This window comes from Myotis daubentonii, chromosome 17 (genome assembly GCF_963259705.1).
Source record: "Myotis daubentonii chromosome 17, mMyoDau2.1, whole genome shotgun sequence".
Taxonomy (NCBI): domain Eukaryota; kingdom Metazoa; phylum Chordata; class Mammalia; order Chiroptera; family Vespertilionidae; genus Myotis; species Myotis daubentonii.
The window spans coordinates 10,886,618-11,000,304 of NC_081856.1; the positions used below are offsets into that span (position 1 = coordinate 10,886,618).

The window sequence follows — 113,687 nt, forward strand, 5'->3', positions numbered from 1 at the left end:
ACAGCAGTAATTATTATTTCTCCTGATTCTGTGGCAATTTGGGTTGGGCTCAGTGAGGTAGTTCCGCTGGTCTTGCTGGTGTGTGGTCATTCATGTAGCTGCAATGACCGGGTGGCTCGACTAAAGCTGGAGTGGCTAAAATGGCCTCACTCACATGTCCCAGCGTGGTGCTGGCTGTCCCTTTACATGCGGCCTCTTGTCCCTCAGTGGTGTAGCTTGGTATTCCTCATGTGGTGGGGACAACAGCCTAAGAGGAGGAAGATGGAAGCTGCGAGGCTGCACGAGGCTTCATCTAGAACGCAGACAGCATCACTGCTGCCACATTCGTTAGTCAAAGCGGGTGACAAGGCAGCCCAGCTTCTCAGCGCAGGGAGATAGTAACCTCAGTCTCTCGATGGGAGGAGCTGCAAAACGTTGGGCCATTTTAATCTGTTACAGCATCCAAGAGAAGAAGTAATCCTATCCACTTCAAACTTCACATCTTTCAGCAGAAGTCTTGCCCTTCCTAGCTAAAAATACCCATTTTACTGGCAGAGAAACTGAAAGCAGATTAAACTGACTCCTTAAAAAAAGAGTAAAGAATCTGAAGCCAACCTGCCTGGGGTCAAACCCTCCTCCGCCACCTCCTCGTCGTGCTGGACACTGTGCCAGACCTGCCCCCCTTGGCCCCTCATCTGCAGAACGGGGATGATGACAGCACCTGCACCGCAGAACTGCTGTGCGGAGTAATAGGGTGGACGCAGTTGACGTGATTAATACACTTTGTGTGGTGAGAGCAGTGGTTAACACATAGTAAACTTGACAAAAACGTTTCTTCTATGGATCACAAGGCCACTTTCCATTTTGTTTTTGCATCATGTGCTCGAGGCAGAAAAACCATGTAAAAATCACTGTCTATAAAAAGAAGCATAGTGAGTAAATCAATGACCCCCTCAAACTGTTTAAACCAGTGAGTGGTCTCTGACCATCCCATTAAATAATTTTTAAGCATAAACACAATATATATATATGTATATTTATTTATCTATGCAGTATTAACTAATTATTAGCTAAATATTAACTAATATCTCAAAGCATAATGAACACTTAAGAGTCATTATTAGTAGTGATAGATATAAATCCACATTTCAAATAGTTGTGATCATGTTGAACTTGCTGGCCAATTTTTGGTCAGATCTCATTAGCTTATGGTTCACACCTCAGCCAATGAGGAGGTGAGCTACAGATCGGATCTGAGAGAGACCTTATAAAATAAACAGGCTGAGGCTCAGATACTGGGATGAGACTGCTAATAACCAATAGGAGCTGAAACGCTGCTACAGAATTTGACCTGAAGGTCATCAAGAAAGCCGTTCCCATGGAAACCACAGGAAGAGCCATATAAGATTGGGAGCCAATACTGAAAAAAAAATTATTTTTCATGTTTACACCCCAAACTGAGATTTCCCAATAAGCTAGTTAGAACCATCATATTTAAGAAACCCATATATTTATGAGGAAGAGGCAGGTATATAAGCCAATTAATTTTCATATTCTATAATCAGGTATACATGAGTTTCAGCAGAGACATAATAATACTTAACATATCGAATAGACTTTTCTGTGTTTCAATTTTCTCATCTGTAAAATGGGAATAATACTAGCACTGCCTCATAAGATGGTTGGTTGGATTAAATGAGCTATCTTATATAAAATAGTGCCTGGTGCAGAAGAAATAGGACACGTGTTAGTGTTCAATATTGTAGTTATTATTGTTACTTTTATATCAAATAGGTAGGCACTGTGCTTGATTAACCCAACAATCCTATGAAAGTGTACTAGCTCTTATCCCCAATTTACAGAAGAGGGAAGTGGGCACCGTAGCAGAGGGATTCAAAATTAGCCTGTCTACATCCAGAGTCTGTGGAGCGTAGGGGTTAAGAGTGGCCAATTTTGCTGGGCACTTCCGGGAATGCGAAGGCGAAAGTACTTTTTCCAAAACAGCAACCGAGAAAATGTAGTCCTAAAATAACTTGCAACCCAAAAGCCTGGCTCCAAGCTTTTTTAAAACATTTGCATGAATTCTTCACTCCTGTCACAACTAGAAAGGACGGAAACTCATCACGAGGTCCTGGGCATGCAGATGTGAGCTCGCTGGCCGGTGCCACTGGGGCCCATCCTGGCGTGTTGGTCCTTCAACCCCACAGCCCGCTCTTCTGCAGAAAGCTGCACCCTGCTCCTCAGCCCAGGGCCTGGTTTGGCTTTGGATGCCATACCCTCCAAAGAGGAATTTCAGGTCCTCAAAGTGTAGCCTGGGCCAGCTGTGCCTGCTCTCCGTGTTTATATAACCATCCATCCCAGCTCCCAAACAAGGGATGCTGGTACTGTGTAATTACAGGCTTGCTGGCCTGTCACAGGGGAAAGAAAACACGGGTAATAGCTCCATCTGCCTGTGAAATCCAATCTCTCTCTAGAATCCCAAGAAAGATCCTGGAAAAGGAAGTACCCGGCCAGGTCCCCTAGCACCACCATTCAAAACATCCATTTTTATTAAATAAACAGATTTTGGCCGCCCCCAAGCTAAGCATGACTATGGCCTCATGAATGACATCATCACATCTGGGTAGCATTTTGTTCAATGGAGTGGCTCCTATAAAATTCCCAGCCATATCAATAGCTCCTAAACGTGTCCTTTAATCAAGAAGAGCTAGAGTTCAACTTGAGAAGCATAAAAAAGACATGTTCGCTAATCCTTATTTGTGCATCAATCAGGATTTCAGATACCAAAGCCATGCTTCTCTTTTTCACACTATGCGTTCCTGTTCACTATTCTCATAGGGGAGGGGGAGAAGGTTCCAGTGAAATTAGGTAGACAGAATTAGGTATCAATTCTAAGATGAACATTCTTTTCACACATTTTTATATATATATATATATATATATATATATATATATATAAAATATATATATATATAATTTTTTAATTGATTTCAGAGAGATGAAGGAAGAGAGAGAGAGAGGGAGACAGAAACATCAGTGATGAGAGAGAATCATTGATCAGCTGCCTCCTGCACGCCCCACACCGAGCCTACAACCCGGGCATATGCCCTGATCAGGGATCGAACCGTGACCTCCTGATTCATAGGTTGATGCTCAACCACTGAGCCATGCCGGCCAGGCCTCTTTTCACTTTCAATGTTTGAATCAGACTGCATCTTACAATCCATGGCATCTTAGATTCAATGAAATACAGACTCATGATTGAAACACATGTAGCCCATCAATTCCATTCTTAAATCTTCCCCTGATCGGCCCCCTCCTCTCCTTCTCCACTGCTTTCTCCCCAACAAGAGCCCTCAGCATCGCTTGCCTACAAGTTTGCAAGAGGTGCTTAACCTGTCTCCTCGTCTCCATGTAATTCTCAAACCAGAAATAAAAATCATCGTGGTACCCAATTCACATTTCCTAAACTGGTATTCCGTGGAATACTTTCCTGGGAGGTGTTAATGAGCCCATCATGATGAAAGACCTCTGTGGTCCCATTAAGTTTGGGAAATTCAGCATAGTATATCCTCACCCTGTGTAACACTGCCCATGGATTGTTAAGGGACTTTTTAAAAATGTGTTTTCCCAAAAAAATTATATGCTCAAAAGAAAATATCAGACAACTTTACGGAAGCAAAAGATAGACAAAGTAAACATGTCAAGTCTATATGCATTTTTTGTCGCACAAATTTATTTGGGACTAAATGTTGGTCTGAGCAATAACCTGAAAATTTTGAAGTGTGATCACATTCCTTGTCAAGAGAAGCTAATATAATACATGTTTTCAAGTGGCTTTTAAAATCTAGGGGGAAAACTGCGTTAACTACCAAGGGGCAAATGTATTCTAAAGGAAAAAGGCCCTTTCTTCCTGCCATTGGAATATAGCTTCCCAGCAATTCTGGAAAAGCTACCAACAAAGACAAAAAAATTAGGTTTCAAAGTAGTCATTTTGTGGATGAAGGTAGAAACCTACAATCTTTCCTTCACCACATTTCATATTTAAACCTTCTATTTTTAACCTGATGGTGGGATTCATGGCTAATGCTTATGAGATCGGTGTCTAGACAGTTGAGAAAAACAGGAAATGAGTTACATTGTTGTAGCTTTAGAGAATTTAACCTTTTGTCTTCTAGCTCCAAGCTCTGCTTTAAAAAAAAAAAAAAAAAAAAAAAAAAGCCTTTCTCCTGAGAATTTCGGGGCATTTAAGGAACTATAATCATCCAGGGCCTCTTCAGGGAGCAGAGATGGCTATTTCAGAGGAAGAGGAAAATAGAACATGGATTCACTGTGCTTGGACCATAAAATGAACGTGGCCACTGGGAGGACCAGGTTTACTGTCTGCTTTTGAATTCTAAGCATGTGCTTGCAGCTCTCTGATCATGTGCGCAGGGGCAGGGACAGCCTGGGGAACGCGATCTCCCTCTGTGCTGGATGCACAGTTTGGTGCTGCAGGACTTCAAATGTCCCCCAGCCGCACATGAAAAAGCAGCAGCTGGCATTTATGGGACGCTCTCTATGGGCCAGGCATTGAGGTAAGCGTGTCGCATATATTACCTCATTCAATCCCTGCAACAACCCAAAGGTGTGGTGACTATGATCACTCCCACGTTACCCATGAAGAAATGGAAGCACAGAGAAGTTTAAGGGACCTCACAAGAGTAGCAGAACTGTCATTTGAACCCAAATCAAAAAACTTCTAGACCCTCTGTGCTACACTGGCATGCTCTACTGTTGCAGAGCTGTTGTCAAGATTAAATGAAATGATGTGTGCAATAAACTTATCACAGTTGCTAGCCCATAATAAGCCTCACAATTACTGCTGTTATTTACATGTATAAGTAAAATAATGCTGCCCTTCAGTATTAAGTAGATGCTGGGACTCATCCCCCTGCTGTAAGGTGCACAGCACTTAGTGCTCCTAAGTAGCTATTAAACTGAAAGGGATTGAATAGTGGGGGTGAGGTCTCTTCGACAACCTCGGCCACCTGAATCATAACATAAAACTGAAAGTAAACAAGTACTAGTGACTCTGCAATATTGTAGTGAACCTGTTCTACTTGTTATTGGAAGACAAACAGAAGCCTGCTTAATGATACTCGTGCATTTACCATTTTTCATTTATTGCATTCATTTATTCATTCTCTTGCATTCATTTATTCATTCTTTCATACATTCTTTCAACAGACATTTATCATGTACCTACAGTCTGCAAGACAATGAGCCAAGTGCAAGAGAAATAATAATGAACAACAACAAACAAAAAGTTCCCGACTGGTGTGGCTCAGTGGTTGAGCGTTGACCTATGAACCAGGAGATCTTGGATCGATTCCTGCTCAGGGCACATGTCTGGGTTGCAGGCTCCACCCCTAGTGGGGGGCTGCCTCAGGGTTTGTAGGAGGCAGCTGATTAATGATTCGCTCTCATCATTGATGTTTCTATCTCTCCCTTTCCCTCTCTGAAACCAACAACAAAGTTTTTTTAAAAAAAAAAAAAAAGAACAAAATGTAAAAAGTTAAACAATTTGAAAAATCAGCAATTTTTCTCAGATCCATTAGAAAAGTGAAGTCACGGGGCACAGGGTTGCCCTGAACATTGAAGAGACAGATAAACAGGTACAAAGAATCATAAATGACCAGAGCAGAAGTCAGGAACTGGGGTAAGAAAACTTAAACTATCACTGATGAATTGCTACCGCTCAGTGTAAACATGTCTGAGAGACACAAACCTTAGGAGGTGCCAGTCACCTTCCGGTGAGTTTTACCCCCAGGAGGAGTACCAGGTCCTCAAAATGACTGTGCAATATCAGCTCCTGCTTCCGGACAGAGAGGGAAAAAGAGCGGTTTTAAACACATCAGAGCACTCGGTTCTTCTAAACCAGGCCCGCCTTCAGGAGAAACTGTGACAGAGCTTAATCTGAAGTTTTATCAGAGCCCAACGCCCCTGGAGGCAGGGAAATGCCGTCTCCAGCCTCCTCCAGCTGCACTGCTTCCCCTGAGGAGGGTGGGTCCATGCTGAGAAGCACTGCAGTTCAGAGACTAGGGTCCCCGGCTCATCAAAAGACAGAGCTAACCACAGGATCGTAAAATGCTTCCCTCGCCCCCTCACATTGCATTTACCTTAAAATGAATGTACTCACCACGGCTTTCTATACAGATACACACTGAAGTAAATGTATACGTTTGTCTGTATACAGGCATTTCTTGTCCACTGAGAAGGCCTCAGAGCAATGGTGCTCCAGGAGCAACGAGCACACCCAGCACCAAGATCTTGATTTTAAACACATTCTCCAATAAAAGAGTGATTGGTGCCCTGACCGGTTTGGCCCAGTGGATAGAGCCGGGCCTGCAGACTGAGGGGTCCCGGGTTCGATTCCAGTCAAGAGCATGTACCTTGGTTGTGGGCACATTCCCAGTAGGGGGTGTGCAGGAAGCAGCTGATCGATGTTTCTCTCTCATCAATGTTTCTAACTCTCTATCCTTCTCTCTTCCTCTCTGTGAAAAATCAATAAAATATATTTTTTAAAAAAAGAGTGATTGGTGGGTGGGCGGGAGGGGACCGGGGTGGGGGGAATGTTGCTTCCAAGGTCAGGGCAAGGAAAATACAGGATAAGCCTAGAATAACAAGGAAGTGCATGCCCTCGCCGCGCCGCCCCCCCCCCCCCCCGCCCACCCTACCCCGCGCAAAAAAAAAAAAAAAGCACTCAAGAATGATGGGGCATGTTGAAAGGATACAGGAGCCAACATGATTAAGTACCCAAGGGGTCCACAGTCTCCTCATTTGCCCCAACAAACCCAGGGAGGGCAGAACTAAATCCCACCCTCTGAAATCGACTGTCACAGGGCACGCTAGCCAGTTCTCTTTGCCACCAACTATAGGAACTATTTTTCAAGCCCAGTCCGTATCCTAAGGAAGTCCCCATCACACAGTCAGGGGAGGGCAAGCACCCCAGCCTTTCCCCTGGGCAGCGAGGGAGGAGTCACAACATGCAATGAATGCTCCTTCCAGTAGCATCTCCCCACTTCCCACCCCTGCTTGTGTATTAAGTCTGGCTTGGGGGGGGGGGGAGGGGGAGAGGAGCAATCCTTCGACAACAGGTTGACGAGAGCGCCCTGCTGTAGTGGATGCTGTGGTCTCTGCCCAGACCTGTCCTCAAGACTGAGGCCTGCATTGCCTCCGTGTACCTGTGAAATCGCTCTAAGCTGAAGAAAACTACTCGCCCAAGGTCATGTGCCCTTCCCAGGGGCAATGTGCGTCCATGACTGGTCGGTCCATGTAGACGTATAAAGACCCGGCCTCCTTGCCTCAACAGGGGGCAACTCTGCAAAACCACCTCAGCTCCAACGCTAATGGCGGGCTTTCGTGGTGACTGCGCTGACGTTCAACCAGCCCAGCCCTACTTCCTTTGTCCTCCCACAGGTGCTGATCCCCAAACACTCCCGCATAAACCTCCGGTACACAAGTCTCCATCAGAGTCTTTTCCTGGGAACCTGACTTGTAACACTTGGTGAATTCCACAGATGACGGTCAGTCTCACTCTCCCTTTAGAATCTGCTAACTATTGAATTGGTAGCCGAGTCAAAATTGAGGGGAAATAAGTCCCACTTAGCACCATATTTATGATAGTAACAACCAAAGAGAAACTGATTAATAAATCATGGCAAAACAGCTTCATGAAATATCAAGTATCCAGCAAAAATTGTAAACATTTTTGCAGCAAAATATTCCAGAAAAATGACCATGGTCTAATTAATATTAAGAGAACAGAAAATTGATTCTGGATTGGGGAAAAAAGCAACAAAGAACATCTTTGGAGAAATCTGAATATAGACTGTGTATTAGATAATATTGTTGCATCAATGCTCAATTTCTTGGACATGATCATAATATTGTCAGGCAGGAAAAGGTCTTTGTTTTTAAGAAATCCTGCTGAAAAAAAAAAAAAAAGAAAAGAAATCCTGCTGAAGTATTTAAAGGTAAAATCTTGTGATGCCTGCAACTTGTTTTCAAACGGTTCAGCAAACAATCCTGAGAGAGAGAGAGAGAGAGAGAGAGAGAGAGAGAGAGAGAGAGAGAAGGTAAGGAAGAGGGAATAAGAGGAACAGAGCAACCAAAGAGCAAGAATATTCACTTCCTAGTGATCTTATTCCCATTCCTATGCTAATGCTCCCCCTTGTGTACCAAAAGAGCAGAATGCAGTCATCAAAACGCATTTAAAAACTCCCCTGCACAGCGGGAATGCAAGATGCCAAGATTTAAAGGAGGCCATCAAAGTGTGGCATGTTTTAATGTATTCTTTCCCAATCCCCAAACAACAGTGTAGTTCACGTCAACCCCCACTTTGCTCTCCACGATGGCAAACTCTGACCTTCAGTTCTGGTGGAGAGAGGGCAGGTTTGGCAAGGGGCAGGGAGGAGAGTACCGAAAGCCTTGCCTGTGAAGGGCACAGGCTCTGGAGTCAAACAGATCAGGGGCTGCATCCCACTTTGTCCACGTATTGGCTGGGTGGCCTCTTGGAGCAGTGGTTCTCAACCTTCTGGCCCTTTAAATATAGCTCCTGCCCTAACCGGTTTGGCTCAGTGGATAGAGTGTCAGCCTGCGGACTGAAGGGTCCCAAGTTCGATTCTGGTCAAGGGCATGTACCTTGGTTGCGGGCACATCCCCAGTGGGGAGTGTGCAGGAGGCAGCTGATCGATGTTTCTCTCTCATCGATGTTTCTAACTCTCTATCCCTTTCCCTTCCTCTCTGTAAAAAAGAAAATTCAATAAAAATATATTTAATAAATAAATAAATAAATACAGTTCCTCATGTTGTGACCCAACCATAAAATTATTTTCATTGCACCCTAACCGGTTTAGCTCAGTGGGTAGAGCGTCAGCCTGTGGACTGAAGGGTCCCAGGCTCAATTCCGGTCAAGGGCATGTACCTTGGTTGCAGGCACATCCCCAGTGGGGAGTGTGCAGGAGGCAGCTGATCGATGTTTCTCTCTCATCGATGTTTCTAACTCTCTATCCCTCTCCCTTCCTCTCTGTAAAAAATCAATAAAATATTTTTAAAAATTATTTTCATTGCTACTTCATAACTGTAATGTTGCTACTGTTATGAATCATAATGTAAATATCTGATATGCAGGATGGTCTTAGGCGACCCCTGTGAAAGGGTCGTTCGACCGCCAAAGGGGTCGCGACCCCGAGGTTGAGAACTGCTGTCTTGGAGCATCAGCTTCCTCATGAGTGAAGCAGGAATGATAACGGAATGAAAGGGTAACTGGGAGGATTAAATGAGACCATGCAGCCCAAGACATAGCATAGGGAGTGGCCCATGGTCTAATTAGAGCTCAATAAGCATTAACCAATTATTATGACCTATTAATCTCTTCTTGAGGAGGCTTCTTTTTTTTTTCAATTAAATCTTTATTGTTCAGATTATTACATTAGTTACTCTTTTTTCCCACCATAGCTCCCCTCCACCCAGTTCCCACCCCACCCTCCGCCCTCACTCCCCACCCACTGTGTCATCCATAGGTGCACAATTGTTGTCCAATCTCTTCCCTCACCCCCACACCCCTCCCCCCCCCCCCAAGAATAGTCAGTCCATTCCCTTTCTATGTCCCTGATTCTATTACAATCACCAGTTCATACTGTTCATCAGATTATTTATTCACTTGATTTTTAGATTCACTTGTTGATAGATGTGTATTTGTTGTTCATAATTTGTATCTTTACCTTTTTCTTCTTCTTCCTCTTCTTAAAGGATACCTTTCAGCATTTCATATAATCCTGGTTTGGTGGTGATGAACTCCTTTAGCTTTTCCTTATCTGTGAAGCTCTTTATCTGACCTTCAGTTCTGAATGATAGCTTTGCTGGATAAAGTAGTCTTGGTTGTAGGTTCTTGGTATTCATCACTTTGAATATTTCTTGCCACTCTCTTCTGGCCTGCAAAGTTTCTGTTCAGAAATCAGCTGACAGTCGTATGGGTATTCCCTTGTAGGTAACTGATTTTCTTTCTCTTGCTGCTTTTAAGATTCTCTCTTTGTCTTTTGCTCTTGGCATTTTAATTATGATGTGTCTTGGTGTGGTCCTCTTTGGATTCCTTTTGTTTGGGGTTCTCTGTGCTTCCTGGACTTGTAAGTCTATTTCTTTCACCAGGTAGGGGAAGTTTTCTGTCATTATTTCTTCAAATAGGTTTTCAATATCTTGCTCCCTCTCATCTTCTGGCACCCCTATAATTCGGATGTTGGTATGTTTGAAGCTGTCCCAAAGGCTCCTTACACTATCTTCGTATTTTTGGATTCTTTTTTCATTTTGCTTTTCCGGTTGGGTGTTTTTTGCTTCTTTGTATTTCAAATCTTTGACTTGATTCTTGTGACCCTCTGGTCTGCTGTTGGGAGTCTGTATAATATTCTTTATTTCAGTCAGTGTATGCTTAATTTCTAGTTGGTTCTTTATCACAACATCGAGGGTCTCATTAGATTTCTTGAGGGTCTCACTACATTTATCGGCGGTCTCACCAGTCTTTTCGAGGGCCTTATTAAATTTATCAGCGGCTTCTAGACAGTTCTTTAAAGACCTTAAAAGTGTGGTTTTGAACTCTATATCCAACAGTTTGCTTTCCTCCATTTCTGTCGTTTGTGTCCTGTTTCTTTGTCTCGGCATTTTTTATGCTTCGCTGTGTCGATAGAGTGCCTTTCTGTGCTAAGTGTCCCAATTACCTGAGGTAGACACTCTTGGTGCACCCCCTTGTGGGCTTTGTGCACAGTTTTGTTGTAGTTAAGCCTTGATTGTGACCTCCAGGCCAATTGGCTGTAAGAATCAGCTGTGTCTGCAGTGGGAGAACTTCTGTGCTGGAGACACCCCTCTGGGCCTAGACTCGCTTCAATGGGGCTTTGGTGCTCACTGAGTCTGCCCCCTGATTGTGTCTTTTATGGTTCCACGGAGCTGCAAACTGGATGGTCCCACTCTGACCTCTAGGCTTCCTGGCTCCTGGATCTCTAGGGAGGTGCTAATCTAGCCTTTGCCTGAGGCTATCCAGCAAAAGTCTCCCTGCAGGGCTTGGGCGGGGTGGGTCTTACGGGATCAACAGCGCGGGGTTAGCAATTATGGCTGCTCTCAGTCTTGCCCTCAGAGGCTCTGCTTCTCAGTGTCTCAGTAATCACTGCAAGCCCCACGAAGAGAAAGCTGCCCTAGGGTTCTGAGCGATGCCAGACAGTCCCGCTTCTCCCATACGAGTCTGGGTCCCTAGAGACTTACCCAGAGCTGGAGCTCAGAGCCTGAGACTCCCTCCCAATTGAAAACGATAACCACGCCCTCAGCTGCCACATGCACTCCGCACCTTAGTATTTTACTTTAGCACTGCGCCTCCTCTGAGACTCGGTATGTTTTTCTCTTTCCTCCTAGTTGTAGAACTTGCACTCAGCCACCCTTCCTGTGGTTCTGGATGATGTCTGTTCTGTCTTTTAGTTGTATTTTTGAAGTGGTTGTTCGAGGCAGCAAACTCCGGTGTTTACCTATGCCGCCATCTTGGGTTCTCCAGCACTCTGGGAAACTTTAGAGTTCAGGAGATGGTCCATCGATGAGGTTTCCATGAAAGAGGGGAGGAAGCTTCTAAATGAGTTCCTTAGAACTCCTAGTGCCTTGTAGAGCATAATTTGAAAAATACTGTCCTAGAATATTGGATTTGTGGACTTTACTCTTTGGTGCGAATCCATCCAGTGTTTTTCAGACAAAACTATTACTAATGACATATGAAAGACAAAAAATAAATTTAAAAATTACCCTTCAGGGATTCATGCACTGAAAGGGTTATGTCACTGGATTTATCTTCCCTCATAAGTGATTTCCAAGAAAATAGACTTTTTGAGTTCTCCACCAATTTGCTGCTCAACATTGTGTCTCCTCTTCAGCTTTTCTTTTTTAAAAAATATATTTTATTGATTTTTTACAGAGAGGAAGGGAGAGGGATAGAGAGTTAGAAACATCGATGGGAGAGAAACATCGATCAGCCGCCTCCTGCACATCTCCCACTGGGGATGTGTCCGCAACCCAGGTACATGCCCTTGACCGGAATCGAACCTGGGACCCTTGAGTCCACAGGCTGACGCTCTATCCACTGAGCCAAACAGGTTAGGGGTCCTCTTCAGCTTTTGACACTCTAATCATGGTCTCCTCCAGGGCAGTCACTCTCACACCCGTATCAAGATGCCCAAAGCAGACCTGCAACAGGGACTGTAGGGGAGGGGGATTGGCATCCGCTGTATCTTCTGAAGAACTATTTTGGACACACGAGATGACAAAAGCCCTGAGCAGCATGCCTGGAAGATCACTAAGTATACTTACTAGAAAAAGTAAAGGTAAGACGAAGACAGAGCACATTAAACATGCTATTTTCTTGCTCGGCCAGCATTGCTCAGTGGTTGAGCATCAACCTGTGAACCAGGAGGTCACAGTTCAATTCCAGGTCAGGGCCATGCCCAGGTTGCAGGCTTGATCCCCAGTGGGGGGCATGCAGGAAGTAGCCAGTTAAAGATTCTCTGTCATCATTGATGTTTCTATCACTCTCTCCCTCTCCCTTCCTCTCTGAAATCAATAAAGATATTTTTTTAAAAACCTGTTATTTTCTCCTTGCTTCCTTTTCAATCAACTACTACAAACCCTAACAAATTCTCAAAAATAAAATGTGCAGATCCATCCTTCCCTCCCACCCTTTCCACTGAGGCCTCCCCAGCCCTGACCTCCATCCATTTGCATGTGGAGCCCTTTTCCCTCTGGTCTCCTCCCTCTCTCCCCGCAACCTGCCAACCACAGTGCAAGGACACTCCATGCCTCCTGTTTAAGAGCTCGCCACCAACGCCCCCTCTTTCCTATAAGATTAAGCCCTAAATCTCACCTGGTGGTTCAAGGCTCTCAGGTATTGAAGACACCTGCATGCCAAGACAGGCCACCCATTTCAGTGCTAGGTGCTCACTGCTATATCCACCGTGTTCCTCAGTCTGGAGACCAGCATGAGAAGGAATGCCCTGATTTCGCCTTTGCACTTATTCCAGTGTGTCTGGGTCTATGCTGTGGTCATTCTGGAGTCAGACCCAGGTTCAAACCCGTTCCTCTATGTATTAATTGCATTCCTTTGGAAAAGTCGCCCGTGCCTGTTTTCCCATCTGAAAAACAGGGATAATAATAATCCCTAGGGTTGTTGTGAGGATAACTTTATACACAACAAGTAGCTTGGAGTGGTGCCTGATCCTGAATGAGTGCTATCCTTACGGGTTCCCACAAGTTGTTATTTTCAGATTCTTAAAAAAATCGAGAAGTAGCTACTAAGGCTTTTCTCTCTTTCTGAACCTTTCTGCACCCATATTGCAGCTCAAAGCCACATATGGCCCAGAAACACACCCCTTATCAGCACACACAGCTCCTGCGCTGCTTAGGGGACTCACTCTTACTCACAGCACTGAAACCAAAGGTGAGAACTGTTGAACAAACAGCTAAGAGCAGTGGAACAGAAAAACAACTTGGGGCATTTTTTCTCAGTCCTCTGTGTCTCCTCACCTGAACATGACCTTCACGTTCTGCCGGTGTGGCCCTGGCCGATGTGCCCAGTTGGTTGAGCATCGTTCTGTGTACCAAAAAGTTGCCGGTTCGTCTCCCAGTTGGATCCCCAGTAAGGGGTGTGCAGGAGGAAGCTGATTGATGTTTCTCTTTCACATTGATATTTCTCTCCCCCCTGCCCCCGCCTTTCTCTCTCTCTCTCTAAAAATTCATTTAAAATCTTAAAAAGACAAAGTTCTGTGTGAACCACACATCCTGGCTTTTCCTGATGCTCAGTGCAACCTGAACTACAGATAGCCTCTGAAGCTGTACCTGTTAAAGGCTGTGTTTGTTAAAAAAAAAAAAAAAAAAAAATTTTTTTTTTTTTTTAGTTGTGTGGGTAAATGTGTGAGGGGAAGGTGTGATTTATTCATTTTTTACTTCAATTCTATTTTTAATAAGTAATATATTACACAGGTCTCACAAATCTTAAACACACAGGCGAACATGCAATGATATTTTCCTCCCCTCGCTGACCTCAGCTCCCCAGTTGTCTCCAGGGGCAAGCAATGTTACCAGTTTCTTTGGGATATTGGATATTCTTTTAGATATTATATATAAATACAAGCAAATACATTTATATTATTTCTCTTTGTGTGTATGAGATATGGTCGCTTTATTCTTTTTTATTTTTTATTGAACTTATTTGGGTGACACAGGTTAATACAATTATATAGGTTTCAGGTGCAGAATTCTGTAATACATCATCTCTACACCGTTTTGTGTGTTCGCCACCCAAAGTCAAGTCTCCTTCCATCACCATTTATCCCCCGTACCCTCTTCTACTTCCCTCCCATTTCTCTTTTAATACCCACTCTCTCACTTGCTTTCTAAACTTAACTTTAGTAACTACTTAGCGCATGCAAAAGAATAACAAATACAACCGTCTTCATTTATTTTCCTATTTTCTCCTCCAGTTGTATCATAATTCATTCCATCAGTTCCCACGGAGGAGCCCCCAAGTGGTTTCCAATCTTTTGTTATCCAAAATCCTATACTGACTAACCCCGTTTGTCCATCATCCTACATATGTGCAGTGTATCCATAAGATCCAGTCCTACATGGGAATTACTCAAAGGGTATGTTCATAGGTCACTTCTAGAGTTAAATATCTGGATTGCCCTCCATAGAGATAGCACCAAATTGATTTGTTCATTTTTATGTTGCCAAAAAGCCTAGAGGTCCAATAGCTGGCGGTCATTTAAGTGACAGAGCTCAGAGGATTTGGAAAACAGAAAGGATCTCTTTATAATGACATTTATTGGGTTGTACACTTGAAACCGGTATGGTTTTGCAAACCAATGTCAGTCACAATAAATTCAATTTTAAAAAATTACATTTTAAAAAAATAAGCACTATCTATTTTTTTAACCATAAAGTAATCATATCAAACAACTCCTGGCTTCTTCAGTGCTTGGTGAAGAGTCCAAATATATCCCTTTATTCTGGTTTAATTCCTACGAGGATTGATATTGCTCAGAACTGCCCAGAATTCTTTCCTGTTATGAGGTAATTATTGAATCAAGTTCCACAATACTCTTTTGTTTACTTTAAAATGCCTAATGCCTTAGATACTTAACACGTGCATCTTGGGTTCCAAGTTTTGAAATAAAAATCCCAGCCAAATATAAGATCACTCGACATACAAAAGCATTAGGAATAAGCAGGGTGGTTATTTACTGAAGTGCTTGTCCGGAAATGTAGCCACTGTCGGATTACAGGAAACTCTGAAAAGGGAACGTCATAGCCTCTGGAATTTGGCGTTGAAGACTCAGTAACTACATACAGTGAGTTAAAGTGACGTTCCCAAAGCCAAATTGCTTCTGATGAACCTATTCACAGCAAAAGAAGTGAGTCCATGTGCTGTGGTGCCCCCGGATGCTCTCTGGTCTGACCATGTCCCCGTGACCCAGAGTGGCTGGTCGTCTGGATGGTAGAATGAATGGCCCATGGAAGGCTGAGGCACAGCACCAGCTTGGGGACACCACCCGGTGGCACTGGGGTTCTGTCCTGTAGGATATGCTTTGAGCCAGTGACGGTGCTGCCAGAATTCATGGGTCTGGGCACCAAGGGACAGAAGCGAGGCATCTCTGGCTGCTAAATGCATCGACCCCTCTCCAAATGTTTGCTTCCCTTCTCTGTGACTTTGAACCAAATCCCCTTCGGCTTCAAGTACCAAGAGTGACTTCTGTGATCTGCAACTGAAGTCCCACTGGTGTGCGGACTGAAGTAGCACAGCTCAGGGAGCGGTCTGAGCATCTGTTTTTGTTGTCGTTTGTTTGTTTGTTTAAACAAACTATCCAGTGAATCTCACATTCGCAAAATTTGAAGTTCACTGATAGACGTTCTTTGCAGTCACTACAAGGTAGGTTACTTCGGGTGAAGAGCCTGAAAGGACGCTTCGCCCAGGCCATGGGGAAGCTGGATGCTCCACTCCTGCTCCCTCTACGATGGGAATTTGACTCTAGAATGTGTGTGTGTGTGTGCGTGTGTGTGTGTGTGTGTGTGTGTGTGTGTGTGTGTGTGTGATGGGGGGAGGATGAGACTGGGAACTGGGTAAAATGAACGATGGCAACTGGACCAAACTGGAATGACCTGGATTCCAATCCTGCCTCGCTAGCTATGTGGCTTCGGGTAAGTTATTTTAATTCACTGTGCCTTGGTTTCCCCACCTGTAACATGAAGAGAATTTATCTTATATTGCTGTTTTGAGGACTAAGCAGGTTAATACCAGTACATACAAAGGGTTAGAAGGGCTATCTAGCATATATTAGGCACAGTGTTAGCTGCTTAAAAACACTTTACCATTCAGAGTATAAAATATTCTTTTTCACACACATACACACACACACACACACGCAGTATCATTTGAGCTCTTTCAAAATAACTCTTGCCCCTGACCAGGCATCTCAATTGGTTAGAGCATCATCCCAATATGATGAGGTTGGGGGTTTGATCCCTGGTCAGGGAATATACAAGAATCAACCAGTGACTGCATAAATTAGTAGGACAACAAATCAGTTTCTCTCTCCCCCTAAGTAAATCAATAAATAAAAATTTTAAAAAATAACTCTTAAGGCAACCAAGGCCCAGAGAGGTTAAGGGACTTCCCCAAGGTCACACAGCAATTAATTAACAAAAGCATGTCTGTAATTGGGACCAAGGACTCAAACCTGATTTTTCCTGTATTCCGAGTGCAGGGCCTAAGCCACATCTGACCCCAAGGACGTCACACACAGCTCTTCACCCTGTGGGCCTTGAGAGGGAGGTGACTCATCCATCACCCATAGTTCTAGAAATGGTGTGTGCTAGAACAGTGTGACTGCGTTAACATTTTGCCCCTCAATTTCTTCCTAATGTTCTTCCCCGAAATTGCTCTAAGACTCCAGGTCCCCATGGAAACCTCAGGAAAGACTGCCTGCTGACTCTCAGTGAAATTCTGCTACGACTGCTTCCTTGATAACAAATGGATGTTATTAAAAGCCTGGCCCCAACAGACGCCTGCTGTAGCTCACGGCAAAAGCGACATTTTCCTTGGACTGAGAGGGTGAAAGAGGCAGTTCACTCCCTAGCGCTAGGCTACTGTGAGCTTGGAGGGGAGGGGGGAGAGGAAACCGGAGCCCCAGCTGTCACAGTCAGACGCAGGGCCGGTGCTTTCCATACATGTTTATGACAGAGTGCTGGATGAGGTGTCCACAGAGAGTGTGAGTGACACGAATTAAATCAACGCGTGATCATCTCTGCTATCTGCAGAAGTTGTTTGTAATGTGCTTTCCAGACCAGAAGGTGAAAGAGTGGGGCTTGGAGTTGAGGCTTGAAAGACTGCAAAAGAAACCTGTTTGAAAAAGGACAGTGTCATCTAAAAAAAGAAACAGAATCAAAGGGATGAATTCAAAGAGCAAGAATTTAGCAGCATTTTTCCAGCATGATCCAGAGATTCAGAGGAGGGAGGCTGGATCTTCCAAATTCCTTTGGGGACAGGAACTGCTTCTGCATTAAATATCTGAGGGCTGTTTGTGGAGTACCTGCTGTGTCACCCTGTACTGGGCAGCAGCAGTAGAGGGGAGAATAAGGCAAAGAGAGAGCTCCCAGTCTAGTGAAGGGAGATTTTTTTTTTAAAAGGCTTTAAAACAAATAAATATACAGGATAATTTCAGTTAGTGATAACTGCTATGAAGGGGGGATGGGGCGGGAGGAAAGTAGTTAAGTAGCCTGATGTTGATTTGGGGCGATCAGCTTTCGATAATTGATCAGAGAAGGATCAGCTCAGTTGGAGATGAGACCTGAATGTCAGGGAAATGTGAGCCACAAGAAGATGAGGAAAAAAGGAACTTGCGTCTGAACCCTGAATAAGGACAAAGTTCATCTGGCTTACTTCCCACAAAGCTCCTGAACCTCATGCAAAACAAGAGAGATAAATGGATATCTGTGTTCAGGGTTCCTGAACATTCTGTGAAGGACAATCATTCCACAAATACTGTGGGGCACTTAGAGGGAGGCTTGCATGAGCACAGAGAATCTAACTCCACATGGTACCTCACAGAGTCTTATTTCCAACCCAGTCAAAATACCATGACAAGTGTTTGAATGAGCACTGTATAATTTAGAGAAGGAGGGCTGAATCAAGAGTCATCAATAATTCTGTGACTTAAAAAAAAATACACTTTTTGCCGGGGCCGGTTTGGCTCAGTGGATGAAGCGTCGGCCTGTGGACTGAGGGGTCCCGGGTTCGATTCCGGTCAGGGGCGTGTGCCTGGGTTGCGGGCACATCCCCAGTGGGAGATGTGCTGGAGGCGGCTGATCGATGTTTCTCTCTCATCGATGTTTCTAGCTCTCTATCTCTCTCCCTTCTTCTCTGTGAAAAATCAATAAAATCTATTTTTTAAAAAAAATACACTTTTGCCTCTTTATGAACAGTTAGCTCCACACTATACTTTTCAGGCAGGTATGCAACTCGGCTCCACAGGATCATTCAGGAATCCAGGCTGATGGTGGCTCTGCTATCTTCAGTAAGTAACTTGTGAGGTCGTTCTAGTCATCACCATTCCATCCAGTAGAAAAGGGGGAAACGGTAAGAGGAGTAGGCAGGCAATGCTTCACAAGCCGGGCCTGTAAGCGGCACATCTTTCCCCTTACAATGGTGAGAACCTGGTCACATGGCCACACCTAACTGCAAAGGAGACTGGGAAATGTGGCACAGCAGCCGCAGACCGGTATAACTCTTTTACTCCAGAACAGGGACAGCAAAGTAGAGCCAGGAAGTCAACTCCTCAAACCCCCTGGTTTTATAAACGAAGTTTTACTGGAGCACAGCCACACCCATTCATTTTCATACATTCCACGGTGGTTTTACCTGCTACAAAGGTGGAGTTGAACAGTCATGACAGGGACCTTAAGACCTGCAAAGCCTAAAGTATTTACTATATGGCCCTTTATAGAAACATTTGCTCTCCCCCTTTTCAGGAAAAAATACAACCTAGAATGGATTCGGTGGGACAACTAGCAGTCTACACTTTCAAAATATATCTCAGAAATTCGTTTTAAAGACACAAGGACACCCTAGCTGATTTGGCTCAGTGGCTAGAGCGTCGTCCTGAGGACCGAAAGGTCACGGGTTCAATTCTGGTCAAGGGCACATGCCCAGGTTGTGGGTTCAATCCCCAGTGTAGGGCGTGCAGGAGGCAGCCGATCAATGATTCTTTCTCATCATTGATGTTTTTATCTCTCTCTCTCTTCTCCCTTCCTCTCTGAAATCAAATATATATATATATTAAAAAATGAAATTGTTAAAAAAAGACACAAGGACAAAAATGTTCCTTTAAGCATTTCATGGCATATCAAAAGGCTAAAAACAACTTATAAAGAAAGGACTGTTAAATGAAGGACTGTGCATACCACAGAATACTATGTAACCTTTTTAAAAAATGAGGAAGTTCAGCATGTACTGATTAGAAAAATACCCAAATATATTAACTTTAAAAAGCAAAATTCAGAACAGTTTATTTAGAATGTTGCCATTTGTGGAGAGAATAAAAAACAGAACTTAATACATAATAAAAATTGCTTACATGGGCATAATAAAACTCCTAGTACGATATAAAAGAAACTGAAAACAGAAGTTGTTTCTGGGTAGCAAAGTCAGAAAATTGAAGGACAGAGTGGAGGGAAGTTTACTTTTCACCATATACCCTTTTATACATTTGAATTTGTACAATGTGTATGAACCATCTATTTTCCAAGTAATTAATTAATAATTATCCTGGCTCGTGTGGCTCAGTGATTGTCAACCCATGCACCAGGAGGTCAGGGTTCAATACCCAGTCAGGGCCATGCCCAGGTTGCAGGCTTGATCCCAGTGGGGGGCATGCAGGGGGCAGCCGATCAATGAGTTTCATCATTGATGTTTCTCTCCCTCTCCTTTCCTCTCTCTGAAATCAACAAAAATATTTAAGAAATTAAATGGAGAACAAACACAAAAGAGTTTGCCATTATTTCCATCCTGATCAACCCCTCTTCTAAAAGGCATAACCTTCCTTAAAAGTCATGGCAATGTCTTCAATCAGGAATAGTCAGTGCTGACGAGGGAACCACTTTATATTTCTATATTTGCATCCCTGTTCCACTGTATGTCACATGTTCAGATATACTTTATTTTTCTTATTTTCATAGTCAACTTACAAACTGTATTTCAGCCCCCTGCTTTCTTGAAAGTTCCTCTTTCCAGGCAGTATTTATTCTGTTCACTCACATATGTTGAATATAAAAAGAAACAAACCTGACCTCAGAGAAAAACTAAGCACAGAAAGACAAAAGTAAAAGTTGCTAAGCCTGATAAAATAAGCAACTTTGAACAAAAATCTTGTAAGGGAACCAACCCACCTTTCAGTTCAAACTGACAGTGATCCAATTCACACACGCTGACGAGAAAAGGGAACCCGCTGGCTGATGTAACTGGATAGCTCAATAGTTGGAACTGGCTTGAAACAGACAGATCCGGGCCCTCGGAAATGTCCTTGGAGCTATGGCTCTGCTCTCAGTACTGCTGGGTTGCACTCTGCAGTCAGGCCCTTGTCCTATGGCAGCAAGAAGCCCACAGACTCCCAAACCCCCAGGTCCCTAGCTTAGCAATCCTGATGGAGAGAGAACGCTCTCTTGGAACTCCACACAGCAAATCTGGAGACGACTGTACCAGGTCATTCTTAGACTTGTCCAAGGCTGGGTTCCAAGCCTGGCCCAGTTCAGGCTATATGTATGCCTTTATCTATGGGTCCCCAGGACTACATGAAATGTGCAAAGAGGGGGTTCCCCAAAAGGCACTGTAGGAGTGCTAAGTAAACAGAAACAATAAATGTCCTCTATTGCTACTTACAAGTTAAGACTGTGGCCCCTGGATATTTTAACAGGCTTAAAATGATACACCTTGCTCCCACCCTGGTTAGGGGACAGGGTTTTTCAACTTCAAGGCAAGGTAGCAGAGGTCAAACTACCACACACACACTGTCTGATTTGTCTGCACTAGACATAATTTTGAATCCATAGAGAAAACCTGCTTATACATTAGCAACAACAACAAAAAAGCAATTTGTAAATCAGATGACCATCCTTTGGTCCCTCGGAAAACATTTCGTTCAGGACAAAGTATTTCCATGGTGCAGCCTGCCAAATTTTATCTTCTTCATTTTAGCCACATACTTTTCAAATCACCATTTGAAGGTCAACAAGATATACAAGTTTGAGGTCTATATTTAGCCCTAAATTATAAAATAACTTAAGAGGTTGTATTTGTATTCCTCTAACAAACATTCATTCTCCCAGAATCTTCCTGGTCAGCTGAAACCAATGGATACCTGATATTTCCTTAGACTGGTTGATCCTTGAGTAAGTCATTTCAGTTGTCCCTCCAGAGCACAAGGTAGGAAGTTTATATTAAATTAAGTTTTTTAATAAGCAGAAAACTCATTTAAGATCAAAAGCTTGGGCATCCTTGCTATAAGAAATTACTTATTTTTTACAGTAGAATCAGGAAAACATGAATGAGAGTCGCCGCTATATGCTGGATTAACACCAAACATCTTTTGTTTGGAATTATATGATGAAAGCCAAATTTCCAACACATCTTCAAGAAGGAAGATTGATAAATGTATTTTAAAGCCATAGTTCCATCTACAAATAAGAATATTCTTGGGCATCTCTCAAGTCATCAAAAATGACACAAAATCTTTAAAATCAAAATTGATTTTAAATCAATTTTATTTTATTTTTTAAAAAAACACACATACAAATAGGCCAAACTACATTCAAACCTGAGAGAGCGATAATCTTTTTAAAGAACTTAATAGTCCAAAAAGACTAATACTTCCTGCTGATTCAGCTCACAGTATCAGCCCTCTTCAAGCAGCCACACAATCCCAAACATCATCTGGCCACCTTTCGTGGGTATTAGAGATCCACTGTGCAATGAGCCACACAGCCCTGCCCGCCAGGAGCTTACAGTATAGCTGGAGAAGAACTTAACATCCAGAACAGACACAAAGTCTACCCCTCTATCACAGCGAAAGCAATTACTGGCATAAGTCATCACATGTTTTAACAAATGAGCCGTTAGGACTATCTTGGCAAATATATACACTACATCAAATTTCAACCTGACAGATGAAAAAAAGAAGTTTTTCTGTTTTTGTTCATTCATGTTTCAAGTGAAATGAATTAAAAGAAGAAAACACAGTTGCAAACCAAATGTACCAGGAAGTTTACTGTTCGTGTCCCAGCACTGCTCCATGTTCTACATCCAGATGTCAAGTTCAGTAGTTCTGACTGCCAAAACGATGTACAAATTCAGACAGCGAGTAAACAGCTCCCCACCCTACCTTGGGGTCCATACTGATAAAATCATTCAGGTTCATTTTGGAATCTAAAAAAGTACATGAAAGAAATGTCCACTGAAAATACAATTTGGGTTTAACAGCAATAAAACCACCCAGAAGACCAAAAGTAGGGGGATTTATTCAAACGGGTAAGGGTTCAAGATCACTGCTGTGGTATTCTTGTCGCAAATGTGAAACTTTGATCTAATCAGGACAAAACAGTACAAAAACCCAAACCGAGGAATACCCTACAAAATAACTGACCAGTACTCTTCAAAAGTTTAAAACTTATAAGAGAAAGAAAGAACTTGTCACAGATTGAAGGAGACCAAGGAGACATAATAACTAAACCTAATAGCCTGGACCAGAAAAAAACATTAGTGGGAAATCTTGCAAAATTTACATACTAAGTTCATAGTATGATGTCAATATTTTTCTTATCAATTGTATAATTTTCTTGGTTTCAATGATTACATTACAGTTTACTCAGAATCTGAGTAAAATGTATATAGGAACTTTGTTCTATTTTAGCAAATTCTCTAGAAGTCTGAAGTTATTTAAAAATAAAGTTAAATTTTTAAAAAAATGCATGAATAATCAAACTGCCAATTTACAGGAAATTCAGAGGATACAAAGAGACACCATTAGGAAAATCCAGACTGTTTCTCCCAGACTGTTTCTTCAAGAAATTACAATAAAAACAACTAGATAATCAGCAGAACCAGCAGTTTCACTGAAGTCATCAGAAAGCTGGGGATGCAGGATGACCAAGTACCCGAAATAAAGCACAGACAGGAACCTCCAAGGAGAGATGGGCCAAAGCTCTTGCTTACCTGGGATCGATACCATGCCCCATGTGTGTCAGTAAGTAGGTCAACTAACATTTTTAACAAATTGCTAACGGAAACCTCAACTTCTAACATATAATAGTATTTGTTTTCTGGGCCCTTTAATATAATTAAATAAAAAATTATTACTATCTTCAGGTATTCTTGCTTAAGAAGATCAATCACCCAGCCGGTGTGGTTCAGTGGTTGAATGTCAACCTATGAACCAAGAGATCATGGTTTGATTCCCAGCCAGGGCACACGCTCAGGCTGTGGGCTTGATCCCCAGTGCAGGAGACAGCCAATCGATGATTCTCTTTCATCACTGATGTTTCCGTTTCTCTATCCCTCTCCCTTCCTTTCTCTCTAAAAATCAATAAAAACATTTAAAAAAAAGTGTATAGCATTAAAAAAAAAAAAAAGACACCTTCTCCTCCCCATAAAAAAACCTTTCTTTAGCACAGTGTGCTGACCCTACCACTTTCTAGCCATGCACCTTAGGCAAAGGGCTCAACCTGCACGCACTTCAGTCTATGCACCTATCCAACGTGGAAAATAAAGCTGAACTCGTTGAGCTGTGGTGGGAAGTAAATTAATATGTAAAGGGGATGGCACGAAGCCTGGCACAAAACGGCACTATGACAGGGTAGTCATCAACCCTAAGGAATGGCTCAGAGACCATCAGGGCTGAGGAGGCGGTGTTTCCTGAACGTCTGCTGTGCACAAGGCTCTGAGTTCACATCCAGGAGCCGGGAAGCTGCAAAGCGCACTGCCCCAGACCACGCCCCTACAGCAGGCCGCCCAAGACTGAGGGGTAGGCCTAACCAAGGCCTCGCCTAACCAAGGCTCGGTCCCATTCTGATGCTGAGCCTGGACGGCAGGCTGGTGGACCGAAAAGCAAGTCCAATATACATTTTTTAAATTACGAGAGCTTCTCACAGAGACCCTCAAAAATCAGAGTTTGATTCCTCTCTTAGTGCACTCCCTTCAAATATGCCAAATATGCTCTTACTTTCTTCCTTGCTGAACTCTGAATATTTCTTATATCTGCTCCATTTTTCTGGCTGTTGCACAGCTTACAGAGCACTTTCCACAGAGAGTATCAGCCATGTGAGGGGATGACCTCACCAATCAATGGCGATGTTGTGAATTACTCTCAACCATAAATAATGTTTCAACTCATGTGAATGCCAAACAATAGTACTAGGGTGAAGAACTCTTCATCTATTCAAATCTCAAGGAATTATTAACTGGACTGATGCCTAAAAGCACATAAAACCGGGTGAGTGGTACAATAAAACCTGCTAGCTCTCACCTCCTCCTAATGCAGATTTTGTTCTAGCGCCAGGGATCTGACACTTCATCCATCACCGGGATGCACTTTTCCCACCACAGCAAGGTGCCACCAGCCCCAGTGTTAAATGGCACAAACAGGCAGGTCTCTTAAAGGCCAATGTCCCAGCAGTAAGTACATCCTATACTCCAGCAGGTGGCACGGTCTACTCCCAACACCTTTCCTCTCCCATGAGGCCTATGCCTTCCAGTCCTGTGCTCTGTGCCTCGATTTCTGAATCTAATAAAAACACAGGACCACGCTTCCTCTCACCTCTTTACCACTCAGAGGGTTTACCCAAAAAGCAGTGAGGTTTTTGTCCTTGGTTAAGGGAAAAGGCTGATCTGCACAGGGACTGGCAATGCCTCCAAGGGCGCGTCGCTGGCTCACCTCCAGTTTGAATGCAGGGATATGACGGAGGAGGTTCTCTCCAGTTCCCACTGGAATCTTTCATGTGAGATCGGTCAGAAGCGAAGTTCTTCAAGTAAGAATCTGCGCGGATAACTCTAAATTTCCTGCAGATAAATCAGCATTCATTCATCGCAGGGAGGTATCACAGTTGAAATTCTAGCTCATTTTTTATAAAGACTCATTTTCTATGACATGCACAAAACTAAGCAGGCATTTTTGTACTATTAGTAATATGCAAGTGTGTGTGTGTGTCTGTGTGTGTGGCTTGTTACCTCTCAAAGAAGCCATGAGAAATGAGCAAATGAAATCCAGAACTACGAAGGCACGAAATACATCTGGTATCGGGGGCAAAACATATTATTTTCCGGTGCTGCCATGACGGCCTTCTCAACTTTGGCATCATAAGGCATCCTATCCCCACACCACACACACCCCACCACCCCCTCAAAAGCAAGAGTATGAAAGAAATCCCCCAAATGACTAAGAAAATGTTTGAGATCTTATCACACACATTTCTAAAAGACTGCCAACCTTTTATACAATGGACAGCCTTTAAAACTTTGAAACATTTTTTATCTTCTGTGTAGCACATCATCCTCAAATATCAACTCAATGGTGACACCAAGATAAGCAATCTTTACTAAGCAAATGCAAAAAGACACAAAACAACTCTATATCATTGTCAAGGCCTCACGTCAGAAAGTAGGAAAACTCATCCCGAATTTCCTCACCTTCTAAACTGGGGATGGATGTCCTCATCGGACTTAAAGGCATCTTCCACATAAGCGTCGAAGAGGCAGGGAAATGGCAGGACAGTGTCGAGATCATAAATGAAGCTCTGTCCTCCACTTGAAACATGAAGCAAGACAACATGGTAATCCTGGAGGTAAAAGTTGCCGAAGTTAACCAAGTTACTCTATGATGGTGAATTCCACGGCTGTCTGAGATATAATGCGTATACAGTCCCAAGAACAGATACAAGACGAATACAGCCCTCTTTGTAAGAGCAAAATAAAATAAAGCAAACACAAAATCCTGAACACAGACCAAATGCCCAGTGACAGGGAACAGTTCAATAAACAGTGGAAATGTTCATATATATCAGAAACCCTTTGACCCAGCAATTTTACCTCGAGGAATCCGCCCTAGAGAGCAATGGCAATACACAAGTAAAGCTGTGTGTGTGTGTGTGTGTGTATTTATACATATATAAAATCTCTGCAGCACTGTTTATAATAGTGGAAATTCAGAAAAAAACAAAAGCCCACCACAAGTGGTGATGCATGCAGCCATAGGATGGAGTAGCTGTTAAAAAGATTTGGGTAAATTAATGTGGAAAACAGAAAAATGCCCATGTTATATATAGCTGGGTGGAAGAAGCAAATTGCAGAATATGCATATTATGTTTTTAAAGTTTATGTGGACACACATGCATTCAGAAGTACATACGCATGCATATGAATACAGAGGATAGAGTCTGCAAGAATATCCTCCCAACTCTTAACAAAGGGGACTGTTTTATACTAGATTGGTAGCTGAAAGAAACAAAAATTTGGCTTTTGGTTGGGTTTTTTTTTGTTTGTTTTGTCTTGTTTCAATCAGCTAAAACCTCATGTGTAACCATTAAGGAATAAAGAGAGCTTTGTGCGCACAGCTCGGACACTGTACGTGAATCCTCACTCTCACTCCCGAACACCAGGCGCTGCCAAAAGGGATGTCAGGGTGGTTATCAAGGAACATTAAGGGCAGTTCGGTGCTTTGAGTTCCTCAAAGCAAAAACGCTACCACAGAGAACAGCACTGCGAGATTAAAAGTTCAGTTATCCTATCTAATAAAAGAGAAAAATGGTAATTGGCGTACGACGATACCCATTTCATTGGCTAATCAGGGCTATATGCAAATTAACTGCCAACTAAGATTGGCAGTTAACTGCCAACAAGATGGCGGTTAATTTGCATATGTAGGCACAATGCAGGGAGGCGAAAGGGAAAGCAGGAAGAAGCCCCCTGCCACTGACAGTGATCGGAAACCCAGGGGGGAGCTAAGAGCTGGGGGGCAGGGCAAAGGCGGCCCTGGGGCCGCCTTTGCCCTGCCTCCCAGCCGTGATCGGAGAATCAGGCGCCTTTGCCGCCCTGGCCAGTGATAGCAGGAAGTAGGGGTGGAGCCAGCAATGGGAGCTGGGCACGGTCAAAGCTGGCAGTCCCAGGAGCTAGGGGTCCCTTGCCTGGGCCTAAAGCGGAGCCCACGATCGCGGGGCCGCTGCAGCTGCGGGTCCCCGCTGCCCGGGCCTGACGCCTCAGCCAGAGGCCTCAGGCCTGGTCAAGGGGCCGATCCGGTGATTGGTGATCGGAGGGTGATGAGGGTCAACTCCTCTGGCCGAGGCATCAGGCCTGGGTGGGGGGCAGAGCCGGGGATTGGGGGGATATGATGGTCCCCTTGCCCAGGCCTGAAGCCTGGGTCAGAGGTGTCAGGCTTGGGCGGGGGGTGGAGCAAGCGATCAGAGGGAGATGGGGGTCCCCTGCCCAGGCATGATTCCTGGGCCAGAGGCCTCAGGCCTGGGCAGGGGCCAGAGCCAGTGATCGGGGGGAGATGGGGGTCCCCTGTCCAAGCCTGACACCTCTGGCGGAGGCGTCAGGCCTGGGCAAGGGGCCGATCAGGCGATTGGAGGGTGATGGGGGTCTACGCCTCTGGCGGAGGCATCAGGCCTGGGCAAGGGGCCGATCCTGCGATTGGAGGGTGATGGGGGTCAACGCCTGAGGGCTCCCAGTATGTGAGAGGGGGCAGGCGGGGCTGAGGGACACTCCCCTCCCCACACACACCCAGTGCACGAATTTCGTGCACCGGGCCCCTAGTCTATATAATAAAACCCTAATATGCAAATCAACTGAATAGTGGAACAACCAGCAGAATGACCATTCACTATGACATGCACTGACCACCAGGGGGCAGATGCTAAACACAGGAGCTGCCCACTGGTGGTCAGTGTGCTCCCACAGGAGGAACACCGCTCAGCCAGAAGCTGGGCTCACAGCTGGCAAGCGCAGCAGCAGTGGCAGGAGCCTCTCCCGCCTCCACTGCAGGTGAGCGGTAAGAAGCAAGGGGTCCGAGACTGTGAGAGCCCTGGACTACGAGAGGGATGTCCGCCTGCCGGCTTAGGCCTGATCCCCCCAAGGGGTCCTGGATTGTGAGGGGGCACAGGCTGGGCTGAGGGACCCACCCACCCCCCTCCAGTGCACAAATTTCATGCACCAGGCCTCTAGTATTAGGATAACATTCATAATATCATGTTACGTTTCTAGTACTTCAGAGCTTATAAAGCTCTGTACGTGAATGTTATTTCATTTGACTCTGTGAGGTGGGAATGATCATTCATTTATTGAGACTCGGGATGTACCATTAGAGCCTAAAGTGCTTCCTCTGGCTCCAATTCTATCTTAGGAAAGCAGAAACAGCTTCAGAAATGGATGCTCATTCCCTGTACTCCCCTCCTAATGCATCTGACCCTCCAGGTTTAATCAAAGAGTGGCTCCCCCGTAACAGTCCGGTTTCCTTTCCCTGCGCTTGTTCATCTTATCCCCACCCCCATCTGCAGCAACCTTCCCCACGGTTCTTTCCACACCCATCACTCAAGCTCCAACTCAAAGGCTCTCTTCCCCATAAGTCCGTGTTGTTTTTTTAATCATCTCCCATCGTCTGCCAGCAGCAGTCTCTGCCTCATCCAAATTCTGTTTCTCAAGGCGTTAGTGGTATAGTGGTGAGCACAGCTACCTTCTAAAATCTGTTTCTCTCTTGACATCTAACTCGTGTTACAGTTGCTTTGCAGTACACACTCCCTTCCCTATTGTTTGTGGGAAACTGTGCTGTTGAAATATAGACACAGAGGTGAGAACGACAGCTCCTCACCCTCAGGGAGTTCCCAGAGGAGTGGGAAACACAAGTCAATGGTTGCAGGAGGCAGGAGAGCAGGCAGTAAGGGCACTCTGAAGGTGGCTCGCCTACTCAAGCCCTTCCACTTACCAGACTCAGTTACCCTTTTATAAAATGAAGGTAGCTGTAGCATGTACCTCATAGAGTACTGGGAGAACTAATGAGATTATGTAATGCCTTATTTTATTTTATTTACTTATCTACTTATTTATTTATTGGTAAATGCTTTTAAAAAGAGGGGCATGACCACAGGTCCTTGCCCTGCAAGTTTCCCTAAGACGGGAAGCAAGACCCTGACTCAAATCAGCTGAGCGGGTCATTAATGAGGATGGTCATTAATGAGATGGACCGTCTGCAACAGGGGTTATGCGGTGTCGCTAACAACAATAGCTACCGCTTATCGAGCACAGTACCAGGCACCGTACCGAATACCTGGATGATGCTTCCTGCATTACCTCATCGAAGCCTCCCAAACCCACTGACCAGAGAGGACACTGAAAAAAGGGGTACACAACACGTCCAGTTCACACAGCCATCAATGAGAGACTGGGGCTGCACCCCACTGTGTCTGACTCTAAACCCGAGCTCCAAACCCTACACCCAACACCGCTGGATTTGGGCTTTAGTGTCAGAGCAGCACATCGCCCGCAGCGGAAAGAAGCGAAAACGTGAGCTCTGTGAAGCTAAGGACTTTAGCCTGTTTTGTGCCTGACATGTACCGGTAATAGTTATCCAATAAACATATGTTAAATAAATCAATGAAGCCAATTCAAATGGCATCTTATTTTAAATAAGTATCAGAAACTACATGTTCGTTAAATGGTCATGAATGGAGTTTTTCTTTTACTTTATCTTCATGGTTACTAGCATAAACAATTCTGTTCTTCCCGGGGCCGGGTGAGGGTGACGCACGACGCGTACTGGAAAGGACCCAGGGCTGAGACTCAGTTCCGTCACTGACCAGCTAGATGGCCTTGAGCTACTCGCTTTGCCTTTCTGGGCTTGTTTCTTCACCTGAAAAATGAAGGGGTTGGAACAGATGTGTTTTTCCGTTCATGCCATCATGTTCACTCAGGAGTGTTCACTCAGGAGTTTGTTAAAAACACTAATTCCTAAATCCTTCTCTAGATCAACTATATCAGAAATTTGTACAGTATTTTTTTAACATATTTTTATTGATTTCAAAGAGGAAGGAAGAGGGAGAGGGAGATAGAAACATCAATGATGAGAGTGAATCATTGATTAGCTGCCTCCTGCATGCCCCCTACTGGGGATTGAGCCCATAACCCAGGCATGTGCCCTTGACCGGAATCAAACCTGGGACCCTTTAGTCACCAGGCTGACACTCTATCCAATGAGCCAAACCAGCCAGGGCTGTACAGTATTTTTAACACAGTTTCCAGATAATTCTCATTTGCAGCTGGACTAGATATTGCTAAAATCCTTCCCAGTGCTAAAAGGATAGTAGTCTGGGAGGTCACAAATATATCTGCCACACAGACCATTTAAAGTCATTCCTGTAATGCCCTAGGCGGTGCTGCTCAGTGGATAGAGCATTGGCCCGAAGACTGAAGGGTCCTGGGTTTGATTCTGATCAAGGGCATGTACTTCGGTTACAGGCTTGATCCCTGGCCCTGGTCAGGACACATGCGGAAGGCAACGAATTGATGTGTCTCTCTCTCACATTGATGTTTTTCTCTGTCTCTCCCCCTCCCTTCCACTCTCTCTAAAAATTAATGGAAAAAATATCCTCAGGTGTGGATTAATAAAAACAACAAAACAAACAAAAAATAAAATCATTCCTGAAATAATTTCAAAATTAAAACAAACATGCCTGTAAGCGCTTCTACCTTAGGCCAACTAACATCTATTCTCAAAAGTCAATTTATATTTAGCCTTTCTCTACTGCCCTATCCTTTCTGCTCTACTAAAACTTAAAGAGCCCTCAGGGATCACCATACTAATAATGCATCAGACGCTCTCTATGTTGACCATCTTACCCAGATCACAGGCCCATCTCCAGGTCTTGCCTGCTGTTTCCAGATAGGAATCTACAAAAACAATAAATTGCATAAGCCACCCTTTTAGCTAAACCACCACTAAATTCTTTAAAGCAACACATACACAAAAAAATAAAATATTTCTAAGAACCAACAATCCAGGTGAAAGAACGAATGGGTAAGAAATCCAAATATGTCTGTGTCCTTAAAAATGAAAAAGCAAAAATTAATTATACGATGGTCCCTGGGGAGTAGAAGGAGACCCGAATGAGGAATCAGAAGGCCTGGCAGGTTCAAGTCTTGCTTTTCCTGCTTAATTATTCATGAAACCTCCCCGGGTCTCTATTTCCTCACCTATAAAGCGGAGACCGTTGTCTGAAACTTGCCTAGTTCACAGGGTTCTCATTAGGATCAAATGAGGCGATCCTTGCAAACGTGCTTTATAAAACAGGAAGGACTGCCTAACCGGTTTGGCTCAGCAGATAGAGCGTCGGCCTGCAGACTCAAGGGTCCCAGATTCGATTCCAGTCAAGGGCATGTACCTTGGTTGCGGGCACATCCCCAGTGGGGAGTGTGCAGGAGGCAGCTGATAGATGTTTCTAACTCTCTATCCCTCTCCCTTCCTCTCTGTAAAAATCAATAAAATATATATTTAAAAAAAAATAAAATAAAATAGGAAGGACTTACTTTTATTTAATACTTCATATATGTTCACTGTAGTTCTAATTAAACTCCTAGAGAAAAGGATTTCATCTGTGTGAACACACATCACATATTTCCCTACCGACAAGTGAGAAACTAAACTCTCTTAACTCAACTGTACCGTGGAAGGTAAAAAAAATCTCATCCAAAAACAAATGTTAAGATGCTGCTGTATTTGACAAAGCACATTTTAAAATAGTATTAAACCCACTCTATAGTTAGCATCTACTGTCCTAAATCTCTTGTTTTCTTTCTGCAGTCACTCACCAACTTACCATCTTCCTCTCATTAGATATGAAGACAGCGTAGCATTCTTCTAAGGGATACTGGTCGTGGTTCTTGATATATTCACAGAGCTTCCAAATATTTTCTTCACTGGAATAAAATAATTATCTAATCAGTATAATTAAGCAAGAACACTCCGTGTCTTTCAAATCTGAACAAAAGACTGATGATGACATGAAACAGTTGGAAGAGACCTTAAATGCCATCTAATCCAACAAGTCGCAAACATTTGAACCTCTTCTAAAACATCCCCAACCAGCTGTTACCCAGCCTATCCTGTGTGGACCCTCTGCATACATAGAGATCAGTACCTCCCCCAGCAGTGTGTGTGTATGGAGGCATTTTATAACTGATAAAACGCGGCGTCAATATTCTACAAACCCTGGCCAGTAGCTCAGCTGGTTAGAGTGTCGTCCCGATATGCCAAGGTTGTGGGTTCGATCTCTGCTCAGGGCACACAGAAGAGGCAATCAGTGAATGCATAAATAAGTGGAACAACAAGTCAACGTCTCTCTCTTTCTCTTTCTCTCCCATTTGCTCTCTCTCTATCTAAAAATCAATTAAAAATAGAATGTCTAATATTCTATAAGCATTGGGTCCAGGAATGTGAGATACAGTTGGAATTCCAACTCACACACTTTTTAAGTAAGAAACTATGAACATCCTGAGCTGAGTGTCTGCCCTTCTCATCTGTAAAATGGGCATAATCACATATATTAGAAATACTCCACACATCTTAGTAACACCAGGTGCCTGCTCCTTAAGGAATGGGACAGGTGTGTGTGGGGGGCAGCAGGGCTCCTGAGCGGCAAGGTCAGGGCAGGTATGGGGTATGCCCAGGAATTCTTTTGGGGGAAGCCCCTCTGAGTGTGATTCCCCAAGTCCCTCTGGTACGGAGGAAGTCCTGACTTCCAGAAAGTTCTTTCTCGTACTGAATTGAAATCTATCTTCCCATACCTCTGCCCCAGATAAAACTCCCTTCTATAAGAGAGGCCTTTAACCATCTGCAGAACCGCCTAAGTAAAGCAACGCCCAGTGCGTCCAACCAAGCCACACTAGCAGCCACAGTCACTCCCGCACAGGCAAGCACAGCCCCTGCTGGCAGTACTCACAGGTCAGCTCTTGGGTTCCTTTCTCCGGTGAACCACACGGTGCCTTTGCTCAAAACGAACTACACCAATGCTCTGTTCACACACGTGACCCCATCTGTCAAAGCCTAACTTCCAGCCACCTGCACCATGCGACCCAAAGACAAACAAGGCAGAAACAGCTTGGAGGGCTGTCACCATTTTATGGAAATAAACACTTTTTTTATGCAGGAGTCTTGCCCTTGTCTACCTGTCTCAATGTTACGTAAGACTCGGCTTAAAGCACCGAAGTTGAGCTTCTGTGTTTTTCTCCGATGATTTTGTTTTTAATTAAAATACCTAAGAAACCTTATGGAAAAAGAGGTGGTAGAGGTAACACCAGGAGATTGCTACTAACTACTTCCACAGGATATGTCATATGGAGCAACAAAAATGTACTGTTTCGATGGGACATATTACCTATCGTATCTAACATTTTAAAAAATCTGGATGTTTTGAGACCAAGTTTTGAAAAGACATTTGTCTGTCTTGCCTACAGACATTTTGGAGAGTTGGCCACAAACATCTTCAAGAGCCTGTGATATACAAAACGCTATGCTAAGTGCTTGGAAGATCTGATAAATCAGAGCTCACAGACAGTGAGAGGAGACATACAGATCCATAAATAAGCAAGCATCCAAGGCCATGAAAGATGCAAAGAGAGCATAGAAGAGGGAGCATACTCGTAGGCTGAATACACATGTGGTTTGGACATAGTGGGCCTAATTTTTCAAATATGTGTGAATGTTACACAGGAGAAACAAATTTAAACAAAAGAGATACTGAACTTATAGTCCATTTCTACTGTCCTTTTTCTTTCAAGAAAGTTAATATCATGTAGGAGGATTTCATGAAACTTGTGATGTTAATAAAACAAAGGGCCTTATATACTTGGAAACCCTGGGATGGAAAGAGCCCCTGGTGTAATGTGAGTCCTGGCACCCATTTCACTGGTTTAGAAAAAGTGGGGGATGATGATCATTTCTCAACCTGCCAGTTGATTATTTTGGCAGCAGAAAAGCTAACAAAGCAGCATTAGGGCCAGGATTCTGCAAGGAAGGGTTACTCGTGACGGGTTTAGTCAGAGAAGCATGCAGGAAGGAAAAATGCTCCACAAACCACACAGCGCCACACAGAAAGCGGCCACCACTGTTATCATGAAGCTGGGTCTTAAAAGGTAAGGAGCATCTGAGGGAAGCCGACAGAAGTGGAGGTGGCATGTATTTCAAGTTAGAAGAACCCACAGGCGCAAAGGCAGTAAGGTCTACCTACCGAATGTGTGCAGCCAGGGCAAAGCACTGGTTCTCAATCAGAGGCGATTTGACCCCCAGGTGAAATTTGGCAAAGCCTGGAGGCATTTTTGGTGATCACAATTTGGGAGAGGATGCTACGGATCTCTAGTGAGTACAGGCCAGGGATGGGCTACATTTCCTACAATACACAGGACAGCCGCCACACGAAGATTTAAGGCATTCAAGATATCAAAGGCGACAAGGTGCAAAACCCTGCAGTGCAGCGGAGAAGGCAGGTTCAAAATGGGATTGGAGGAACAGGCAGTGACCAGATCTCAGAGGACTTGCTATGCTCAAGGGGCAGACTTTGTTGTCTCTGCCTGTATTCCTCGAAATGTGATCAATGGGCTCAAACTCCTCCACTGTGCTGCTCATACATCCAGAGGCTGGGGTGGGACCCTAAGAGCCGCATGTTTTACAAGCTCCCAGGTTTCTCCAGCTCATTCAAATTCAGGATGGCACTGAGTCGTGTGAAACCAGCTAAAGTTAAAGACTTGGCAGGACAGGGAACAGCTGGCAGAATGGCCTGGTAGGCAGCACTGGAGCAGGTCCCCAAGAGCTAGCCAAGGAGAGTCTGGCCTATGGCTGACGAAACTAAAAGATGATCTACTGGAGAAACATTCATCTCCTACCATTCTCCCATCAAACCGCTCCACTCCAACTGTGCCAACTTCCTTGTTAGTCCTGGAATATTCATTGCACACTTCCTTCTCAGAGCGCTTGCCCCTGCTGTTCCTTCTGCCTGGAATGTCCCACCGATATCCATGAAGCTCCCGCCCTCTTTTTCTTCAGATTTCTATTCAAATACCACTTTACCAGCAATGTCTTCCTTAAATATACTAATATAAAAAAGCCAGTCTCCACCTGACCTGGTTTTATTTGTCTTGTAGCACTTACCACCCAAACATGGTTTACTTGTTTTGTCTGCTTACCCCAACAAAAACATTAAAAAAAAAAAAACACATCAGATCTTACCAGGTACTTTGTCTATTTTGTTCACCCCTGTATCACTAGTGCCTAGAGTCGTGCACTGCACACACCAAATGCCGAATACACATTTACTGAATGAATGAATGAATGAATGAATCAATGAACAGGCATTAGGGATAAGAACTAATAAAATTTAGGTGAGAGCAGGGCAGACAAAAAGTGTAGTAGTTAAGCATGGACTCCAGCATTACAGACATTCAGTTTCAGGGCTACCACATGCTAGATGTGTCATCTTGGACAAACAACAGGCTTCTCTGCAGCTCATCTTTTTCATTTAAAAAATTAGGACGATGGTTATAAACAGAACCTGTGTCCTAGGCATGGATGGAAGAACTTAGCACTGGGCCTGACATGCAGTCAGAGCTGAACAAATTGTTAAGCTCTTGGTGGCACCAGATTGGTGACCAGCTGAAGGAGGGAACAGTAGTTTTAGATGGCCCTAAGGTTTCACAATTGTGCAGGGACTGAAGTGGGGAAGGAGTCACACAGGCAAGAGAAGGGTAGGTGTGGGAGTCAAAGGACCAAGGTGGGCGTGGTCACTCAGCCACAGAGGTGGCCTTGGACAGAGTCCAAGCCAAATTCTACGTGTAAATCCCCATTCCTTATTCACAAGCTATGTGGCCTTAGACATGTTACTTCAGTGTTCTCATCTTTAAAATGGGTATAACAAGGGGAACCTATCTCCTAGGGTAATTGTGGGACTTCAATGAATTCGTTTGCATAGACCACTCAGCACAATGCTTGGCATATAGCAAGTGCTATGGAAGTATAACCATTATTATAACGACAACAGGGTGGTTAAGACCATGGTTTTTTGGTACAAGAGGGTCTGAATTGGATTCCGGGCTGCTATTAACTGGGTGACCCTGGGAAAGTTATTGCAAAATCTCTGTGCCTGCATTATCTTCCAAAATTAAAACGACCTTCACATCGGTGTGAAACCACACCGGTTTCGGCAGAGTAATTTCCAAAAGGCTCTCTGCGTTCCACCCTCCAGCTCCAACTACTCCCCTGCCTTGCCCTCAAGCCCTGAAATCTGCTGAGAAATGTCCCAGCGGAGAGCGCCCAGCAGAAGTAATGCGCCCCCGACCCAACCATTCCCGGAGAAATCCGCCCTTCCCCACCCCCACCCAGATCACGTTCTACCGGGAGACGAGGCTACCATTCCCGCTGCCTCCTCCCGCCAAACCAGAAAACCCGCCAGTCGGGGCCCAGAGCACCCCGGGAAGGGGCCGGGCGGAGGCGGGGCCCGGCTGCAGCGGAGCAAGCCCGGGAGATGCTGGGTGCTGCGCCCGCGCCCCTCACCAGTAGCAGCTGTTGTAGACACAGGCGTCCCGCGGGGGGCTGGCCGGCTGGTACGGGGCGGCTGCCGCGGTGGGGACATCCCCATCCATGGTGGCTTGGGCCAGGGCACGGGCTTGAGGCGGGCGACTAGACCAGCCCCGCAGGCGGGCTTCGGGGACGGAGCTGGCGCGCAGCAGCCCGCTCGGGTTCTCCAGCCGAAGTGGGCGGAGCCTGGGGCCGCTGGTGCAGTTCCGAGCGGTGGAGCCTGGGATGGGTGGGCGGAGCCTGGGTGGGGACTGTGGCTAGTGGGCGGGGCCTGGGTGGAGCCTGGGGCCGGTGGGCGGGGACTGGGTGGAGCCTGTGATGGATGGGCGGGGCCTGGTGGGGCCTGAGGTGGGTGGGCGGAGCCTGGGCGGGGCTGGCGGCGCGGTTTCCCCCGCGCACCGCCCAGGTGGGCAGTTCTCGTTCTGGGAGGTGGGGGCTGGGTGGACGGGCCCAGGGCAGCCCTGAGGGCGCGACACTTGTGGGGCCCGGGCGACGTGGGCGGGATCTGGGCGGGGTGAGCGGCCTGAGTTTCCTGCGAGGAAGACTGAGCGATTCTGGAAGGAGCCGGCCCGGTGGGAGGAGCCAGGAGAGGGCCGGGCGGCGCGGGTTCGGGTGGACGGCGGGGATCGGGTTCGCTGGCGGAGAAGCGGTCACCGACCGCGACTTCGGGAGGAGTCCGGGGAGCGCGTGGAGTCGGTAAGCCGCGAGGCGCTGGACGACGCTTCGTGAGGCTCCACGAGGAGTCTGAGCCCTTCCGCCAGCCTAGGGCCGGGTTGCCCGCCGTGGAGGAACCGGCTGAGATGCGGAAGGCTCGGCGTGTGCAGTGAAATCACAGAAACTTCTGTGTGAAAAACAAACACGCTTTAGCTCTTGGAGCCTGGAGTCCGCGGGAGCCCGGGGGAAGAAGGGGCGCTGGGGGGATTAAGTCCAAACAGGTCAGGCAAGAAAGGTGACTATTTAGGAGCCTTTAGTGGTTTAACAAAGCCCGGTTCATGCCAAATGGACTTCATTTCCAGTTGGAAGAATTAATTGATTGTTGGATTACAGTACAAACCACATAATTTTATTCCAATAAAGCAGCTGGCCCAGTTTTTTTGTTTGTTTGTTTGAATCCTCACCTGGGGATATTTTTTCCATTGATTTCTAGACAAAGTGAAAGTGGGGAGAGGGAGAGAGAGACATGGATTGGTTGCCTCCTGCATGTGCCCCGGGCAGGAAACCCCCAACCGGTATGTGCACTTGCCTGGGAATCGAACACACCCTTCCTTCGGTCGGATCCGGCCCGTTTGAAATGAATAAAACTAAAAAAAAAAAAAAAGACCGTACCCTTTTATGTAATGATGTTTACTTTGAATTTATATTAGTTCACACAAACACTCCATCCATGCTTTTGTTCCGGCCCTCCGGTCCAGTTTAAGAACCCACTGTGGCCCTCAAGTCAAAAAGTTTGCCCACCCCTGCAACCACTGAGCAAACCGGCCAGGGCTGGCGCAGTTCTGTTATCATGACTCTACGCATTTAATTAAAAGTCTATCCGAAACTGGTTTGGCTCAGTGGATAGAGCATCGGCCTAGCATTGGCCTACAGACTGAAAGGTCCCGGGTTCGATTCCGGTCAAGGGCATGTACCTGGGTTGTGGGCACTTCCCCAGTGAGGGATGTGCAGGAGGCAGCTGATCGATGTTTCTCTCTATCTCTCTTCCTCTCTGTAAAACAATAAAATATATTTTTTTAAAATAAATTAAATAAAAGTCCAGGCAGAAGAACTGTTTATCAGATTGTTTAACAGTTTAGGGAGACCTGCAGAAACCGGGATCTCTAGGGATCAGAAGCAGAGCTGCCTCTCAGGCCTCCCTTCTTCCGGTGTCAGCCAGTTCCTCCGTGCTTGGCACTCGGCTGCACTCTCAGGTGCTGTGGGGAGGGTGGCCACTGGCAGCCCCATATTCATATTTTCCAGGCTTGGCAACCCAGTGGAAAGAGAAAACTTCTTTTTCCTCATAGCACTCACACAGAGGGGCTTGTCCCTTTATTTTGTACATTTCTGTACTGCTTGAAATTTCCTCATGTATTAGTTTTTAGTAAATTTTTATTAAACCAAATATATAAGCATCAATATAAAGAGCTGCATGGACATACTGTTGCTCACTTCATTGTGGCCCAACGGTTTGTTGCACATGAGTTTGTTTTCAGATCCTGCTATTATAAAGCTGCAATCAACATCTTTACACATAAACCTTGGTCCATGGCTCTGATTATCATGTTAGGATGGACTCCTAGAGATGGAGTTCCCGGGTCAAAGGTTTTTAATATTTTCCAGGTTTCTTTTTTAAAAAAATATGTTTTTATTGATTTTTGAGAGGGAGGAAGGGAGGGAAGGAAAGAGAGAAACAGAAAAACATGTATTGGCTGCCTCCTGCACACTGCACACACCCCAACTCTGGAGGCCCAAAACTCCGGCATGTGCCCTGACCGGGAATCAAACTGGCGGCCTTTTGGTGCATGGGACAACGCTCAACCACTGAGCCACACCAGCCAGGGCTCCAGGTTTCTTAATACACGTCATTATATTGGTTTTAAGAAATGAGCCCATGCTCTACTGGTGTTGCTCAGTGGATAGAGCATCGGCCTGCGGACTGAAAAGTCCCGGGTTTGATTCTGGTCAAGGGCACATGCCCGGGTTGCAGGCTCGATCCCCAGTAGTGGGTGTGCAGGAGGCAGCCGATCAATGATTCTCTCTCATCATTGATGTTTCTCTCTCTTTCTCCCTCTCCCTTCCTCTCTGAAATCAATAAAAATATGTTTTGGGTTTTTTAAAAATACATTTTATTGATTTTTTACAGAGAGGAAGGGAGAGAGATAGAGAGTTAGAAACATTGATGAGAGAGAAACATTGATCAGCTGCCTCCTGCACATTTCCTACTGGGGATGTGCCCGCAACCTAAGTACATGCCCTTACCGGAATCGAACCTGCGACCTTTCAGACCGCAAGCCCACGCTCTATCCATTGAGCCAAACCGGTTTCGGCAATAAAAATATGTTTTAAAAAAAGAAATGACCCCATACCTCCATATCACATTTAGTACTATTATTTTAAAACCAAAAACATAGGTATAAAACTGGCATTTCCGTTGTTATTTTAGTTTGCATTTAACTGATTACTACTTTCCTGTACTAAGAGGGAAAATTTTAATATAAAGCGGAAAATCCTAAGAGCAGCAATGTACTACGGGAGCCCTGAAGGGAGCCCCCTCACCATTGGGATCAATATTGGGCTGGGCTGGAACACAATACTATTGTTGCTCATCTTACTTAGAATGTGGTGGGTGGAGGCAATAGTCCCAGGCCCCTCTGCCATGGCCCAGTCCCTGACTGTGGTATTAGGGGAGGCTAACCAATGATTCTCCTTCTTTTGTGGAAAATCAATAAGATTAGCTATAAAGTTTACGTAAGGTCAGATTTGCAACATTCCTGAAAGAAATCCCCGTGCAAACTGATGTTTACTTTCCAACTTTATTACAAAAAAAGATTGAGAGAGAGAGAGAGGGAGAGACTCACCTATGACCTCATCTCAAATGAGGTAATGGAATTATGATTAGCTCTTCCCTCAGCCCTCTTTTCTGCCACACTTAAGGAAAAAACAACAACAACAACAACAAACTTGACCCTGTTTGTAGTCAGGCGACATGGGAATGAACCTCAGTTTCCATCGCCCCTTCCTTGCCTAAATCAGGTCACTCCTATCTGAAATCGCTAAAGACTTTGGAAAAGGAAAGAAGTACTACTTGCCAAAGACCAATTCTAGGCCAGCTCTTTAAGTCTCCTAAGGCTGCTGTAACAAATTGCCACAAACTAGGTGGGGGGAAAAGCACACAAATGAATTCTCGGTTCCGGAGGCCAAAAGTCTGAAATCAAGGGGTCAGCAGGGTTGGTTCCTTCTGGAGGTTCTGAGGGAGAATCCTTCCATACCTCCCTCCTACTGGTGGTTGCTGGCAGTCCTTGGTGTTCCTTGGTTTATCGATGCATCACTCCAATTTCTGCCTCCATCTTCACCTTACCTTTTCTGAGTGTCTCTGTTGTGTCAAATCTCCCTCTCTTTTATGACCCCAATCACTGCGTTTTTAGGGCCCACCATAAATCCAGGCTGATCTCTTTTCAAGATCTTTAATTATATCTGCAAAGACCATATTTCCAAATAAGGTCATATTTACAGGTACTAAAGTTTATAACAGACATATCCTTTTGGGGTATACAGATCAACCTGCTGCACCAACCAAAGGCTGAAGCAAGTGTGGTCATTCTAAATATTGTGGGAGGGAGAATAAAGAGACAGGAAAACCCTTTGGCTGGCTCTATGGATGTTCTGAAATTTCTATTTCTTTGCTTTTTTTAAAAGAATTAAAATGACTGCTATAATGTCTGTGGAAGTCAATTTGATAATATTTAACAAAATCACAAAGTCATATGCCTTTTGGGTGGAAGCCCCTTTTATACATTGTTATCTATATATATAATCTATATATATAAAAGGCTAATATGCTAAGTGTCCAACCATCCAACCAGTTGCTATGATGCACACTGACCACAAGGTGGCAGATGCTCAGTGCAGGAGCTGCTGTGATGCGTAATGGCACCACGGACCTGGTACCCACAAAGCAACACTCAGCTCCCCCCAAGTGGGACACAGGCCCCGCCATCACCCCAGAGCCACATCCCACCAAATCGCAGCCAATGCTGCCAAGACCCTATGGCACAAAATGCGGCCCAGAGACCAGCCCAGCCCAGAAATGGTAGCTGTGGGTGCGGGTAATGACATCACATAGCAATGCCCAGCTTCCTCTCCCTAGCGACAACTAGCCTCCTTGCAGTTTCTTCAGCTCAGGAACACGACTTGCTTTATAGCCAGGTGCAAACATTTCACACTATAACCCAATGTCTGTGAAGTGTTTTCCCGTGTCTCATCTCATTTGATCCTTACAGAAGTCCTAGAGTAGGTAGATAGGAGACTTGGTGGAATCCTATTTTCTTTTCATTAACCTGAAAACAGAGATTTAGAAAGCTTAGAAACTTGACCCGACTGAAAAGAAGTAAGAAATTGTGGGCCTTCAAAATGACTTCAAAATGATTGCACAGAATATAGTCAAACACTGCTGCAGTTAAAGTATTTGTTCTCCCTGTGTGATCTACAATGATAATCTGCTTCATGTTGATATTTACTGCTGTGTTGCTGACAATTACCTGAAAGACAAGTTGGGGTGCTTCACTGGGCTGGAAAAAGTTTAGCTACATCAGAAAACAGGACTAATTAAGTAAATTTATTATGTGTGTGTGTGTGTGTGTGTGTGTGTGTGTGTGTGTGTATCAAAGGCTAAGTTGACTTGTGCATGTGCAATACCTATAAAGCTCTCGCTGGCACCAATCGCATGCATATGTTTTGATTTGTCATTGTCGATCGTGAATTTGGTTGACACTTCTATTATAAAGAAAGGGTGAATAGCAATATTAAAGTATTTCTTCTAATTAATTTCCTTTCAATGTGCATGAATCCATGCACTGGGCCACTAGTTCAGGAATAATATTCATAAAGAAAAGTGAACATGCCAGAAGGGTAGAGTATATGACTTTAAATATTATTCTTTCCTCTTCCACTTATATTGGGTAGGCAGCCATTTAAAGCTTTTTTTTTTAACTTTTTTTTTTATATTTTATTGATTTTTCACAGAGAGGAAGGGAGAGAGATAGAGAGTTAGAAACACTGATGAGAGAGAAACCAAGATGGCGGCATAGGTTAACACCGGAGATTGCTGCCTCGAACAACCAATCAAAAATACAGCTAAAAGACAGAACGGACATCATCCAGAACCACAGGAAGGCTGGCTGAGTGGAAATTCTACAACTAGGAGGAAAGAGAATATCATACCCAGACTCAGAGGAGGCGCAGTGCTGAAGTGAAATACTCAGGTGCGGAGTGTGCGAGGAGCGGGCTGGCGGCGGAGGGGGAGGTTGTTGTTTTCAATCAGAAGGGAGTTTCAGACTCTGACCTCCAGATCTGGGTGAGTCTCTAGGGACTCAGACTCAAACGGGAGAAGCGGGACTGCCTGGCTTCAGTCGGAACTCGAAGGCAGCTTTCTCTCCAAGGTTTGCAGCAGTTGCTGGGACTCTGTGAGGCAGAGCCCCTAGGGACCGAACTGAGAGCAGCCATAACTGCTCGCTCCACCAGCCCTGTAGATCCCTGGGGACCCGCCCCACCCAAGCCCTGCCCAGAGCCATTTGCCGGATAGCCTCAGGCAAAAGCTAGATTAGCACCGCCCTAGAGATACAGCACAGAAGCTCTCCCACTGCAGACACAGCTGACTCTCATAGCCAGTTAGCCTGGAGGTCAAATCACCCCTGGTATTACCGACAACAATCAAGGCTTAACTACAAGACTGCGCACAAAGACCACTAGGGGGTGCACCAAGAAAAGATAAAAAAATGCGGAGACAAAGAAACAGGACGCAAATGTCAGAAATGGAAGATATAGAGCTCAAAACCACACTTTTAAGGTCTCTCAAGAACTGTCTAGAATCTGCCAATAAACTTAGTAAGGCCCTCGAAAAGACTGGAGAGACCGCCGATAAATGTAGTGAGATCCTCAAGAAATCTAATGAGACCCTCGATGTTGTGATAAAGAACCAACTAGAAATTAAGCATACACGGACTGAAATAAAGAATATTATACAGACACCCAACAGCAGACCAGAGGAGCGCAAGAATCAAGGCAAAGATTCAAAATGCGAAGAAGCAAAAAACACCCAACTGGAAAAGCAAAATGAAAAAAGAATCCGAAAATACGAAGATAGTGTAAGGAGCCTCTGGGACAGCTTCAAGCGTACCAACATCAGAATTATAGGGGTGCCAGAAGATGAGAGAGACCAAGATATTGAAAACATATTTGAAGAAATAATGACAGAAAACTTCCCCCACCTGGTGAAAGAAATAGACTTACAGGTCCAAAAAGTGCAGAGAACTCCAAACAAAAGGAATCCAAAGAGGACCACACCAAGACACATCATAATTAAAATGCCAAGAGCAAAAGACAAAGAGAGAATCTTAAAAGCAGCAAGAGAAAGAAACTCAGTTACCTACAAGGGAATACCCATACGACTGTCAGCTGATTTCTCAACAGAAACTTTGCAGGCCAGAAGGGAGTGGCAAGAAATATTCAAAGTGGTGAATGCCAAGAACCTACAACCAAGATTACTTTATCCAGCAAAGCTATCATTCAGAACTGAAGGTCAGATAAAGAGCTTCACAGATAAGGAAAAGCTAAAGGAGTTCATCACCACCAAACCAGTATTATATGAAATGTTGAAAGGTATCCTTTAAGAAGAGGAAGAAGAAGAAAAAGGTAAAGATACAAATTATGAACAACAAACATGCATCTATCAACAAGTGAATCTAAGAATCAAGTGAACAAATAATCTGGTGATCATAATAGAATCAGGGACATAGAAAGGGAATGGACTGGCTATTCTTGGGGGGGAAAGGGGTGGGAGATGCGGGAAGAGACTGGACAAAAATCGTGCACCTATGGATGAGGACAGTGGGTGGGGAGTGAGGGCAGAGGGTGGGGCGGGAACTGGGAGGAGGGGAGTTATGGGGGGAAAAAAGAGGAACACAGGTAATAATCTGAACAATAAAGATTTAATTAAAAAAAAAAACACTGATGAGAGAGAAACATCGATCAGCTGCCTCCTGCACATCTCCTACTGGGGATGTGCCCGCAACCCAGGTACATGCCCTTGACCGGAATCGAACCTGGGACCTTTCAGTCCGCAGGCCGACGCTCTGTCTGCTGAGCCAAACCGGTTTCGGTATAATGCTTTTTAAATTATAAAATTAATACACATAGTCAATGCAAAATCATAATAATTGAGAAAAGTACAAAGAAACTACACAACAACCATTTATATTACCATGCAGAAATTAACAATTCACATTTTGTTGTGTTTCTTCTAGGCTTTTTCCAATGCAAATATACACATATAGTGGGGGTTTTTTAAAGATGGAACTGTATGATCCTTTTTCTTAACAATTTACAGTGCATTGTGCAAATATAATTTCCCATATAATTAAAACTTTCCATATAATTAACAGTTACATTCATAGTTTTTAATGATTGTATAACATTCCTTTTTTTGTTATTGTTAATACTTACCTGAGGATATTTTTCCATTGATTTTTAGAGAAAGTGGAAGGAAGGGAGACACAGAGAGAGAAACATCAATGTGAGAGACATATCGACTGGCCAGGGATTGAGCCTGCAACCAAGGGACCCTCTAGTCTGTAGGCCGACACTCTACCCACTGAGCCAAACCAGCTAGGTCATAACATTCTTTTTAGTGAGGCCTCACTGAGGGACATTACAGTAGTTTTCAGTTTTTGACATTTTTATATGCATTTTTTTAAAAATATATTTTATTGATTTTTTACAGAGAGGACGGGAGAGAGATAGAGAGTTAGAAACATCGATCAGCTGCCTCCTGCACATCCCCTACTGGGGATGTGCCCGCACCTCAGGTACATGCCCTTGACCAGAATCGAACCTGGGACCTTTCAGTCCACAGGCCGACGCTCTATCCACTGAGCCAAACCGGTTTTGGCTGCATTTTTTAAAATTTATTTTTCAATTACAGTTTACATTCAATACTTATTTTATATTATTTCAGGTGTTGAAAACTTTTTAAAGGTAAAATTTTAAGTGTAGAATCCTATATAATAAAAGGCTAATATGCAACTCAACCAAAAGGCAGAACAACTGGTCGCTATGACACACACTGACCACCAGAGGGCAGATGCTCAATACAGGAGCTGCCCCCTGGTGGTCAGTGCTCTCCTACAGGGGGAGCACCACTCAGCCAGAAGCAGGGCTCAGGGCTGGCGAGCACAGCAGTGGTGGCGGGAGCCTCTCCTGCCTCCACAGCAGTGCTAAGGACCCCTCGGGGATGTCCACCCAATGGGGGATATCTGCCTGACCATGGAGAGCAGGCCTAAGCCAGCAGGCAGACATCCCCCAGGGGTCCCAGACTGCGAGAGGGCACAGACAGGGCTGAGGGACCACCTCCCCCCTTACCCTCCCCCCCCCCAGTGCACAAATGTCGTGCACTGTGCCTCTAGTATATAATAATTCTGTATCTTAAATGTGTATCAAAAGGAATTCCTAATATTCCCTCCAGACTTGCTTTAGCCATAGCCTTTTCCATCTAAGTGTAGCTTCATCTTTTCATTAGCTCAAACAAAAAACCATGCAAACAAAAGACCAAACTTCGCAGTCATCCATGACTCCTCTCTTTCTCCAATGCTGAAAACCAATTAATCAGAAAATTCACTTGGCTCTTTCTTTTCAAATATACCCATAATTTGACCATTTCCCATTATCTCCACTGCTCTTATACTATGTCACCATCATCTCTTGCCTGGATAATTGCAGTGGCCTCCTACCTAGGTTTGCCATAATTAGCAAATAAAAATACAGGACACTCCATTAAAATTGAGGTTCAGATAAACAACAATTTTTCTCAGTATAAGTATGTTCCAAATATTGCCTTCTCCATGCAGGAGTCAAAGGGATTCTTTAAAAAATTCAGAATAAGCCACTTCTCTGTTCCAAATCCTGTGATGTTTTTTCATCTCACTTATAATAAAAAGTAAAAAAAACAAAAAAAAAACCCCAAAACAAAAAAAAAAAATACCAAAAAACAAAAAACACAAACTTACAGCTGAGGTCCAAAGCCCTGCAGGATCTGCTATTAGCTGCTCTTTCCTTGTTGATCCTCCCTATCCTCCCCTTTTCTCTGCTTGCACTTCTATTATCTGGGTCAGACTTTCCCCAATCACCCTGTTTAAAATTGCACACTTTCTTTCCCCTTCCCTACTTCATATTTCTCTGTGACCACCTTTTTAAATTTTATTTTATTATTTTACATATCATTTAGTTTGTCTTTCTCCTTCCACCAGAATTGAAGTTGTATGAGAGCACTTTTGCTTTTTTGTGCACTGCTGTATCCTCAATGCTTAGAATAGTGCCCAGTCCATAATAGATGCTCAATAAATACTTAATAAATGTCGGAAATAAGTAATTATAGTTATCCAAATCAATAAATAGCTTTTGTTTCTGTTTCACTAGAACACTCACATTCTGATCATTCAGTATGTTATCTATTTCAAAGTAGTCAAGTAACTGCTGTCATCTTAAAGAAGCCTTTCCCCCCCCCCCCCCCGGGGGTAGTTCTAACAGCATACATTTATAATTGTAGACACGATCCTGAAGTATAGTAATATCATATAACTTTAGGTATTATTGTTACAGTTCATTTAAAGAGGAAAATTAAGACCCAGAGAGGTGAGTCATTTGCTTAAGATCGTACACGTGGGAGAGGGCAGTGTTGGGCAGAGGACTGCGCTTTAGCTCCCTTTCTGTTTGCTTTGGAACTTGTTTTGCTTAAACTATCAATAAAAAGCTCTTGTGGATTCAAGTCCAAACTCAACAAACGTCAAGTGCGTTATCCCGCTCCGGGCAAGGGCTCCTCCACATTTTGCATTTGAATCCTGCACCGCGGAAGCCGGAGGCAGGTGTTCTAAGGGGCGGGCCCAAGTCGCCGGGGCCTCCGCCAGCCAATCAGAGCGAGCGGCAGCCTCCCTTCCCCCTCAGACGTCCTCGCGCCAAAATTCCAAACGGGACGGCGTGCCGCTGCCCGCCGTCTCCCTCCGCCGAGGTCCGCGAGCCGGAACTATGTAAGGAAACCAAGGCGGTGTCCTCCCGCCACGGTCCGCTCAGGGCCTCAGCATGGTGGGTGCGGGTTCGCCTCCACGTTGCCCGAAGTCCCTCGCTCCACGGACGGGGAGGAAAGTTTGACGCCCGCCGCGGCAGGGGGGCGGCGTGGGCGGGGCCGGCGGCGGAGGGATTCCGGGCGCGCGCGCTGCCGTCGCGGGCACCGAGCGAGTGGCGCCAGAATTCAGAGCGCGGAAGAGCCCGAGCGCCCGCTCCCGTCGGTGGGACCCGCCGCCAGCCGCCCGGACCCGCCGCCCGCCGCCCCCGCCGGGGCCCGGGCCGAGAGAAGATGGTGGTCCTCCGCAGCAGCCTGGAGCTGCAGAGCCACTCCGCCGCCTCGGCCACGAGCTCCCTGGACCTGTCCAGCGAGTTCCTCAGCTTGGAACGGATCGGCCGGAGGCGGCTGCGCTCGGCCCGCGCCGCCGAGCAGTCCGCCGTCCCCGCGGCCGCCGTGGGAGTGAGTACCGGCCTGGGGCGGGCCCCTGGGGCCGGGCCGGCGGCACTGCTCGCGGCCCGTGGCTCGGGCGGGGCCCGGGGGTGGGCGGTGCGGGAGGGGTGTCAGTTGGGGGGCGGGGGAGGCGGTTGGGGGGAGTGCTGTCGAGGCCGGGCGAAATGGAAGGCTCCTGAAGATCGGAGCCCCGCGGGGTGCGGGTTGGGGGAAGAGGTCGGGCCGCCAGGAAACGGGCTCGGCGGTGCCGACCCACTTATACGCAAGAGGAAGCCGGAGCCCTTCGGCGCTGAAGTGCAGTTGAGGGGCGAGCCTTAGTTTGGGGGGCTGCCCCATCCCCCCACCTCACACCCTGTGCCCAGGCTTCCGCCCCAGGTCTGCGTCCATCGAGCACAAGACGCGTGTCCTGGCTGCGAGCTGGCCGCTCAGGGAAGGTTTGGGGACCCCGGGGAGCGGAAGGGGGCCATTCCGGCGCCCTGACCTCCATGCGCGATCCGGAGCGGTGCCGTCACGAGCGCGCCGTGAGCACACGCCGGGTTGCATAATGTGGAGGGATGGGGACCGGGCTCCGCGCACCGCCGCCTCCCTCGAGCCTCGGAACAGCGCCGGGGCGCGGGGAGGCGAGTGTGTACCCGACCGAGGAGGACGCTGACGCGAGAAGGTAACCCGGCGGTGGCCGCGCCCCGGCGGGGACCGGGGTTCTCGGCCCCCGGCCCCCGGCCCCGCTCCCTTCCCAGCCCCGCAGCGCCGGCTGCACTTACCCTGCCGGCGGGGAAGTTTCCCAGGGCTCGGAGCGCTCAGGTCTCCCCCGAAAGTCGTGCTTCTTCGAGGGAGAGCCCCCTCCACGCCCCGGCCCCGCGGAAGGCACAGGTGGAGGGGACAGTGGTTCTCAACCTTCTGGCCCTTTAAATACAGTTCCTCATGTTGTGACCCCCAACCATAACATTATTTTCGTGGCTACTTCATAACTGTAATGTTGTCACTGTTATGAATCATAATGTAAAGATCTGATATGCAGGACGGTCTTAGGCGACCCCTGTGAAAGGGTCGTTCGACCACCAAAGGGGTCGCGACCCACAGGTTGAGAAGCGCTGGTTGGGGAAGTGGAGGAAGCAGCGCTAGTGAAAGGGAGGCAGCGGGAAGTCTAGTTCCGGGGAGGGTGAGGAGCTGGAAGTGGGAATGGGACTCAGCGGAGGGGGGTGGGGAATGGGGGGGCACAGGACATGGTGTTGGGGGCGATCACTGTCTGGAATGAGTTGTCCGTTTCTGCGGGAGATGCTGCAGCTACAGCAGGGCCGTGGAAGAGTTCCTGTTCCATCTCTCAAATTGTGGTTCCGAATTATAAAACGATTTCCTGGCTTTCGGGGTCTGTTTCTCCAGCGTGTGCAGAAGCTGGTGGAGATCTGGGGAGGCCAGACGCTTATTTCTGCACTGAACTCAAGTCACTTTATAACCTGTGTCCAAGATAGTAATTATTTCAGCGGATACGTATGGAATGTGTATTGTGTTGAGGACGGTGCTGGGTCCTGTGACTGTAATCATGGATTGAGTACTGGCTAAATAACATAGGTGCTCAGAACAGCTGTTAGTTTTGAATCTCAACTTACCAATCACCAGCAGGTTCCTGCATGTTAAAAGGTGACACCCGCCACGTGGGTAATGAGAGTTGAATGCGATCATGCATGTCAGGAGGTGACCTGAACAGTTGGCATGGACTGTAGTGAGGTCGCGGGTCATTGTCAGTTACTAAGACCACAGTCAGGTAATGGCCACCCTGTCTTCCCAGTTGCTCAGGCCAGAAGCCTTCGGGTCATCCTTGACTCCTCTTTCATTGTATATATTAGCACGTTTTGTGGGCTTGCTTTCACCATGTATTAGACCACTTCTCCTCATTATTGCCATGCTGATTCAAGACATTATTGCCTGGGTTATTAAAATAAATTCTTGACTGGCCTCACTGTTTTCCACCCTTAATGTACATATGTGTTGTGGATTGTGCTTGCTCTTACAGAACTTGGTCTAGCAAAGGAGACCTAACAGCAATACGTATGCAGAGACTATTTGCCATAAATGTAATTTCTGTGACATGTGTTGGATGAGCAATTAGCACTCAGCTAGCTGTTGTAGGGTAGAAAGGATTTTTTTTCCAGGCCTGGCTTATATCTTTTTGACACATAGTATTCCTCTCTTTCATAAATCCCCTGTGGACCAAGTGAGCATGGGATTGGATCAAAATAAATGGATAATCCTGAAGAATGGTGTATTCATGTTGACAAAGCCCACCAATACCAAATAAGAAACATACCTTTGTGATTAGACTATTTTCCAATTTGGGGACATTACATTTGATTAAATTATAGCTTGACTCTTTTTTGGCATTTATCATGTATTTCAGAAACTTAACACCCTGATTTTATTTGGGTCTAATTGTATTTTTTAGCCTCCTCAACCACAGTCATTGATAAAGCATTTCTTAGAGTAGGTTACTTTTAAAGATGGTTAAATTTATTCATATTCATCAACTTGGATTTTTCCCCCCCATCTAATCTCAGAGGCTGACCTTGGCTTTAAATTCTGAAGGTACCAACCTATAGTCATCTATTAACTGCATTCTACATTCAGAGAGAGAAAGGGAGAAAAAGATAGAAACATCAATGATGAGAGAGAATCATCAATCAGCTGCCTCCTGCATTCCTCCTACAACCTGGGCATGTGCCCTGACTGCAAGTCAAACTGTGACCTCCTGGTTCATGGGTCGACACTCAACCATTGAGCCACACTGGCTGGGCCCTCATTCTACATTTTGAATATGGTCTCACTCAACTGGGCTTAAGGATTTTTCCCCCTGATTTGTATGGATTCTCTGAATTTTTTATTTTAATTTTTTAAACTTTTGCTTATATCTACCAACTTTATGAGTTTGGATGCCCCCTCTGGTTTCCTTTTCCTTCAGAGTTAGACTAGCCATTGTCTATTTCTATGCTTTCACAGATCTGGGCTCTGATTTATTAAATTTAGGATTGTTTCTTACACTGAAGACTCAGTTAAGGATGGATAGTAAGGAGTTTGGTGGTGATTGTATGTTACGTTTGGGTTGTGTTTATGTACACTTTTTATTCTCTGTGTTAGGTAAAGTAAAGCATGCTATAGCCTGTAGAAGATACGGTTTTTTAAAATTGTATATTTATTTAGAAGTTGGAAAAGATACTCTAAACTTGACCTTGATGGGTACAACATATGGGAGGTTTTTTAAAAACTTGTAATAGACTTACAACCTAACTATATTTTTCCTCTTTTAACACTTTTAAAGACCTATCAGTGCTCTCAATAATTAAGTAGGCTTTAGCCAAAGAATAAATGAGGACATTACATTTTCAGGCTTATTAGTTTTCAGATTATGTTTTCTCTCTTTTTTTTTACTTCTTAGGGAAACTTTTTCTGGTACTGCATGTTGTAAAAATGTAAAAAATAGGAAGTGAAAGTCCCCATTTTTATCATTCAGTGTTAATTACCATCATGAGTTGGCTTTTAACTTACCTCTTGAGAATTATTTTGATTTAATAATTGCGTTAGTTTCCTTTGGAAATCAAATGTACATAAGATAATTTATCTATGACACACAAAAATTGCAGATAACCTAAGTGTGATATATTAAGCAATTTGTTAAATACATTCATGTAATGGGTAGAATACTATTGATTCATTTAAAAAGATTTTAGAATACTATTTCACAACATGGAAAAATGTATGTATTACTAGAAAACAGTTGCAAAACATAAATAGTATTCCAATTTTTAACTGAATATTTTTGCACAGGAAAAGAATTCTGTGTATGCCAAAAGGTTAATGTGTGTTATCTGTGATTGCTGCCTTCACTTCACATAATGTCTTTTATAAGAAACATTTTTGAAAATTACTGATATTTTAAAATTCTCCCATGCGTACCTCTAGCTGATTCACCCAAAACCTGTTTTTATTTTTTTCCTCCACATAAGGAGAGCCAGTGATTATTTAGGAAGGATGGACTAACCCACTCACTACACAAATGAAAGGTTCACTTACACCATGTTTCTCAAGGAATGTTTTTTCCTATGGAAACATATTTATTTTATTATCCCTAGGAATATGGTGACATTTACTTCCTTTTTTGTTAAAATACAGATACATAAAATTTACCATTTTAACCATTTTTTTAATGTACAGCCTATAGTATTAGTACAGTCACATTGTTCTGCAACCATCACCACACTATCCATCTCCAGAATTTTTTCATCTTCAAAAACTCTGTACCAATTAAACATTAACTCCCCATTCTTCCTTCCTCCCAGCCTCTGGTAACCACCATTCTATGTTCTGTCTCTATGAATTATAAATATTGTCACACAAAAAATGCTTCTTTTACTGTTTTCTTCTGAGTGTCAAAAAAATTTAGCTCTATATTCTATTGTACGTTTTTTAAAATTTTTATTGATTTCAGAGAGGAAGGGAGAGGGGGAGAGAGATAGAAATATCAGTGATGAGCATCATTGATCAGTTGCCTCCTGCGCGCCCCCTACTGGGGATGGAGCCCACAACCTGGCATGTGCCCTTGACCGGCATCTAACCTGGGACCCTTCCGTCTGCAGGTGGAGGCTCTATCCACTGAGCCAAATCAGGTAGGGCTATATTCTTTTTTTTTTAGTAAATCTTTATTGTTCAGATTATTACATTTGTTCCTCTTTTTTTCCCCCCATAGCTCCCCTCCACCCAGTTCCCACCCCACCCTCCGCCCTCACTCCCCACCCACTGTCCTCATCCATAGGTGCACGATTTTTGTCCAGTCTCTTCCCGCATCTCCCACACCCCTCTCCCCACCAAGAATAGTGAGTCCATTCCCTTTCTATGTCCCTGATTCTATTACAATCACCAGTTCATTCTGTTCATCAGATTATTTATTCACTTGATTCTTAGATTCACTTGTTGATAGATGCATATTTGTTGTTCATAATTAGTATCTTTACCTTTTCTTCTTCCTCTTCTTAAAGGATACCTTTCAGCATTTCATATAATACTGGTTTGGTGGTGATGAACTCCTTTAGCTTTTCCTTATCTGTGAAGCTCTTTATCTGACCTTCAGTTCTGAATGATAGCTTTGCTGGATAAAGTAATCTTGGTTGTAGGTTCTTGGCATTCATCACTTTGAATATTTCTTGCCACTCCCTTCTGGCCTGCAAAGTTTCTGTTGAGAAATCAGCTGACAGTCGTATGGGTATTCCCTTGTAGATAACTGAGTTTCTTTCTCTTGCTGCTTTTAAGATTCTCTCTTTGTCTTTTGCTCTTGGCATTTTAATTATGATGTGTCTTGGTGTGGTCCTCTTTCGATTCCTTTTGTTTGGGATTCTCTGCGCTTCCTGGACTTGTAAGTCTATTTCTTTCACCAGGTGGGGGAAGTTTTCTGTCATTATTTCTTCAAATAGGTTTTCAATATCTTGGTCTCTCTCATCTTCTGGCACCCCTATAATTCTGATGTTGGTATGCTTGAAGCTATCCCAGAGGCTCCTTACACTATCTTCGTATTTTCGGATTCTTTTTTCATATTGCTTTTCTGGTTGGGTGTTTTTTGCTTCTTCGCATTTCAAATCTTTGCCTTGATTCTTGCGCTCCTCTGGCCTGCTGTTGGTAGTCTGTATAATATTTGTTATTTTAGTCCGTGTATGCTTAATTTCTAGTTGGTTCTTTATCACAACATCCAGGGTCTCATTAGATTTCTTGAGGATCTCAATAACTTTATCGGCGGCTTCTAGACAGTTCTTGAGAGACCTTAAAAGTGTGGTTCTGAACTCAATATCCTCCATTGACAGTTTTGTCCTGTTTCTTTGTCTCCGCATTTTTTATGCTTTCTTGGTGCACCCCCTAGTGGTCTTTGTGCACAGTCTTGTTGTAGTTAAGCCTTCTTGTTGTAGTTAATACTAGGGGGGATTTGACCTCCAGGCCAACTGGCTGTGAGAATCAGCTGTGTCTGCAGTGGGAAAACTTCTGTCCTCTAGGGAGGTGCTAATCTGGTCTTTGCCTGAGGCTATCTGGCAAATGGCTCTGCACAGGGCTTGGGCGGGGCGGGTCGCACAGAGCGGGTGGAGGGAGCAGTTATGGCTGCTCTCAGTCCCGTCCCCAGGGGCTCTGCCTCTCAGAGTCCCAGCAACCGCTGCAAACCTCGGAGAGAAAGCTGCCCTCGAGTTCCGACCGATGCCAGACAGTCCCGCTTCTCCCGTTTGAGTCTGGGTCCCTAGAGACTCGCCCAGAACTGGAGCTCAGAATCTGAGACTCCCTCCTGATTGAAAACGACAACAGCGCCCTCAGCTACCAGCCCGTTCCGCGCGTACCTCCGCACCTTTGTATTTTCCACACTGCGCCTCCTCTGAGTCTCGTATGCTGTTCTCTTTCCTTCTAGTTGAACAATTTCCCCTCAGCCAGTCTTCCTGTGGTTCTGGGCGATGTCCGTTCCGTCTTTTAGTTGTATTTGTGAAGTGGTTGTTCAAGGCAGCTAATTCCGGTGTTTACCTATGCTGCCATCTTGGTTTTCTCCAGGGCTATATTCTATTGTACATTTTTAAGCTGCTAAATTTCTCCCACCTCAGTTGGTTTAAATAGTTACAAAGGAGATCATTTCTATCATCTTTTAATGTCATTAAAAATAAAACTATTACAAGTATCCACTGGAATCTAAAAACCATAGTTATTTGATACCTGTCTTAGAACATTAAAATAATACATGAATAAGCTTTCTAAGCAGTCAGAAATTTTTACCTTGATTCTTCTCCCCTCTTTTAATTTGCATTTCCAATCCACTTAATCCACAGCATTTTATCTTGATATATTTTTATGCTTTAAATTCATTTATTTGTGTATTTGTAAAACAAAATTTGAATTTTTTCCTACTTTTCTAAGCTCACAAGGCTCCGATAAAAAATTTTTGTGTATTGAATTATAATTAATATTCAACTGAAAAAACATCATAAACATTTTGATTAATATGCTTAAGCATGGGAAGATTTCCCAATTCATGTATCTGTAGATAAATCTTACTGCTATAGACAGTGTTTGACATCAGTTCCATTGTTTTTATAATTTTAAGCACTGAAAACATTCATATAAATAAGTAGAATGTAATGAAAGAAGATTTGCTTAGCAGTGTCATTCAGTTTTTCTGGCTTTTATGCCAAAAATCATTTGCCAAAATTTATTTTTAATGGTCTCTTAGCTTATTTAGGTCTTCAATTTTGTTGAAAGCAAAGAATTGGAAACCACTTAACACAGGTAATGATTTTGTTGCCTAGTTTTGTCATTCAATTACTTAACACCTACTCTAGTGTTTTTCTTTGTTTGGCTTTGTGAAGGTTTATAATGCGCTCCACAGTAGTAAGATTCAAAGTGAGGGAGAGAGAGGACTCTGGGTAAATGAAAGAGGGTGCCTTGTTAGTTAAGGTTGCCTTCTCAAGCAAATCAGTTTTAAGAAAAAGTACCTGTGGAAGTTGAGAATCTGGAAATAGTCTCTTCAAATTTTCCTTGGAAAGTCTTACGTTACCTTACACCCATGAAGATGTAGGTGTTTGTTTTAAAAATAGTACACTTACCTAAAAGTGTAGGTATCTTTTTTTTCAAACATCCTTAAATATAGGGATGGGCAAAGGTAGGTTTACAGTTGTGAGTACACAAAACAGTTTATTATTTATTAATTATTATATAATTTATTTGTATTATAACTGTAAACCTACTTTTGCCCACCCATGTATCATAAAAGTACACTGATAAAAGTGCTAACAAATCATACACATCACTTAGTATTTTATTAAATATTTTCCCAGTTCTTACACAAATCCTTGTGGTATACATAATCTTTATCTTGTGAAACAATATTCTGCCCAAAACAAAATCAAATGACAAAATGTCTCAATAAAATGAAATAATTGGGTAAAGCCAGTGGGGGCAGGGAAGATTAATTATTTTTTAGACACTTCCTGGTTTTCTAACCTTATCAATTTTCAGAGTAGTAAGGCATCTATCTATAAATATAAAAGCCTAAGTGACCAAACAACTGGCTGACCGGTTGCTATGATATGCACTGACCACAAGGGGGCAGACGCTCAATGCAGGAGCTGCCTCCTGGTGGTCAGTGCGCTCCCACAGCAGTAGTGCCACTCAGCTGACCAATAGTCACCAGATGCAGGGCTCATGGCTGGCCACCACAGCCCAGAGACCACAGTGGAGCGGCAGTGAGCCTACCAAGCAGCAGTGGAGCTGGGATGAGCAGAAGTAGCAGGCAGAAGTGGCAGGTGGCGTTGGACTGCTGGTTTTGGCCCGGTCCCCAAGGCTTTGCCAAGGGATCCCACCAGTGCATGAATCTGTGCACCAGGCCTTTAATTAAATTGTAGAGTTGTTAGGTACTTTTGCCCTCTAATGTAAAAGTATCCTTTATACATGAGGTGCGTATGAACTTTTGAATAGTTTATGATAGCTCTGTAGCTCATGAAGTCTATTGTGCAAAAAATAGTTACATAAAGCTCTGATTTTTACAATAGATTAATATACCTAAGCAGCCTTTGAGTTCAAGCTGTTGGATTACCTGGGAGAAATAGGTAACTCCTTTTTGTCTCTCAAGCCACAATTATAATTCTGAGAGCCTAGTTATTTTAAGATTGCTATCAGTGATTGTATGACAGACAGTGGTGTGTGTGTATCTTTCTAATTTCTGTAGCCTTAAAAAAAGGAGTACTTATTGTTATGAACTGTCACAACTTTTTTTTCAGTGATGGAAAACTTCTGTCTAAACTACTTGCTGTGAAATAGAACTAAAATCTCAATAATCAATAAGTCTTGCCATAGCCGGTTTGGCTCAGTGGAGAGAGCGTCGGTCTGTGGATTCTTGATCGCCAGTAGGGGCGTGCAGGAGGCAGCTGATCAATGGTTCTCTCTCATCATTGATGTTTCTATCTCTCTCACCTCCCTTCCTCTGTGAAATCAATAAAAATATATATTTTTAAAAATCAGTGTCTTACATTAGCCATTTCATAGACATTGCTGATATCATAAAATAATTCTAGATACTGTTGGGAAGATACAAAATGATTCTGCACAAAAAGCAGTTGTACAAACTTGTAATCAGAGAACACTCTTGGAGTAGTTTAACTTGGGAATTTTGACTAAAGAAAAACTTAGTTGTCCTTCTTAATTTTTCTTGAAGGATGGGTCTTCAGTTAAGGAAGTTGAAACCTACCACCGGAAACGTGTTTTAAGGACTTTGAGAAAAAATGCACAGAATTCTTCAGATTCTAGTTTTGATAAGAATATGGAAGTAACGGAGAAACATGCTAATGGCAGGCATTTTACAAGGTAATACAAGTTTTTCAAATGCTAATTCAGAATAGTTTTAAAGTAATATTTTAGGATTTGCATTTAATTTTTAAGTGTGTTCTTGACTGCTCATCAAGATTCCAGGGTTATAAAATGTCATTTATAAATAGTTTTATTGAAATACACCCAAGCCCATTCATTCTGTTTATGACTGCTTTCCTGCTTCAAAGTTAGAGTCGTGTGAATGTTTGTGATAGAGACTATCAGGCAAACGAGCCTAAAATATTTACTAAACAGCTTACCAACTGCTATAAGGAGAAAAGTGCTTCCCTTCCTCAGTAGGCAAAAAGGAAAGGAAAAGTAAAACACCCCTTCAGTCATTGTGTCCTTTGTATCTAGTTCAGCCGTGGGCAAACTACGGCCCTCGGGCTGGATCTGGCCCGTTTGAAATGAATAAAACTATTGAAAAAAAGACCGTACCCTTTTATGTAATGATGTTTACTTTGAATTTATATTAGTTCACACAAACACTCCATCCATGCTTTTGTTCTGGCCCTCCGGTCCAGTTTAAGAACACATTGTGGCCCTCGAGTCAAAAAGTTTGCCCACCCCTGATCTAGTTGGAACCTAGTTTATAAAAGTAGACCTACATGGTATGGAAGGAGGGGCCCTTTTTATGAGAAAAGTCTATGAGCCTGTTTCACAACAGGTTTCTTAGACTTTGTTTAGCCATCCTATATAATAAAAGCCTAATATGCTAAGTGTCTGGTCATCTATTCACCAATCAAAACATAATATGCTAATGATATGCTAAGGCCACTCAACCACTCGCTATGATGTGCACTGACCACCAGAAGGCAGACACTCCAACCGGTAGGTCAGCTTGGTGCTGGGGTCCAGCCAATGGGGACTGAGCGAAACAGGCTGGACACACCCTGTAGCCCTCCCATGGTCCTGCCCCAGCTGGCCAACCTCCTGCATCCCTCCCTGGCCCCGATCGTTTACTAGTGGGGTCCCTCAGCCTGGCCTGCACCCTCTTGCAATCTGGGGCCCCTCACAGGATGTTGGAGAGCCAGTTTTGGCCCAATCCTGCAGGCCAAGGGACCCCACTAGTGCACAAATTCATGCACCGGGCCTCTAGTAATTTATGTAAGCATAAATATTCTCAAGCTATTTTTTAGTGTTTGTAGGTTTTTATGTATCTACAGTTACTTACTCTCCAAGCTGATTTAAATTTTTGTACTACGTATATTATGAAATACAGGATTTAAAATTATGTCAATTATTTTGAATCATTTAATTTTTTTTCAATAGGCAGTTGGCCAGACAGCAGGCTGATAAAAAAAAAGAAGAGTGCAAAGAAGGTAAGTAATGTTAAAGACATTTTTTGATGTTGTTAATTCTCACCCTAAGATACTTTTACATTGAATTTAGATTGAGTGGGAGAAATGGAAGGAGGGGGAGAGAAAGAGAGAGGAAAACATCAGTGTGAAAGGGACACATTGATCAGTTGCCTCCCGCACTCACCCCAACCAGGGCCAGGGAACGACCCAGTTATGTGCCCTTGACCAGGAATTGAACCTGAGATCCTTGAGTGAAGGCCAACTCTAATTATTGGGCAACACTGGCCAGGACTAAAGGCATTTTGAATGTTAAAAAAACATAATGTTTTGTTTATTAGGTACATTGCAGTACATACAATAAACTTCCCTTATTTAAAGTATACAGTTTGTTTGATTTTGACAAAAGTATATGCTGTGACATCACCACAATAAGGTAGTGAAGAGCAGTGAAGGTAACCATCACCCCCCCCCGCCCCCCGCCCCAGATTTCCTCAGGTCCCTTTACTATCCCTCCTGACCCCCCAACCTTCTCCATGCCCTCTATCCCCCAAAGTTCCTGAGCAACCACCAATCTGCTTTTTGTCACTATCAATTCATTTGCATTTTCTAGCATACACTACTTATAATTTTATAATTCTATAAGTAGAATTATACAGTAGGCATTCTTTTATGGTCTGGCTACGCAGCATAATTACTTTGAGAATCATCTATGTTGTTGCCTTTTGTTGCTGAGCAATATTCCATTATATACATATTAGAGGCCCGATGCACAAAATTCATGCAAGAGTAGGCCTTCCTTTCCCGGCTGCTGGCACGGGCTTCCCTCCAGCCGCTGGCAGGCACCCAGGACCTGGGCTTCCCTCACAGCCCCAGCTTCATCCAGAAGGTCGTCCGGTCTAATTAGCATATTATGCTTTTATTATTATAGATGCCACAATTTTTCCTGCCCCATCCCCCCACCCCACCAGTTTTATTGTGATATAATTGACATAAAATGTTGTATAAGTTTAAAGTGTTCAAGGAGTATTGATTTGATACTCATATATTGCAAAATGATTACTAAAATAGCTTAGCTGACACCTGCTTCTTGTCACATGATTACTATTTCTTTTTTGTGGTGAGAATATTTAAGATCTACTCTCTTAGCAACTATCAAGTATGTAATACAGTATCATTAACTATAATCACTCTGCTGTAGATCCTCAGAACTTACTCATAGCTAGAAATTTGTACTCTTTGACCACCATCTCTCTTTAACCTTTACCCTCCAGCCCTTGGCAACCAGCATTTTTGTCTCTTGCTATAAGTTTAGCTTTTTTAAATTCCACATAAAGTGATATCATGTGGTATTTATCTTTCTCCATCTAACATACTTCACTTAGCATAGTGCTCTCAAAGTTCATCCATGTTATCGCAAATGGCAAGCTGTCCTTCTTTCTCATAATAGTTCATTGTGTGTATACAGCAGGTCCTCAAATAATGTCATTTTGTTTAATGTCGGGGTTTTTTTTTATTGATATTTAGAGAGAGAGGAAGGGAGAGAGAGAGAAACATTGATTGGTTGCCTCCTGCAGGCCCCCTACCAGAGATGGAACTCGAAACCTGGGCCACATGTGCCCTGACTGGGAGTCAAACCGGCAACCTTTTGGTGCACAGGACAGTGCATAACCAACTGAGCCACACTAGCCAGGGCTATCCTCATCTCATAACGTCGATGAGATACTGTAGGAACTTAATTCTTTAAATTAATTAGCCTAATGTAAAATTGGTTTCATTATGTGTCATTTTGCTTAAAGTCACAGAATCTATTTAGAAGAGTGTTACGTGAGGACTTAACTATATTCCTTTTCTTTTTTGTTGTTTGTTAATCCTTAACAGAATATTTTTTTCACTGACTTTTAGAGAGTGGAAGGGAAGGGAGGAGAGAGAGAGACATCCATGTGAAAGAGACATATCAAATAGTTGCTTCCCACACACACCCTGACTGGGCTGGGGATTAAACCTACAACCCAAATATGTGCCCTTGACGGGAATGAACCTGAGATACTTCAGTGCACAGGCTGACCCTCTAACCACTGAGTACACCAACCAGCGCTCCATGTCTTCTTTATCCATTCATCCATTGACGGACAGTTAGGTTGTTTCCCACAATTTCCTTCTTTCTCCACCCCTCCCCCGCCCGCCAATTTCTTTATTCATCTTTGGTTGGATGTTTGGGTTGTTTTCAGTTTGGTGCTAGCACAAAACTGCTTTGAACATTTGTGTCCAAGTCATTGTGTTATATATACCTTTGTTTTTCTCTTGAGAATGGAATGGCTCGATTATATGATAAGAGTATGTTGTAACTGCATTTTTGTTTTCTAATATTTTAATAAAGGCTAAGTTCAAGATACTATAATTCTGTTATGTGAAAGTGTAGCTGTTCAGTCGTTTATTTTAAAGTTCTTTTCAAGTGCTATTTCTATTTCTACTTATTTTCATGTATTCATCTATGAAGACAAAGTAATTCCAGTTACTCGGTCATTGAGGACTAGAAACATTGTTCAGACTCCAGAACACTTGCATGAAGAGAATGGTGATGTTGAAGTTCGCCGCAGTTGTAGGATTAGAAGTCGTTACAGTAGTGTGAACCAATCTGTGCTATTTGATAAACTTATAACAAAGTAAGTAAAAATTATTTAGGTCAAGATGATTTAGGTGACAAAAACTTTTTGTTGGGGAGGGGTCATGTGCCTAGCCTGAATATTTAATACATTTAGTTTATGTTAAGCATAAAGGAGAATGATTACTAGAGGACTTTATAAAAATTCTATATACATATTTATTTTTAAAAATATAAAAAATATACAAATAAGAAATAGAGATATTTAAAATGCCAGTAGTCCAAGAATACAATGGAAGGAAAATTAAGTTTTTTAAAATGCAATATTTTACAGTGTTGGCTTATATTTATGTAAATTTTTTTAAGCACTGCTGAAGCTGTACTTCAAAAAATGGATGACATGAAGAAGAAGATGCGTAGACGGCGAATGAGAGGACTAGAAGACTTGACAGTGTTTAATGAAACAGAAGAAGTAAATATATTCTTCCATCAAGGGGATGATTTAATAATCTTTAACCTTTTCTATAGGACCTATTCATTTTTTGGTTAAATTGATCATCGTTTTATTCAGCATTTGTTTGATTAGTCAGTAGTTATGGCTGGAGTTCTAAGAGTTTATGGCTGTAAATATATATATATATTTTTTTTTAAATATATTTTTATTGTTTTTATTGATTTTTTACAGAGAGGAAGAGAGAGTTAGAAACATCGATGAGAGAGAAACATCGATCAGCTGCCTCCTACACACCCTCCACTGGGGATGTGCCCGCAACCAAGGTACATGCCCTTGACTGGAATCGAACCTGGGACCCCTGAGTCCACAGGCCGACAAACCAGTCAGGGCTAAATATATTTATTTTAAGCAACATTGGAAGGTCCTATTGAATTTCTTAAATAAGTGTACTAAATGTTAATGGCTTTTATTTAAATGTTTTTAGGGGAATCTTAACATGTACACAAGAGGAAAACAAAAAAGTATTCAAAGAACTGATGAAGAAACAACTGATAATCAAGAAGGCAGTGTGGGTTAGTCTTTTCTCTTGTTCTATCCCTGAGTTTGAATATTAGTACTTTTATTTAGTAGAATGTAGCCTTTTTATTTAGAAGCTGTAACAGTTATGGTAGTTTGGGAGAGATCAGAGGAGTGGTCATAATTTAAAAGAAAAAAGTGAGGGCAGGGAGAGCTTAAATGATGGTATGTTTTGTTTGGGAAAGTATTTGAAATCAGCTATTCTAAAGCAACAAAACTGGTTTTCTTGTGTAGTACAAGATAACACATATCTACAGATAACACATTTACCTATTTTAATTTTTAAAAGAAATTATTAAAGTTTTGCTATTCTGTTTAGGACTTTTCTTGAGTGAAAACCAGTTGTCTGAAATGCATTTTAAATGTCTGGTGTTTTACATGATCATAAGTAGATTATTTGAGTTATTTTCTTATGTAACTCCGTGACAGCCAGAAAGGCTGGATGGAATGTACAAACTGAAATTTAAAAGGCAAAAGGCTAAGTAAGGAGATACTTAAATTTGTCAACATGTTATATTTATTTGAAGCTTAAGTATAGTCATCAATATTTATGAAACTAGCAGTAATACCATAAACTTTAGTTTGGTACTTACTGATAGTAGTCTTTATTTTTATTTTTATTTATTTATTTATTTTTTATTGCTTAAAGTATTACAAAGGGTATTACATATGTGTCCATTTTTCCCCCCACCCTAGTAGCCTTTATTTTTAATTTATTTTTAAAATTTTTATTTATTGATTTGAGAGAGAGAGAGAGAAAATGAAACATTGATTTGTTGTTCCACTTATTTATATATTCATTGGTTGATTCTTATATGTGACCTGAACCTGCCAACTTGGCATCTCAGAATGACAATCTAACCGACTGAGCTACCTGGCCAGGGCTAACAGTAGCCTTTAAATTTTTTTCTCTAGTTCCTTTTTTCTTCCTCTAGTTGTTTTTTTGTTTTTGTTAAAATATATTTTATTGATTTTTTACAGAGAGGAAGGGAGAGAGATAGAGAGTTAGAAACATCGATGAGAGAGAAACATCGATCAGCTGCCTCCTGCACATCTCCTACTGGGGATATGACCGCAACCCAGGTACATGCCCTTGACCGGAATCGAACCTGGGACCTTTCAGTCCGCAGGCCGACGCTCTATCCACTGAGCCAAACCGGTTTCGGCCTCTAGTTGTTTTTAATTCTACAGTTATTTTACTTCATTAAAAATTATTTAATGTTGTGAAAGAATTAAATTCTTTATATATATATTTTTTTATTGATTTCAGAGAGGAAGGGAGAGGGAGAGAGAGAGAAACATCAATGATAAGAGAGAATCATGGATCGGCTGCCTCCTGCACACCCCCTACTGAGGATCAAGCCCGCAACCTGGGCATGTGCCCTTGACCAGAATCGAACCCGGGACACGTTAGCCCGCAGTCTGACGCTCTATCCACTGAGCCAAACCAACTAGGGCATAATTAGATTCTTCTATACAAGAAGCAATCAATGAATGCATGAATAAGTGGAACAACAAATGGATGTTTCTCTTTTTCCCCCTCTCTCTGAAATCTACCGGTAAAAAAAAATGGAAAGAAAAAATTAGCTTCTTTCTATGGATAATCTAGAAGAGCCCGGCCGGTGTGGCTCTGTGGTTGAGCATCAACCTGTAAACCTGGAGGTCACTCTTTGATTTCCTGTCAGGGCACATGCCCAAGTTATGGGCACGATCCCCAGTTGGGGGTGTGCAGGAGGCAGCTGGTCAATGATTATCTCTCATCATTGATGTTTCCATCTCACTCTCCCTCTCCTTTCCTCTCTGAAATCAATGAAAATATATTAAAAAGAAAAATAATAATTTAGAAGTAAATACATTTTAACAGAAGGGTCTCTTTCTCAGTTACCCTGTGTTAAAAAGTGTTAACATTTTGGTGTGAGTATCCTAAGAGTAAATATATTTAAATTGTAGAATCATCTGAAGAGGGTGAAGATCAAGAAGATGAAGATGATGGTGAAGATGAAGATGATGATGAAGAAGATGGAGAAGAAGATAATCAGAAACGATATTATCTTAGACAGAGAAAAGCTACTGTTTACTACCAGGCTCCATTGGAAAGTAAGTGCTATTTTTTTCCCAGGAGATATAATTATATTACCTGTGTCTTTACTGCCCTTCCTCTTTTATTATTTTTTTAGTCTTTATTTTGCATAATACTCATAGTTTTTGTCTTTCTTAACCTATCTTAAAAGTGCAATAAGTCAATTCTTCGAAAAAGAGTTAACTTTTAGTTATTACCCAAAGCAAATAATTGGGCTGTTTTGAAATTTCATGTCTGTCTTTAATTATTTTAGGTTTCACAGCTTTCTACTTAATTTGTCAGTTTATATAACTAGAACTGCTTATGGTTTATGTTATAGTTGTGCCTCAATGCTTATGAGCATATACTTGCAGGTCTGATAGTGAGCTGTTATCTATCAGTATAATCCTAATGGTTATTTATGGCCAGCGTATGTTTGGTTGTTGGTGTATGTGCTGTGCATATTTTCAGTAGAAGCCCTGCAGACATAAATAATTGAAAATATGAATTGTAGAATATTCTATAGTAAATATGTACTAATATTTTCATGGAAGGGGCAGTACCTTTGTAAGTGTTTATATGAAGAGCAAAATTACCTTCAAACCTATTTATATGTCACGTACATTCTAACTCCTCCTTTCAGAACCTCGTCACCAGAGAAAGCCCAACATATTTTATAGTGGCCCAGCTTCTCCTGCCAGACCAAGATATCGATTATCTTCTGCAGGACCAAGAAGTCCTTACTGTAAACGAATGAACAGGTTTGGTTTTGAAGTAGTAATTGATTTATGACAACATAATTGTGGCTATGTTAAGGTAGAATTCTAGAGTCTTAGAATTGAGGATATCAGAATAGAATTCTAGAATCATATATTTGGGCGAGTAGTTAACTCTGCCTGTAGTGCTTTAATTTCTACTACCATTGACTAGTTTTTGCTTCCACTAATAGGAATTGTTAGTAACTACCATGGTAAGGTAGTTTACTCTGTTGTTCCACACTTTAATAATAGAGAGCTACCTTTGCTTCAGTGTTTACTGTATTCCTAGCTTGGTATTAAGCATTTTATGTAGACTATTTTCTTTAATCTTTACGTTAAGTTAAATATAGGTTTAATCTTGTCTCCACATACTATCACAGATATATTTTTCTACGATGAAAGCGTTCTAAGTTACATTGCTTCTAGACCTGTCATGACTCTGACTATCTTTTTCTGGATCGATCTTAAAAATTTCTTTCTTTTATAAATGTTGTATTAATTTTCTCTATTTAAATTATTTGTGGGTTTCTTTTTTTTCCACATCCCAACATGTGTTGCTTGTTTTTCATATTTAAATCCAAACAGGTAATTCTTGTTATTTCCTCTTTCTCCTAAATAACAAAAGTTTTTCTAATCTATTAGAACTTTCTGGCTAATAGTAACATTGTAGTAGTTTGTGAATGAGGGAGCTCATTAGTGAAGACTATAAAGGCAGGAAAAAATGACACTAGTGTGGGAAATGGCACTTTTTCCCTAATAGTAATTTGGTCAGAAGTAAGACTGAAGTCCTGTGAGAATTCAGCTATTTGAACAGTTCTTAGAAGTCTCCTCCTAGAAGCAGACTATCTGATCTTGTTTTGGTCATGGAAGGCAACACCTTTGTAGGTGCTGACAAATTTCCTGTCTTCTAGGAAAAATATAAAACTGTATCCCTGGGTCTTTTAATTTCAGAGTGCCAAAATCACAAGTGTACATTCTAGATTTCTTGTGTCATCATTCCTTTTCTCACAACTAGAAGACCAGGAAGGCAAACTCAACCTGCCTGGGCTGTTCAAGATAAATTACACTTGAAAGGAGGCCACATTGTCGATACTTTTCATAGGCCCTTTGTTAAAGGCCAATATTTTGATATTGGATGATGTTCAGAAAAGGAGAGTAAGACATATTGCTCCCTGGAATCCCCAATAATCATGAGGCCCAGGCAGTTCTTGGTTGCCTGACTCAAGGGACAGGTCTCTATTTGATTCAGCAGAAGAGAGAGGCCGGCAGTTACTTTGAGATTTCATTTCTTCCCTCATCTTTACTGGAAGTAGCATACTGGAAATAACTTACTTGTTGACTGACTACCTCTACAATCATCGCCTACAGTGTATCTTGTAGCAGGTAGGAATTTTTTGCCCTTTTTGGTTCACAGAGTCTACTCTTTCTCTATATATAAAGAGTCTCACATTGTTGCATAGCTCCTTGGGTACAGGATTTCTTACCCCCTCCAATTATTTAACAAATGTCTGAGTACTGCCATGTGCCAAGTACTATGGATATAAAAACGATGAAGCCAGGATTCCTGCCCTTGGCTGTCATAGACTAGTGGAGGATCCTGGCACATTTAAATTAAAGTATGAACTATGATTTACGATGTATCCTAGAGTCATATTATGTGGCTTGATGACCTTCTTAGTGTTGATTTTGATAACTCTTTAAACATTTTCTCTTTGATCACAGCTTTATTGGGACATAATTCACATACATATAGTTCACCAATTTAAAGTATACAATTCAATAGCTTTTAGTATATTCACAGAGTTGTGCAACTATTACAGTAAATTTATTTTATTTTAAAAATCTCAATGTTTTTTATTTTAAAAGTGTTTATTGATTGATTTGAAAGACAGAATGAGAAACATGGGTTGTATTGTTCCATTTATGCATTCGTTAGTTGATTTCTTGTATGCTCCCTGACTGGGGATTAAACCCACAACCCTGATATATGGGGACGGCACTCTAATCAACTGAGCTACCTGTCTAGGGCCCATAATAATTTTAGAATATTTTTCTTGCCTCAAAAAGAAACCTATACTCTTTAGTTATTACCCCCCCACTCCCAATACTTCTACCGCCCTACCCCTAAGCCACCACCAATCGACTTTCTGTCTTTATAAATTTGCCTGTTTTGGGTATTTCATGTAAGTGGAATCTCTTGTGACTGGCTTCTCTCACTTGGTATACCACTTTCAAGGTTCATTAGTGTAGTGGTATGTATTAGTACCTCATTCCTTTTCATTGCCAAATGAGATTCTGTTGTATAAATATACCATATTTTATTTATCCATTTATCAGTTGATGGACATTTGAGTTGTTTCCACTTTTTGGCTGTTAGAAATAATGCTACTGTGAACATTTGCATACAACTTTTTTTGGATATATGTTTTCATTTCTCATGGGCATATACCTAGAAGTGGAATTGCTGGGTCAAATGCTAGCTATATTTAATGTTTTGAGGAAGTGCCAGATTGTTTTTCAAATGGCTGCCTTATTGTACATTCCTACCAGCAGAGTTCCAGTTTCTCCATGTCTGTCTAATACTTGTCATTACCTGGCCTTTTGAATGTAGCCCTTTAAACCATTTCTTTTTAACTTCTTCACAAGGTGATGTGAACATCTCATTTTTTTTCTAACAACTTTAATGATACTTTGCTTAGCCTTTTTATTTTTTAATCAAGAGACCAGCTTCTGTTTATAGTTCATGTTCTACTACAACTACTTAGGCATAGAAACAAAGCACACATCCAAAGAATCATTTGAACATTGCTTTTAGTATCATGGCAAATGGTTAAAAAAGCTTTCAGCCACAGTGAGGGAGTTTCCAAGGGTCTTTTGGCAACTTATCATAGCAGAGCTTCAGGAATATTGCCTTTAAGCAGGAATTTCTTCCTTATGATTGATAACCTCTAGTCATCTAAGGATTATTCTTTAGCGTAATCTGCAGTTTCTGGAACAAGACTAGTCCTTTGAACAAGAAGATAATATAATGCAATTGTTTCACCGGTATTCCAAGTACTCCTTCCTAGTTAAGGAACTACAACTGGCGACTCTAGCACTTTAGTTAGGTTTACAGTGCTTGTCCATGCCAAATTTTTCAACAGTTTTTTGTAAAATGAAAAACACGTACACACACACACACACACACACACACACACACACACTCTCTTGGATATGTGTGTTTAGAATCTTTTTTAAACTGAAATAATGGCCTTTCTTCAGTATAGAATAATTATGAAGAACCTGGACCCATGATTAGAACAGCTCAGGTTGCCAGCTCAGTTCCACCACTTACTAGTGACTTGGCAAGTTACTTAACTTCTCTATGCTTTAGTTTTTTGATCCACACAATGTGAGTAATCGCACCTATTTCATAATATTGTGAGAATTAGATGACTTAATACATATAAAGCTTTTAAAATATTATCTGGCACACATTAAGGGCTACATGTAATATTGTAACTATACTTTTAATGTTTTAAAATAATTCAGATTTGTAAATCAAATATTGGAAACTTTATGACAGTCCACAAAGTCTTGTTATTTGCTTGTAACTTTACTGGTTTGTGAAATAAACAACTGGAAATCACCAGTATAGTAGTGTATAGGATTTTTGGAATAGACAGGCATGAGTTTAAATTCTGACACCATCATTGACTAATTCTGATATTTTGAACAAGTTCTTTAAACTATGAGCCACATTGGCTCTGACTGTAAAATGAGCCTACTTTTCCAAAGTTTTAATTAATATTACATGAGATAATATGTCAACCACCTGGCACAAGAAGCACTTAGTAAATGTTAGTCTCTTTTTTTAAATTGTGGAGTTAGTCTTAATTACATGTGAATGCATACTGAATTCACATACAATTATGTGAATTATGTGACTACAAGTTAGAGTCTCTTTGTAATATTAACCTATATATATATAAAAGGCTAATATGCAAAGTGTCCCCCTGGGAGTTCGATCACTCACTATAATGTGCGCTGACGGGGGGCGGGGGGGGGGGGGGGGCGCGGAACAAAGGAAGGCCTGCCAGCCTGGCAAGAGAGGCCATGGCCGGCTGCAGGAAGGCCCCAATTGGCCCTGATCACCGGCCAGGCCTAGGGACCCTACCCATGCTTGAATTTTGTGCTCCAGGCCTCTAGTTGTAATATAAAATTGGTAGGTTTTTTATATAAAATTTCAGACTTATACTAGATAGTTTTAGTTTCAGGCTGATCACAAAGGCGTTTAGGTAGGTGGACAGTGGAGGATTATTTTCTCACTTATATCTATGTTTCCACAACCCTTTTTCCAAAAACTTTGGGCCATTTGTGCTTTAGAATTCAGATTTTTGAGAGGGATTTACAAAGGTAACACGCAACATAAATATCTCCAGTAGTGTCTGGGCCAGCACTCCTTAGTCAAATACATTAATTCTATAGCAAAACATATGAGTAATCATAGTAAGTGGGACAAATGGAGACTGAATTGCCTTTATGACATTTCAGATTATGTTTTGCTAAATGTATAATGGAAAAGCTTGTTTTCAGAGTTTTTTTAGGTACAAGATTTTGGACCTACATTACGCAGGCAATAGAAAAGTGAACCTTTTATATTTTTGAAAATATCTACTTAACCATGATTGCACTCTGACTCAGAAAAAGCTCTAGACCCGGATCCAATGGAATAATTAAAGGTTTTCCAGCCAGATTCTTTGTTTGGGTTTTGTTTTTTATTTGTTTGGTTTTCCCCTGTGGGTCTTTTGCAACTGTCCAAAGGTAGTAAAAATGATTTAAAAATTCTTTGAATATTCATAGCACTTGGGATCTTATTTAATACTATCAACCAGGCTAAGAATTTCATTATATTTTTATTTTTGTGTGTGAGAAGATTGAGATACGGGTTTGATAACTCATTTACATTTACACAGTGGTTAAGTGGTAGTTGTGAATTTATGGTTGATGATATACTGTAGATAAAAGGCTATTGTATTTGTCCCTGTTTCCTACCATTTTTTTTAACCCTTGAGCCCCTCGGGTTTGCATAAAAATTCTCATGTTCTCCTTCTAAGGTTATTTGACATTTTAAAATAGGTGATTCTCGCCCTAACTGGTTTGGCTCAGTGGATAGAGCGTCGGCCTGCGGACTGAAAGGTCCCAGGTTCGATTCTGGTCAAGGGCATGTACCTTGGTTGCGGGCACATCCCCAGTAGGGGGTGTGCAGGAGGCAGCTGGTCGATGTTTCTCTCTCATCGATGTTTCTAACTCTCTATCCCTCTCCCTTCCTCTCTGTAAAAAATCAATAAAATATATTTTTAAAATAGGTGATTCTCTTCCAAATGTAAAATTATATATATTATAATGTTGAAAATAATTTCCTCAAATTACTGTCCCAAAGATTCTGATACCCTCTTTATCTCATTTTTCTTTGAGAGTAACTGATTTATATAAAGACTAAGAAGTTAAAAGTAACTGCCTAGACCAGTGGTTCTCAACCTTCCTAATGCCGCGACCCTTTAATATACAGTTCCTCATGTTGTGGTGACCCCCAACCATAAAATTATTTTCATTGCTACTTCATAACTAATTTTGCTACTGTTATGAGTCGTAATGTAAATATCTGATATGCAGGATGTATTTAGGCGACCCCTGTGAAAGGTGTCGTTCGATCCCCAAAGGGGTCGCGACCCACGTGTTGAGAACCACTGGATATGCTCTCTTAGTGAACATTTGACGGTCAGCTTACCAGAGCCTTTTATCTTTTTTTCTTTCCTCTTAGTTATCCAAGTCTTTTATTTCCTTCAAAAGATTCAGCCAACAAAGCTTACTTCATTGGTTCAGCAAATGTATTAATTTTAGGATAAACCATTTTGGATTATTAGGTATTTTCTGATATTTACATCTTATGCCTTTTTTCCTCTGCCATTCTTCATCATGATTTTAGTTTTCTTCTTTACTTCAGGCGAAGGCATGCTATTCACAGTAGTGATTCTACTTCCTCTTCCTCTTCTGAAGATGAACAGCACTTTGAGAGACGCAGGAAAAGGAGCCGCAATAGAGCTATCAACAGGTAAGTGCTGTATTGAAGCCTTTTAAAACTACCACCTTTTTTTTTTTTAATGGTGAGACAGCTGAATAATTTGGGAATAAGAACAGTTTGACTGATTAAAAAATTATACAACAGATTAATGTATAATAACAATGCAGCCCTAGCTGGTTTGGCTCAGTGGATAGAGTGTTGGCCTGCGTACTAAAGGCTCCCGAGTTCAATTCTGGTCAAGGGCACATGCCCGGGTTGCAGGCTTGATCCCCAGTAGGGGGCGTGCAGGAGGCAGCCGATCAATGATTCTCTCTCATCATTGATGTTTCTCTCTCCCTCTCCCTTCCTCTCTGAAATCAATAAAAATATTTAAAAACAAAAAAAACAATGCTGTCTTGTTTGAAATATCTTATTGAAACTAATAACAGATTAGAACATGTTTTCTTGTGTAACCATTACACACAGCTCAAAATAATTCAATTTTTTTCAAATATACTTCTTTTAAAAAAAACCAATAATGCATTCCTATTATAAAATACTTTAGGAAAATTGAAGGGTTTACTCATTTTATAACTCCTTGTAATATAAGTTCACATATACTAACCAACTTATTTGAGTCTCACACTAATTACATGAAGTAGACAGGGCAAAGATTATTTCCATTTTACAGATGTGGTTGGGTGATTGAAAAATGCAGTTCTTGGATCCTAATAATATGTTCTTAGAGTAGGCCACAAATGCTTAACAAAGTAGTTGGAACATAATAATTGAAGGGGCATGCAAATTAGCCATTCTTTGTATCCTAAACTTTATATTATCACATTAAAACTACCCTGTCCAATATGGCAGCCACTAAGTCACCTGTGTCTATTAAATACTTGAAATGTAACTACCATAATCTGAATTGAGATATATTGTAAGTTTCTATGAAAAACACATTCTTGAATTCCAAAGATTTAGTACAAAAAAAGAAAATGTAAAATAGCTCAATTTTTAAAATACTGAGTTTTGCATGTTGAAATGATAATACAGGATTTTTGGATATATTGTAACAAATAAAATGGATTATTAAAATTTTACCTTTTTGTTTATTGTGGCTAATAGAAAATTTTAAATTACAATTTTGGCTTGCATTTCATTTGTTGGAAAGCAAATCAAATCATCAAAAAGCTGTATACTTAGACTTCTTGGATTTTTCTTTGCTTTCATTCATAGAAATACGCATCTAATCCTATGGACTTTATATTATGCAGTTATATTTCTTTTTTTAATTGCTGATATTTTACCATAGTAACTTTATTTTTACTTATTTTTTAATCCTCACCCAAGGATATTTTTCCATTGATTTTTAGAGAGAGTGGAAGAGAGAGGGAAAGACAGAGAGAAACATGGATATGAGAGAAACACATCAATTGGTTGCCTCCTGCACGTGCCCTGATGAGGGCCTGGACCGAGAGGAGCCTGCAACCACGGTACATGCCCTTGACCAGAATCAAACCCGGGACCCTTCAGTCCACAGGCTGAAGCTCTATCCAGTGAGCCAAACCAGCTAGGGCTATATTTCTATTAAGAATTATTTAAGACATAGTCTTTAAAAAGCTGCAAGTGCAAACTTGTTCATCTTAGATTTCACAGTATAAATTTCTCATAAAGTTTGGGGATAGCAAGAATTGTCACTTGGGATGAGCATGGTGCTTCCACTTGTGTTCAGTTGCAGCAGTTATTCTTTGCTTAAGCATTCTGGTACAAGTTATCTTAACCTCTAACATATAAGCAGTTTTCATTTTTCCAACACAAGCAGGTTCTTTTAGGCACATTCTTTGTAACATACCATAACCGGTTTTGAAAGTAGTTAGAAAAGTAGTGATTCATTGTTGCCTGAAAGGGTTGGTGTGGACCAGATGCTGGTGGATTATGATGATTTTGCTGAGAGGTATTATAGCAGAGTTGTTGCAGATTTGAAGACACACTGCTTGGATTTCTGAATCTGCCACTTACTGGTTTGTGATCTTTGGCATTTTAGTTTACCTTACCTGTGTGGGTTTGTTTTCTTTTAAAGGAGGGGAAATAATAATATCTACTTCATAAGACTGTTGGAGGATTTAATGGATTAATATATCTAAAATGTTAGACACGATCATTATAATTATAATGTGTATTGATACAATCTGAATTCTCAACCATGAATTACCTTATGGTGATGCAGCTTCTTAAAAACTGGTATTTTCATTTGATTGTATTTCTTTAATAATAAAGCTTCTGATATAACCTCTTTCTAACAAATTCTCAACCTATATAGAAAATGAGGAAGCTGAAATACATAATCTTAAGATTGCTCTTGTTGAAATTTAATTTATTTTTAAATTTTTTAAGGAAAATGCTTGTGTTTTATCATGGCATTTGGGGGAGAAAGGTGAGTTGATGGTTTTGTTCATTTTTTTCACATCTTTTTAAAATAGGTGTCTGCCACTAAATTTTCGGAAAGATGAATTAAAAGGAATTTATAAAGATCGAATTAAAATTGGAGCAAGCCTTGCTGATGTTGATCCAATGCAATTAGATTCTTCAGTGAGTACTGTCCTGAAATGTATGCTTGAACTGTAATAATAGTGTTCTTTAACTTTAGTTTTAAAGGTGTGTTTTTTTATCAGTTTAATTTTTACAGACTTTTTTCTTTCTTTCTTTCTTTTTTTTTTTTTTTAATGTTTAGACCACAACTAAGTTATGTTTTAGTGTTAACTTAGTTGATTGTGTGTAGGTTATGTATCGTTTAGGGATAGAGTGACATTTTAATTTTGACTCCAAATCAAAGAATGTCTGTATTTCCCTTCCATCACCAGGTTCGATTTGATAGTGTTGGTGGTCTGTCTAATCATATTGCAGCTCTAAAAGAGATGGTGGTATTTCCATTACTTTATCCAGAAGTCTTTGAAAAATTCAAAATTCAACCTCCAAGGTAATTTAATTATACATTTTATTTTAGCCCAAAATCTGCATTATGCTACTGTTGTCCAGATAATGCTTCTCTGTTGAAGTATTTTAGGTCTACAATAATTTGTATGTTTTTCCTGCAAGGTCCTGGGTGCTTTGAATATTTTTACTTAATGTTTAGTTTAAAAAATGTTTTCAAAATTGATTCTCCATGGAGAAAAAAGATTGTCCATGGTTTTTCAAACATTTAGTGAAATTCCTTCCATACATACTTTTTTCTCATTTTTAAAATTGAGTTTAAATTTGTATCATAGTAATACATGTACATAGTTTTAAAAATTAAATTGTACTATAAGTCTTTAAAGAAAGGTAGTAACCCACTTCTCTACTCTCCATTTCACTTCCCATGTCTGTGGAAAATTAATTTAAGTAAACTTTAAATTAGTAAGCTTTTTATTCTTTAGCATTGTAAAAGTTGTATACTGTAAAACAATCAGTTAAAACATTGGTGAATTCAGTTTTGGTCTTTAAAATTATTTTTCAGGAATATTAATCATAACAATTTTAATCAGATATTAATATTAAGTTATAGCATTTCTTACAGGAAATATTGGAACTATCTAGTTAAAGTAATCTAGTAAATTTAAAAAGGAAGAACAAAGCCCCTGAATTTTTTCCCTCTTTATGTCTCCTTTACAACATGTATTTACTTCCATAGAAATCAAATATATGATTGTGTAAACTTGTTTTCACATACATTCTCTTTGTATTTTAATAACTAAGTAATATTCCATTATGTGGTTGTGTCACATTTTATCTGCTTTTGCTGTTGCTGACTGTGTAGTTTTTTCCTAACTTCTCATTATCATAGTGTCAATATTATGTACATCTCATTGCTTCCTCTTTGTGTGAATCCTTAATTCCTTCTTTAAGATAAAGTCTCACAAATTAGTTTGTTGGCTCAATAGATACGTTTTTATTTTTTTGAATATATTTTTATTGATTTCAGAGAGGAAGGGAGAAGGGAGAGAGAGAGATGGAAACATCAATGATGAGAGAGAATCATTGATTGGCTGACTCCTTCACGCCCCACACAGGGATCAAGCCCAAAACCCGGCATGTGCCCTGATCAGGAATCAAACTGTGACCTCCTGGTTCATAGGTCAATGCTCAACCACTGAGCCTCACCGGCGGGGCTCAATAGATATATTTTTAAAGTCTGTACCTACCTTGGTTTTTGTACGTAGAAATCACTGTTGTTTTTTCCATTTGTTTGTTTAGTTGTTTTCTTACCAGGTGCTTTATTCTTTACATCTCTATTTGATTGCCTCTTATTGTCTTTTCTTTTATAGTTTATTAATTTTTAATAGATTTCATCTGTCACTTATGACTTTTCCCCTGCCTTTCTTATTTTGTCATTGCTGTTTTTCTGGGATTTTCCTTTTTATTTATTTATTTTTTTAAAATATATTTTACTGATTTTTTACAGAGAGGAAGGGAGAGGGATAGAGAGTTAGAAACATCGATGAGAGAGAAACATCGATCAGCTGCCTCCTGCACACCCCCACTGGGGATGTGCCCGCAACCAAGGTACATGCCCTTGACCGGAATCGAACCCGGCACCCTTCAGTATGCAGGCCGATGCTCTATCCACTGAGCCAAACCGGCTAGGGCGGGATCTTCCTTTTTAAGTGTTTCTTTTCAAGGATAGTTATTTGATGATCTGAAACTGATTATTTCATATTAGTTTAGTAGACTTTAATTTATGACATGTATTTCTACACCCTTTTAACATTTCTATTAAGAATTATGAGCCTGACTGGTGTGGCTCAGTGGTTGAGCATCAACCTATGAAACAGAAGGTCAGAGTTCAATTCCCTGTCAGGGCACCTGTCCAGTTGCCAGTTCAGTCCCTAGTAAGAGGCAGCCGATCGATGATTCTCTCTCCCTCTCCCTTCCTCTCTCAAATCAATTAAAAAAAATTTTTTTTAAGAATTATGAATAAAGCTCATTTTCTCAGAATAAGAGCAACAAATAACTTTGGAACTTTGTGGAAAACAAAGCAAAGCAATAGGTTACCCTATGGCAGTGATGTCACAAAAATTATTTTAAATTATTTACACTTCTTAGTCCCTATCACCCAACCACCATTATTTAAGTTCTCTTTTACCTTCCTTTCCTATTTAGTTCCAACATGCTTTTTAACAAAACTTTTAGTGTTATGTTACTGTGACTGAAGCCAAAGATTGTAAACTATGAAGTCTTTATTTTAAGTGTAACTTTTATGCAAGGAAAGGTAATATGATGAGCATAATGAATGAATAAAAGAAAATAGGTTTTACACTTCATCTTAGCCAAAAGACCTAGATGCAATTAAAAGAAGATATGTTTTAAAGGGTTTTATATAGTTTCAGTATTAATTTTGTAGTACCAATATTAATTCCAAGGTTTTAAATTGTGCTCTGTGAATTGAAATATTTCAGTTGTCTCATTTAGTTTTTTAAAAAAATATGTTTCTATTGATTTTAGATAGGAAGGGAGAGGGAGAGAGACAGAAACAATGATGAGAGAGGATCATTGCTCGGCTGCCTCCTGCATACCCCCTACTGGGGATCGAGCCTGCAACTGTGCTTGTGCCCTTGACTGGAATCGAACCTGGGACCCTTCAGTCCGCAGGCCCATGCTCCATACACTGAGCCAAGCCGGCTAGGGCTCATTTACTTTTTTATTCACTAATTTAGTGCACTCATGAATTTGGTTTGTAATTTTGTCTAAATAGTCTTGTTTTTTGATGTGTTAATAATAATACTTATTCTTTTACAGAGGTTGTTTGTTTTATGGTCCACCTGGAACTGGAAAAACACTGGTTGCTAGAGCACTTGCCAATGAGTGCAGTCAAGGGGATAAGAGAGTAGCATTTTTCATGAGAAAAGGTGCTGATTGTCTAAGTAAATGGGTAGGAGAGTCTGAAAGACAGCTACGATTGCTATTTGATCAGGTATGATATTAAAACTTACCTACATAGATTTTTAATCAATGTAGATGTAAGTATGTAAGGATTAGATAAATCTTGCATTTAATTACTTTTCATAGAGCAAAAATTCAGAAGACTTACTCAAAATATGTAATCTTGCCCTGACCGGTGTGGCTCAGTGGATAGAGCGCCGGCCTGTGGACTGAAGGGTCCCGGGTTCGATTCCGGTCAAGGGCATGTGCCTTGGTTGCAGGCACATCCCCAGTGGGGAGTGTGCAGGAGGCAGCTGATTGATGTTTCTCTCTGATCGATGTTTCTAGCTCTCTATCCCTCTCCCCTCCTCTCTGTAAAAAATCAATAAAATATATTTTTAAAAAAATATGTAATCTTCCTAGATTATTTTTCTTTGTGTATCAAGATAACACTGACCTATAAGGAATAGTTTTATAGTAAGAAGAGAAAGGAATGATTGTATATAAGTTCTGTGGAGTCTTAGAACCTAGAAAGAGAGTGGTAATTTCATACTTAGGGAGACAACAGTAGTGAGCTATGTCTCAATAGAAGATTAGTTCATCCCCAGACTGGCTTTAATTTTATATGCCAGATTGTATTGACAGTACATTGTGAGATAATATATTCTGATCTACTAAGGCATATTGTTGCAGATGCTTTGAAATCTCTTTATGGAACTCATTGAGTATTTTAATTTTACTGAGGTATGTCTTTTTTAAACTTTGGCATCATCATGCTAATTATTTTCCCATCCAGATATGGAGGGAAGGTTGTATCACTTTCTACTCTTTATCTTATTGTGACAATTGGTCTTTTATAGATTTTTTTATATGTCCCAATAACTGTAGCTATACAAAATCTAAATTATATAACCAGTAAAGTATGTATTGAATATGTCCAGTTGAAATGCAAATAAAATTAAAGTATATGTTATAATTTAGTCTGAACCCTTAAAACATAGTTCTTGAACTTACATTTAGATTTATAACTTAAAAATTTTATAAGCAAATTTTAATGAAATGAATTAAAATGGTTTATATTGTCTAATATTTGAAGTTTCTCATGATAACATGCAACCACTGGACCTACTTTCTAGGCTTACCAGATGCGCCCATCCATTATTTTCTTTGATGAAATTGATGGTCTGGCTCCAGTTCGATCAAGCAGGCAAGATCAAATTCACAGGTAAAAACTTGCTTGATAACTCCTGCCTTTTTCCCTATATTCTGAGCTGTATTGGTATTATATGAGCAATACAATGATTAAATGGTGAAAGAAACTTTACAAAGCAGTAGTTTCCCTTTTTCTTTTCTTTTTTCTTATTTTCTTTTTGGAGTAAAATCGCAATATACTATAGAGTGGAAAAAGAAAAGGTGAACCTGTCCTGGATGGCAGGGTATTCTCAAGCACAGTATTAAAATTTTGGTTACACTTTTTGGCTGAGTGGCACCATGGTTGTCAGCAAAAACAAGTGCCTTATAGGAGGAGGCAAAAAGGGAGCCAAGAAGAAAGTGATTGACCTATTTTCTAAGAAAAACTGATGTGCTGTAAAACTGCCAGCTATGTTCAACATAAATAATGGAAAAACACGTCATGAGAACTCAAGGAACCAAAATCCCATCTGATGGTCTCAGGGATCATGTTTTTAAAGTGAACCTAGCTGATCTGCAGAGTGATGAGATTGCATTTAGAAAACTCAAGCAAGCTCTGGCTGGTTTGGCTCAGTGGATAGAGTGTTGGCCCTTGGACTTAAGGGTCCTGGGTTCGATTCTATTCAAGAGCACTTACCTTGGTTCCCCTAGTCAGGGTGCATGCAGGAGGCAACCAATCCATGTGTCTCTCACATCGATGTTTCTATCTCTTCCTCTCCCACTCTCTCTAAAAATCAATGGAAAAATATCCTCCAGAGAGGATTAACAAAAGAAAGAAAACTCAAGCTAATTACTGAGAACATTCAGGGCAAAAACTGCCTAATTTCCATGGCATGGATCTTACCCATGACAAAATGTGCACCATGGTCAAAAAATGGCAGACTGTAATTGAAGCTCGTGTTGATGTCAAGATTAGCAAGGGTTATTTGCTTCATCTATTCTATGCTGGTTTTACTAAAAACTGCAACCATCAAATTTGTAAGACCTTATGCTCGGCATCAACAGGTCTGCGGGATCCGGGAGAAGATAATGGAAATCATGACCTGAGAGATGCAGACAAAATACTCAAAAGGAAGTGGTCAATACATTGATCCCAAATAGCATTAGAAAAGACATAGAAAAGGCTTGCCAATCTACATATCCGCTCCACAATGTTTTTGTTAGAAAAGTCAAATGCTGAAGAAGCCCAAGTTCAAATTGGGAAAACACGGAGTTTTGATGGTAGTAGTACTGGAAAAGCTATTGGGGATGAGTCAGGTGTGAAAGTTAAATGAGCTAATGGATATGAGCTTCCAGTGCAAGAATCTGTTTAAAATTCAGACTTTTCATGGTGTTAAGTAAAAAAATACTATTTGTATTGTTTTTTTAAATCTTGGTTACAAACTTAAATGCACACTGGCCACTGAAGTAAGGCGTAAGGCAATGAGATGAGTGAAACAAACCAATGGTAAGTGTGGGGTTGTGGTGTGGAATGTGGCTGAGTGTTCAGTCATAAGAGCATAACCAGTTGTTTTTATTGCCAACCTCCTGAAATGCAGAAGCTAACCCAGACTTGAAAAATAAATTTTCTCTTTCTTAAATTTTATATTCAAATTTGTAAATATTTTTAAATGTTGCCAACCAATTCAGATTCTTTTAAGACATTGCCTGAGCCAAATAAAATATGTCCTAGCATGACTACTAGTTTAATATTCTAATACTAGCACACTTCCTCATTTTCAGGATGGGAAAATTGAATATCCCTTATGATAAACTGTTTACTCAAAGGAGTACCTTTCCTTAGTGCCATTGCCTCAAGTCCCAGTTCGTTTTCAATTTTTCAGAAATTCTTTTAAAATGAGCTCGTAGCCCTAGCTGGTTTGGTTCAGTGGATAGAGCATCAGCCTGCAGACATAAGGGTCCTGGGTTTAATTCCAGTCAAGGGCACATGCCTGGGTTGCAGGCTTGATCCCCAGTGGGGGGATATGCAGGAGGCAGCCAATCAATGATTCTCATCATTGATGTTTCTGTCTCTCTCTTGCTCTCCCATCCTCTCTGAAATTAATAAAAATATATTTTAAATAATAAAATGAGCTCATAAATTATCTGTAATTGCTTAATTAGTTTGGGATACCCTAAAGCAAATGTTTGCATGCCTTCATATATGCCAGTATTGGTTTTTATTGTAAATGATATAAAAGAGGAACAAGAAATAATGTAATAGATAAGTTTTGACTCTTCTAATACTTGACAATATTTATTATATTCTGGTTGCCTTCTTTGACTTGATGCTATACAATTTCATTTGTTGCTCTGAGTAGTAAATGAAAATGTCAAGTATGGTAAAAGTAGTTGTCTGTATATTTCCTACCAGTAATCATACAAACTTTTTATATATGACACATTTCTTTTTTTTTTTTTTAATTAAATCTTTATTGTTCAGATTATTACATTTGTTCCTTTCCCCCCCCCCCATAACTCCCCTCCTCCCAGTTCCCGCCCCACCCTCCGCCCTCACTCCCCACCCACTGTCCTCATCCATAGGTGCACGATTTTTGTCCAGTCTCTTCCCACATCTCCCACACCCCTTTCCCCGCCAAGAATAGTCAGTCCATTCCCTTTCTATGTCCCTGATTCTATTATAATCAACAGTTCATTCTGTTCATCAGATTATTTATTCACTTGATTCTTAGATTCACTTGTTGATAGATGCATATTTGTTGTTCATAATTTGTATCTTTACCTTTTTCTTCCTCTTCCTCTTCTTAAAGGATACCTTTCAGCATTTCATATAATCCTGATTTGGTGGTGATGAACTCCTTTAGCTTTTCCTTATCTATGAAGCTCTTTATCTGACCTTCAATTCTGAATGATAGCTTTGCTGGATAAAGTAATCTTGGTTGTAGGTTCTTGGTATTCATCACTTTGAATATTTCTTGCCACTCCCTTCTGGCCTGCAAAGTTTCTGTTGAGAAATCAGCTGACAGTCGTATGGGTATTCCCTTGTAGGTAACTGAGTTTCTTTCTCTTGCTGTTTTTAAGATTCTCTCTTTATCTTTTGCTCTTGGCATTTTAATTATGATGTGTCTTGGTGTGGTCCTCTTTGGATTCCTTTTGTTTGGGGTTCTCCGAGCTTCTTGGACCTGTAAGTCCATTTCTTTCACCAGGTGGGGGAAGTTTTCTGTCATTATTTCTTCAAATAGGTTTTCAATATCTTGCTCTCTCTTATCTTCTGGCACCCCTATAATTGTGATGTTGGTACGCTTGAAGCTGTCCCAGAGGCTCCTTACACTATCCTCGCATTTTTGGATTCTTTTTTCATTTTGCTTTTCCGGTTGGGTGTTTTTTGCTTCCTCGCATTTCAAATCATTGACTTGATTCTTGCGCTCCTCTGGTCTGCTGTCGGGCGTCTGTATAATATTCGTTATTTCAGTCTGTGTGTGCTTAATTTCTAGTTGGTTCCCCAATATAAGATCGAGGGTCTTATTAGTTTTCGTGTAGATCTCATTAAGTTTATCGGCAGCTTCTAAACAGTTCTTGAGAGACCTTAAAAGTGTGGTTCTGAACTCTATATCTTCCTTTGACAATTTTGTCCTGTTTCTTTGTCTCCGCATTTTGTTATGCTTCCTTGGTGCACCCCCTAGTGGTCTTTGTTCGCAGTCTTATAGATAAATCTTGATTGTTGTAGCTAATTCCAGGGAGGGTTTGACCTCCAGGCCAAGTGGCTATGAGAATCAGCTGTGTCAGCAGTGAGAGAACTTCTGTCCTCTAGGGAGGTGCTAATCTAGCCTTTGCCTGAGGCTATCCGGCAAATGCCTCTGTGCAGGGCTTGGGCGGGGCGGGTCGCACAGGATCAACAGGGTGGGCCGGAGAGAGCAGTTATGGCGGCTCTCAGTCCTGTCCCAAGGGGCTCTGCCTCTCTGAGTCCCAGCACCCGCTGCAAAGCTGGGAGAGAAAGCTGCACTCGCTCTGACCGAAGCCAGACAGTCCCGCTTCTCCCGTTTGAGTCTGGGTCCCTAAAGACTCGCCCGGATCTGGTGCTCAGAGTCTGCGACTCCCTCCCGATTGAAAACGCCAACCGCGCCCTCCGCCGCCAGCCCGCTCCGCGCACTCCGCACCTCAGAATTTGACTTCAGCACTGCACCTCCTCTGAGTGTCCGTATGCGTTTCTCTTTCCTCCTAGTTGTAGGACTTCCACTCAGCCAGCGTTCCTGTGGTTCTGGGTGATGTCCCTTCCGTTTTTTCGTTTCACTTTTGAAGTAGTTGTTCAAAGCAGCAAACTCCGGCGTTAACCTATGCCGCCATCTTGGTTCCACTTCTATATATATGACACATTTCATTATCACCCATACTAATTGTGTTACTAGGAAGAAACATTTAACAATATTAACATCACTTTGAAATCAAGTAATTAAGAACTTACGACATTTTTGAAACAGTTGTAAAGTGATTGGAATAATTTTAACAAGCACATGCCACCTCAAATATATATATGAGAAATGTGATGTACAAGTAATTATATCTACGCATTAGAAAATAGGATTTTAGCCAAAACTGGTTTGGCTCAGTGGACTGAAAGTTCCCAGGTTCGAATCCGGTCAAGGGCATGTACCTTGGTTGCGGGCACATCCCCAGTAGGACGTGTGCAGGAGGCAGCTGATCGATGTTTCTCTCTCATCGGTGTTTCTAGCTCTCTATCTCTCTCCCTTCCTCTCTGTAAAAAATCTATAAAATATATTTTAAAAAAAAGGAAAAGAAAAGAAAATAGGATTTTAGCCTAAGGAAAAGAGGATACAAATATAAAGTAAGTTCAATTAAAATCTTTACTGTAAGTTAAAAATATCGTTATGGCCACTTGGGCTGTTTCCAGATCTTAGCTATCCTATATAATAAAGAGCTAATATGCTAATTAGACTGGACAGCGGAACAACCTTCCAGAATGACCTTCCAGAAAGACCAGTGGGCAGGGGGCAGGCCCGCAAGCAGCTGGGGCTGCGAGGGCCTATGTTTGCATGAATTTCATGCATTGTGCCTCTAGTTATAAACACTGCTATAAACATAGAGGTGCATATATTCTTTCTGATTGGTATTTCAGACTTAGGATATATTCCTAGAAGTAGATTCACTGGGTCAAATGGCAGTTCCATTTTTAATTTTCTGAGGAAACCCCACACTGTTTTCCATGGTGGTTTTAATTTGCATCTCTCTAATGACTAGTGACTTTGAGCATTATTTCATGTTTCTTGGCCATTTGTATGTCCCCTTTGGAGAAGTGTCTATTTAGGTCTTCTGCCCATTTTTTTTTAAATTTATTTACTTTTGTTATTGCTTAAAGTATTACAAAGGGTATTACATATGTGTCCTTCCCCCCCCCCCCCGCCTTTTTTTTTTTTTTTTACAGAGAGGAAGGGAGAGGGATACAGAGTTAGAAACATCGATGAGAGAGAAACATCGATCAGCTACCTCCTGCACACTCCCCACTGGGGATGTGCCTGCAACCATGGTACATGCCCTTGACCGGAATCGAACCTGGGACCCTTCAGTTCACAGGCCGACGCTCTATCCACTGAGCCAAACCGGTTAGGGCTCCCCCCGCCTTTGACAATCCCCTGGCCTCCCCTACCCAGTATCTTATGTCCATTGGCTATGCTTATATGCATGCATACAAGTCCTTCGGTTGATCTCTTACCCCCCTACCTCCTGCCCCCCAACCCTTCCCGGCCTTCCCACTGCAGTTTGACAATCTGTTTGAGGCAGCTCTGTCTCTGTATCTATTATTGTTCATAAGTTTATAATGGTCTTTATTATCCATGAATGAGTGAGATCATGTGGTATTTTTCCTTCATTGACTGCCTTATTTCACTTAGCATAATGCTCTCCCATTCCATCCATGTCGTTGCAAATGGTAAGAGTTCCTTCTTTTTTACAGCAGCATAGTATTCCATCGTGTAGATGTACCACAGTTTTCTAATCCATTCATCTACTGATGGGCACTTAGGCTGTTTCCAGATCTTAGCTATGGTGAATTGTGCTGCTATGAACATATGGGTGCACATATCTGTTCTGATTGGTGTTTCTGGTTTCTTGGGATATATTCCTAGAAGTGGGATCACAGGGTCAAATGGGAATTCCATTTGTAGTTTTTTGAGGAAACTCCATACTGTCTTCCACAGTGGCTGCACCAGTCTGCATTCCCACCAGCAGTGCACGAGTGTTCCTTTTTCTCCACATCCTCTCCAGCACTTGTCGTTTGTTGATTTGTTGATGATAGCCAGCCTGACAGGTGTGAGATGGTACCTCATTGTTGTTTTGATTTGCATCTCTCGGATGATTAGTGACTTTGAGCATGTTTTCTCTGCCCATTTTTTTATTGGAGTATTTGTCTTCCTTTTGGTGAGTTGTATGAGTACTTTATATGTTTTGGAAGGTAACCCCTTATCAGATGTATCATTGGCAGACATGTTCTCCCATACAGTGGGTTCCCTTTTCATCTTGTCTTTTAGTTGTATTTTTGAAGTGGTTGTATAGGCAGCAATTTCAGGTGTTTACCTATGCCGCCATCTTGGTTTCTCCCTCTCCCTTTTCATTTTGATATTGGTTTCTTTTGCTGTGCAGAAGCTTTTAATTTGATGTAGTCCCATTTGTTTACTTTTTCCTTTGTTTCTCTTGCCCTAGGTGTTGTATCAGTGAAAATTCTGCTATGTGAGATGTCTGATACATATTTTTAAAATTTTGGGGGTTTTTTTAGAAAAGCAAACAGGAATTTATTGACCATAGCAAACATATCATGAGGTCCCTTAGAGGTTAGGGGAAATGTGCATGTGGGGGAAGATAAAGGGGAAGGGAGAAAGCCCAATTTTTTTAAATTATATTTTTCTTGATTTCAGAGAGGAAGGGAGAGGGAGAGTTAGAAACATCAATGATGAGAGAGAATCACTGATCAGCTGCCTCCTGCATGCCCCCTACTGGGGATTGAGCCTGCAACCCCGGGCATGTACCCTGACCAGGAATTGAACCGTGACCTAGTTCATAGCTCAGTGCTTAACCACTGAACCACACCAGCCAGGCTGATGTCTGATATTTTGCTGCCTACATTTTCTTCTAGGATTTTTTTTTAATTGACTTTTTACAGAGAGGAAGGGAGAGAGATAGAGAATTAGAAACATCGATGAGAGAGAAACATCGATCAGCTGCCTCCTGCACACTCCCCACTGGGGATGCACCCGCAACCCAGGCACATGCCCTTGACCGGAACCGAACCTGGGACCCTCCAGTCCGCAGGCCGATGCTCTATCCACTGAGCCAAGCCGGTTTCGGCTCTTCTAGGATTTTTATAGTTTCACAACTTATATTTAAATCTTTTACCCAGCTTATTGTTGTATATGGTGTAAGTTGGTGGTCAGCAAGTTTCATTTTTTGCATGTACCTGTCCAACTATCCCAGCACCATTTATTGAAGAGACTATTTTTACTCCATTGTATGTTCTTGCCTCCTTTGTCAAATATTAATTGAGCATAATGGCTTGGGTCAATTTCTGGGTCCTCTGTTCTGTTTCATTGATCTATATGCCTGTTCTTGTGCAAGTACCAGGCTGTTTTGATTATAGTGGCTTTGTAGTATAGCTTGCTATCCGGTATTGTGATCCCTCCAACTTTGTCCTTCTTTCTCAAGACTGCTGCAGCTCTCCAGGGTCTTTTTTGGTTCCATATAAATTTTTGGAATATTTGTCCTAGATCTGTGAAATATGCCATTGGTATTTTAATAGGGACTGCACTGAATCTAAAGAATGCTTTGGGTAGGATGGACATGTTAATTATGTTAATTCTACCATCCCATAAACACAGTATATTCTTCCACCTGTTTATAGCTTCTATCTCTTTTTTCAGTGTTCTGTAGTTTTCTAAGCATAAGTCTTTTACCTCCTTGGTTAAGTTTTAAAAATATATATCATTATAATTTCATGATGAATTTTTTTTTTTCATGATGAATTTTTTAAAGAAAAAAATAATTACTAGTTCTGGACACTAAAAAGGTCTACAAGCAACCACAATTCAGTAGCAGTTGTACCCCTAGCACCCAGATTATGGGCTCTAAATACTAGCACTCTTAGGAGAGATGATAGATTGCAGAACGGAAGCAGGAAATAAGCAAGACAAGCCTGCAACATCTTGTCATGCCTGGAAGCAATTGAAGACTATTAGGTTCATATCAGAATGAAATAGTCAATTTTGAAGAAGTTTTCATTGGACAAAGATGGGACGATTTGAACATCAAAAATAATAATTACTACAATAGATTGAAATGCATTGAGTACATTAAAAAGTCAGTTTATAATGATCTTTTTTAAGAAATCTAATTGGGTATTCTGAGGTTGCTAAAACAGTGACTCATTACTCTGAAAATTGGATAAAGAGAATGAATTAAGCATTTCTTTTTCCTGTTCTATAACTATGATTCAGGCCATGAATCAGGATAATTTCATAGTAGATGAATTAATGATGTTCTTTATAGGAAAATCGCAGTTAATAAAAGCAAAGGAAATTATTGAGTTAGAAAAATCAGCATTTTGCATCCCTTTTGCCGGGAGCCGGTCCATCCTTGCTGTTTCAAGGGACCTGGCATATATGGCATACGGTTCTTAATATGTTTGCTCACCTTCTTGGCGCTGTGTTTTAACCAAGGTCACCTCTCCGAGAAAGGTTGAATCCCCGGTAGGGATTTTCCCCTGAAGTTAGGGAGGGAATAAAACCCCTCAACTAAGTGCCAGGCGGGTAATTAATCCCTTTAACTACGAACAATCATGCTTAAACTACATAATCTTTTCTCCCTGGAATGGAGATAAGAAACGCCCTAACCTTTGTAATAGAGATTGATAGGATTGAATCAACTGGTATAAATACAGATGTAACCAGACAGAGACACAGAACTCAGAACAAGACAGCAAGAGACAGAACTCAGACAGGGCTTGGAAGACAGGACCAAGAGAGACAGAGCCTAGGCACAGAACCTATACAGAACGTTCTCTAGGGACAGAAGAACTTCGCTGGCGAGAGCATGCCGGAGGATCCTGGACAGGGACTGGCCTCGGAGCCTGGAGGCGGAGCCTGGCGAGAGAGCATGGCAGGGGATCCTGGACTGAACCTGACTACGGAGTTTGGCAGGAGCGCCTGACTAGAACCTGGTGACTGGACCTGCCTGGAGAACCTGGACAGAACCTGGCTGGAGATCCTAAGCAGAACCTCTCTGGAGATCGAGACCAGAACTTGGCTGGAGATCCTGGCTAGGCTGCTGATCAACTGAACTCTGCCTCCGTGTCCTTCCTTCTTCGCCGACTCCGTCCACACCTTTGGGGACCCCTGGACCTGCTGGGGTTGGACCCCGGCACCCTTTATGTAAAAGTGAATCTCTACCTGTAGTTTTCAACTGGGAGTGACTTTGCCCCCCAGAGGACAAATGTCTGCAGACATTTTGATTTTCACACCAGTGGTGTGGGGAGGGGAGCACTTGGCATCTAGTGGGTGAAGACCAAGGATGCTATTGCATCCTAGAATGCACAGGACAGCTCTCCACCACAAAGAATTCTCTGCCCCAAAATGTCAGTTGTGCCAAGGTTGAGAAATACTGATCTAAACAGTAAGTAATTACCAGTGGCTGCTAAACAGTAAGGTATAAAGGTTCATAGTGAAATTTATGATGAGTAGAGTAAGCTGACACCTCACTTAAAAACCCAACCCATTGGGGAGTCGCCGCCTCTGGACGTCTGCTCGGCCCTCCCCGGGCGGCCTGCAGCTCCAGGTGGCAGTGGCATGCGCGTGTGAGATGCAGTGGAGCACGCTGGCGCCCGGCAGCCGCCTGCCGCCTGCCACGCCGCCTCCATAAACCCTTGTGTAGGACTCGTTCATCTCGCTGAGGCCCCGGGCACCGCCAAGGAGGCCCCACCGGACCCTGTGCTCCTCCGCCCCACTGTGGGCCCCGGAGGTAGCGCGGCTCCACCAGGAGCAGGAAAAGGTAGTCACCTGCTGCCTAGAGAGGATCCAGCACTGGCAGTAGGTGGGTGGAGGACAACTACAGTGCCCTGCAGGAGCGGCTCGGCACCCTGCCTGACAAGCTGTCCTACAGCATCATGGTACCATTTGGCCCGTTTGCCTTCATGCCAGGAAAACTCATCCATACTAATGAAGTCACTGTTTTACTGGGGGACAATTGGTTTGCCAAGTGTTCCGCAGAGCAGGCCGTGGGCTTAGTCAAGCACCGGAAAGGACATGTAAGAAAAACAATAGATGATTTTTAAAAAGTGATGACAAATTTTGAATCCAGTTGAATTTACAGAAGATTTGCTGAAAATGAGTGATGCTGCAGGTGATATTGTTGACATAAGAGAAGAGATTAAAAGTGACCTCGAGTTTAAAGCAAAACACCGAATTGCGCATAAACCTCACTCCAAACCCAAAACTTCAGATAGTTTTAAAGCGGATTTTGCAAATGTTGAATCCAAGGATCTGCTCTCGGACCAGGAGCTGTGGGCTCGGCTGGAAGAACTGGAGCGACAGGAGGAGCTGCTGGGCGAACTTGAGAGTCAGCCTCCCACTGTGACTGCAAACGGAGAAGACAGCGTTTTCCGAAGCGGAGAAGGAAGACGCCCGCACACGTGTGAATGGACACGTGAACGGGACGTACGCAGCTCGGCCCAAGTACGACACTTTGCAGAGCTGCTCTGCGGGCCGAGCTGCGCTGTGAACGGCTCTCGTTGCCCCCTCAGTGATGAGGCTGAGGGTGGTGACGATGATGATGCTCTTGGGTCAGGGGCTAGCTCTGTACCAGCCATATACTTTTTTTTTTTTAATATATTTTATTGATTTTTTTACAGGGAGGAAGGGAGAGAGATAGAGAGTTAGAAACATCGATGGGAGAGAAACATCGATCAGCCGCCTCCCGCACATCTCCCACTGGGGATGTGCCCGCAACCCAGGCACATGCCCCTGACCTGAATCGAACCTGGGACCCTCCAGTCCGCAGGCCGACGCTCTATCCACTGAGCCAAACCGGCCTCGGCTACCAGCCATATACTTTTCTCACACCGTCGAACCCAAGCGGGTTCGAATCAATACTGGGAAAAACACCACCTTAAAATTCAGTGAGAAGGAAGAAGCCAAACGGAAGCAAGAGAACAGCTGTGGTGGCCACCCAGCCCCGGAGCTGCCCACGATCAGGACCCCTGCGGACATCTACAGGGTCTTCATGGACCTGGTGAACGGGGCGTACGTCCCTCTGAAGTCCATCCTGAAGTCATGCAGCCGCGAGAACAGCGTGTGCAGCGTCACCAGCGAGGGCAGTGCAGCCGACTGCGAGGAGCGCCGCGGGAGCATTTTGGAGGAGGAGCAGGAGCAGCTTCCAGAGACGCTCTTGCCCACGCCCGGGACGCTGGGACGCTCGAGTCTTTCTGGAACTGTAATAGAGAAAGCATTGTCGCCCTGCCTCGCCCCGCACCCGGCCGCGGTCCACCCTGTGCTGCCCACGATCCCTGAGCGGAGAGAAGTCCCGTCAGAAGGGTCGGAGGTCACCAAGCGGGTGTCCAAGTTCAAAGCTGCCAGGCTAGCAGAGGACCTAGGCTGCCAGGCAGTGGGCGCTTGCGCCCTGCAACCTCGTGCTGCATCATCTAGAGTACGTATCGCTGAGGCGCCTCGGAGAGTGGAAGGAGGTGTCCTGAGTTAATTTGGAAGCAGATTCTCCTGTTCGTCGGTGGAGATGAGGGTCCGAGTGAGCTCAGGACTTCCCAGTCCGCTTGCTCGTTGTCCTCTGGCACCGGTGACACTGCTGCTGCCTCTGATGCCTTGGCTCTCGGATCACTTCTCAGAGAGGATGTTCCTGGGCGTGGTTGGTGTTTCGAACTAGACGCAGGCAGTTCCGTGCCAGCTGTGATGTGCACACCGCATGGACCATGTAGCAGAAACGTAAGATTCAGACCCAGCAGCCTTTCCTGCTTCAGCCTTTGGAAGGCCCTTTAAGAAACCTTCTGGTGGGTTCTGCAGCGAGGTGCCCTTTAACCCCGGGACTGCCGCTGTCCTCTCAGCAGAAGCTCCCCGTGGCCTGTGGGCAGGTTTCTTGGTCGGAAGAATGGGGTGTTGTAAACTTTTTTTTTAAGTAAAAATTTTGTGAAACTTGAAGAAGAAAAAAAACCAACCCACTGATCTTAAGTGAGAAACTAGTATTATGTACCTCCTGAGGTATACAGTAGGAAACACATGGTATATTCCTTATGAAATGTGCTATTCCAAGTACTTTAACCTGCGTCTATTAAGCTTCTAGATCTAACTCAAGTTTATAGGATACATAAATGTTGACCCCATCAGGAAGCTATCAACTGTGTTCACAATGTGGGAAGAATATTCTTTAAGACAAATGACCCAATTTCTTCAATAAATAAATGGGATGGAGGAAGGAAAAAAAGGGGGGAGGGAATGTGATCGGAACTGGTATGGATTTGAGGGCTGTATGACCAAGTGCAGAGTATGGATCTTATTGAACAAATGAGTAAATCGGGGGTGATACTAGTACTAGTATTAGGTCATATTAAGGAATTACTGTCATTTACATTGATGTCATAGTATCATGGGAGTGTTTAAACTCATCTTAGAAATGCATACATGAAATATTTATATTAAATTATCTGAGGTTTTGGTTTTTAAAGCTATCAGGTAAAGCCATATAAAAGGAATATTGTTAGTTGAAACTAGGTGATGAAGATGTGGAAATTATTTTACTGATCTCCACAATAAAATATTTAAAGTAATTAAAATTCTATGCTTCGCCCTGACTGGTTTGGCTCAGCGGATGGAGCGTCGGCCTGCGGACTGAAGGGTCCCGGGTTCGATTCCGGTCAAGGGCATGTGCCCGGGTTGTGGGCACATCCCCAGTTGGGGGGTGTGCAGGAGGCAGCTGAATCGATGTTTCTAACTATCTCTCTCCCTCTCCCTTCCTCTCTGTAAAAAAATCAATAAAATATATTTTTAAAAAAATAAAAAATAAATAAAATTCTATGCTTTATATGTATTCTATTTTATTTTGGGATTCTTTGATAATCTGTATGCAATGGAACATTTTATAATTTTAGATACTGTATGTGGTACTTACTAGTATTTTTTTATGTGTTTGCTAATTCAAGTACCTTTGAAAAATGTTTTATGAAATGACTTTCAGGATCCATTCATGGCATTCTAAAAACCATCTATGTCTTCTATTTATTTTAATCTGTACATATTATTTAGTATGCTGTTTTACAAACATTTTTTAAAATCTATTCAAAGTAGTGCCATACTCTTAAGAAAATTCGTTCATGTTTAATGTATTAACCTCTTACCAAAAGAAGTGATATATTCCACATCCAATCGATTAATTTCTTCTCTCTTATTTTTAAATTTAGTTCGATTGTTTCCACCCTGCTAGCTCTTATGGATGGATTGGACAGCAGAGGAGAAATTGTGGTCATTGGTGCTACCAACAGATTGGATTCTATTGATCCTGCTTTACGAAGGCCTGGTCGCTTTGACAGAGAATTTCTTTTCAGCTTACCTGATAAAGATGTACGAATTTAAGTAACATCACTCAAATTTTGACAAAATATGTCACCCTTATCATGAACAAGTTTTGGTACAGTGAAAATTTGAAGGTTGAGTTTTGTATGTTCTGAAGCAAAGTTCTATGATTAACACCCAAATATGTATGTATATATTTTTAGGGGGTATTGCTCTATTTAAAGAAAATAAGTCAGATAATTTATTATTTCTTTTTAAAAATAATGCCTCCTTAAAAATACTCTTAAAATTCTTTCAATTTGAACACAGTCTTTGAATTTAATCATACAATTTTGTTTTGCTTCAGAACATATGGCAAATGGACAGTCAGTCTTTAGCCAATGTATTAGCCTTGGCTTTTTCATGGGTATCACCATGTTATTTTAAAACCACTTAATCTTTTGAGAATCAAGCAGAAAATATGGTAGAGCTGTCAGCACTCTTAAAAACAGTTCATATATATATATATATATATATGTATATATATATATATATTGATTTTATTGATTTCAGAGAGGAAGGGAGAGGGGGAGAGACACATCAATGATGAGAGAGAATCATGGATCGGCCCCTCCTGCACACCCCCCACTGGGGATCGAGCCTGCAACCCAGGGATGTGCCCTGACCGGGAATCGAACCATGACTTCCTGGTTCCTAGGTCAACGCTCAACCACTGAGCCAGGTTGGCCAGGCTAACAGTTCTTAATATGTACCAGAATGAACAATAGTTATTTACTTTCTTTCATTCACTTTTATATGAATGGAACTTGAGTGCTATAAATGTAAATGTGTTTAATATAAAGTTCTTAAACTTGTACGAATACTTATTTTTTTTTACTATTTTATATTTTTATTTAGGTACTAGAGGCCCGGTGCACAAAATTTGTGCATGGGGTGGGGGTTCCTCAGCCCAGCCTACACCCTCTCCAATCCGGGACTCCTCGGGGATGTCCAACTGCAATCAGACATCCCTCTTGCAATCCAGGACCATTGGCTCCTAACTGCTCGCCTGCCTGCCTGCCTGCCTAATTTGCCCCTAACCCCTCTGCCTGCCTGCCTGATCGCCCCAACCTTTCTGCCTGCCTGCCTGATCGCCCCTAACCGCTTTCCCCTGCCGGCCTGATCACCCCTAACTGCCTCTGCCTTCGCCCCCACCACCATGGCTTTGTCCCGAAGGACGTCTGGTCTATCCGATCTAATTAGCATGTTACCCTTGTATTAGTATAGATTGATATCTTTAACATTTTTTAAAGAAATTTTTTTAATATATTTTATTGATTTTTTACAGAGAGGAAGGGAGAGAGATAGAGAGTTAGAAACATCAATGAGAGAAAAACATTGATCAGCTGCCTCCTGCACACTCCCTACTGGGGATGTGCCTGCAACCAAGGTACATGCCCTTGACTGGAATCGAACCTGGGACCCTTGAGTCCGCAGGCTGACGCTCTATCCACTGAGCTAAACTGGTTAGGGCGATATCTTTAACATTTTAGATAATTAAAAGTATTTTAAATTGAAATTATTCTAATCTGAATAGCACTTACCTTATAATAGATGTAAAAAAAATGTTTTTATTTGTAGGCTCGAAAAGAAATTCTGAAGATTCACACCAGGGATTGGAATCCTAAACCACTGGACATATTTCTAGAAGAACTAGCAGAAAACTGTGTTGGTAAACATTGCTTTTAAGCATTAAAAGGAATACATGCATTTCAAAGATATATAGTCTTGAAATATTATAGTTAAAGAAATACAAGGTTATATTTGTTTCTTATCTCTACTGTTCCCTTCCTACAAAGTTCGGATATGAAATAGAGATATTTGACAAATTAGCTGTTGGGGATTTTGAGAGCAAAGTAGGTAATAATAGGTATCTTTTGCTGTTTACAGTTTTCTAGTCATCCTGTTGAGCATTCTACATATATTTCAGGTAATTCTCACATCAGTCCTATAAAGTAGGTAACATTATTCCCATTTTACAAATGTAGAAATGGCTGATAGAGCATACATGATTCTCCAAAGAGCTCACATCTAGAAAATGACAAACTGGAATTTGAAACTTGTCTGTGATTTTAAAACTGTTGCTCTTGACCTCTATGCTATATTAGTATTTGCTTATTTCACTCACAAAAGTTGATTTGTTGATGGTTATCACCACCATATTAGCCTTCTTACTCCTAAATATTTTGCTACTGTGTTGTTAGGGTGATTTTTAATTTTAACCATAGTCATGCTAATAGGATGGTAGTTTATTCCTTTCTTTCCTCTTTTTTTGCCTTGGGTAGGATACTGTGGTGCAGATATTAAGTCAATATGCTCTGAGGCTGCTTTATGTGCTCTGCGTCGACGCTACCCACAGATCTATAACACCAGTGAGAAACTACAGTTGGATCTCTCTTCAATTACTATCTCAGCTAAAGATTTTGAGGTAGCTATGCAAAAGATGATACCAGCCTCCCAAAGAGCTGTGACATCACCTGGGCAGGCACTGTCCACCATTGTGAAACCACTCCTGCAAAGCACTGTTCACCAGATCTTAGAAGCCCTTCAGAGAGTATTTCCACATGCGGAAATCAGAACAAATAAAGCACTAGACTCCGGTATGAAATTTGATCAATTATTTAAAGTTAATTTTCATAATCATAAAGCTAAATGTTTTATACATCTCAGAAATGTTTCTTTATACACATCTTGAAAGGAACTTGGTCGTGCTTTGCTTGGATATTTTAAGTTTGAAATGCATTTTTATATTTACAGCAGGTCCTCAAATAACATTGATTCATTTAACATCGTTTCATTATAACAATGATGAGATGCTATAGGAACTTAACTCTTGTTTATATCAGTTAGCTTATGGTAAAATTGTTTTTTATACATGGTTTTGCTTAAAGTCACCGAACCTATTGACTGTTAAATGAGGACTTAACTGTACTTGTTATTCATATCTACACAATATTTTTGATTCTCTAAAAAATGTCATTGATTTACACTGATTTGCTAACTGAAGCACTGCATAAAAATTTCCTTTGCAATCCAGAAAAGTTACTAATGTACAATTTTTTGTTTGTTTATAGATATTTCTTGTCCTCTGCTAGAAAGTGACTTGGTATACAGTGATGATGATGTTCCATCAGTATGTGAAAATGGGCTTCCTCAAAATTCTTTTAATAAAGCAAAAGAAAATTTTAATTTTCTTCATTTGAATAGGTACATTTCCCTTGCAAATGAATTGTGTGTGTGTGTGTGTGTGTGTGTGTGTAAATTCCCTAAAACTAAATGAGATAGTTGTTGAAAGATAAAAAAAATGCCAACTAATCTTTCTTTTTTTAATTAAAATATCAAAAAAATTGTTCTTGCTATTGTCACTATAGTAGAAATACCACTGCGTATATATTCTTTTTTAAAATACATATATATATATATATATATATATATATATATATATATATATATATATTCGATTTCAGAGAGGAAGGGAGAGGGGGAGATAGATGGAATCATTGATGATAGAATCATTGATGAGCTGCCGCCTGCATCTCCCCCGCTTCCCCCTACCCCACTAGGGATTGAGCCCGCAACCTGGACATGTGCCCTCCTGGTTCATAGGTAGACATTCAGCCATAGATACATACTGGCCAGGCTGAGTATGTATTCTTAAAAATTTGTGGAAGTTATTTCCAAAAACCATGTGAATCATGCTGATATGATTGCCCAATGAAACAAACATTTTTGACTATTTTAAGTACATAGTTGGTAGTTTGGGAGAAAAATTTAAACTTTATATTTTTCTAAAACATAGCTTATTACTCATTTCTTTCAGAAATGCTTGTTATCAACCTATGTCTTTTCGACCAAGAATATTGATAGTGGGAGAACCAGGATTTGGGCAAGGTTCTCATTTGGCACCAGCTGTCATCCATGCTTTGGAAAAATTTGCAGTGTATACATTAGACATTCCTGTTCTTTTTGGAATCAGTACTACATCTCCTGAAGAAACATGTGCCCAGGTAATTCATTGTTGCCTAGATAAGCTATAAGACAAAGGAAACTTCCAGAGACAAAATGTAGAATTGCCTCATTTTTATTTTTAATTTTTTTTTTTTTTGTGGTAATTTTCTTTGTTTACTGATTTGTAACTTTAGGTTTTAAAAAAAATAAAAATAAAGCATAAATTTCTTGGTCATTAAAGAGTATGGGTTTAAATCCCATTTTCACCACTTAATATTTTAGTGACCTTAAGAGAGTTATTAGTTCTCTGCCTCATTTTCCTCATTTACAAAATGGAGATAATAGTATTTACCTTGTATGGCTGTTGTGAGAATTGTACTTGAAAGAGTGACTGCTATGTTGTAAGTACTCAGATATTTTGCTGCTTCTGTTTTTGCTATTTATATTAAAAAAAATTAATGAAAAGTTGTTTTATACTTATATTTTTATATTTAACCTTGGTTACAGTAGAAAAGTCTTCTATATATCTTGAGTTGTTTTCTAATTGCTTGAAACAGTTATGTTTTCTAACAATGAAACAAAACATTTATAAAAGGTATTGAGGGAAGCATTTTAGTTATTTAGTGAGGGTTTTTTGTTTTATTTTATTTTTTCCTATCACCCTTTACTCCTCTATGCCCCCTTCCACCTCCACCCACCCCCCTATTTAAAAATTTTGATGGATTTATATGATAATTCTGGGAAGTTAAACATTGTTCCAAACTTAGCATTAAAAGCTAGCATTACTGATGTGCTGATTCTCTAACTGAATGTAAATCTTTTTCTCTCTACTAGATGATTCGTGAAGCTAAGAGAACAGCACCGAGTATAGTGTATATTCCTCATATCCACTTGTGGTGGGAAATAGTTGGACCAACACTCAAAGCCACATTTACCACATTATTACAGAATATTCCTTCATTTGCTCCAGTTTTACTACTTGCAACTTCTGACAAACCCCATTCTGCTTTACCAGAAGAGGTAATTTGTGTGGGAAAATTTATTATACTTAAACGAAAGTTATTTTTATTTATTTTTTATTTTTTTAATTAAATCTTTATTGTTCAGATTATTACAGTTGTTCCTCTTTTTCCCCCCCATAGCTCCCCTCCACCCGGTTCCCCCCCCCCACCCTCCTCCCTCACTCCCTCACCACTGTCCTCATTCATAGGTGCACGATTTTTGTCCAGTCTCTTCCCGCATCCCTCACACCCCTTTCCCCCCCAAGAATAGTCAGTCCACTCCCTTTCTATGCCCCTGATTCTATTATAATCACTAGTTTATTCTGATGATCTGATTATTTATTCACTTGATTTTTAGATTCACTTGTTGATGGATGTGTATTTGTTGTTCATAATTTGTGTCTTCTTCTTCCTCTTCTTAAAAGATACCTTTCAGCATTTCATATAATACTGGTTTAGTGGTGATGAACCCCTTTAGCTTTTCCTTATCTGTGAAGTTCTTTACCTGACCTTCAATTCTGAATGATAGCTTTGCTGGATAAAGTAATCTTGGTTGTAGGTTCTTGGTATTCATCACTTGGAATATTTCTTGCCACTCCCTTCTGGCCTGCAAAGTTTCTGTTGAGAAATCAGCTGACAGTCGTATGGGTACTCCCTTGTAGGTAATTGACTGTCTTTCTCTTGCTGCTTTTAAGATTCTCTCTTTGTCTTTTGCTCTTGGCATTTTAATTATGATGTGTCTTGGTGTGGTCCTCTTTGGACTTTTGTTTGGGGTTCTCTGCGCTTCCTGGACTTGTTAGTCTATTTCTTTCACCAGGTGGGGGAAGTTTTCTGTCATTATTTCTTCAAATAGGTTTTCAATATCTTGGTCTCTCTCATCTTCTGGCACCCCTATAATTCTGATGTTGGTACGCTTGAAGCTGTCCCAGAGGCTCCTTACACTACCTTCGTATTTTCGGATTCTTTTTTCATTTTGCTTTTCCAGTTGGGTGTTTTTTGCTTCTTCGTAATTCAAATCTTTGACTTGATTCTTGTGCTCCTCTGGTCTGCTGTAAGGGCCGGGCCTTTCATATGCAAAAGCCTCCATGCAGGGCTTGGGCGGGGCGGGGTCCCAGGGGATCACCATGGCAGCCGAGCGAACCAGCAGTATGGCTGCTCTCAGTCCTGCCCTCAGAGGCCCCGGCGATCGCTGTGAGCGCCTCTGAGAGAAAGCTACCCTCGAGTTCCAACCGATGCCAGACAGTCCCGTTTCTCCCGTATGAGTCTGGATCCCCAGAGACTCGCCTGGAACTGGAGCTCAGAGCTTGAGACTCCCTCCCGATTGAAAAAGACAATTGTGTCCTCAGCCGCCAGCCCTCTCCGCGTGCGCCTCCACACCTTTGTATTTTACTTCCGTACTGTACCTCCTCTGAGTCTCGGTATGCTTTTCTCTTTCCTTCTAGTTGTAGAATTTCCACTCAGCCAGCCTTCCTGTGGTTCTGGATGATGTCTGTTTCGTCTTTTAGTTGTATTTTTGAAGTGGTTGTGCGAGGCAGCAATCTCCAGTGTTTACCTATGCCGCCATCTTGGTTTCAAGAAAGTTATTTTTATTAAAATAACTTAGAAAAATTCCAAATGCTTCAGAATGAATAAAATGATAAAAGCTTTCTTATCAAAGATAACATTGATAACTATTTGGTATATGTGCTTGTTAGGCAGGTTGATGTATGTATATGTGTATATGTATAGTAAGGTTACATTATAGATTATTTTCTCTTCCATGAAGGGAATTATATATATGATGCATGCTTTATATGTTTTATATAATCTTCCGTATATGTCATATTCCTTTTAAGAGTAACATGGCTTTTCCCATTGTCTTAATGTACCATAACTTACTTATCCAAATCCTTGTGATTATGTATTTGGTTGTTTTCTAGGGTTCTTCTCTACTGAACTGCTACAGTGAACATTCTTGAGTTTTATTTATATGTTTATTTTGCATTCTTAGGTTTTAATTTGTATAAGCATTACTATGTGGTTTCCAGCATTCGTTTCTAAAAGTGAAATAACTGTAGCTTAAAGAGTATGCACATTAAACACTTTTAAAATCCTCCCCTGAGGATATGTTTCTATTGATTTTAGAGAGAGAGAAAGGGAGAGACAGAAAAGCATCGATCAGCTACCTCCTGTACATGCCCCAGCCGGGAACTGAACCTGTGACACTTCGGTGCATGGTAGGATGCTCCAATCAATTGAGCCACACTGGCCAGGGCCATTGAGCATTTTTGATAGTACCAAATTACTATCCAAGCTTATGCCTATTCATTCATTTATTTATTTAGTATTTTAATCCTTACCTGAAGATATTTTTTTTTCTAGAGGGAGGAGGAGGAGGGGAGGGAGGGAGGAAGGGAGAGAGAGAGAGAGAGAGAGAGAGAGAGAGAGAGAGAGAAAGAGAGAGAAAGAGAGAGAGAGAAACATTGATGTGAGAGACACACATCGATTGGTTGCCTCCACACACCCCAACTGAGTTTGGGGATGGAACCTGCAACCCAGTTACATGCCCTTGACTGAGAATTGAACCCATATGCCTTCAGTGTGGGAGTATATGTCTAACCATTGACCAACACAGGCCAGGGTTGTTTTCTTCTTGAAGAACCTCTCTCATATCTCACTTTGACTGTGAAAGTGAATTGATTTCAACAAAACCCTTTTAAGTAAAATATTACCATGTCAGTTATCAGAATCGAGTTTTAAAGAAGATCCCATTTTTTTAATTCTTAATCTGTTATATGCCTGGTTTATTCATTAATGTGGCATATATAAAAGATTTGCTTTTAAAAATTATTTATTTATTTATTAAGCAACTTAGATTGACATTAAAATTGTTGCATTTATTTTCATTTTTTAAGGTACAAGAATTATTTATCCGTGATTACGGAGAAATTTTCAATGTTCAGTTACCTGGTAAAGAAGAACGGACAAAATTTTTTGAAGATTTAATTCTAAAACAAGCTGCTAAGCCTCCTATATCAAAAAAGAAAGCAGGTTAGTGCCTATATCAAAGTTAGTATATAGTGGTTTTGAGGAAGTGGGAATAAAGTATTAGTTAATGGCTTTGCCATCTTATATTTTTACAAGCTTAAAACCTCAGGCATGAGGTTGCTACCTCTATTGCTTAAAAATCTGTTTTCCATTAAAATAGACTAAAGTTCCTAAAGCCCACACAGCCTTTCAAGTATAGCTTCTATCTATGTTTACTTTGGGCCTGAATTCATAGTATAGCCCCAATCTGTCTTTCTAAGCCCATTTTGGCACTTTTTGTTAACTCCCTCCTTCCACTTCTTTCCTTACAAAGCATTTTGTCTTTAAACCATGCACAACATATTTCTGCCTTTTCATAAGTTCATTCATGCTTGCTCTCTTAGTAATGCTTCTATCCTCACCCCCATTTCTGCCTAAGGAACTCTTTGTCCTTCTAGTATAACTCATTTTTTCTTCCTTAACATATCTAAGCAAAATTAATTTTTTTTCATACTACTAATATGGTATTACACTGATGTTGTAATTATGTCTCTTACTCCCTTAATAATAGATTGCTAACTTATTGCGACAATACTCTCATATTCCTTTTTTTGTCCTGAGTACTCAGTACTCTTTAAACAAAATTAAACTTCTGTTGTATTTGAAATATACCGCAGTTGTTCATTAGTTCAAAAATTAACTAGTAAAAAAACCTTTTTAATAGTTAGAATATTTTTGTCCTGGAAATAATGCATTTTCAAAGTTGTAATCACCTTTTAAATTATCTAAAAATGGAACAGAGGCAGTGGCTTGGAAATTAGCATTTCAAATTACATGTTAACAGTTACTGCTGGGGGGGATGTATTCCGTGTTAGTATTCCAAATCCTCTGATTCCTGGCAGATGTAAGGAGCATAACCCTGAAAGTCTGACTACTGTGTGCACTGAATGATTTATCACTCTTGAGATGATGGGAGAGTAGTAACTAAAATCTTCCATTTATGTGAAGTTTTGCAGGCCTTGGAGGTACTCCCAGTAGCACCACCACCTGAGCCAAGACCATTGACAGCAGAAGAAGTGAAACAACTAGAAGAACAAGAAGAAAATACATTTAGAGAACTGAGGATTTTCTTAAGAAATGTTACACATAGGCTTGCTATTGATAAGCGATTCAGAATATTTACTAAGCCTGTTGACCCTGATGAGGTATTGATTTAATCTTAGAATCAAATGTTTTCTAAACTATAATGCTTAAAGTAGAGATTATTTGAATAGTTTATGTGGTTCTCTGCCTACACTCTGAACTTGTTTTCTCTATATGAAAACCTACGAAGAGTGTCCTAAGCACATGGAAACTTCAAGAACTATTTAACACATTTTCCTTTCCTACAGAGAATAGACAACTAAATATGTCTGCTCAATCCAAACATTCTAGAAGCAGTCTGTGAATGTCTTATTTCTAATGCTACATGATCTTATTCTTGCATACACAGAGTGAGCTGGAGAGCAAGCTTTTACGTTTTTATTGAAGGATGGGTGGCGATGGGTTGAGGAAAGAGGTATAGGCTATTACTGGAGAGATAGTTGCCCAAGACTAAGAACAAATACAAAATAAAACCAACCTTAAAGAGAGTCAGAGGTTTCATATTAATATATTATCATTATCTCTTATGTATTTATTCTCCCTCTCTCCTGTATTGCTTGACAAAGAAACTTTACTCAAATGTATTTTTGTTCAGAGTTAATTTAGTGACTTGGTCATTTGCTTGAATTTTAGGTTCCTGATTATGTTACTGTAATAAAGCAACCAATGGACCTTTCATCTGTAATCAGTAAAATCGATCTCCACAAGTATCTGACTGTGAAAGACTATTTGAGTGATATTGATCTGATCTGTAGTAATGCTTTAGAATACAATCCAGATAGAGATCCTGGAGGTGAGCATTAGTGGAATGGGGGCTGCTAACTAACTTCAAGGGTTGATTTTTATGCCAGGTGCTATATTACAAACATTTTACATTCACAGTGCCATTTAGTCCATATACCAGCCTTACCCCTTATTTTACAATGGAAGAAAATAAAGTTTTGCAAGGTTAAAGAACTTATTCAAGGTTATACTGCCAGGCAGAGGCAGAATTTGAATACAGGTTTCTTTCACTTCAAAATCCTTGTGTTTATTACATAATATATTCTCTAATGAGACTCAACATTGCATAACAACTTAGCTTGTTTCCTTTGTATAATAATATTCTTTCTCACATTGGGAAAATAAACACTCTCTGTAATCAAGTAGGTTTGAAATAATTTTCTTGGTTATGACCATTACAATTTTTATTACAAAAGTAATACACTATTTTAAAAACTAAGTCTTCCATTTCCTTTCTTCAAAGGTGGACACTTAAGTTTCAGGATATCTTTCTAGACCTTTTCCATGCATGTACCCATTCTACCCTCACCCAATCTATTAAACATTTTATAAAGTACAGGATTTTTTAAAATTACATATTTGTTCATCTGTAATCAGAAGTGGGGAACCTTTTTTCTGCCAAGGGCCATTTGGATATTTACAACATCATTTGCTTAATACAAATTTATGTTCCTGCCCTAACCGGTTTGGCTCAATGGATAGAGCGTCGGCCTGCAGACTGAAGGGTCCCAGGTTCGATTCCAGTCAAGGGCATGTACCTTGGTTGCAGGCATATCCCCTGTGGGGGTGTGCTGGAGGCAGCTGATCTATGTTTCTCTCATCGATGTTTCTCTCATCGATGTTTCTAACTCTCTATCCCTCTCCTCTCCTCTCTGTAAAAAAATCAATAAAATATATTTAAAAAAAATAAATTTATGTTCCTTTGAAAAAAGCTCCTAGATTTATTGCATTTCGAGTCCCACCTGGAGTTGCCTTGGCAGGACCAGACCAAATGATTTCGAGGGCCTTATACGGCCGGTGGGCCAGACATTCCCCATCCCTGATCCACATAATGATGTATTTAAATATCTACATGTTTCAGATAAACTTACTTATTTCCTAAAATATTTTTCCTCTGGTGCTTTCTTTTCTTTTTTAGCTTCCTGTTCTTGTTTTATAGATGCAGTGTCAACACTTCAGTGGATAGTATAGTTTTAATAGTCTGTTTTCTACATTAACAATCCTCTAGTACAGTGCTTCTCAACCTTCCTAATGCCGTGACCCTTTAATACAGTTCCTCATGTTGTGGTGACCCCCAACCATAAAATTATTTTTTTTTTAATGTATTTTATTGATTTTTTACAGAGAGGAAGGGAGAGAGATAGAGAGTTAGAAACATCGATGAGAGAGAAACATCGATCAGCTGCCTCCTGCACATCCCCCACTGGGGATATGCCCGCAACCCAGGTACATGCCCTTGACCGGAATCGAACCTGGGACCCTTCAGTCCGCAGGCCAACGCTCTATCCACTGAGCCAAACCGGTTTCGGCCATAAAATTATTTTTGTTGCTACTTCATAACTGTAATTTTGCTACTGTTATGAATCGTAATGTAAATATCTGATATGCAGGATGTATTTTCATTGTTACAAATTGAACATAATTAAAGCATAGTGATTAATCACAAAAACAGTATGTAATTATATATGTGTTTTCCGATGGTCTTAGGCAACCCCTGTGAAAGGGTCGTTCGACCCCCAAAGGGGTCGCGACTCATAGGTTGAGAACTGCTGCTCTAGTACATTGGCTGCTACACTTGTTTGTGTTTGTAAATTAGATTAATTAGCATAGGGGCCTACTAAGTTTCTTCAGCAATTGAAAAGTTCACTTTCCCTGGGCTTTTCCAGACTTCTGGTGGTAAACAGTGGAAACAGGCTACTAAACTGGAAATGCCGCTTAACTAGAAGGAAGGAACATTTACCGTGGAAGCAGAGGGTTTTTTCTCTTTGGCTTCTCTTTCTGTCCATGTGGCAGCATGAACCAGTGGTGTTCAAACTTTATGAAGTACGAATCTCCTATAGGACTTGTTGAGATTCAGAATTTCTGAATCTGTACATAGTGTAAGGGCCTGAGAATTTGCTTTTCTGGCAAGTTCCTCAGTGATTCTCATGCCCCCACACTTCAGAAACAAATGCTCCAACTTTGCTCTGCTTTTCTTTAGGCCCAGATGCCATGTTAGAAGCTCCCTCCAACATCCCTTCTGATATTGTAGCTATTGATGTCATCTACATCTTGGGTGTGAATATTGCAGACTATTGCATGTGAGGAGGACTGATAAAACCCATTCAATCAACCTTGTAATTCATTTATTGTCTGCTTTCTGCCTCAGTATATTCCAGTTTATGGTAGTTGGACTCAGTTTAGGATTTCTTCCAGTGTTTCTCGTGTAGGGTTGCTCTTTCATTGTCTTTGCTTAGTTTCTCTGTCAATGCAGTAATCTCTGTATCTCTTCCAGAATTATTTTACATTCTATTCACTAATGACACTGACAGACTTCCTTTCTGTTTTTGTTTGTTTTGTCATTATATTTAATCTTGCTATTGATTGATTCTTAGATTTTTTTCCTGATATTTCAAAGGGGTCTGGATAGGACATAGCAATAAAATTGTTTGGATTTAGTCTGCCATATTGAATTAGATGTCCAGGACACTAGATTAGCACAAAGAAAATAATTACACAATTTTTGTAACTTACTATTCATGATAAAACTAAAAAAAAAAGGAATTGTAATGGCTACAATCTTAAACCTAAAATGTTAACTTTATTTTTGGGAAGTTATTATAAAAGGGGAAAATTTTAAATCCTTTATTCATTTTTCAGATCGTCTTATTAGGCACAGAGCCTGTGCTTTAAGAGATACTGCCTATGCAATAATTAAAGAAGAACTTGATGAAGACTTTGAACAGCTTTGTGAAGAAATTCAGGAATCTAGAAAGAAGAGAGGTAGAAAAATTATTTGGCAATAGAAAAAGATGCTTTTGATGTATTGTGAGTGCTTTTAATTCTTCAGGTAATTTTGAAATCTAGAAATTTGATTTGACATTTCATGTGTTATAAGGTTGTAGCTCCTCCAAATATGCCCCATCTTATTACCATGTGGTGCCAAAGCAAAATTCCACTTCTGCTGGTGATAAAAGATTGGATCCAGAGCAGAATGAAAAGCTCAAGATGCTCAACATTCCTGTGGCTTGCAGCACTCCTGGTAAGTGCACTTGGGTAATTTTTACTTATGAAATTATAATCTTTATGCTCTTCCAATGCCATTTACTTTCTCCCTCAGTTTCCTTTATTTATATTGATTTAGTGAATTACATTGGTTTGGTTAATATGGAGGAAGCTATGCATTCTTGAAATCCAGGTTGTAATGATATGCCACTTGCTGTTCCAATTCATCTTCATCTAATTGTGGATTGATTTGATTTGAAACTGATTTTCATTTCCTTAAAATCCTCGTCATTTCCTATTCCTCCTTATTTTTAGGGTATACCTTTATAGGGTACCAACCCAAAGCCTGTGGGTTTTCCAAAGACCTCTCTTCCTTGGCAGGCTCTTAATTCCAGTTTTTGTTCTTTAAGCCCCATGAATGTGAAACTCTCAGCTCTGCATTTGTTTTCCCAGATTTAGTTGTCTTAATTCCTTAATACCTTATTAGACTCCAATGCTTTTAAACAGAAATTTTAAAAGTGTGTGTGTGTGTGTGTGTGTGTGTGTGTGTGTGTGTTTTACTGGGGTTGGAATTTTCCCTTATTGTATTGCATGTTTTTCCATTTTGGGATACTTGATTTGAAATAGGTAAGCCCTACTTTAGTAAAAAAACGGGAAGAGGCAGGAGGGAAAGGAAGGATGAGAAAGGCAAACCAGCAAGAAACCTATACTACCAGAGGGTTCTCAGTCAAATTCTAAGCAAGTATATATATGAAAATTGGGGACATGAAAAATGACTCCCTTAAAACAATCCATTCCTAGCTATATCCCCTACAGGATTACATGCATTATGTTTACCAAAGACACGTACAAGAATGTTCATAGAACAAATATTCAAAATAGCCCAACACTTGGACCAACCCAAATGTCCATCAGCAGTAGAATTGAAAATGTGGACTATTGTACAACAATGAGAATGATTAAACTTCACCTACATTTAACAGTATAGATGAATCTCCCAAGCATGTTACAGTATGGCTATATACTGTGTCTGGTCTAGGCAGAAAGTTTAATCTTTGTATACCTTAGTTTCACCTCTGTAAAATGATGTTGATAATGGTAACAAACCTGATCAGGTTAAAGTGAAACTTCAGTAACTTTTAGTATACATTAAGAACTTAGAAGAGTTTCTACTATATGATAGGCATTTAAATGTAAGCCATTTTTTAATCTTGCCTTTTCTTGCTTTTAATCTTCCATAATAATTTTATGGTTGGGGGTCACCACAACATTTCCTCAGACTACTGCCAAAATGTTCTTTGTAATACATGCAGCAGACAGATCATCCATTGCCCTCCTTAAAATTATTCAAGGTTTTATTTTATTATTATTTTTAAATACATTTTTATTGATTTCAGAGAGGGAGGGAGAGGGAAAGAGAGAAACACCAATGATGAGAAAGAATCATTGATCGCTGCCTTCTGCATATCCCACAATGGGGATCGAGCCCGCATCCTGGGCATGTACCCTTAACCAGGAATCGAACCGTGACCTCCTGGTTCATAGGTTAATGCTCAACCACTGAACCACTCTGGCTGGGCATTATTCAAGATTTTTTAAAAAATTATTCAAGGTAAAACTCAAACTCCTCAGAATGACAGGTCATTGCCCACTTCTCTGCCTTCTTGTAGTACTATATATTTCTGTTTCTATACAAACCATTCAAAACTATGGTGGTTTCTCAAACTTGCTTACCCTGTTATATATCAAGGTATTTTTCTCCCCACTTACCTAGACTTAGAAAATTGTTGAATTCTTTTATCCTTTTTCTTTTAATTCTCTGAAGCTCAGTTGAAGAGGAAAATCCGCAAAAAGTCGAAGTGGTACTTAGGCACCATCACAAAACGAAGGAAGATTTCACAGACCAAAGATGGCAGCCAAAATGTCACAGATGACAAAATTGAGAGTGATACAGAGGAAAATCATGATATAAGTGTAGACCACATCGAGACTGGAAACACAGGAGAGTCTTCAATGGAAGAAAATGAGATGCAGCAAAATGGCTCTGAAAGCAAAATAGATTTGGGAAATAACTCAAGTACCTGTAGTATTCAGAATGAACTTGAATCTGGGAAGGCTGCAGCAAGTACAGAACTGAAGAAAGATAAGATCACTTGCAGTGGAGATTCTTTAAGCTCTCAAGTAATAAATGTTTCTAATGAAAGTGAAGCAAAAGGTAGGTCTCAATTAAACAACTTACTAGTTTTAAAAGATGTTTTACTCCAAGTTCTTAAGCAACTAATTACCATCTCAATTTAGTCCTTTGTCCTGTCTTTTATAGTTCAGTGTTAATTCATTAGGAAAGATAGCATTATCTTTAATAACTATGAAGCTAATAAATTCACTGTTGCTAAAAGAATACTGTGGCATCTAATAGACCTGGATTTGAGCCCCTAGTCCAGAGGTTCTCAACCTGTGGGTCGCGACCCCTTTGGGGGTCGAACGACCCTTTCACAGGGGTCGTCTAAGACCATCGGAAAACGCATATATAATTACATATTGTTTTTGTGATTAATCACTATGCTTTAATTATGTTCAATTTGTAACAATGAAAATACATCCTGCATATCAGATATTTACATTACGATTCATAACAGTAGCAACATTACAGTTATGAAGTAGCAATGAAAATAATTTTATGATTGGGGTCACCACAACATGAAGAACTGTATTAAAGGGTTTCGGCATTAGGAAGGTTGAGAACCACTGTCCTAGTCCATCCACTATTTGGTAGCTTGTGACCTTTGGCAAGGTTCTTGACCTATCAGTCTAGTTTTCTCTTCTGCAGAATTGGGGTAGATAGCTGAGGGTAATGAGATACTTTAAGGATTGAGTAAAATAATTAATCTAAAGCAAGAAGTGAAGTGATTTGGCTCTGCTGTTTTTTTAAAAGCTGGCAGGATACCCTCATTTTTAAGCAAGATAAGCAGTTTTCTCTGACTCTTGCTGAGTGGTGTAGAACAACTGTAACCTCAATCATTCCTCTATTCATAGGTTAAGTCCAAGATTATTTATATTCTATTTCTGCTTCCAAAGTTTTTCATTGAGAATTGTCTTCATCTGGATCTTCTTGGATCTTTGGCAGTAGATTTGTTTGATCTTTGGAAAAGGCAAACGTTATTTGGTCTTAAAAGTAAAAAGAGCAGGAATAAGGTCAACATTTTCTTTTAGTCAATGACAAGTATTAAGTGAGTTGAGGAGACTTTTCCCCCAGTGACTTATATGCTGTAGGTAAATCTTTTTCAAATACTTCCTTGAAATGAGTTCCAGTGTGTTTGAGTAATAGCAGAATGGGCTAGGATGCAGCCTTTCCAATATAGATGATTTAAATGTTAATCTTATGACTATGTAATTTAGTATGTTTTGTTTGGGTTCAGAATTGTTTTATTTTTCTTTTATTATTATCATCTTTAAAAGGACACTATTTAGTGGGACATGTACTTGTTTACATATTAAGAGACTGAGTTCTTGTCTGGGGTCTTATAACAGGTAAGTTGACCTTAGAAAAGCCTCTTCACCTTTCTTGGCCTCATTTTTTTAATCTATCAGTGAGTAGATTGTCCTAGATTAGGGATATGCAAACCTTTTTTGTATAGTGCCATATATGAAATATTTAGCTCCACAGTATCTGTCACAACTACTCAAACCTGTCAGAAAAGCTACACTGACAAGCATATGTAAAATGGGAGTGGTTGTGTTCTAATAAAACTTTATTTATAATGGTAGGCCAGATTTGGTCTGTGGGTAGTCGTTTGAAACTCCAGTTCTCGAATACTCAGGTTCCTTCCAGCTCTTAAATTCTGTGAGTCTTATGCCTAAGTAGAAAACAGTTGAGGATCCCCTGAAATACTCAATTTGAGAAATACTCAAATGTTCTTAATTTTTGAGTGTGTAAGTGGCAGCATTTTAATCTTACAGCAGAATCAGTATACCAGAATTGGTATTTGTGTCTTAATAAATATGTCCTGCAATTTAATCTGCCTAATATTTACTTTAGGCATTATAATGTCTATTTACCAAATAGTAATGTTATTTAATCACTTGTTCTAGAAAGGTGGATTCTGCAAATGACTCAAGCTAGACATTCCCAAATAGAGCAACAGCAGCTCATCAGTGCTGAAAAGGCTTTGGCAATTCTTTCACAGCCTATACCCTCACTTGTTGTGGACCACGAGCGATTACAAGTATGTAAATTGAAATTGTAATGCTATCATTGTGCAGATGAGTAACATAGCCCACCAAAAGAGAACTGTATTAGTATTTTGTATCAATTTGGCTTGTAATAAATAATGATCTTTAATGAAAGTGTAAGTTTGGCATAGAATAACTTATAAATGTGGTGGTTGGAGGTGGCTAGTATATTGATAGCACAGTTTTAACAAACCTGACTACATTATTTATCCCATAAATTGTTTTTATGACTGTTACCTATGACTATTTTAGTTAGTTTTTACTTAGCCATATGGCATGTTTTATGAGGTAATGACATAGCCTGCTAGGGCCAGACTTGAGGAATCACAGAAATCCAATGACCATTTCAGTCATGAGAAAAAACACTAAGCCAATGGAAAATCCTTTTTATAAGAAAAAGAATTTTAAAGCGGTGAGATAATTCATCATTTATGAAGTTCTTTCTCTTTTTATTTCACATAAGGAAATTAGTTACTATACACTGATAGTGTAATAAAACACCCTGCAAAAACGGTGCTTTTTTCCCTATTAATCTAGGTCATCTGTAGAGATTTATGACTAGAATTGAAATTGGCAACCTCCTCAGCTATAGTTTTTAGGATGGAAGTTACCCAGGGCAGAGACCAGGATCATAAAATGATAAGTTAACTACAGCCAATTACAGAGGCTGCCATGTTGCATCAGATGACTTTGTCTGTCCTCTCTCTGGTTTATATGCTAAAAATTCCCTAAATCTTCTAAATTAAAACATCTCAGAGAATTTATCTCTCACATATAAACACTTATATTTTCTTTTAGAATCTTTTGAAGACTGTTGTTAAAAAGAGTCAGAAATACAATCTTTTTCAGTTGGAAAATTTGTATGCAGTAATCAGCCAGTGTATTTATCAGCATCGCAGGGACTATGACAAAACAACACTTATTCAGGTAAACTAATCTATATAAGAAATTAACTTATTTTATAAAAATTTTTAAAGACCATTGTTTAATATATTCAAACAATGGAACTATAATATGAGCAAATTATGGGAAAATCTTTATTTTCTGTTAGTATTAATGAAGATATGTAGCTCCTTTTTAAGATATACCTATTTTTTCTTTCCTTGATCTTGCTTTACAGTGGGCATTACAGTTCTTTTAAAATAGATACTGGAAAAAAGAAAATAAAAACAGATATTGGATGATACCTATATAGTATAATATAAATATTACTGGTACCAAATATATACCTACTAGTATATGTAGTATTTAGTTTACCTACTAAAGTATACTGTAGTACCTACATGGTATCATATATGTAATACTGGTACCTATAAATAGGTACATCAGTGCCTTGATTATAACTATTTGAATTTAACATAAGATGATCGCATCTCAGACTCATTTGAAAGGGATTTAAATAATGAAGTCCCATCAGTGATCTCAGTTTATGTGATAGTCTTAAATACTGAACTAAATTTTTGTTTTCACTATCAGATATATACATGGGTAATAAATTCTTAAGGGTGTTTACTGAAAAAAAAAAAAAAAAAAAGCAATAGAATAATGTTTCCTTAGCGTTTCCACATTGAAACTTACTACTTTTCCTTTCTACCCTTTATCTAGAAAATGGAGCAAGAGGTAGAAAACTTCATTTGTTCCAGATCCTGATGTCATGGTATCACATATTCTTATATTCTGTTTTTACTTAGTTCACCCCTGTCATGTTCACATAACTGATGCAAGGTGAAATCCTGCATCTTTAAGAAAAATATTAAAATAGTAAATAAAAATATTTAAACTTTTAGTATCTATGTACATGTGTAAGATAAATTACAGAGATAAAATGCTGGGAGTTTGATGGAACAAGGCACTGTAGTAATAGTAATGCTATGGCATATCAATAGTTGAAATGTGGACGACTCAATATAAAGATAGCTTACATTTTATGGCAATGAAGAGTAATTAGTGACATTGATTTTTTTTGTTTTAAGCACTTTTAACGTTACCCGTCCTGCAGTAGTTGATTGCATCAGACTAGAAACTTAACCGTTGCATCTTTGCCATCCTTTTGTTGTCTTCAGTACCCATCTCTCATCTGCTTTTAGCTTGCCCTGTTCATTCACATAAAAGACAGTGTTCAATTCATGAGGGCCCTTGACAATTTTTGGCTGCATCACAATTCTGTACCTGAATGTCAAAATAAATGCTTTTTGGATAACATTTTTATAATTCTTATTTGGGTTAATAAATTTTAAATATTTTTAGTTAAGTCTTATAATTATACACAACAAACATAACTACTTTGTTGAACAGCTTTTTAATAACACAAAGTTTTTATATTTGAAAAATGTTTATATCCTTCTAAATTTGTGTTTAGGTTATATTCTATATATATTTTTATATGCAATTATATAAATATAATGAATTTTTGTAATAATGGTACCAAAAATGCATTTCTTAAAGAAATAAAACCATTCACCACCATGCACATTCTTTTTCTTTTTTTTAGGAGCCATTCTAATATTTGTAAAATAGCTTCTATTGGAAACTTTCAATAAGTGTTGGGGATAATGATCTCAAATGAGAGATTCTGGATTCTAATAGTTTCAAAAGTTGAGTGGCCTTTTGTTGATTTACCTGGATATTGTATTTAAAGCATTTTAAAACCCAGTAATTCAGATACCTTAATTAAAAGATAATCTCTTAGTAATACATAAAGCAATGCCATTCACTATAAATATCTGAGTATGTGCATATTCCTGGATTCATGCACATATACACATACATACTTATTTGTATTGAAATTTATTATAATTTATTCCAGATGCGTCCTTTAGGATTTCATTTTGTATAATTTCTTTAATAAATGTTCAATGTAAAAATGGTTTCTCAAGTTTGTTTCTATTTCTTCATTTTAAATTGTCTTAAAGATAATTCAGTGCAAAACAGGTATAAAATTTTGTTTTATTACTGTTTATAATTTATAATGTTGACATTGGAATGTTTATATGGTATAGGTTTTTTAGCTACAAAGACTAATGTGCTTCCTGTCCTTTTCATGACATTATCTACAGACATGGGAAGTAATAGGTCTACATTCCTAGATTTTCAAAATAGTACTGAATAGCAAGCCTGGAATGCTTCTTTCTCATCTGTTGCTAAAAGTACAGTCAGTCTATAATAATTAGGCAAGAAAAAGAAATAAGAGACATCCAAATGGGAAAAGAAGTAAAACTATTCACAGGTGACATGATCTTATAGAGACTCCACAAAAATATGTTAAAGCTAATAAATGAATTCAGCAAAGTGACAAGATTGAAGATCAATAGATAAAAGTCCATTTTATTTCTAAACCTTAGCAATGAACAATACAAAAAGGAAGTTAAGAAAGCAGTGCTATTTACAGTAGCATCTAAGACAATAAAACACCTGCAAATAAATTTAACTAAGGAGGTGCAGGACTGTACGCTGATAAGTGCAAAATCTTGCTGAAAGAAACTAAGTAAGACCTAAACAAATGGAAAGATCCTGTATTCATGGATTGGAAGATTTAATGTTGTTAAAATAGCAATATTCCCCAAAGAAGTCTACAAATTTAGTGCAATGCCTATTAAAATCTCAATGCACTTTTTTGCAGAAATTGGGAAGTCAATGCTTAGTTAATAATGGAATTGAAAGGGACTTTGAAATAGCCGAAACAATTTTGAAAAAGAAGAGAAAATTGGACTCACATTTCCTTCCCTGTTCCAAAGCTTACATTAGTAAAAAGCTACATTAATAAAACATGTGGTATCGCCATAAGGACAGACATAATTGACCAATGGAATAGACTTGAGAGTCCAGAAATAAATCCATATATCTATGGGCAATTGATTTTTGACCATGGTGCCAAAGACCATTCCATGGGGGAAAGAATAATCCCTTCTACAAATGGTGCTGTGAAAACTGGGTATCTACATGTAAAAGAACGAGGCTGGACCTCTAATTCACACTGTATACAAATTAATTTAATAAAATGGAACAAAGACCTAAATTTGAGAGCTAAAATTAAAATTCTTAGAACACAAGGACATATCTTTATGACCTTAAGATTGGCAATTATTTCTTAAATATGGTACCAAAAACACCAGCAACAAGACGAAAATTAGATAAATAGGATTTAATAAAAATGTAAAACATTTGTGCTTTTTCTAGAGATACTATCATAAAGGGCTATTTGGTTGGAGCATCATCCCATACACTAAAAGGTTGTGGGTTTGATTCCTAGTCATGGCACATACCTAGGTTGCAGATTTGGTCCTCAGTCAGGGAATGTATGTTGGGCAACCAATCGATATTTCACATCTCTCTGTCTCTAAAATCCTATTAATAAAAGGCTAATGTGCAAATTATCCCCTCCACCAGGAGTTTGACCAGGGGGTAGGGCCAGCCGGCCAACTACCTGTGCCCCCACCCCTCCACTCCCGCTGGCCCTGCCCCCGATCGGCCCCCACCCCCACCCCGATCGGGGCAGGCCGCTGGACCCCACCCATGAATTCCTGCTTTGGGCTCTGTAAAATAATGATAATAAAACATATCCTCAGGTGAGGATTAAAACAACAAAAAGTCCATTAATGATTGTAAATGCTTTTGATGACCTA

The 113,687-nt window shown here is 40.9% G+C and overlaps 2 protein-coding genes and 1 pseudogene across 6 annotated transcripts; 2 read left to right on the forward strand and 1 right to left on the reverse strand.

The window, feature by feature from the left end:
- Positions 1 to 808: 808 nt before the first annotated feature.
- On the reverse strand, positions 809 to 36,882 carry NTAQ1 (N-terminal glutamine amidase 1). Of its 3 annotated transcripts, none has more exons than XM_059672792.1 (6): positions 36,669 to 36,882; positions 31,945 to 32,044; positions 30,968 to 31,018; positions 25,772 to 25,920; positions 25,020 to 25,144; positions 809 to 894 (listed from the first exon to the last, which is right to left on the reverse strand). In XM_059672792.1, the coding sequence occupies exons 1-6, from the start codon at positions 36,755 to 36,757 to the stop codon at positions 824 to 826; spliced, it is 585 nt and encodes a 194-aa protein (XP_059528775.1). In that variant the 5' UTR covers positions 36,758 to 36,882; the 3' UTR covers positions 809 to 823. The 3 variants fall into 3 exon arrangements, with proteins under 3 accessions (XP_059528775.1, XP_059528774.1, XP_059528776.1); XM_059672791.1 differs by lacking the exon at positions 809 to 894 and adding an exon at positions 21,838 to 22,516 and having other exon boundaries at positions 36,669 to 36,881; XM_059672793.1 differs by lacking the exons at positions 809 to 894; positions 30,968 to 31,018 and adding an exon at positions 21,838 to 22,516.
- Positions 36,883 to 47,525: 10,643 nt separating this feature from the next.
- On the forward strand, positions 47,526 to 111,934 carry ATAD2 (ATPase family AAA domain containing 2). Of its 3 annotated transcripts, none has more exons than XM_059672794.1 (28): positions 47,527 to 47,958; positions 57,167 to 57,315; positions 58,591 to 58,640; positions 61,117 to 61,282; positions 61,588 to 61,693; positions 62,160 to 62,247; positions 64,202 to 64,348; positions 64,954 to 65,071; positions 71,055 to 71,162; positions 73,592 to 73,700; positions 73,973 to 74,088; positions 76,887 to 77,061; positions 78,146 to 78,234; positions 91,600 to 91,759; positions 93,332 to 93,422; positions 94,036 to 94,350; positions 94,825 to 94,957; positions 95,571 to 95,757; positions 96,533 to 96,718; positions 99,594 to 99,729; positions 100,714 to 100,910; positions 101,482 to 101,641; positions 104,491 to 104,613; positions 104,729 to 104,872; positions 106,661 to 107,050; positions 108,925 to 109,058; positions 109,864 to 109,992; positions 110,671 to 111,934. In XM_059672794.1, exons 1-28 carry the CDS (start codon positions 47,791 to 47,793, stop codon positions 110,713 to 110,715), a joined length of 4,119 nt encoding a protein of 1,372 aa, XP_059528777.1. In that variant the 5' UTR covers positions 47,527 to 47,790; the 3' UTR covers positions 110,716 to 111,934. The 3 variants fall into 3 exon arrangements, with proteins under 3 accessions (XP_059528778.1, XP_059528777.1, XP_059528779.1); XM_059672796.1 differs by lacking the exon at positions 47,527 to 47,958 and adding an exon at positions 48,472 to 48,610; XM_059672795.1 differs by lacking the exon at positions 109,864 to 109,992 and having other exon boundaries at positions 47,526 to 47,958.
- Positions 78,501 to 90,978, forward strand: LOC132220073 (unconventional prefoldin RPB5 interactor-like; annotated as a pseudogene).
- Positions 111,935 to 113,687: the final 1,753 nt, after the last annotated feature.

Excerpts from the sequence above, each read along its gene's own strand:
- NTAQ1 (XM_059672791.1), bottom strand. The coding sequence starts at position 36,757 with ATGGATGGGGATGTCCCCACCGCGGCAGCCGCCCCGTACCAGCCGGCC. Across the intron at positions 32,045-36,668 it reads GTCTACAACAGCTGCTACTG|TGAAGAAAATATTTGGAAGC; the intron begins GTGAGGGGCGCG and ends ATTTTATTCCAG. Across the intron at positions 25,921-30,967 it reads GAGATGGGCCTGTGATCTGG|GATTACCATGTTGTCTTGCT; the intron begins GTAAGATGGTCA and ends TTTTACCTCCAG.
- ATAD2 (XM_059672794.1), top strand. The coding sequence starts at position 47,791 with ATGGTGGTCCTCCGCAGCAGCCTGGAGCTGCAGAGCCACTCCGCCGCC. Across the intron at positions 96,719-99,593 it reads ATTCTGCTTTACCAGAAGAG|GTACAAGAATTATTTATCCG; the intron begins GTAATTTGTGTG and ends TCATTTTTTAAG. Across the intron at positions 104,873-106,660 it reads TGTGGCTTGCAGCACTCCTG|CTCAGTTGAAGAGGAAAATC; the intron begins GTAAGTGCACTT and ends AATTCTCTGAAG.